We start from the raw sequence: 131449 nt of genomic DNA on the forward strand, positions 1-131449 counted from the left end.
AAAGTAATCCCATCCAGGTGAATCTCTTACACACGTAATGGAAACAAAAAGGCATGGCATGTAAAACACAAAAATGCTCGTGTATAAATATATAAAAAACAAACCTTAAGAACCAAAAACGTATGTACTCAATGCCTTTTCAGAAGACAGAGCAACAAGAGAAACACCCTTAAGGGCCCGACGAAACAGGCCAGCCTAGAGCTTTAACAAAATGTAGAGCTGCATCCACATCTCAACAGGCAGTGAACATTTACTTTACAAACCTAGAAACTGTAATCATGAACAATAACCTTCTCAACAAACCTTAGTGCATATATGATATTGATGAAAAGGGCATACAGAGCACTCACCACCATATATTGTGGGTGGCAAGGCAAGTGTACCTGCAATAACTTCCTCTAGGTCAGCTGTAACCACAATCATTGGTGGAGGAAATGCCATTGGAACCCAAGTGCCTCCATTCTTTGTGTTTAAAGGCAGCGGATGAATGAAGACTTGCTTCAATGTGCAGCTTCTGGTTCAGCTGGAACTATGTCAAAAACTGGCTGGTCTAACTCAGTCATTTTTCATGAATATTTAGAGAGCAACTTTCTCAAATACATACAAAGACCAGACAGTAATCAGCCAGTACTTGTCATATTTGATGGGCACAGATCGCACATCAATGTTCCTGTACTTGAATGGGCTAAAAGGAACAATATAATTCTCTTTGTGCTGCATGCCCACACAAGCCACTGTCTTCAGCCCCTGGATGTAGGGTGCTTTGGGCCCCTACAGAAGATATACAACAACACATGCCATAAGTTTCTGAGGGAACATCCATCATCGAAAATTACCAGGTTTAATGTTGCTGCTCTGGCTTCTAGTTCATATGTAACAGCACTGTCAAATAACAACCTCAAGTCAGCCTTTCGGAAAACGGGCATATTTCCTCTTGACAGAACAGCCATAAGTACTGACAACTTCAAGCCATCAGAGCCTTATGTTGCTCCTGTTCAAGAGCCATCCGAACAGGTTTCTGATGTTCAGTGTGACCAACATGCATACTTCCGGGCAGCAGAGACTGTAATTGAATTAAAGAAGGAGTTCCATCAGGCATCAGCTACGAAAACTTTCAGTAATGTTGTTTCTGGTCAGGAAATCACCAGTTCAGACATATCACAACAAATTATTACTAAACTCAAGCCCATAGTAAAACAACCAACAAAGACATTCAGGAAACCAAAGTCAAACATCCCAAAGAAGGTCTGTAAGAAGTCATCCAGCAAAGAAAAGCCATATGTACAGCCCATTGTTTTCCACCACCCGGAACCTACTCCTGGGCCATCACAAATTAACCTTCTTCCAGATACAGATTCAAACACTGATGACTCTGATGATGATATGCCAGATGAGGACAAATGCTGTGTCTGCAAATTGTTTCAGCCATCTCAACTGAAAAATTGTGTGTCATTGGTGATTACAAAGTGGGCCCAGTGTGATTCTCCAGGTTGTAAACACTGGACACACTTAATCTACTGCTGCAAGCAGAGAGTAATTAGGCGTAATGATACGTTTATCTGCCCTTGCCATGACCAAACAAACACTGAAGAATAGAAAATAAATAGCTGTTATAATTGTTTAAAGTTCAAAGTTAATTACTGTTATAGTGTTGAGACTTTTGGAACATTTTTTTTTTAACTGTGCTGTAATTTAAAAATAGGTTCAAAAGCAGGTGCTCTATTTTTGGCCGCTATTTTGTTTTAGATGTTAGGGTGGTGGGAAACTTTGGACGATTGTTGGATAACTGACGAAGGATGTAGTAACTTAATATTTGCAAGGTATTTATAACTGATTATTTTACATTGCTGATTCGTTATTTTATTTAACATTTACCGCAAATAAGTGTCAGTCCATGTCAACAATTAAGAGGTTCGAAAGACGGTTCGACCACGATGAATTATGTTATTTTTGGTGATAAATAATGTTGTAAGATAATTACTTGTCTGCTATTATTCAACATCTGCTGCTTTCCGGTTTACGGTTTGTTTCGTAAATTTATAATCTACAAGTTTGGCGGCAACAAATACGAGAAGTCCGTTCATGTATTTGCCACGCCCTTGAATCAGTTTGCTAGCTGAAATCGTTCTAACAACATCGATAGAAAATTACTGTATCATAATTACCTCGTAGTATGAATTTAAGCTGTTACGTTGGTCGGATGGTATTCTGGAGAAGGAATGGTTGCTGGGACACGTAAATGAAGATAAGTTTTATACAATTTTGTTCTTGTCATGTATAACGAAGCTTTATTTAGAACATTGTTTAGCTTTGCATAATTATTCATTCAAAATCTCCACCTCTGCGCACATGTATGTTTATTAATAGTTGGACAATTATCATGTAACAAATGCTTAATTTACTGTAGTTGGTGATAATCAAAAGTACTGGCAATGATGATAACGATGATTAAATATCGATATCAAAAGAGGCTACACTCCTTGTTCAGTTTCGTCAGCATGATATAAAACGATGACACGTTTTGTAGATGATAATGACGACATGTATATAGTATGATAATGTTATTATGATGGTGAAAGTGATGATGATGGTGGTGGTGGTATGATGATGATTGTGATATTATAATAGTATGACGGTGATATTGATGATGATGATGATGTTGATGCTATTACGAAAATGTGATGATACGTTGTTTGTGCCTGTACGTTCATAATGATATGATGATGATGGTCTGCTGGTGATTTGATGATAGTATGATTTCACGATACGATCATAAAGATGATAATAATTATAATGATGATGATGATGATAATATAACATGATGATGATGATGATATGATGATATAACAGTACTATGATGATAATGATTACGGTGATGGTACTTTATGAGAATATGATGATATGATGTTACACGATATGATTTTGATTACGATGATGATATGGTAAAATGAATCTGATATGATGATAATGATGACATCATGATAGAAGTGAAAATGATGATTGTGGTATTATGGAATGACAATGATATGACATCATATTGGTACATAATGGTACATTAATGACGATGGTGACGTTGATGATGGTAATGATGACGATGGTGATAATATTCTGATGACGATATGACAACAATGGCGATGATGATGATGATGATGAAGTTGACAATTACTGATCTGATTAATTATGATAATGCTCCATATTATTAATTCTTTTTAATGTATTGTTATCATTAAGTATTTCAGTTTGCTAGCGATAATCCAACATTAGGGGGATATATCAGGTAAAATGAATAAAAGGTAAAAGGTAAACGACAGGTAAAAGGTAAAATTACGTTTGACTTAGTTTTGAAGCTGTTTGAAGCGGTTTTTCATTGTTAAATGTTTCAGAAACTTATTTTTAGAAAAGGAATGATAATAATATATTTATAGAAAAATTTAGAAACAATGCATTTTAAGTAGGCTGTTGCGGTCGACAAATTTATGTCACAAGGTACGGATCACTTGTCTCTCTCTGCTGGGAGTTCGAACCACGTTCAGGGTTAAATGCAGCATGTAAGAAGCAATCCAGCTGGCTTACAAAAAAAGGAGATTCAAATCGATTTTTTCTACTGCAGCACTCGCCCTTGTCTTTATCATAAGTTGTTTCTAACATGGGCAAGGCAGTTCGTTAAACGGTACCGGCTGTGACCAGTGTACAGTTATGAAATTGCAAGCATTCGGATTTGAGCTTGAAGAGACTATGATGTCTAGTTTCATACTATTTCTGTCAGATACAGTAAACCTTAACACATATTAGCAGGCCAGGTATTGTCATATGTTTTGATACATACTAGGTCATATGTATAACCGCTGGCAAACTTTAAAGATTCATATATTATCTGTTACGATTCATCTAGATTGTTCAGATGTAACAATTTATAAATGTTCTTATTTCGTCAAGTCCTTTGTTTTAAATTTTAGTACAAGAAAACATGACATCTAGTTTCAGCTACAAATATAAAGGTGCCCGTTATGGTAAAACAGAATACAGATGGAACTTCATTATAAATGACAAAAATAAAATTTAAAGCGTCTTGTTTAAGTCTTGACCATATGTTCATTTCGGTATGGCATAACACAATTTATAAAATAAAGTAAACAGTGAATAATTCGCCTCATTTTTTCATTAGCTGTGATTGGAGAAATCTCTGCAGTTTGCCAGTTTCTTCATTGTCAGCCTATAACATTGGCTTCTGTCTTTTTGCGTTGCCTGTAAGTTGCTAAGCCATTTAGCTAGTGATTTTTCTTTTGTTCATATTAATTTCTATACACTTACACATGCTATATGCCATAATATCAATGAAATAAAGTCGTGGCCATTTCCGATCTACCTGTGTGCTTGTTGTTTGTGAATGCTAATAAGAATAGTTTAGAATATTTGTACTGACGTAGTGAAACGACATAGATATAGCGAACCCCATAAAATCTGTATGTTCTACCTTGATCGTAATCGATCTTAAGTTGGTCTTTGCATCAAGACTTAGGCAGCCACCTGCCTTTGGCAACTTCATGGGTTCATTCCTTTTAGGTTGCTAACACAGGTCTGGTTGTATATTATGTAATTGAGAGGTTGCGATTTTGTACTTGTGCGGATACGCATACGTGTAGGTTCAAAGAGCATCTCATGCGACATAAGAAAAAGAAAGATTATTCATTAAAAGTCATGTGTAGTGAGTTGGGTTTTACGGCGAATCGACACAAAGTGGTCATATATCGCCGAGGAAAGGTGTACGCGTACAGCTTATGTATCAGGTAAAGATTACTTGAAAGTCTTTGGCAAACGCTGAATATTACGTATACTTATAAAACTTTAATTCACATTTTAAAACTTTAATTCACATTTTAAAACTTTAACTCACATTTTGTATGCGCATGTGTATGATGTCGTTATCTCTCTGGTACCGGGCATACACCCTGCTGTCCATAATAGGTTCTATCATCGCCAATAAAATAAAACTAAGTAATAACATCTGGTGCTAAAACTCTGACATGCTTTTTGCAAGCTTGTTTTGTAAGTTACTGTCTCCAAAACAAATGCAGCTACTGGATTGAAACTCCATATTTTACATTTTATATTCCTGCTTCAGGGATAGTATTGAGCATTGTCTTGCGGACAGCTCTTGTTATATGCAAAACAACAACCATTATTACTACTCATGTTGTTATTACATACATTTCGTACATGCTTAAACCACAATGTTATATTGAATATGTTAATATCTTGCACTATTTAGCCAAACAACTATAACAAGTTTCTGTTCTGTTCTGTTTCTGCTAAATGAAATATGAAGAAATGATTAAATAATTCCTTATGATAACATATGAAAGGCTTTTTCCCAATCTGACTAAAGTACATCTCCTATTACGCTACGCATAGGATCTGAAAACGACCTATTCATTGCCTCGTTCTGACGGCCCTTTCACTAGCCACTCAGAGCCTAGCTTACAATATCTTGCAAATCTACCTCTAGCATTGACTTTTGATATTTACAATTCTTATGTCGTAATGTATCAGATAGCCGATTAGCTCAGTCGGTAGGCCACTTGCTTTGTAAGCGAGGGGTCCCGGGTTCGAGTCCTGGAATAACTGCATATTTTTCTTACTCTTTGACAATCGAACAAGTCGCCTGATTGGATAACATAAAAATAGCAATAATGGAAATCCAAAATATACAGAAGACGAATGTGAATGGGTCGTTCTCAGGTCTTCGTTTAGAAGATCAAGTACTTTAGTCAGATTGGGCTTTTTCCAATCTTATTTGCTTACTGAAATATGAAACAATAAACAATTTCCAATAATAAATATAAAGTAGGGCCTTTCCCTTTCCGACCAGCACGTTATCTTTGAGAGTTACATTAACTGGGACCAGATGATGTTCCTTAGTAAACACTGGATATAGTTTAATATTGTGAAAACATATGGCACGACTAACATAGGCTTGATCGATATTCTAAGTGATTTGCTCTGTTAGAGTAACAAAATAAAAACCATTATATCTTATGAACATAGTGTCTGAAAGGATATCTAACTATCAGCCAATCCAGCACAACTTGTGAACTGTGAAATATGCTTCTGTGGCATCACTTTTGTATGTGCCGATGCTAGTGAAGATGCGGTCAATTGTTGTGTTGTAATCAGTAGCTGGCCCTGTGATTGCCTGGCTGTAGCGCAGTTTGCGGGTCATGAGTTTCTAAAGGGCATGTTTTTTAGAAGATTGACCAGTCAAATCTATGTTAAAGTCTCCAAATAGGACTGCTTTTGACAACTTGACGTATTTGGTATGTATCTGTTTTAGAAGATGTAGTAGTGCTTTAATTTAAACTATCGGAGATTTATATATGAAGGCAATCACAACGTCAGGCCTCTGTTTTTACACTGAGATTTAATTCCCAGACGACCGTTATAACTCTTATAACTTTTATTTTAACTATAAGAAATAACAAAAGAAGCATATCATGCTTTAATCATACCTGTATTAATGTGCAAAAATTCATTGTGGTACGACAATTGGTTTGAAGAAATAAAAAATGATAATACCTAGGGAACGGTAAGCGGTCCACAAAAATCATCAATAATTCAGAAGCCCATTCCCTCTCAAAACAGCGACAAGCGGCCGTCACACACCCCTGATGTTCTGCCTTCGCGAAAGCGTTTATACCAAGTGTACACCGTGGTTCTCTTAACAGATAAGAATGTTCTCCAAATGAATAATCCAAAAGATTCTTTGTCTGAACTACGTTCACACAATTTTATGATGACACGCTGTTCTTCAATAATTTGTGAATCCATTTTATAAAAGTTACAAGTACGCACAATGACAGTAAAACCTACAAGAGGGTCATGATGAACTTGGATCGCTAACCTGAGTTATATGAGCTACATGTTTCAAAACTGATGCTAAAGTATTAAGGAAGCAGGTCATTACGTCATAATTATGGTCGCTGAAAGTCAGTTTTAAGATCACTAATTTTACATGTCATCCAAATTTCAAGGCTGTATCTCAAACGAAAAACAAGAAAGTAGGTCAGTAGGTCACATGCATGGTCACTGAAAGTCAGTTTTAAGAATGGTGTGATAAACTGTACATGTTATCCAAAATTAAAGGCTGTATCTTAAAGGAGAATTGCCGGTAGCTGTTACACACACAATTTGTAAACCACTGTAGCAGACGATAAGATTCCAACAGGTATCTGACAATGTTTGCTTCCAGTAACTAATGGTCACCAGCATAGAGAACACCAAGTACTAGTATTTTATGAATTTCATAAATAATGTGTATTTATATTTTTAGTTAAAATGTAAACTTTATATTTGTCATATTAATCAACAATTATATCAAATGCAAAAAACAATGTTGTTATTCATAAACTTAAATCATAACACATTATTTTAACATTTTTGTATAAAACATTGCAATATTACTTTTTAAATCAGTAAAATCTTGAATAAATTTAGAGGACTTGATTATAATAAATAATAATAAATAATATTTATAAACTGATATGATACCTGTATATTCATCATTTATATATACAATGCTTCTAATCTGTCCGTATTTATGCAAGTCAAATAAAAAATGACCATTTGTATGGTATATGGACATCTGAAGTGCAATGTGTTAATTAGTATCAGTTAATAATTACTTTCTTATATCATCACATAATGTAATCAATGGTGAATATAAATACTTTATTACCATACTGAACATTATATATAGCCTTTTATACTTGTAATAAACAGTGAAAAAATGAGTTTGATGTTGAAATAATATATTATGTACTTTAAATATAAATTTCATGAATGTTATTTCTTAGTTTACCAAGGCCTATAAGCCTTTACCAGCCCTAAAATATTCTGTTTTTATTGTAAATTTTCCAAATTCTTTATTTACCGGTACCTGTCATAATTGGTAGAGGCGTGTTAGAAATTATGATTACAGATTTTAATTGTGTTCTTAATGATTTTTCACGAATGCAAACTACATTTATTAGACTAAATACATGTGCAGTCTTCACAGAATGCATTCTACAAGTAGCCCGCCCGCTTAGCTCAGTAGGTAGAGCGTTGGTCTACGGACCGCGGGGTCGTGAGTTCGATCCTCGGGCGGGCGGGGCGTATGTTCTCCGTGACTATTTGATAAACGACATTGTGTACGAAATCATTAGTCCTCCACCTCTGATTCATGTGGGGAAGTTGGCAGTTACTTGCGGAGAACAGGCTTGTACTGGTACAGAATCCAGGAACACTGGTTAGGTTAACTGCCCGCCGTAACATGACTGAAATACTGTTGAAAACGGCGTTAAACCCAAAACAAACAAACAAACAAAGCATTCTACAAGTGGATACATAGATAATTAATAAAGAATGCTTCATGCTGGGCCATAAAATAAATCCCTGATCTTGATGAAACAGATAACTGTAATGGTCAGTGGATCATAAACTAATTTGCGTCAAGCTCCATAGACACTAGAAACAATTTTTGAGGGGTTGCAGGATTATCTGTTATGTTCACTTTATTATTTCAAAAATTAAATGGTAAATTATTCTGCCCCATTAGAGTACATAGCATTACTATAATTTAATTATACAGTTCTGAACATGTAACATTATTTTAGTACAAAATATATTATATATAAGCAAACAAAAACTGTACACAGAAATAATGGAATCATCCGTTCAAAATATGTTGACATTGTGAAATTTTCCGGAAAAATTTTTGTGTGAGATTTTAGACAAAATGGCTGAAAAACGAGAAATTACTTTGAAAGTTTCAAGGGAACAGTTTGATACATTGGTTCATTGTTTTGAATTTAATGATGGGATTTTGAGAATTCATTAGTCAAATCAGAGTGGGCAGAGGATGATGAGGAAACTAATTTTAATGATTCTGGTAACAGTGAAAACGTGCTTGTTGTTGAAAATGTGGAAATTCCATGTCCAGTAACTGAGGGAGCAACAGGCGGTGGGGACAATGATGATGATGACAGTGATTTTAATATGGATGACAGACAGGCTTACCCTGCTGCTATTGACATTGGACAAGCGTGTCAACATTGTTTCCTGAATCCATGCGTTACACTACAACGAAGTCCTGGCTTGGTAATAGTTCAAATCCACATGAAAGAAATAGTGGGTTACGGAAAAAAGGTAGGAAAAATACTGGAATATGCTATCCAATGCAGGAGCTTGGTACTTCCCTCAGTATATTCAGAAGAAGCAAAGGACGTTAAACAGGACAAGAACAGAGGCTGATGTGTGGACATTAACGGAGATTATGCCATATGTGTTATTAATCAAGTGCGGGGCTTGTATTCAAACCTTCCAGGTCAGCCATACATGGGCCATAAATGGAACTAGATACCCAAAATTCATCTATATTTCAAAAATAAATGACAAAAGAATGTAAAATTCTGTATTATGAATTAATGTATATACTAAAAAGTTACAATCATTTCAAGACAGTGACTTGTATGTATCATAAAAAGAAATATTCACCTAAGAATTATTACAAGTGGATAACATATCATTTGGATCTATAACTCTGATGGACCAAGGACTCAGGTTATTGGAATTATTAACTCAATTATCATAATATCTAAATCAAAGAAGCATAATAAAAAAACATGCAGATGTGCATGCATTCAAAACTAACCATAATCTAAAGTAAACACATTTGTTATAATGTGAACTATATATCTTGTACATGAAACTCTGCTAGGAACAAAATATCCATAAACACAAGTGGGTTATACACATCTTGTGGTTGTTTACATCACATGGTTTGAGTCAAAGGTCGTTTCAGATTCAAATTTTCAATAAATACCTTGATATTTCAATTTTGTAACTGCTGTATCTGATTTATTCAATGGGTTATATGTGAAAGGAATGCATTTTTGTGAACAGAAAGCATGGTAAATTCGTGAAAAATCTCTCTGATGAAAATTGTTGCAAAAAACAGCTACCATTTGAAATTTGGCTCCTCCCACTCATCTTTATAGCAAAGGTTGAGGTTTAAAACCAACGAAAGTAGTGTCAGTAGGTACTGTCAAGTGATCCCTAACCGCTTGGGGTTATCAGCTAATTATAATTAACAGTCTAGGAAATATGATATTATAATTGTTTAAGTTTTTTTTCCTATACACCTCATATGACCCAGAGGGAGAGGCCTCTTTTCACCGAAGGGGCATAATTTGAACAATCTTAGAGATCCACTAGGAAATCCTACATACCAAATATCAAAGGCCTAGGCCTTGACATTTTTTTTCCAATGTAAGTCTACAATAAACTTGAGTCCCAATTGGGCAGGAAGGGGCATAATTTGAACAATTGTGGTAGAGGACCACAAGGCTATGTTACTTACACAATATCATAGACCTAGGTCTTGTGGTTTCTGACAGGAAGATCTTTAAAACTTTTTTCTATATAAGTCTATGTAAAACTTGTGACCTTCATGGCGATGCCTCTCTTCACCCCAGTGGCACAATTTGAACATTCTTGATAATGGAACATGCCAAATATCAAGGCTCTACGTCACGGGATTTTAGAAGAGAAGATTTTTTAAAATTTTCCTTTCTGTTGCCATGGAAACCAGAGTTCTGCATGGAATGAAATTCTTTGGGTAAATTTGAGAGGGTCATTCCTGTGTAATTCTTCAAGGAGAAGATCTTTTTTTTAGAAAATGTTGTGAGCGCTTACAAAAGCTCACCATGAGCCTTTGTTTCAGGTGAGCTGACAAACGTTAAAAAAAAGTGCATGTATGACGTCAGTTTTGTAAAGGATATTACGTCAATGAATTTTTAACGTCGTCTGACGTTTTGCCGCTCAGAAACGTATAAATTTCCGAATTTAAGCGTATGAACTTTAAAGTATATCAACCAAATTACGGCGCTTAGAAACTGTTGCAGATTTGTTTTATATATTTTCTACACATATTCTTAATATAAAAGCCTCGCTTTGTATAAAATTTCTGTACAATCGGACGATATTGTCGAAATTTAGAGCGGTCGTCCGGGAATTAAATGAATAACCCTCGTATTTCACCCAAAAGGGTGACTTGACCTTAAAGCGAGCCATCCGAAACATGCGCATTGCAAGTCCTCTCAATGTGGTGAACATTTGTGCCAAGTTTCTTCGAAATTCTTCAAGCTTATCAAGAGTTACAGAGAGGACACAAAACAAGTCATATGACCTTTGACCCGAATGTGTGACATTGACCGTTATGCGCTCGCTCGGCACATCATCTCGATGTGGTGATTATTTGTGTCAAGTTTTTTCTCGAAATCCTCCAAGCAGATGAAGAGTTACAGAGCGGAGACGAAATAAGTCATTTGACATTTGACCTCTTAGTGTGACCTTGACCTTGAAGCAAGCCATCACAAACATGTAATCTGCGCGTCGTCTCGATGTAGTTAACATTTGTATAAAGTTTGTTTGAAATCCTTCTAGGGGTTCAAGAGTTTCAGAGCGGACACGAAATTGCTAACGGAAGGACGCAAAGACGGACGGCGCCATTAAATAATACGTACCAAATCGATGGGTTAGAACTATAAGTAGACAAGTAAGACATTCTCATTATTTTGAGAAAACAAAAGGTTAAAGTTTAAAAGCAAATAAGCAAAAATATATTTATGCAATGAAATTTTTATGATCAAATAATTTTGAAAGAAATTTCAGACGCTGAATGTTTTGCCAAAAGTATTTGTTATTCTGACTTAAACTAAGAATTCCTAATATATCATTTTTTTCCAGATTAGCTGCAATTTCAATCAGGATACCTAGTTAACGTAAGTGAATATGTAGATGGCAGTAGTTGGCACTAACAGAGATACAAGAAGTGGATATGTGGTTAGCAGAAATATGCCACCATACAAATGAAAGATGAGTCACATTTATTGAGGAACTGACAATAGGTATTAATGGCTAAAATAGTTTCAATTCATTAAAGCTTGTGTGACGTATGAGTAAAGGTTTGTTTGAAGTATGTTCGCCATATATTCTATTGTAGTGCCCCTGCGGTGCTGTACTTTGGGTGGGGGTAAAATTGTAAATGAACAGACCAAGGGCAAAGGGCCTACAGTCAGGGGACAAAGTCCTCCAATTCCTATACTATATGGGTTACTTGTTTTATTTATTTGGGGTAATCAATAAGTTGAATAAACTAGGGTCTGGTCGCGACCCTTTAGGCTGGTAGCGCCTAAGGCAAGGCTGGTAGCGCCCAAATATAAAGGCTTGTAGCGCCCGAGTTCAAAATTATTTCAAAGTTAAATGAACTGTTAAATAAACTACTGACAATGTTCCTTTCGGCTTCAAACAACTTTTTATTTTGAGGAGCCTTAACAATAATTATTAATTAAGACACAAATAAAAAAGTCAGTATGAACTATCGCCAAAAGTCGCGAAGCAGACGGACCGAAACTGAAACTCTAGAATTTACAGAGTTTTTCTAAGAGAAAAACAGCCAAATACAGCTAATAAATATAACTGTATAATTTACTAGTAATAAGTACCTTGATGTTTCAAAGTTAGAACAATTTTGTTAGACGTTTTGAAGTAAAATAATTAAAAGATCTGAGAGAGACCAAAATTACAGCCTGTATGTGCAAGAGACGGAGGCAAAGTGATGATTCTAGCGTTCCAATAATTAACTATTTTGGTATGCATGGTATGCAAATGAGGATGTAGTACCAAATCTAAATAAGGCCAAGGTCGGAAATACCCGGAAAGATCCGTAACCGAGTTGAGGCTACGAACTTACTTCGGCCGACCATGACGTCATTCGGAATACGAACATTTCCATATATGCAAATAGGGCGGAACTTAACCTCTAAATAAAACAAAACAGCTAAAGTCGGACAAATTATAAAAATGAAAACAACATAGAACGCTGCGAATCATCACTACATGCCAAGTATCAAATATCAAATACTTGATAATAAAAAAATAATTATTTCTGCAGAAAATGAAGCGATTTCGGTCCGTCTAAACAGAGATTTAGTTACCCGGTGCATACTTTCAAAAATCCAAGATGGCTGACAACTGTCAAAACTTCAACTGACATAAACTTTTATGAAGCTTTACAAAGTCAACAATGGACATTACATGAAAACATCGATTTAATTTAATACAGCAGGTAATTGTTGATTGAACTGTTGAATAATTCAGGCTGACATTGCGTACTTTTATAAAAAAAAATCCCTGCGAAAGCTACAGTTAAAATGTTTCAGTACTGAAACAAACACGTGACTTAATATTTTGGAATGTAGTTTAGTAAACAACATTTTAATAATGCATCTGGTTATCTGTCAATGCCTAGAAAGGTTACGGAACAATATAAACTGTGATTAAAGTGTAGTTGACAGATAGCCTAACAATTTTGCAATAAAAATGAAAAACTACAGATAGGCCGTAAAAGCAGTGCAAAACCATTGCATGAAACGAGGTCGTGAGGCATCATGCCTCACAATACCCTCCCTACTAACAAAATTTCGTCCTCGAAATTGAAAAAATACAGCCTATGACATGAAGAACAACAATAATAATTACTTGGCGACAATAATGATGAGAATCATACTAATTAACAACATACATTAAATACAATTAACATGTAAGCACCGGTAACCTATAGATACAGCAATATAATCATTTACATTAAACAATGTGGTTCGAAATCTTTGTACTGCCCTTACCAAGTACTGGTTTCAATAACTTTAATACATCTGCACTAGAATTACTTTTAGACAGCAGGTAGAACACACATGTACAGATTGCATTTACATATTTCCAATTAATTAATTCTGAAATATACATAATCAGTTTGATAAAATTTCATAGATGCTACATTTATGCTTTACATTTAAAATTTTTCATATGTACCATTAACAACATTCACCAGTACTGAAATAGATATATAGACACATAAATTGGAACCTATAAGAAACATTGCATCCCATTTTATACATATTATAGGCAGTACTATACTTAGTAATAAACACCATTTCGGACAAGTGCATGGGAGTTTGTCTGAGCAACAATTTAGCAATTTGTCCTTTGAGCAATAAAATGTACAACAATAATAACATTATAACAGCCTTCTTAACAATAAACAACAATTGTAATAGTACATAATTTTATATTCCAGGGCTCCGTGCTACTCAACAGTTGAACTTGAAATGTACTAAATGTTTATTTTTAAATGGAATAAAAAATAAGTTATAAATGATTACTTAATCACTGGCTGACCGTACTAAGTACTAAATGAAGTGACATAGTAAAAAATCTACTTTCAAGTTATAAAAGTTAAAATACCGGAGTTAACCTATTACTTTATTATCTCGAAGGTAACATTTACCAAAAAAAAAAATTCTACCATTAACCAATTGTTACCGCACTGAATACTGATACCAAAAAGGTTTACAAAAATTGTGGTAATAATGGCATTTCTTGAAAACACTAGTATACTATTTAAAGAGTTAAGTCCTACAAAAAATGTCTGAGAAAAATAACAACAACCCGGAGCCACAAATTAAAATACACTTAAAAATTGTCTAACAGACCCTCCAAGTCCTGTAATGTCGGTACAGTACTGTTCAAGTCTATGTCCTCTGTCTGTACTTCAGTCCCAGACTGTTCCGTCGTCTGTGTCTGTGCTGTCCTGCTAACCCGAAGCTAATCTGACAAAGTACATGTCGTACGTAATGTCAGTGTGCGTCCGTCTGGTAGTGTAACCTTTTCCAGTCTGGTGACAGTCAAGTCCTTTGCCTCAAATGACACGTCCACGTCGTCTGGCCCAGCACGTCTAAGTCCGTCAAGTCTGTGCTGTGCCGCAAGTCTGGCCATAGCTCCCGTTAAGAAGTCTGAGGATGTATCCCTAAACAGAAGTCTAGGGTCAAGCGCGGACCTAGCATGCACCCTCACCTTCTTAGGCGGAAACTCTGGTCTCTGTCGTACGTCCATTCCGTCTATGACCGTAGTCTCGTCACCTCTCGGTCTAGGGAACGTATGAAACTCTGACGTCTGTCCGTCATGTCGAGGGTCAAGTGGTATATCTTTTACAATAGAATTACAAGCTAAACTAACACCTGCTGCTGAGGGAACGTCTGGCGTCATCGGCTGGTTCTCCTGGTATTTCTGGTCCGTCGGTGTTGTAGTAACGTCCTCATACCTAACCGGCCTGGACAGTCTTGGGTTAGGAAATGTCCAGTCCAGCTCCAGGTTAGGTAGAGTGTCATGTTGTTCTGTTGGTGTCGTCTTTAGTGGTGCCGGCGTCTCTGGTCGGTCCATCCCGGACAGGAATTCTTCAATGTCCTCTGGTATTGTCGTCTGGTCCTCCAAGGTGTCGAATAGGTCCGTGGGTCTGGTCCGGTCGGTCGTCTGTTCTGGTAAGGAAACTGGCTGGTCCGGGTTGCCAGTAATGCTGTAGCTACCGAATGCTCTGTAGGTGGCACCCTGAAACCTGCCTGCTGTAAGTCTTCCAAGGGTGTTGGCCTGTAAATGGCGGACCTTACAGAGACATTCGGTATAGGCGTCTCGGCCTCCTCGAAGTATGGTTGGAAGACTTACCGTACCACCTCCAAAGGGACTCCCTGTTCATACTGGTGTTTTGTCACGAGGTGCCTCCTCTGGACGTCGGTCCTCTTTTTACGAAGTTACACCCGGTAACCGTGCAAACCACTTGAGGCCCATGTCTGTCGTCCTTATGTCTAACAAGCTGGTCCATGGTGTCATAAGTAATTCGGCACTGTTTACAACGAAGGACCGATCCACATGCTGACCTTTTAGACATTCTGGAAATACAGGGGAAAAAATGGGCAAACCCATTAAGTGCATGCAATTGTAACTAAGCACATAAATTTATTTATCAAAAATCATAAATATTGTATTTACTATATCGATTGGTTCGAGTTTCAGACATAATTATACTCCTCCATTATTTTATTTATAATTTTTTTAGGAATTACTGTTTATTTATACAATTCTGCTGGTTAGTCTGCATTTTACAAAAATTCTACAGCTCAACCATTAATGTATACATCCATACAAAAAATATAAATAAATTTATTTGTATTGTAAACTGCATTTGGCTGTGTAGGTACGACACGGTAAATCGGTATGGTAAAGCACGGTAACTCAACGCGGTATGGTACGGTATATCTGCATAATACATCAGTACGATATGGTTATCCTTTAACTAAGCCGAATAATCAATAATCTTGTGGAAATATTCAGTATATGCGGTAGTTGTGGAATTTCCTTTTTTTCTTTCTTGGAGCCCTGTACAAAAAAAATGGCACTTGTTATGTGTCACCTCAAATGTGGTCAGTTGTATAATGATGCAATTTGGTCTACATCAGCTTGGTTTGTGGTTTATGCCTCTGGTAGCGAGACATTACTATGGTAATACTGGTCTATCTAATACATTGTCTCTGGTAGCGAGACATTATTTTTTTTTCGGCTTCCACGGTTTGTCATACTTGCTATAAAAATAGAATCATTGTAATTTTATACAATGAAATATGATAAAAACTCATAAAAATAATAAGGCTTACAAAAGACCAGTAGGTCTCCAAATTGTATACAACATACAGTAATACAAATTTTAAAGACAACATGCAAAGGTGAAACCACCTAAAAAAAGTAGTCATTTTCTATACTGTTTATTTATTTATTCATTACATCTTACTCATTGTAAGGGTTTAACCGGTTGTGATGAACATTTAATAGTTTGCCAGTCTTTACATTTTTTATTTGTAAAACTAAGGTGGAAATGACTTTCATCACTTTGAAAGGACCTGTCCAACGGAAACTTAGTTTTCGGGAACCGCCTTTGTGTTTTGTAAATACTTTTGCCCAAACAAGGTCATCTTGTTTGTATGGAATCAAATTCAGTCTAGTATCATATGTATTTTTCTGTTGTTTTGCTGCTAAAAGCATGCTATGGCGAGCTTGGTCATGGCATTTTCTTAAGTACTCTTGGAAGTGTCTTACATATTCATCGGAGGAGTACTCATCACTCCCTTTTAAACCATGGCCATATAATATATCCATAGGTTACATCGGATCATCCGAACATCATTTGGTAAGGTGTTCTACCAGTACTGGCATGAACTGATGATCTGTATGCTAAAAGTAATATTGGTATCCATTCATCCCAGTCTTTCTGGTTTATTGATATATATTTACTTAACATGTCTTCAATACTGCGGTTCATTCTCTCTATGAGACCATTGGTCTCTGGGTGAAAAGCTGAAGATCTAAGTTTAACAATATCCAATTGTTTACATAATTCTTGGAATAATTTTGATTCGAACTGGCGGCCTTGGTCAGTCACTATTTCAGTCATTAGACCATATCTTGAAATGAATTCGTTAACAAAAACTGTTGCAATAGTCCCAACAGTCATATCCGGCAATGGGTACATTTCTACCCATTTAGTAAAGTAGCACTGTACAGACAGTATGTATTTATTCCCTTTTCTGGAAATTGGCAAAGGGCCTATAATATCAATCCCGACCTTTTCTAAGGGCACGCCAGTTATTGCTGATTTCAGTGGTGCCTTGGCAGCCCTAGAAGTCATTTTTCTGCATTGGCACTGTACACATGATCTACAGTGATGAACTACATCGTCATCACAGTTTACCCAGTAACAATTACGTTTTAATCTCTGGTAAGATCGTTTTTCGCCCATGTGGCCTGATGTCTTGTGATCATGTATGTATCTCAATACGGTTTCTCTGGCACAATATGGAACTATTATCTGTGCCTGTTCCTCTCCTAATTTATTGGTGTGTAACCTATACACAACATTGTTATGTAACTGTAAACTGGGCCACTGTGAGTAATATGTTTTAAATTCACTACTTAAATGAGAAATGTCTTCACTAGTTGGCCTTTCTTGTTTAGCTAGAAAGGACTTTAAAGGACCTATGTTGGGATCTTCCTGTTGGATTGTCGACCAATCCACCTCTTGTGTATCCTCAAGCGGTCTTACAGTATTCCTCAGGGGGTCAGAATTCTTATTGGAACCTTCAATTTGCATCTCGGTAACATTTATCAACAGATCACCTTCCAGGGCCCTTGGTTGGTCATGTGTAACTTCACTCTGATTCTTTCCTGTTAAACCATTCCGTTCTCTCTCATGCAAACTCTGAATACATTCAAGGTAAGGTTGACTGGCAATCCCAGAAACACGAGATCCGATACATTGATTTGAATCTTGCTCTGTTTCTTTATCCAAGTGTTCCTGTTTTTCGCAGTGTTTGCAAGTACCACATGGTCTCCTGGACAATGCATCTGCATTTCCATGACGAATTCCACTTCTATGTTCCACTTCAAAATCATAAAGACTAAGTGTGTTTATCCACCTACTCATCTGTCCCATAGGTGTTTTGACTTTCAAGGCCCATGACAGAGCCGAATGATCTGTACGTATCAAAAAATGTACACCGTACAAGTAATTCTGGAAATGGTTAAATGAGTCAACAATGGCTAAAAGTTCTCTGCGGGTCACGCAATATTGACGCTCTGCGCGATTTAAGGTACGACTGTAATATGCAATGATGCGAATAGAATCGCCTTGCTTCTGTTGTAGTACACAACCTAAACAATATGAACTACAATCTGTATCTAGTATATATGTGTCATTGGAGTTTGGGTAACCCAGAACCGGTGTCTCTGTCAGTGCTCTCTTCAGTTTGTCAAAAGCCTGCTGACAGTCATCAGTCCAAATGAATTTTCTGTCTTTACCGGTTAACTGGTGTAAAGGCTGGGCAATATTTGCAAAACCCTTTATTAGTCTACGGTAGTAAGAAACAAGCCCTAAAAATGAGGAAACTTGTTTAGCACTCTTTGGTACAGGCCAATCTTGAACGGCCTTGACTTTTTCATCATTAGGAGATATTCCATTTTGATCCACTATACGGCCAAGAAAATGTAATTTTATCTGAAATAGGTGAACCTTCTTAGGCATTATTTTCAACTTGGCATTTTCAAGTCTTCTGAATACTTCCTTTAATTCAGTAATATGTGTCTCAAAGTCAGTTGTGAAAACCAAAATATCGTCAACATATACGAGTACAGTCTGATACTGAAGGCCTGACATTATGCATTCCATTAATCGCTGAAAAGTAGCTACAGCATTGGTAAGGCCGACACTTAAAACTTTGAAACGGTATTGGCCTTTCTGGCACACGAAACTGGTTTTATCCATGTCATCGGGATCCATCTGTACTTGATGGAAACCGGAAGAGCAGTCTAAAGAACTATAATATTTTGCACCTTTAAGGCAGTCTAAACAATCCTGTATTCTTGGCATTGGGTAGCTGTCCTTAAGGGTCACAGTGTTCAACCTTCTATAATCAATAGCCAGGCGAATTGAGTTATATGCCTTGCGAACCGGTACAATGGGTGCTGCCAAAGGGCCATTACGTTCTTCAATTAGCCCGGCTTCGAGTAATCTGTCTACTTCACTATTAACCTCCTGTACCTTTTGTGGTAGTCGTCTTGCCTGCTGCTTTATTGGTGGTACCAGACCCGTATTTATTTTGTGTTTAACTAGGTCTGTATTTCCTAAATCTGATTTAGATTTGCTAAATTTGTGTTGATATTTGACCAATAATTCCTCAACACGCTTTTGTTCCATAGGTTTAAGGTTTGATCTACATTCGTCCATTACAGGTTTTATGTGCTCTGGTAAAATCATGTTCTCTGTGGGACCAACACTGACTCTGTTTATTCTCCCCGTTTCTCCAGGGTGATTTACAGGTAATACAGGTGAACAAGTAGCAATATTCATTGATTTCCATATAGCGACTGGTTTTTCATTTAAATTTATCAGCCGTAGAGGTACATTTCCACTCCCTGTATCTACAAGGGCTTTGGCTACCATAACACCTTCCTGGAGTAGTCTCTCTTCATAATTGTCAGTTAACCCTGTTTGAAAATGTGGCAATTCTTTTCCAGGTACCCTGTATAACGGTTTCACTGTATGGCCTATTATTGAGCCTGGTACAAGTAGTTTCGAGAAGAAGACAACGAAAGGGAGAAGAAAATACACATATATCTATCACTTTCGAATTGGAGAGAGAAAAGTTCGGGTATGCAAAGAATTCTTCTTATCGGCTCTTGGAATCAGTGAACATATGGTTTATGACTGGTCGGATAATAAAACTGATTCTAATGGATTACCTCGACCAAAAGCTGCAAGTAAACGTGCTCCACCTCTTACAAGAGTGAGCACAGAATGGAAGAATGCCGAGCCCGAATGCCGAGGCTTTCTTGGATTCTTTACCAAAAATGCCATCGCATTATTGCAGGGCTACCACCACTAAAATAAATCTTGAACCAGTGTTTTGTCTCATTCGCAGATTTGATGCGTGTTTATGAAAAATATGGTCGCGACAACGGATATAAATCTGTCGGAAGAATGAGTTTAAACAGAATATTTGACCAAAAGAACTTTTCTTTATTCAAACCTAAAAAAGATCATGTGATGTCTCTGTTGGACACAGTCATGGACATATAAGTGATGAAAATTACAATATTCATATAAAACGCAAAAATGATGCCCGGACTCATAAAGAAAATGAAAAACAGAGAGCTTCGGATAAAGTTAAAGTCATTACAATGGATGTTCAAGCTGTTTTACTTTCAACAAGAATCGAAGCGAGTGCAGTTTATTACAAAACGAAATTAGCCTCCCATAATTTTACGTTGTACGATTTAGGGACCAAAGGTGTCAAATGCTATTTCTGGCATGAGGGTGAAGGAGAACCGTAACGCTACTTTAGCAAATACGTTACTTAGACTAGCCGTGCATTATAATATTGTGATATCACAAAACTGTTTGGAGAAAGGGCATACACAAATGGAGGTGGACTCCACTCACAGCACAATAGAACGTCGTCTCAATACAAGACCTATCTATGCTCCTACAAACTATGTTGAAGTCATGAAAAGTGTCCGGAAAGCACACCCTTATGTAGTCGAGTACGTGGACCACACGTTTTTCAAGGACTACACTTGCTTAAAATTCTATGACACCATACGCCCAGGTATAAAGGTTGGTGACCCGGTGGTTACCGACATTCGTAGTCTCAAGTACAAGCCTGACGGGATTATACAGTACAAGGTTTCTTATGCCGACGACTACATAGATCTACCTAAACGTAGAAATGCAACGGTGCCAACTTGGCGCGAAGTGATACCGCCATTGTACACAGGACCGCTACAAATAAAAAAATCTAAATATGAGCACTTACAGCAGTTGAAGGCTGTCATCCCCAAAGACTATCACCCATTCTATGACACACTTGAACATTCATAATGCACCTTGTGCAAGGACGAGAATGATGTGACGAGTTCTAATAAGCGTAACTGACCTTAATGCATCATGTTGATTTTGAAACTAGTTTACCTAGTTAATGCTAACTACTTTTCTAGCTAACGTTAAGCTCATAGACAGTTTATGGATACTCGAACTATTCCATTGATGCTTCTTTCGTAGAGTGTTTAGTTCATTTATGTTAAATGTGATTTGAGTTTTCACATGCATTTTCAGTATCTTATAAGTTACATTGAATTCAAGTTTAAAACATTTCATTTCCAATACTCTGTTTCATTATGTAATAGCGTGACTTGATACGCAACAGATATGTCATGAACCACAGTTGTATAATGTTCCGCATTTTCCAGATCTTATAATTCTAGTTTTAAATTCTTGAAGATGTCAATATTATAATACTAGTATCAGTGGTAAAATTTCTTGCAAAATACATAGGCGGCTTGCATTGAATGTAACTTGAATTGGCGCTAACAATACAAAATTATTGTATAGATATACAACTATAAAACCTAATAGTATAACAATGTAACAACGTAAATATAAATAGCCGCTCTAATTTTGATAAAACAGAGGGTTTGTTACGCCAGTTTGAATAATTTGATGATTTATTTATTTTCTTTTGTTTCATTTACAGAAAAAAGTTCTGTCTTGTACTTTTAAAGGCCCAAAAGTAGTCATTAATGTTAAATCATATCATTAACAGTACCTTTTATAATTATTTTCGTTTCGCTGCAATACAATGGAATGTTATTGTATTCGCGATTCACAGTCAGAATTATAGGTAACATGTTTGCAGTTCGTTTTGATTAAAATTCATTTCAGTCGACAGGTTTTCTAGTTTTCTTTTGTACCTAAATACGTGTTACAATGTCGTACACATTCCTGTCTATTTAGGTTAAATGCGCTGAAATTGATTAGTTTCAAATCAGCCAAACATAGAACAAATTCAATAACATTGTAGCATGTGTTTTCAATATAAAAACAGTCTGAACATTGGACACCTACAGTTTTTGAAAGAGAAACCAGTTAAAACTAATTATAAAATCTAATGAATGCAAAGCGCAAAGTCCAGAAAAGTTTATAGAAACGTAACCGAAAATCTGAAATCTGACTGTGTTTTTCATAGCCGACTTGAGTGAGCCCCTCTAAATCTTTAATATGTTCAAGACAATGATGCTGACTTTAGTTATGCGGAACACACACATTTTAATTGTAAAAGTTCTACACGAATGGCATCTGATTTATTAATTAAACCAACATACATAATAACAATCGTAGAGCACTCATTTCCTAGATATAAGTACTGATATCTGTACAATTAAACAATCATTCAAGATAAATATTTGCCCTTTCTGTGACATTAAATAGACGGATGTTTATCAATATTACAGAATATGAAAAACTCGTAAGTCAAACTTTTGTCAAGATGAATGAGAAAATCGCGCGTGTGTGCTTCCAAAACGGCGTAAGTCAGAATTGATTCAAATTTAATGAGAAAAATCGCGTAAGTGTCCGTTTGGCTTAACTATATGTATATACTAGTATTACACTTTTCGGTAAAAACTATGCTTAAGCCATTTTAAACAGTAGTGTCACAGTGATGTCTCTTGTCTCAAACTAAGTTACATAAGTAACCAATAAAAAAGTCCGTTTGATGGAGTTACTTTTTACTTTTTAACTTACCGGCAATATTAAAAAAGTGTCTTTGACATGCTTGTTTGTCCACAGGAAAAGATACAAATTCTTGCATTCTTCCACATAGATCTAACTGATCTGTAAACTGCAACACTGGATCTAGAAACTCCATGCAAATCTGCTGTCTCTATATGGTGACAGCTGGTGATGAAGCAGTGTAAAGACACCAGAGTAGTTAGGAGTTCTGACAAAGGCTGTGACCTTTGTGCTGGTCTTGCCAGCTCCAACAGTCCGGAGATATACACGATAGCCGGAGATTTACACGCTCTCGAACCCCATCTCTAGTAAAGGCCTCCAACGGATTGCTTCTACCTTTAAATACTCTTCTGTTTACTCTTGAATATCTGTATAAGATTCGGACTCGTTTCATCATTCTTTCAATGTCCGCCATCTTTTTGTATGTTACAGTTGTTGACATGGAAATTGAGAATGATCATTATTTCTGAGATAGCTAATATGATGTCTCGAAAAATGAAACCCATACTCGGATGAAAATCAATTTTTGAGATTGATTTTCTTTCGTAAACACCAACTTGAAATCGGTCTCAAAATTTCATGATCAAGCTCATACTGTCACCTCAGTGAAAAAAGTGGATAACTCCATTAACTTAAAGAAGGATTTTTTCACTTTTTGCGCTAAGGTGACGTTACATCCTAATTACACACCTAGAGCACAAGATTAAAACAGTTTCATGTTTATACAGTTATAATTCAATTGCTTACTTTTGCTACTATCCATTTTATCTTTTAAAACTTCCTAGGATAGAATATTTTAGATGTATCGTTGTTAAAACATTACAATCTGAAAATTCAGTCAAATCGCCCGGTATATTACAGTAAAACGTGTGGAATGTATAAATCCCTTCTTCTTTTCTACCACTCACTATCAATGAATCATTTTCATAACAAAAAGTTAACAATTTGTTTCGAAAGTAATTAAACTTTAATTCCTAGTTTTTCTATTTTGAATGAATTCTGTACTATCCGGCACGATTGCATATCTTTGCAAGTTAACATTTTCAACGCAGTCACAGTCATATACTACCACTATTCTGTAATTCAGTTCTCCTGTTAAGAACACTGCCTAAATCTTTATAAACTAAAATATTATCATTTAGAATATCAAACAGATCTCATTCGAAAAGATGGGAACCAGGATTACTATATATTTTATTTATATATTGACATACATGTATATACATTCATATATATATGTATGTATGTATATGTAGCCAGTCTGTATCCTACTTCTTATATTAAACAACAACATTTTTAGCATTAGGCAAAATTACATTGCTTCTAGCCTAACATATGTTCATATGACAAACATGAAAAAGAAAACAAAAATGAATGCAAAAACGAAAATTTATAAGGTTCTAGAAAATACATAATCATACATTTAATGGTAATTATATTGATGTAAAATGTTATTTGTATGGTAATAAAAAAATTTAAAATTGTCAAAGTTATGCATTTTTAGTCGATTTAAATGATATCTGCTTTATGTTTAACGGAAGTATCAACCAAAAAATAGCCGGAGGTTAATAGATGTATACAAGGCTAATAGTTTTAATTTGTGGTTCTTCGGAGCGACCTCATCAAGAAATTTAGTTTTGACACGAAATTTAGTTTTGACACAAACTATGTAACATTCACCCGCTCGCCTATACAGAGAAGTTTTATTGTGCGGTTGATCAATAATAGCAAGATGAACAGTAAATGGATTTAAAGGATGATTTTTAACTTAAATGCCAAAATCTGTTATGTATATGGCACTCTCATTTGATTTGGGCTATGCTTAGATCTGCTATTTCAAAAGTTGAAAATAACATCACGTTGACTACAAAACTATGATACCCTAATATATACCCTCTTTTCCGCGCACTGTGTTCACTAGATTTATCATAATTTCATTCATACTGATGACTTTGTCAATAGATATAAAACCCTACAGTCTAGATAACTGATAAAATTGTTAGAATTGATTGATTTTGAATGACTTGCCCATCACACGTTTATTCATGAATAAAATGTTTGAATAACTGTAACTCTTTATTTACTTTTTTAAATAGTTTATCCCGAAATATTTAAAATAATCATAACCATCGGCGGCGAATCACGAGCAATATTATTATTTTTGAGGTAAATCTCCAAACATCCGATTACAGAAATAAATCTTTATAAATAGCAGTCATGCAATATCGTCTTTATTCATTGTTAGCAAGTGCTTTGGTTACATGTTGTTCAATTCGGCGTGTCGAACAATGACGAACATTGATTGGCTGAAACCACTTTCGGTAGTAGTTACGAGTGCGCATGCTCACCAAATAAATGAGAGAAATAAGTCAGAGGTTTATCTTAGAATTTTGACGAACGTCTGATTGATGAGAATGCATGTTACTTATTATAATGATAAAGATATTCGTTGGGAAAGAATAAGTGCCCCTGCATATTCAACCTAAGATTCTATCAATATACTCTGCATGGTGAAATGGTTTGTTGTAAGTGGATCTCTGGGTTGTATGTATCCCAGTAAGTATATAATATAAAGTCCGGAAGCTTTACAGGCTTAAAGTTGTCCACCTGCATATTTGACATTGTACTCAACCTATAAGAACAAACTCAGTACAAAGTGAAAATAGTTTTTTTTTCCCGTAAATATCATAGTTGTCATATTTTAACGGTAAAAAGGTACTCCATGGAGTTTGTAAGTAAGTACCTTCAGAGTTTTGTTACTCTTGTTTACGTTGATAAAACTTGTACATCTTTTAAATGCAATAGATCAAAGTAAACGAAAATGGCTGAAACTCACAAAATTAATGATCAATATATACCCCCTCCCCCTGCCCCCCTCCCCCCCCCCGCCCCCCGCAACTCAAATTAATAATCAATATTAAGCTCACTACATTTTTTTCTAATTTTCCGTAACACTACAAAACAGTTTGGAGTGGCCTTAGATATAATTCATTTTACCATTTTAACTGTAAAAACTGAAATAACTGTAATCAATATTTTAGAAGTTGATTAGTTTCTGAGAGAAATTTGAGCAGGTAAGTAAAGTATTTCATTTACAGATAAAGTTGCCGACGGGAGTAGTTTTCATATTCTTTTATTGGATTAAAACTTAATTTACTCACATAGTATCATATTATTTCCTACGTTTTACTAACATTATAAGACATTTTGCAATGCTAAGTCAATGTTTATTAACGACGCGTTTCTTTCAACATATAACGTTAACATGCCAATAAGTTAATACTTGATACATTGTAGCCTAAATAAATGGATCAAAGATAATAAAAGCAACAAAAACATATTATGTTTTATTTAACTGCAACATGGCGCTAATTTAATCGTGTTTAGGTTTTTTTTACTTTCATATCCTCTTCTGGTGGACAAGTGGCGTCAGGCCAACCTTGCATATCGAATGAAGAAATTTTAATATAAGAAAAGCAAACAATTATTGAGTTGAGAAAGGTCTCAGTATTTTGGTTGTTCCCCTGTCCCTTCAATAACTCTCTAATTTGGTAAATCATAGACCCCTGGTTAAAAGTCGGTGACAGATGGTCTATCTTGCCCTAAAACGGACATATTTTTTTATAAATATAGATAAAGAAAAGACACTTGCTTTGAAGAAGTTTATTGCTTTCAGGAAACATGTTATTAAATGTTCGTCATTTTGCATCGAAAAAAAACACCAGCACTTTTTCTCGTTTAAACCACCGATGGATATTTTATATGTCCAACCCCCTATTGATATTTAGTACATTTAAACCTGTCGAAATCACCGCCACTTTGATGACGTACTGATACCGACCGGTCGCGGACCTGCAGAGATATACATACGTACATTATATAATTTGGTATAGGTATAATTGTCGCAACTTGACCGCGATGGTTGACCTTAGCTGATTATTTATATCGATTATTTCATTATAGAAATCAAGGGTGATTAGGGTAGCCGTGTAAATTTATATGGAATTAGTTTGTAAACAGTGCAGTATCAAAGTATATATACTTATATTTTGTTTGTTTGTCTGGGTTTAACGCCGTTTTTCAACAGTATTTCAGTCATGTAACGGCGGGCAGTTAACCTAACCAGTGTTCCTGGATTCTGTACCAGTGCAAACCTGTTCTCCGCAAGTAACTGCCAACTTTCCCACATGAATCAGAGGTGGAGGACTAATGATTTCAGACACAATGTCGTTTATCAAATAGTCACGGAGAACAAACGCCCCGCCCGAAGATCGAACTCACGACCCCGCGATCCGTAGACCAACGCTCTTACCTACTGAGCTAAGCGGGCGGGTATTATACTTATACTTATATTTGATCAGTTAAAACTTTCCAATACACTAATTTATATTTCCACACATTTATATTTCCTTTTTCTCGTGCAGCTTGTGTTTTACGTACATTCCTTTTCAATAATAGATTGTGCCTCATGTATTATAATGCAAAGGTCAACCATCGGGGTCAAGTTGCGTCCACTATAGCTTTGTAAAACTTTAATTTTCGCGCTGCGACATAAATATGCCAACGTTTTTTGGATGATTCTGTATTAGGATTGTCATCTTAAAAACAAATCTATTTGTAATCATAGATGACATTTATCGTCACCATCCAATTTTAACAAAGTCTAATAGCAATAAGCATTTGCAATTTCGGTATGAAAAATTTGATCGCAGGAAATGTAAATCTGCTTAGGTCTCACCAGAAAAATAGCATATTGGATTCTTGATATTTTGCTTTATCTCATTTGGTATTTGGTAGCATTCCGGATTCCTAAACATTGGTCCGAATAGCTGAATATAGAATAATGCCTTATCATACAAAAATATTCAAGTGAACTGGAACGGTACTGTGACACTGGCGCTGGAACTTAGCTATGCTAACGAATAAAACTATTATTTTGTTCTTTGCAGCATTATTTATCGGTTAATTTTGCAACAATATCTATGGCGCGTTCAGAGAATGTACTATCAGGCACTGCCATTGATATATAATTGCCAAATCTACATATGGCTGACAAGTATTTTACAAACAGGTCTTATTTAGATTTTGTATTTTGTGTCAGTTGTCAGATGCGTTGATGATGGGATACAGTTATCAGTAACTGATGGTCTTGTAAGTCGTCTAACTTGAGAAAAATGAATTGTGAACAGATCACTCTGAATAATCATTTTTCTGATACATGCATAGACTACAAAATGTTTGATGACGTAATCCTAATTAGTCTTTTTAACTAACAGCAAAATATATCATTTCCTTAATATTGTGCAGCTAAATTATACAAGTACTCAATAAATTGCATCTTACATTGTTTACGTTTCAGTAAATTGACATGTCATGCATTCAGCAATAGGAAAGCGTCAGACGAACGACAGTTTACAGTTACAGTTTTTTTTTTTTTTTTTTTTTTCTTTGACAGAACTGGAAATGAAATAAAACGTCATTTAAAAACAAGAATTAATAGAATTAAAGCAACGGACGACAATGTATGTGTTTAAGCAGACAGTGATGTTAAGGAAGCCCGCATTCGTAATTGTGGTGTTGTGTGTCTTATTTGCTTGCCTTAAAGTTACTATTTGGAATAATACTCATATGTCTCACAGAAATTATGGAAGTAAGCAAACCAAAATAGGAATTTTGATTCCGTTTGATAGCATAGAATTTTCAGTTGACCATTTATTTAAGTTAAACTCTGCTAACATGGAGTTTGTTTATAAAGTATACGCGAAAAAAAATCACATAATGAAACATCTACTGAATAAAATATCTACTGAAACATTCGCCAACACTGTAAATCATTTAGCAAAAACATCTGTTAAAGACGGCGTGGAATACCTAATTTTGATATGTAATGGCAAGTTATCTAATAACCTTAAGAGAACCTGGATAAACTATTCAATAACGAAACTTCAAGAACACATCGTTTCAGACCTTGGCATAGTTCTCGCTTCCGAAAAGAGTGAAATACATTTGACGCCACCATATTTTATTGTTATACATAAGTCTCATTTGGAAGTATTTCAACATTTCTTCCCTACTGATCTTGATTTTGAAAAACTTGAAGCAATACAATGGATTACGGATATTTATAAACCATATCATATTACAGAATTGAAAGTTCACAAATCTACGAAACAATTGCAGTTGAGCGTTCAGTATAAATTTGGAAACAGCTTGGAAGATAAGCGTTTGGAAAAATACCGAAATAAAATCACTAACAATATCATTTCAAAGCAGTCTGTCTTACTTGTTTCTTACTCATTGTATGGTTCAAACAACCGTTACACAGACGGGGCACTGGCAAATACAGAATTAATCAAAACCATATATCCGAGATGGACTGTGTGGTTATATCACGACAACACCGTCCCCTTAAATATAATATCTACTGTTTGTGAGAAAACCATCGTAAAATGCATAAATATGACAGGATCTATGTTGAAAAACAAAATGTCTTGGCGTTTTCTGGTCGCTTCTGTGCCTTTTGTGTCAAGATATATAATAAGGGATATAGATTCAAGGTTATCTGCACGTGAGAAAGCGGCCGTAGATGAATGGATTGCGTCTGGAAAAAGATTTCACCTGATGCGTGATCACCCAGCACACTCTCCCTACGCTATGAGTGGGGGAATGTGGGGTGGCACGAGGGAAGCCATTCCTAACATGGAACTTTTGTTACAACAACAAGTTATGAACGACAATTACCTTCAAGACATGAACTTTCTTAATAGCGTTGTATGGCCGATTGCGCAACCATCCGTGTACCAGCATGACTCTTTCTCATGTGACCGATTCGGAGGAGGTCATCCGTTTCCTTCGAAACGTGTTGGACTGGAGCATGTCGGAAGCGTTTATATAAATGGGAAGATGAGAAAAATAGATATGGATATTTTAAATAATACCAAACCACCAGCACAGTGTGTTCCTTAAGATTTAGTGCACATGTAGAGAACTGATTGTAAATATATTTACTCCCATTATTTGGCTTATCTTCTGTAGTCACAATAGCGGACATTTAGTGCCCTGTGGTAGCTGTAAAAGGTTGCCCCGTACTATGTCTCAGTGTTGTTATAGATTTACTGATTCCTTGGAATCATTGAGAATTTATTTTCACGGCTGGTGACTTATGGTTTAACGCCTTTTCAACATTTTGATCCTGTTTTTTTTACTTTCTACGCTTACTAGAAATCGAAGGTAGTTATATTTGGGCGCTTTGCTTCTCCTATCTACCAATTTTATCGTAGCCATGTTGAAAATCATGCATTGACCGGATATTGGATTTCTTTATTCAGAAAGTCCTGCCTCATATTTCTTCTTGTATTTGTAGGGGTTGAGATTTAGGCTGTACTTTTCTGAACCGTCTGCGGGTTTATCGTGTTTCCTGTTGGATCAATTTCACAATTGTTCTAGTTGAAATAGATTCTATTAATAAAATTGGATATAAGGACTATTACTACTAAGTAATATTTAAATTACTAAGTGATTGTATACATTTTTCATATGACTTAATTTTCATTAACCTTACAAGGCGGTGCCCTAGAGTATATATGCATACTTTAATTTCTGTATCGAACTTGATAGACTATAACGTCATATACGAGTCTATTTAGTAACGTCATCAAGTTATGAATTTGTTCCGGTTTAAAAAATGGGAGACACAATGAAATTAACAATGTTCTAGTAAATAAATTCTCTTTTTGGCTCCTTTTAAGCATTAGTTTTGTATTATTCTGGCTTTTTCTACACCTTATAATTATTTCTACTCTATTACTCGACTCTGGTATTTTGTTTTCATGTTATCGTCAAGAAAACGTAGTTCAACCAGAATTATGTCTCCTACCACACAGTGGTGTGGGAAACCTACTGATTTACTCCAGTCTGTGTGTCAGTGTGTCTGTCACAAATCTTGTTCACACTATAAGTCAAACATTTCTCAACAGGTCTTCACCAAACTTGAACAAAATGTGTTTGACAATAGGACCTCGGCCAAGTTCGATAACTAGCAAAATCGATCCAGGCATTTTGGAGTTTTGGCCCTTGGATTACCGAAAATCAGTTTTTTTACTCTTGTCCGCTCTCTAAGTTGTACATTTCTCATCCGATCTTCACCAAACATGAGCAAAATGTGTTTGACCATAAGACCTCGGCTAAGTTAGGCACTTATTACCTCATAAACCAAAGTTTTCACTTCGAAGTTTCAAGAAAGCTTTATCCAAGGTACACATAATTTTGTTTTTACTCCTGCAGACAAAGCTTCTAATATTATTAATATTATATGACGTATTTACTAGACAGAAATATTACAAAACGAACTGAAACATATAAAAACTTGCCAGTTATCACAACAAGATGAGAAAACTATTTCAAAAAGCCATGTAAATCAGTGTATGAATTTTAATGTCGCACTTAACAACAGTCAGATGAAGCTCCTTACTCTTTATTGGATCCCTAAACTTCTTCACAAAACTCCATATAAAGCTCGATTCGTCGCAAATTCAACCTTATGCACTACAAAAAAACACAACATTTCTCTACTTTGGACTTGTCTTACTGCAATAAAAGACCACGTACAGAAGTATTGCTCCAAGGTATATGAGAACTCGTGTGTTTATCTGTTTTGGTTCATCAAGACCTCTGGAAATGTTATCAATAAGCTAAAAAAACAAACACTTCAAATATTTGAATATAAGTACTTATGACTTTTCTACTCTTTATACTAATTTACCACATAATCTTATTAAAGACAAACTAGAAGCTTTAATTGAGAGAACATTTGCAAATGAAAACGTTAATTAACTTGCTTGCAATAAAACTAGAGCATTATTTTCTAACAGTTCATTTAAGAGATATAACCTGAAGTTGTGATCAGGTTTGTGAAGCTCTAAGGTTTCTACTAGATAACATATTTATCAAATTTGGCAATAAAACTTACAGACAAGTAATTGGTGTCCCGATGGGAACCAACTGCGCCCCACTCATTGCTTATTTATTTTTATACTGTTATGAACGAGATTTTATGCTTAGCTTATCCACTGAGACACAATTTGAAATTATTGAAGCTTTTGTGTTTAAACATATTTTATTGCAAACGATATATGTTTATAAGTTTATAATACAAATAAACACATGCGTTATTTTAACATAGATTAATGAGAATTAGAAAATTATGTTACGTAATGTATACATTGAAATCAAAAGCAAAAGGGTTGGGACGCAAGTTTTCCCAACATTAGCGACGGCCCTTCCCCATGAGTAGATTAAGGTAACAGATGGATCTAGAATTTAGTATAAACATATATTGTTATACAGAGAACGATGTCTAGTTCAATAACGAATGACAAATAGCTGAAGAAAATAAAAAAAATAATGAAGATTTTGAAACCTGATCACCTCCATTCTTGTGTCTCGTGTGCCCCCGTAATTTACTGTTTTGACTGTTTGTTTGCTTGTTTGTTTGTTTGTTTTGGGTTTAACGCCGTTTTTTCAACAGAATTTCAGTCATGTTACGGCGGGCAGTTAACCTAACCAGTGTTCCTGAATTCTGTACCAGTACAAACCTGTTCTCCGCAAGTAACTGCCAACTTCCCCACATGAATCAGAGGTGGAGGACTAATGATTTCAGACACAATGTCTTTTATCAAATAGTCACGGATCAGCAACTATGTACTTACAATTATGGTAAGGTACATAAACAACATTTAGTTATTGAACGTTTCAAAGCGTCTAGTTAATTTAATAAATCGCTTCTTTGAAAAGAGTAGAACTTTCTTCATCGGTTAAATAATCAATATCAAAAGCAATTTTTTACTGTTAAGAGGATGATATTGTCTAGTGTTGGAGTCTTTGGTATAACGGACAGCGAAAGAAGAAATGTCCAGCATCTTCACACAAACTGCCACACGTAGATTGTGGATTATCGCGTAGATGATTGTTGAATAAGTCATTATTTAAGCTACTGCATTTGTTTCGTATTCGGTCATGATGCACTTAAAGGAAGCGGTCACCTACAAGAAAATATGTATGGTAACGGGTGGGTTAGATAGTTGTAACAGCTTTCTTTTATTTTAGTTTCTGAATTTCGAGTTTTATATCTAAATCATTCCAAAGCTTAATAGATGATGGTAGTACTGATCTGGAATAAATTTCAAGACAACGGGCAACAGTTGCGTAAACGAGATGATTTCTCAAGTTGTACGAATTTGTGTCATTTTTATAACCGTATCAGGTAAAAGTTCATTTAAATAGCTCGGTAAATCGCCATTTCTGTATTTGAAAATAAGAACTAGCTTTTGTAATTTACGTCTTTCGGATAATGAAACCCAGCCAATTTCATTCATCAGGATTTTTATGGAAACAGATCTTGTTAAACCGGTTACTGTTCTAGCGACATCATATTCTTTTTCATATGCTGTACAATTATCCCAAATAATAGAATCATACTCTAGAATTGGCCTTACGTAGGAGATGTAGATTTGATTGAGAGTTGCTCTTTTAAGTTTAAATTTTAAACATATCATTGTCCCTAATACTTTAGCTGCTGAAGAAGCTATATTTGAAATATGTGTGTGTCAAGTGCCATCATCACGGAACGTAACTCAAGATGCTTGTGTGTTTGAACATTGCTGAGCTGATCATTGTCAAAAAGTAAGGAGAGTTTAGCAGTATCTTTTTTTGCAAGAGTAAAAGACATTACTTCTGTTTCAGAGAGATTAAAATTTACTAGCCATTTTTTGAGCCCAATTTGATATCATATGTAAATCATGGTTTAGTATTGTTTCGATATATTCAACATTGTCAGAACTAACGGCGAGTGAACTGTCGTCAGCATACAGCCGAGATATACTTAAAAGAGACTCGGTAATGTTGTTTACGTAAATACAAAACAAAGGCCCTAAGACTGATTTCTGAGGAGGCACTCCTGCATTTACTTGTGTTTCTCAAGAATATTAAGATCCAATAAAGACGTTTTGGCTCCGATTGTTCAGATAACTGGTGATCCATTTTATCATGTTTTCGTTTATACCACATTGTCTAAGTTTGAAAGTGAGCCCTGAATGCCATACGCTATCAAAAGCTTTATTTATGTCGCAGAATATATTACAAGTAGATATTCGTCCATCAAAAGCCGAACAAATTTGATTATATATATCAATTAACTGATAGACCGTCGAATGCCCCTGGAAGAAAACCTGTCTGTTAATCATATATAAGAACATTTGCATGTAAATAGTTGTATATATATTTGAACACTACTCGTTCCATGACTTTTCTCACGCAACTTATAAAAGATATAATAGAGATATGATGCAATATTTTTATCACCCTTTTCAAAAAGAGGCATTACATTGCACCTTTCCACAAATCCGGACATATGTTTTCTTGAATTGACCTATTGAAAATAATAGTTAATGGTACACACACTGTTTCGCGTGTTTCTTTAACATGCGATGACTTATTTCATCCGGCCCGTTTGCTTTATTTATGTTAAGGTTAGATAGGACATCAATAGTATCTTGTTCAGTTTTTGTGATATTTTGTAGTTGTTTGTCACTCTTTCTAGAAAAATGTTGGTAAACTTGTTTGCGAGTCATCAACATTTGAAACTGACGAAAAGTAATCGTTTAAAGTATTAGCTTTGTCAATATCAGTAAAAGAATACGTGCCATTTTCATTTAATAAAGGAGGGATAAAATCGCATTTTGATGAATTTTCTTTGACGAGCATTTTATCGATTTTCCAATATTGGCGACGATCATAAGAATTAATGTCATTTAGCGTAAATTCAATGTTGTTAAAGAACATTTCTTTTGCATGTTTTTTATTGTTAACTTTGTTACGTATTTGTTTGAAATGTATCCAATCAGATGATTTACCAGAGTTTGCCGCTATTTGCTTTTAACGGTCACGTTTTCTAGATGTTTTACGTATTTCAGAATTATACCAGGGTCGGTCTTGTGGGCGAACGGTTACATATTTATAAGGGACGTTCGATTTAACTAAGTCTAGAAACGTTTGGGTAAATTTCAAAGTAGCCGAATTTATATCTTCACTGCGTGGGAAAGACCAGTCAATGTTACGTATGGATTCGTTTAACGACTCGTAATTAGCATTATTATAATTCCAGACACGTCTTTTGTAAGATGCGTTGGTATCGCCACTCGCTTTAAGATATACGTAGGTGCCATAATGATCACTAATATGGTTGTCGGTTTTGATAGTACCGGAGTGAAGATATGATATGTTTCTTGTAAGTCCAGTCGGGTCCAGTAACGTTCTTGAGTATGTACTAATTCTGGTAGGCTCAGTAATGATATTTTCCATATTATTTAAAGTTAAAACATCTATATATTTGTTATTATTCATGTTTGACTGGTCTTCATTAATGTCACCTACTGTTATTATTTTATGGCATAATGCTGTCGCTTGTTCAATGCAAATGTTAAATCTATTCAAAAATTCTTCAGGGGTATTAGGTGGGCGATAAATATTAAATAATAGATATGTTTCGTTTTTATTTCTGAATTCAACCCACAAAGACTCCGGAAGTAAATATTCTAGTTCTTTGACACGTCTGAATATTAAATGCGGCGAGACATATGTAAGTAGACCACCTGAATGGGCAGAATTGTCTTTCTGTAAAATTTGTCAAATCCATCGAGCATAACTGTATTATCTTGTATATCGATTGATAGTTTGCTTTCTGTAAAACATAAGATGTCATAATCAGAAAAATGTGTTTTTATGTAATCCAGTTTATTTCGTATGCTTCTAGTATTTTGATGAAAAATAGAGATTGTCGAATTTATTTACTCCAGAAATTACAAGCAAAAACTGAAATATAAATGTGTTATAGGCCAAAACCGATATAATTTCGCTAGGAGGATCGCTTGAATGGTATATCTAATTTTCTGGAAAGGCTGGCGAATGGTAAAACCAGAGATGGCGACTATGACAGGTAAGTAGTTCAATTATAAACGAAAAGTAATAGTTGTATATAAAGATATTCGATTTTGGTACAACTTTCTTTATGTACGATTGTGTACGCAGTAAGAAACCTAAAATTGTGTAAATGAAAAAGTGAATTGGCCGCATAATAAAGACATACGATTTTAATCTCATATGAAATAGCCCTTTAGCCGATCTGTACGAAGCTAGGTCATTCACCTATTAGGTAATAGATAGATGTTTATAACGAAACAGAGTACGGCTTAAGGGCAATGCATGTAACGGTAATAACTAACAACGGGCGACACACAAGGCAGAGGAGACTTGAGAGGCTTAGGACCTGAAAAAAACGTTAACGAAAACAAAAATAAAATGTACAGCGTTGACATTATGTGGAGAGAAAACAAAATGAGAACAATTAGAATTATTACCGAAGAACGCTAATTCCTGAATACATTCGATTGTAATGGCTTACGTGACTGTTTAATTACTAAGCGTGTTTAACTGGGCAAGTGATAAACGAAACAAAGAAGCAAAAAAGAAGAGGTGAAGTACATATGATTACTGTAGTAAGTGTTAACGTGCTGAAAATTCATGACAAAAAAGAAACAGCCATAATACTTGAGATACCAACGTATGTACTACTTGTTTGTTTTAATTTACTTATTAAAACAAAAATTTGGAACTATCAGAAAGCGTACTATTTAGAATAATAAGTTTAATTTGTGTGTTTTGATTGCTGAAAGATGGAGACTGATGTTACAAAAATAACAACAACAGCTAAAAAGAGTATAGAGTACTGGTTAATTGATCTGACAGTTCCTTTATCAATTTTATTATTATTGTTATTCGTTTTAACATTGTGAAGAAAAGAAAAGAAACTTGTCAACGACCAGTATTACGAACGCATTTAAAGTGAAAGACATTAGCGCATTGGAGTAATACCATTTACAATGTCTGTATAGCAGTAGAAACGTTGACAATTTTAATGCAAAGTTATTACAATATTATTCAATAACATGCAAGTTACATCATACTTTACAGGAGAGGTCTTAGAATAGACCCTTGTTACTAAACTTTGCGATGTAAAACTGAGAAACATCAACATCCTATTGTGTATATAACAGACCTTACCTCGGATTCCCTGACATCTTATGATTTATTTATGGAACGTTTCCTGTAAACTTTCATGGAGTATATATAAGACATGTGTCATGTGTCAGGTAAAATCTGATCGTAACATGTATATGGGCTTCCGCTGAGAATTTTTTCTACAACTAAAATTACACGTTTTTATATATCCCTAATTATGACAAACGATCACTGACAGCAAGCTTTTTCTGGTTGTTTGGCAGAATGAGTCCATTCTGCGTTCTCAGGACAGGTTTACGCGTATTATCGCTTGTAAGGGTCATAGCATTTAATCTAAAAAAGATAAGACGCAACCCATGAACAAACGCCGTCTTCTGAAGCCATAGCTGTATCATACTTAAGGAAAACTAATCCTAGATGAACAGTTTCGTATTGCAAACATGAGTTCTTTTCATGGTATGTTGCGAAACCATTCATAACTTATCTTTTTAATAGCATCTACTGTCTGGTGACAAAAAAAAACTGAGAAAAACGTTATATGTTACTTAGAATAAACTAACTACACTACATTTGTTTTGATTCACTCTAATGCACATCATCTTCTCTTTGCGTGTAATTTTAAAGTAACGCCAAGAATAAAATGTATTAGCAACGCTGAGTAAATTGTTTCATGGCAGATGGAAGTATTTTCTTTTCATAATTCTATATGATTATGTAACTTAATGTAAATAGAAGATATGATTTTTCAGTATCTTTGTACGACAGAACGCTGCTCTGTTACTGAGACATTTCAAACAAACTTTGAACGTAAATGTACTTCGCCCTAAACTGATACCCCAAAACACACACAAGCGACAAAATAAAGTTAATGTTCATCTGGATTTATTTGTTGAAATAAAAAATATCACATTTTCCATAAAATACATATAATACTTAAAGTAGTTCTGCTCGTTCGGGTAAATATCCTTCTACAGTGTAATATGTGATTAAACCCCGAGTAATCAAAACCAGGATATACCAGAAAATTAATCAAATAAAAAAGGAAGGATCTTGTGCTTGATATTTTCAAAATTTTGCGAATAGAATTGTTTCTACAATGTACATTTTAATGATGTTTTGGCAGTCGTAAATGCACATATGAGCTTTAATACAGATAAATAAAATGTATGGGTCCATGTATTTGTTTTAAAGATATTTGCCCATGATCACTGGTATACGTATATTTTGAGCAGATTGTAAGACACGGTTTGAAAATTCTAACATCAAATCATTTGATTTCATATTTCGTCGGTAGAAAATAAGTAACGTTGTCATTTTAATAATGTTACTCACGGGTTGCCACTTATTCATAAAATGATTTTCATTTCGGAATACTGTGTTAGGCCTTTGTTCTACGTTAGCCATATAAAAGATTACCTCCGGGTTATCAAACGTGCAGAACTACTTTAACTGAATTAGTTTTAATATGAAATTGGATCTGGAAGATAAACTGGATTTTTGCAGACTTTTCCACAGCCTTCTCGACAACAGATTTGACCTCCACTACAGTCACGGTTAGACAAGCAGTTCACACTTGGGTCAAAAATACAAATACCCGCTCTACCAGATGAAGGGGGACATGTGCCTGCAAAAAGTAAGTAATTAGATTCATTAAATAGATTAATTAAGCCATACAATGAATATTAGTTTATAAAATATGTCAAAAAATTAGTAATTAAATAACATGTGACAATATTAAAGATATACGGTAGAGATTAAGTAAACATAAATGACATGGCAGAAAACTAAGAAAATATGAATGAATATAAAACTATTAAAATGTGAATGCAGTGGTATCAAATGGAGAGAGATATAAAAAATCATAGACATTACACGGCAATAGAGATAAAACGTCATCAAATTACTTTCATTGAAGCTGTTTGTATTAATTCAAGTATCTTTTACCAACCTTTGGATATTTTGGTGTTGATTAGGGGCATAAAACTACGTTATCAACATGATTTTGGACATATTAAAGAAACATTCATCTGATAGTTACTTAATTATCTCCGTGTTAAAAGTAAGTGACATTATATTCAGCTTCATCAAACTATAAAAAAAATATGTTTCCACATTCTGTGAATGGCTCCGTATCTATATGGTTAAGGTCTCTGACTTAGAATCACTTGCTCCCCATCACTGTGGGTTCAACATCTCGTACAGAGTATAGAAATCTGACATGTGAGGAAACATTAAAACTGACTAACGGAAAATCTGTGGTTCTTTCCAGGTGCCCGCGTGTGCCTAAGATAATTCTCGGAATGGCACCTAGGGTCTTCCTCCACCATGAAAAGATGGAGAGTCGTCATATGAACAATGATTGATTAAAAATAAATTGAAATCCCAGTAAAATGTCAAAATATTTTATCGTATAAGATCATATGCAAATATTGGGGGGACATTTGTATGAAGACGTAAAATTTCACTCAAGCTGTTTTTGACATACACGATCCAAAGAGAATGTATACATTGATTCATTTACAAAGTAAATTAATTTTCTCCCTTGAAAACTCTTGTATAGCATTCGGTTCCGGCGTTGTGTCAGATGAAATATATGTCCTTGAACAGATAATAATTAAAATTTTCTTACCTTTATTTGACACTGGTCTGTTCCAACAACATTTTCCCGCAGCATCGGGAAAATTTCCCATAAATCTGCAAGTGGTTCCCGGTCCACACATTCGCCCTGCTATTGTTCCACACACGCCATTCTGACCATACGGACAACTTTCTAAAATTTAATCACAATATCATTTAACAGAAAATAAATCTAATGATTACAAGTAATTTATGTAATCTCACAAGAAACCATTTTATTAAGACTTCTGCAAGGGTTTGTTGTCATTCTTTAGTTACCAGCGGCGCAATATTTTGGTAAAACACGATGTACCATGTAAAATAAATTTGATTGCAGCAAATTTATCAAAGTTGCGAAGTGGTTTGAACAAACGTATATTTGAATTAGAAATATGTTTAATGCTATTTAAATTCATTTTTGGTGCTTTAGCTGTACAGTATAATAGTTCAGGATATATACAATTTACACTTTGTTAATCTCCAAGTTTGTTAAGTTATACACTAGCAAAAGGAAGATTCTCATTTATATCAATCATTCTACAGCTTTAAGTCAAACGTTTTGAGCAATGTTTTTGTATTTCGAATAGATAATTTAAAGTAACAACCATACGTCAATATTTTATACCAAAGGTCACTTCTAAAATGAATGTAAAGTCTCTTTTATACAAATATTCATATTTTACCTGGTCTATCTCTACAGCATGGCCCGGCGGTTTGTGTCTGCCAATTAAGTTGACAAGTGCTGCCATGAGGGCAACGAGCGTTAGCAAATCCTCCACATACGCCAACAGATCCCCATCTACATTGCCGTGAACCAGGTCCCGGTGCCGGTCGACGTTGCCGGCCGTAACCTTCCCCTTGTCCTAATACTAGAATGCAGAAATTGTAAATATACGACTGAAGGTTAAAATGTAAACGATGTAAATATGAATTGTACTAAAAGGTTATACGAGATAAATGAGCCGAGCCATGAGAAAACCAACGTAGTAGGTTTGCGACCAGCATGGATCCAGACCAGCCTGCGCATCCGCGCAGTCTGGTCAGGATCCATGCTGTTCGCTAAAGGTTTCTCCAATTCCAATAGGCTTTAAAAGCGAACAGCATGGATCCTGACCAGACTGCGCGGATGCGCAGGCTGGTCTGGATCCATGCTGGTCGCAAACCCACTATGTTGGTTTTCTCATGGCTCGGCTCAAATATGTAAACTTTATTGCTCTAAGCAACTAATATTTTATAAAATGTGTTATACCGTCACAATTACTGGATATATTATGCATATTATGGAAGTCAATTAACATCTAAAAGACGTTAGAACTTTTGTTATCAGTTATTGTTTTCTTTTTTTTATTTTTAAGCATTAATTTATAGACTAAATTATTTTAAATTTCAAAACAAAGAAACTCACTCGGAGCTATAAGGACGGCGAGCAAAGTTGTTATGAAAAGATTTACGCTTAATTCCATTTTTGCAAAGTTAAAAAGTTATAAACAATATCTAGCGACAAATAAAGGTAAATAACAAACACAAGATCAGACCTTATATACCATTTTATCAAACAGGATGTTCATGTCATTGACGTTAGTTCACGTAAAGAATTGGTTAACCTCTTGATATACGCACGACTGCAGAAAAACAAGTATATTAGGAGTAATATCACAAAGTTTACATCCAATTAATCTGATCTACGTTGTAATATTCGTTTTATTTCCTTGTTCAAGAAGAAGAAAATGTTATTATTTCGTAAACGATTGACGTCTGTCGAGAGTTTGAAAAAAACAATGAAGAAATAGATAAAAATTGATGATCATGTATTTCAATAAATTATTCAAACCAGTGTTGTATCATATGTACGTTTTCATTATTGGGATGAACATTTGATAAAGACCACACAAAGACAGAGACCATTAACCTCTAAAATCATAGGTTTCATTTCCGAATTTAAAGTCACTAGCCTCCAGATCGTTCGACAACAAAACAAAAAGAGAATATGTTTAGGTATCAGGAAATTTTACCAAATTTCATAAGAAACCTTTGCAGTTTAGTTACTGACAGAATATATGTTATGGAAACATATGAGAATTAGTTGCTTTCCCTAATTTTTTACAATGTAAATTGAAAAGCGTTTGTAACGCTTTACTGAGGGTAAACTTCTTAATTATAGATATCTTTATTTAATTGTCGTTACATACACATGTCTCTGCGACCGCGGGAAAGTTTTTTATTGCCACGTCGGTCCGGGTCCTATTCCTGACTCGGGAATCTTGGCATTTTTAAGACATTTAAGAAGCAACAACTCATATTCTTATGTTCATAATATTGCCAAACTTAAATTTTAAAGAAAGATCATTTTTAGCCAAAATCTGGAAGTCAGTGCCTTTAAACTCATGTAGTGTATTTAAAGGGAATTCCGATAGTTTTTTATGCGCATATTTCTGCGCAGCCGACACATTCTATGGAAAACTGAACTGAAGTCAAAATTTGTTGAAACATGTTACAGACAGTCTTAAATATGACGAATCTTGAATGAAATAACATTTTTGATAAGTTTTATCAGTTATCAAATATTGATACTGGTTTATGTTGTATTGACAAGTATCATGCCTGACAGGTATCTTGCTATTTTTGTGGTTGTGTTTTCACATCGCATTTTAGTACAAAGACAGTGTTGTTCATATAATGTAAGATAATTGACTTAGTACTGATAAGACATTATCACCTTTCAGATTATTTAGTATTCAATTATGGAAAGAATTAACAATTTTTTAACTTTTTTTAACTTCTAGCAGACATAAATGTAATCAGTTTGGCCGGTTTCGCGCCATTTTCCGTCCGAACAGGTGTTTATGCTAGCGGTCTTAACATAAAAATAAGCCTGGTGACCCATACATTTTTAGCCATTTTTATGCTCAAAATACAATTATCTATACATAAGAAAAACAAGAAAAAATTCTATGAAAGAGTTTTTTCAAAATTTAAAATTATATTCTTCACTATGGGCATTTTTCACTGAAAAAAGTTCACAAAAGTAAATATGAAACAATATTTTTTTTTTCCTTTGTACCCATTATTGTAAGGATAGAGTATTACAAATATGACTATGAAATCAAATAAGTAAATAATAAAATCTGTAAAAAGAAAAAAACTTATTGTGCTGTCTTGATGTATATTTTGGTTGGTATTTACAAAAAAACCAGAAAATTATGAAAATGTTGAGAAATCGCTAGCAGTTTCAGCAACAGTGGGTGTGTTCAAAACAATTTTTCACAAAAACAAGCCTGGTGACCTATTTTTTTTATTTGTTCATTGTTTTCAGCACAAATTTTCCTATCATATATGTGAATTTAAAAATTTTCTATGAAAGGAAAAAAAAACTATAGGAATTCTCTTGAACCTGTTGATAAAGACCACGTGCAAATACGGACATCTTTTTATCTCCTTTAAGGTAGTTTTCATACGCAGATTTGACTGCACATGTATATATGGAATCTAGTCCGTCTGTATTGTTTTAACAGAGAAACTAAAAAATAGAATATCCTGATAAAATATTTTCTGTACCATGCAGAGTTAGACAAAGATACAATTTTTTTTTCATTTTTAAAATTGTGAATGTGGCCAGATTATATCCTGTCCAATATCATGATAATAATACAACCAGTTTTCTGTGAAAATCTCTAAAATAGACTTGCATTTTTCACTATCACATGAAATTAGAGAAAAATTAAAAAGTTGAAATGTTGTGACAAATACTGTATTATCAGTCTAGTGGCTAGTCAAATACAGGGTATAAACAATGCAGTCAAAGTATTAAAAGTTAATAAAAAAACGATGTCTGTCTTGGGCCAGTTTAAGAAAAATGATGTGAGATTAGATATTGTACAGACATTTTATTCGGAAGTTATCTGCCTTTGTTTCTTACATACAGTGATATTTAAACGGTCCGTATATTTTTAAAAGGCAAATATACATGTTTTAGTACTGTTAAATCGCAGTTCTTTTCAATTTTTATTTCTGAAAAAGTGTTAAGTTCTTTAATTATTATATTTCATTTCTTACTCACTTTATCTTTTTTATCTCCATGAGTATCATTTCACTATATATGGCATATGGCATATGTTTGTAACGTAGTGGCCTGGTCGGTGTACCTGAAACTTTCTTTAAAACACAACACCATTATGACAGTTCTAACATTTTTTATTTTCCACGAAGAGCAATGCACAGTTATAAATGTTCAGTCGAATTTCAAGAAATACTCGAAATAAAATACAAAACCTAGCCTTTACATTACAAATCATTTATATATGGCATATGTTATATTATATGAATGCCAAATCACTCATACCTTTTCTATGTAATGCAAGTGCTGTTAATTGATAATAGAGCGTAAAATAGTTACCGCGTGATGATTGATACCGTCTCCTCAATGCATAAGGTTGATAATTATGTCAATGCAGTTATCCAGTGTTTGTTCGTATTTAAAGGAACAATAGTACAAAATAGCTAATCAAGCACGACTTCCGGGCTAGTAAGATACTGGTGGAAAGAATGGAATCTCCCTTTTTTACCGGTAAAGATGTCATTTTCTGTTTTAATTTCATTGCGGATCGATGTCTGACAATTTGGTAGCACTTTCAAGTTTTTTGGAATATATAAAAAATGTAAACAACCCAAATTACACAATCGTCATGTATTCCACCCCATATTTCAGCTGTCATTTCCAGACGTTCCAGAGTGGTAACATGTTAGACCAAATAATCTCTGTTAGGAGATATATGACACTTAGTTTTCTTGGTATTTTTTGTAGTTTAAAGGTCATTTATGAACATAAGGTGAGTAATTCTTATTCAGAATGGGCCTGGCTATGTACTACAGTTCTCAGAAGTTTGTTTATTCTGTATAGGTTATATAGTATTATTTTTACTACTGTACAACCCATAGCCGACGAGGTCACACTATAGTAAATATTATTCCCTATATATTCTATATAAAACTGACATTTTTTAAAGAGCCACCAAACTTAGCTGGGCCCATTTCAGAGAACAAATTCCTACCTCATTTTAAAGAGGTATAATAAAACTGACATAAAATGAAGAGATAAGTAGGGGCCATGTATTTGCTTACTGTAAAATCACATCAAATTCACACGACTGTGACCTGGAAGTACTACTCATACCAAAATTTAGTTTTACTTCACCAAATACAACGTCCTCTCCTACTTTTTTCTACCGAAATGTCAAAAATACATCCAGAATGGAATTTAAACAGAAAACAACTTTAATTTAGACCTCTGTGGCCATGCCAAGTGAAAAAGTAGTGTTCAGGAACCTGTCCGCCATTACGTGACTAGACCAGATGGCTCCCACGCTTGTTTCTTTCCTATAGTTAGGCCACGATATGTTACGATGTGTTTTTATTATATAAATCAAAGCACTGAGAGTACTGATGGGTCGGGGCAATTCAGCTGTGTTTATAACATGGCAGATTAGATTTACTCCGGAAATCGGTTTACGTCTAGTATTTCCAAGATTCATGCACGCGCTGTTGGTACAAACAAACCAGTCTATAAATAGATTGTACTATGTAGCTTTGAAATATGTCAAAATATTTAACTCACACACGAACACAAATTCAACCTTATTGTATGAATCCTATACATAATGACTTTAACATATCTGTCTTTAGTAAACAGTATCAGTTTGGCTTGTCAATTCAAAGAAATATTTGTGTATTAAAGGTTAAACTCTAATATTTTACATAACTAATCCGCGATATGTGTACCTACACTGATTTGGGAAAACCCAGTTCCTGATTAAGACTATTCACTTGCAGTGACCGTTACGACAGCTAACAAGAGCTGTCACAGGAGACAGCGCGCTCGACTATTTCGGTGCTGGATAGGGAAACTGGACACATCTGAGGAAACTGGAGCTGTCCCTTGATTGTTTAATGACTCCAATGGTGAATGAAGATATTGCACAATAGTTCGAGTCTGTGTCAAAAATATTGAGTAATAAGAGGGGTAAAGATAAAGTGTATCAAAACACTATATAAGTATAATTCTAAGCATAAAGAGGACATAATTCATAAAATATTGGTGCAAGAGTTATGCATCTTGTGTCCTATAATGTGGGTGATGATGTGGAACAACTACTTCAAGTTTGAATAAAATGCATTTCGTAATAACTGAGAATTAGTGAAAATGCATCAGAATTAACCTTAAATTCTAAGTAAAAGGAAAAACTCTTTTAAGTTTGAATCAAATCTATATGGTAACTAGAAAAGTAGAAAAGCACATGTCTCCCCCAATGCATAGTCTATAAGCAAGAAGTCAACAGAGGACAGGAGCGGAAATCAAAGAGACATGATGGTTGGATACAATAGGGATCATCTTCTTGGCATGTCCAATCATCCCCACTAAGTTTCAACATTCTGGGCCTAATTGTTCTCAAGTTATGAATTGGAAACCGTTTTCTATGTTCAGCCCGTGTGGCTTTAACCTTCGGTTCAGCCTCCTGTGACCTTGACCTTTCATAGAGTGACCCAAAAAATAATAGGGATCACCTACTCTGTAAATCCTATCACCCTATGAAGGGGTCATCTACTCTGCATGTCCAATCATCCTATTAAGTTTCAACATTCTGGGTCAAGTGATTCTCCAGTTATTGAATGGAAAGCGTTTTCGATGTTCAGCCCCCTGTGACCTTGACCTTTCATAGAGTCCTTTACAATATACTTTGTATAATCGAGCTAAAACAGAGCCATATGATGTGGGTGATGATGAGGAGTAACTATTTTAAGTTTGAAACAAATCCATCAAGGAATTACAGAGATAGGGAAAGTGCATTTAAAGGTCCATTACTAAGGGAAAGTGAGTTGGCAATTTTTTTCATAGCCAGTGCATAGACTTCTGCAAGACACTAAATAATGAAGACTGGCAGGTCAAAATTTACAGAAGGTCTATGGAACTCAAAGAAATGTATGTGTATTATGTTGAAATTTCAATGAATCGACAGAATGACCCCCCAGGTCGTTTTAACTTTCTTCATACTTCATAGAAAAATAATTGTACATATACTGCGATTTATTTCGAATTTCTACATACCAACTTTCATTTTCCAATAAAATGAAATAGTTTCTGTGCTTTTTAAAAGAAATTAAAATGTTCACTTTCCTTAGTATTGGACCTTTAAACTTTAACCAAGGTGCCGACGTGGAAGGACGTGCCTAATAAACACTCTTGTATCTTTATGTGAAATACGAGCTCGTATGTTCTGACACACTAACTGGATCAATTCCAATGATGGATTTATTGAGGACATTGCACAATAAAGGTGGCTGCTAGCAAACAGATTGTCATTTAGATCTTCAGTTTGAGCATCAGAACAGGTTATTCACAGTATTTATTTATTTGGGTTTTATGGCGCACCAACACAGTATAGGTTATATGGAGCCAAACAGGACTACACATTTTGGTTTTACATCTCATTTACATCGAAATAAAAACATGAGATATGGAATCAAAATTTGCATACCTGCTGGCATCACAGAGTTACAGCAAAACCAAGTGTTAAGACCCTATTAGTCGCTTCTTACGACCATGCAAGGATAAGGCAGTGGTTCCAATGCTTTTCATACATAGATCGTCCCAGAACCACATGGGGCTATTCACAGTAATCAGAAGTAATCAGAAGTACATGTATAAGGCAACTTGGAACACATTGTCCACCCATTGCCGCTGTTGGAAGACATTCAGCAGCTTCGTTAAAGTCGGCTGTATTAAATAATGAAAACACCATTGCAACAGTTTATATGTATTTTAAATATAAAGTAGGTCTAGACCCTAATGTTATACATGCACTTGAATTCAAGTCCCAGATGTTTAAGCAGAACAATATGCAAGTATAACACAACTGAAAGTCAACTCCAAAATGTGACAGTAACCACCTCAACTTCGAAAATGAATATTTTATCAATGTCTTTCCTTTATTGCTTCAAAAACCAGATCCAATACATCAGGTTTGAGTTAGGTTTGTAATATTTTCCATACAGTTTTCTTCCAAAAGATGTCAACACAACTTAAAACTTAGTACTATATTTATGTTTAAAATAAAAATAATTTTTGCAATCCAAGTCCCAGGTATGTCAGCGTAACTCAACTGCTAGCCACTAGAGTGATAATAAAGACTTTGTCACAAAATTTCAACTTTTGCAATTTTTCTCTATGTTGTACAAATACAAATTGTTTATTGAAACTAAACTCATACATCGAACAGTATTTTCCACGGCATATAGTGAGCAAACAGCATTAGCATAACATAATCAAAGAGCACATACAAAACATGAACATTTTTTGTCAATACTAGTAATGATATTCTACATCACATAAATACTCAAGCATCTTAATCATTATGGATATAAAGGAACATATTTTTTCTACCCTTGCTTTAAATTCTCACTATGTGATAGTGACAAATGCAAGTGTATTTTAGAGATTTTCTCTGAGAACTGATGGACATAGGATATAGACTGGCTGCATTCACATTTCTTAAAAATTAGAAAAATATATATCATAATCTACTTCGCTGTAAGCTTTCTGTGAAAATTCAACTCTTGGATGTGACAATAACACTTTACTCTAAAATTATGTTTGTGAAAAAGAATATTAACAATTTTTAAGTACCGTTTTAACTCCAAACTATTTCAGTACAAGTCTGAGCTAAATATCTGTAAAAAAAGATAAGTCTCAACTAAATATAATTTGTAAACAAGAGCACCGCCTTGCGGATTAAGACGCTCATCTGAATTTTTTCAGGCTTGTGATTCTGTCAAGAAGCAAAAGTCTAAAAAATCTACATTCTAAAGCCTGAAAAGTGTTTTTTTTTTCCATAGAGTTATATAGGGAAATTCTGGCAGCCAAAAGCCTGAAATCAGGACCAGTCCTGAAAAATCCCAGGCCTATTTTTTGTCTTTGTATAATAGAAATATTGTCCTACCCATGATTTTCTAAGTCGAACGGGGCAATAATTCTTGCAAAAAGCCATGTAGAGGTACGGTTCTTCCGGTGCAGAGTCAGCTTTTAATGGCGAATACTGCTCAAAGTTTTAAAGCAATAGCAATCCATTTTTACAGTTAATGGTTGTCTTTCTAGATTCAAAGATAGAAATATTCATTATTGAAATTTAGCAGGGTAAGGGTAAACAGGACAGCAATGTGGAATATGACCCGAGTGACAGTGTACCTAACTCCCCTAACATGTTACAGCAGCATAAATATCGTCAAATGGTTCATACAAATATTTCCCACAATCTACAACTTCACGAACTTCCCCAAAAAATTTCAGGGTTCAAAACTTGAATTCAATCACTCTTCCTGCAATGCCAGTATTATATTTCATGCAACAGTCATATAAGTCATCAGAGTACATGCTTTTGAATACTCTTCCTTGGCACCCAAAGAGATTCGTTCTCAGGCTAAAAATGTGATAATTTAACTAGTAATGATTTTGTTTCCTTTTTTTTATTTATCTTTTTAAATTTTTTTTTCGGATTCCTTTGATAACAGCTAAAACATTTCAGCTTCAGAGATGTTAATAGATCACATGTTTGACTTCGCGGGAGTGTATAAAAGCCAGTGAATAAAAATGATAATACACTAGTATAATAAAGCTTTGACGTCGACATTGTTTAAAATATATATGAGACGTTGGTCAAATTGACTTTTTTATATAGTGAAAGAACGTAGATTTTTTGGTATTTCGATAGGAACCGCTAACCACTGGCACCAGATCAGAAAGAAAATGCCTCCGTACGTGTTATACCCTACCCCTAGGTATTCTATAAGAACCATTGTCATGAACGGGAAAGTGCACTAATCCGTTTCAATCGTACATTTCTCAACTTAAACGCGCAGTTCGGTGAATGGGTACCTAGTATATTGAACAAGCGATAATTTATCTTCCATCGTGCACCAGTCACATTGTCTCAATATTCCATATTGCTGAGATTATAAACATATTTTATGCTTTTGTCAACGTTACAGAAAAAACTTGCTTGAACTTCCCTAATGAACATCCGGTCTAGAGGTCACGGCAGTGCGCACATGTTTGGCGAAACGTAAACAAACACAAACAGATTTTTCAAAAATCACAATTTTACACTAAAACTCGAAATGATGAATGAAATTCATCTTGTATATGATCTTTAATTTGAAATCGTACATTGGTCTGCATCTGTTCAGTATATTTTATTCATTTTGCACATTTTGCTGCATTTTCACATTTTAGCGAACACGTGTAGTAAAATGACGATTGACATACATTTTTACAACAGCCAATCAGAATCGTTTTATAATCTAGAACGGAACTTCACCAGGGAAGTTCAAGCAGGTTTTTTGTGTAATGTTGAAATTACTATAAACTACGCGTTGTTTTTCTAAGATAAAATGTATTGAAAAAATGTGACCGGTACACAATGGAAGATAAATTACCACTTGTTTGATATCCATAGTACATATTTACCCCACTGCGTGTTTAAGGTATGAAATGCGCGATTGAAACGGGTTAGTATATTTTTCCGTTCACGACCATGGTTCTTATAGAATACCTAGGGGTAGGGTATAACACGTACGGAGGCATTTTCTTTCTGATCTGGTGCCAGTGCCGCTAACATGTACCGTAATAAATGCTTGACAGAGCCTCACATTTTATCATATTATTCAACTCGTTTAATAAAATCAATATGAAAGACACTCATGTTATATCCTTTATCAAAGTGCTGTTACGGATCTCTCTAAAGTAAATGGATGCGATCATCAGAAAATAGAAATAGGGTTAGACCAACTTTGCTAAATAAATAAGCACTTCTTTGAAGAAAACTAAGAATCTGTAAATGAAATTCATCTTTTAAAAGATTTTTGCCAAACTTTCGACAGCGTCGCACTGCAAATTATGCCCGGTAGTATGACAATACAACACTTAGTTAAAGCTTCATTCCAATATGGCGGCTTCCAGCAAATTAATCACATCTTTTTGACCTTAAAGTCTTAACATCTGTATTATTTTTTCAAAATAATTAACTTTTTATCTTGGCCTATAAAAACAAGTAAAATGCTGTTAAATGTAGTTATTTTACACAGTACATTAAATTTATACATGTAGAACTTTTTTTTTCATATCTAAAAAAGCGTTTATGGAACTACTTGTTTAAGTTCTCATCATTTTCACTGAGTCTGTCAGATTTGCGGATTCAATAATAATTTCGTATATCAATCAATAACAAAAGCGCTTGTGAGTATCATCCAGGCTGTTATTAGAAGAACTGGAATGGACGTTGGACTCCTTTCTCACAGTCTGTTAAATGTCTCGTACTTTCTGCTCGTACCCACTTCCCTTGTCAACAGAAATAACAATGTCTGTCTTAAAACACTTCCAACATTATTACTGGTATACACTCCAAACACCTGAAATTTACACTTTTCATAGGAAATAAGTAACATTATTTGAAACTTATTATCATGGAATTCTGTATAAGTATGTACATTTTAACTGAGGTACTGAGCTCCTTTTTTCATCAATAACATGTTCGGTCAAATGGTTCAATTTTGTTTGACATCACATAAAAATATATGTAAAGGTAACAACAGCGGTAACAACATTCATTTCGCATTTGTTACTGCCAACGGGAACGAAGGATAAGAATAATAATTTAAAAAGTTCAACTTAAACTTTTAGTATTTTAGACTTGCAATTGTTGGAATGCTGAATTCATTCTACTGACAGAGTAGATTATAACAGTGCCTAATGTCTCCAACTTAAGTGAGAGCTGTTTACCTAAAATATTTAACAAAAACTACGTTTATGACAATATATTATAGCTTTTCCTCAGCATTTTTAAGTATTATCATATACATTGTTAACATGGTACATAGCAGTACAACTACAAGTATATAATTTGATTACCGCACCGCCAAGGGTCCGGTTAGTCATTACCAGACCCCTAGCCTGCATGTAATGAAACTAATTCACAAGTACGTTCACATGCTGGCTACATATAAATTCTAAGCACGTGGTAGATGAAAACATATTTTGCAAACTAAGTACGTAACGTTGTTTGCAGTATAAAAACAAATTATAGATGATGTATGGACACATACAACCACCACTTTTTAGTCAGTTTTGATAACAAGATGAAAATGATGTTTATGGACTCTTGTATGTGTAACAGTCTCCGGCAAAATTTGCAGCCTAGACCGGGAATCGAACACTTGTGTCGATTTTGACACAAAACACATGTGCAAAACTTTTATATTTGATTAATTTTAAATTTAATATGACTTGTTTATCTACAATAAAAAGGGAGACTTCATCCGTAGCTACTTTAAAGAGATTACGCAGCCATTCAATAAAAAGATGAAAATGATATTTTAGTCCCATTCAAATACAGTAGTCTGGTACTTTCACGTTGAAAAACAGTGTATAATTTCCAGTCTGCACACTTTCCTGTCTTAAAAATAGAAAGTATTCAAGATATAAATGCAACAAAATAAGCTAGGTTTAAAAAGTGAAAGCGAGCATTCAATGCTGCAATTATAAATGAATCAAGTCACGACAAGCGATTGCAGAGCGACGTTATACTTTACGAACCTTTTCTACTATAATTTCCGGTTTATTTCCACTGGTAGATAATCCACGACATTCAAGCCAACGTTTCAGCTCATATACTGAATGCTCATTTATATCATTTGAGCGAAACACAGTTTCCGTCAATTTTTATTAACAGTTTCTCAGAAGCCATCGTGTTTGTTGTGTATATCTCGCGGTACACATAATATATATTGATGACGTCACTGGCGATTGCATTCTGCACACTGGCAAAGCCCCGACCCAAAAATGAAAGTTATCCCCGCAAGGTGAATCACTTACACTTGCAATGGTAACAAAAAGCACGGTATGTTAAACAAAAAACTGCTCGTGTAAATATATAAATAAAGACAATACCTTAACGAGCCATACAATAGGGTTATTGTATTAGTAGCTTGATCAGGGATGCTATATTTGGCTCGAGTGAATATTACACGGGGCGCGAATGGGCCGAATGTGATCCGACCGGGCAGAATCCACGAGAAGCAGGTCTAGCTCCTGTTTTGTTTTTTGTTTTGTTTTATTCTTTCTTATTTGATTACACTGCGCTGCGTATTTATGGCCGTTTCCGGCCAAAGTAATCAATCTAGGTACTGTTATAATGTCCCTTTTATTATATACCTTCACTTTTAGTTTCGAACGAAATCTTCAAATTTTTTCGTGTGCGCTACTTATAGAACTTTGTCAGATCATGCATATTAAATGAAAGTTGTCCGGAAACATGCACTACAAATGGTAAATACGGGGTTTCTGCCTGTTCGTTTTTACTTGTTGAAGTAAAATACAAACCTATTTTGGCAGAATTTATATAGGTATATAATAAACGTTTTTATTTCACACCTATATATTTTAACCATTTGAAAGCATTTCTTTCTATCACGTGACGATAGCATAGAAACAAGTATTGTACTGTGTAATTTAAAATTCATCCACAATTTCTTAAGTATATGTAGAGCAACATCCGAAAAGCCCAGAAACCCATATGTTTTCATATTGGATAGGACAACCTTTCCAATTACTTAAAAGTAACTTATTTGGATTTACTTCTGTTTTATATAACCTTCCGCCTGCAGACAACATTAAAATTCGGAACAAAATGAGATAGCTTTCCTTTCTTTTTAACGAAACATGTAAGTGTGCGCACTCAGTTGTTTAGTTAGAACATTTTTTATGAAATTGATGGTTTCGGTTCAAAATTTGTTGAAAAGTTGTTTTCGATTTGTTTGACACTGGTAGATCGATCAAGTATAACTCAAGAGTTATGTGTGATATTTTTTCGTCATTATGACAGGAAGCAAAGAGGTGATTTAACAGTATGATTACAAAACCGCCTCAATAGGCTTGTGGTAGATCGTCCCCTTTGAGTGCGGGAGGTGGTGGTTTCGATCTTCGGCCGCGTCATACTAAAGACGCGAAAATTGGTACCAGTAGCTCCCTTGCTAGGCTCTCAGCATTAAAAAGGAAACTGGCCTCTTCTCTCATTACCTCGTGGCAATGGATTCCATAAGGAATGAGGTGTCAAGAGTGATTAATGTAAGTTGTAGAACTTCCTTCACAAGTTTCATAGTTTTTCACGCATGAGATCGTTGTAGGTGTATAGCCCTTCTGTTTGTAATTAGTTGATGTTATGGCATTTTTCCGTAACAATAGAAGGCTTAGGAGAAATTTGAGACGTTTGCAGTAGTCATACATGTGTAATTATCAATCATTATGTATACTGAAATGTTGACCTACTTGTGGTTGTTTATTTTATGTACCACGTGATATGTATCAGCCAATGAGAAACGATGAGTTCTATGGCGAAACGAGTTCATTTGTCATTGTAGAAAGAGAATTGTTTGACAATCAGGAGAATTCCATCAATGTAAGTGCGTTTACATATGTCTGTTTGTGTTTCTGTATCGTTATGGTTATGAATATCAACCAGAAGAAACTATTTTTTACTTTCATAATTGATTTTATGATGAAGTTGGAGAAATGGCCTACATTGCCGGTTTTGACGCGTTAGTACCAGTTGTGGTAAATATTTTACTCTTGTGTGGTCATCAATGTAATGGTTTATGGTCATTGGCTTATGGCTTTATATACCATTTAGTTAATATGATACTAAGCATCTGTAAGGTTCTTTTAGTTGTTGTGTAAAATTGCACAGAAATTACGCGGGTTCGAACTCACGACCCCGGGATCCGTAGACCATCGCTCTTACCTACTGACCTAAGCGAGCGGGCTGTCTTTAAACAGAGATATTGTAGTGCATTGCAAATTTATTGTTTAATTTCTAGAAAAAAAATAGTAAATTTTCAAACACATGACTGTTTTTGTTTCACTATCTCTATATACTGCCAACCCCCTCCCCCACCCCTCGCTCGTGTTACAGGTAGGACTTATTGCACGTTAGAAACGTTTGTATAAAGAATGAGAATAATAAAAGTGCGAAATGAAAGTTAGGTAATAACTGAGAACAGATCAAAAAGAATCTGATAAAACATTGAACACCGGACCTATACTGACTGATCCACAACTTGCCTGAACTAGTCAAGGTCAGGTAGGGTTGCTGTGTTACTTGGAAGTTGGTTCCAAAGGGTGATACTATGTGGGAAAAAACAAGTACTTGTGATAATCGCTGTAATTTGTAGCTGTCTAGATGGTAATGGGTGCATGTTAATGGCTAGTCTGATAGGTTTTTGTATGTTACATGGAAGGAGGGCTTATAGCTTCAGTTATGTGGCTGATGTTTTAAAACATATTGATTCTGAAGTCCAGTCTCCAACACACATTACACTACTTCAATAATGTATTTCGCCTAGCACAGAGCTTATGTTCCCTATAAACAAAGATAAAACCAATGTATATTTTTTTAATTTATTTGTTTACATATAAAAATCATATACACTGTGATGATGAATTAAATTTAATATGGATTTGGAAAATAATCGAGATTTTTGCAGACTCTTCCACAGCCTTCAGGACAACAGATCTGACCTCTTCTACACTCACTGTTAGATGAACAGTTCACCCTGGGATCAAATACACAAATACCGGGTCTACCAGAAGATGGGGGGCATGTACCTGCGATAAAAAATAAATATAAAAATAAATATTTTGAAAAGAATAAAGTCAGCAAAGATATTAGATTTATGTAAATGTAATGCCATTAAATTTGTATAATGAACTGATACTAATCAAATGGCTTACACACGCACGCACCCACGCACACACTTTCTGACTACATTTTTTTTTTAAAAATGTAATACTCATTGGACAAAACGTGGCATTTTGGACGAATTTATATACAAATTTATATATAAACTCATCCAAATGACTATGTTTACTCCAATGTATGCGTGGCATTTTAGTCAGATCATTCTAACAACCGTTACATCAGGATTTCCCCATGAGAATTTTTCAATGGACTTGAAATAATAAACATATTTTAAAAACATTTTTTCCATGTTTAGAGAATTTTAGAGATGCACATACATGCATTACATTATCTAATTGATAATAAACGCGGAAATTTATGTTTCTCAAACTGAGCAATTATGTGTATTTAGTTACTTTTAGATCCTTATTGAATATACATGTACTCACCTCCTTGACTCTGTCTCCTACAGCATGTACCACTCCTCCTTCCTGGTTCTGTTTGGCAAGTGTACCCGGGTCTACATTGTCTGCTTCCTATACAAGAACCACCGGGTTGTCCATATAAGCATGTGTTATTGGGTGGATCTGAAAAAAGAAAATTTTTGTAATTGATGTATTACATTTTCAAATTAATAATAAACGCGGAAGTTTCTACAAACAGAGCAATTATGTATATTTAGTTACTTTTAGAACCTTATTGAATATACATGTATATATTTTGACAAACGATTTCACATAAAGACATTTATGTTTACACATTTTTATACTATTATTACAGTGAACATAATCAGTGGGGAATAATGCCAATAGCTACATGTCCAGCTGCATTCACCTTGACTCCTACAGCATGTACCACGCCTCCTTCCGGGCTCTATTTGGCACGTGTACCCGGGTCTACACTGTCTACTTTGTCTACAAGAACGACCGGGAGGTCCGTATAAGCATGTGTTATGGGGTGGATCTGCAAAAAAGAAACATTTTATAATAATTTTTGTTCGTAAAACGTTTAATTACAACAAACATGTCGCCATAGAAAATCATTTCGTTGATTTATAGGAAAACGTTGGAATGAAGAATGATTCTTTTGTAATTTTTAAAGACGTGTTAGATGTGCAGTAGAATCTATAATAGTAGAGAATATATACAATGGACATGTTGATAAATTTCCAAACTTGTTTTATTTTGGGAAAAAAAAAATTAGTAATACATTAGTAATATGTTATTTTTCTACTTATACAACAAGAATTATTTCGAAAATGTAAATGTCACGATGTCCAAAAACCACTGAATGTCAATATTTTAATGTGTTATATTGTCATCGTATGTTGTAATGTCCTCGTTCCGTGTATATATTGTATGAAATGTCTTTATGTGTTATTATTTTGTATTATTTCCATACAGCCCGATCCTATATGAATTCCTATATCATTTTTCATTTCATTCATCAATCTAACATTTTCTAACTCTTACCAGTTTATTAAAGGCCTAAACAAGATTTGCATGCAGGGGCTCGATTTTTTTAATCTTTCCCGAATGTAACTACACGCATGCGCACTTTGAAAGTATATTCTTGATGGCTAGCGCCTGAAGTTTTACTCTGCGTTATTTCCATATAAATTATCAAGGTTTTGTATTGAAACCTTTACAGGTAAATTGTTATTGCATTCATTTTGTCATGTATTCATGTATCTTTTCATATCATATTTATATATTTCGACGCTGTATTTATTGAATTGCGCTTGTTGATGGCTTGCGGCTGAAGTTTTGCTCTTCGAATTTATGATATACCTATGTAAATTCTGTAAATAATCGGATTGTATTCCACAAGTAAATATGAATAGGCAGAAAAAAAACGTATTGTACCTTTTGTATTGTATGTTGCCGGACTACTTTCATTAATATGCATGACCTGACACAGTTCTATAAATAGCGCACATAAAAACTGCACTAAGTTACATTTTAACATCGATAAACATATACAGTTTCATTCAATAACAAAACAACAAAGAAAAAGATGGAGGTATATAACAAAAGGGTCATTATAACAGTAGCTAAATCTGGGATTTCGTATTCGGCTCTCGTGGATTTTGCAAGGTCTAACCACATTCGGCGTTTGCGCGCCTCGTGAAATCCGATCTGGCAAAAATCCAGCCGAGCCGAATACAGCATTCAGATCGAGCTACTGTTGTTACAACCCTATCTAATCAAGGTTTTGTTTTTGAGCCTTTACAGGCCAAAACGCCCCATCTGACAGAGAAAAAGAACACACGACATAAATCTACCGAAACGTTATGCCGTAGGGGAAAATGTGTCAAAACTTCAATTAAGCAAAACCTAAATATGTATGTGTTATGATAAACACAAATATTTTTTAGCTTGCTAAATCTTTTCAAAGCATTTTATACGATTCACTCCTTTCGAAACGTTTTGTACTGTGTTTTTGTAATATAAAGAAACTTTTAAATTTCTAACGATAAATGGGTCATTAATGCAGCAATATAATCTCACCTGGTCTATCTAGACAACACGGTCCTGCGGTTTGTGTCGGCCATATACGTCGGCAAGTGCTGCCCCGTGGGCAACTAGCTCCAACAAATCCTCCACATACGCCAACTTGTATACATCCCTGTGAATCTGGCCTGGGTCTTGGACGACGCCGCCGGTTAACGTAACCATCTTCTTCTTGTCCAAACACTAGAATACGGATAAGGCGCGATGTATAAATAAATATATGCTTGTCTATTGTAAATACTGAACACACTTAAAAAGTAAATAAGTACCAGACAAATCTGTAAGCGTACTGGTTCCACGTTATGGTTCTGGCAAATCACCAATAATAATGTAAACGCATGTTTTATTATTTGAAGTACAGAACCTCCGTATTCAATGAGTGTTCAGAAGCACTAATTTAGAGATAGACCTATTATGGAGAAAAATTTTATATTGTTTTAGCAAAAATAAAAAAAAATAATAATAAAATATTCATGGCATTTCGTAGACAAATCTTTGTGATAAGTTAAACAAAAACAAACTCACCTGACACTAAAACAGTTGCGAGTAAGGTTGTAATGATGAAAATATTAACACTTAAGTCCATTGTTAAACGTTTAATCTTTGCAAATCAAATTATTTTCCAATGAACTATAAACACATGAACATACTTTATAATGCTTTACACAACGTGGACGTAAACACACGTAACGCATTGGTTTATCAATATACGCACGACTTGTTAAAAACAACGTGATTAATGACTACAGTAACGAAAAACTACATCAACTTAGTAGCAGTCAATTAAGTTGAAATAGGTGATTTATTTCATTGTGATGAGTTTATTATTCAGTGGGTGAAGACAAAGGATCAATTACGCGTGCGTGAACTCAGTTGACGATAATTGTTGAAAATGCGCACGTAAGTCTTTTTTTATGATGTTTCTCACCTTGTATGGTTCAAACTATTTACCATTGATTTTGTTTAAAGTTCATGGAACATGTTTATCAGGTAAGAAAACACACGTTTAGCTTTTACAACGGGAGAATGCGGCTCGCTAAGTTCTTGGTGGAGATGAAAGACAGAAATGGATGCTTCTTTAATCGTTTTCTCTTCATTTAACACAATTTCTTCCTTAAATACTGATGACTGGGATTATGGGGGGAAAATCATAATGCAAATCGTAATTATGATTTGTCGCCCGCTTCATATTGCAATAAAAGGTGAAGCTGTAATACAGGCACTTCCTTTTTAGGAAAAGTTACATATTAAGGTAGTTCTGCATGCTTTGGTATATTTTTCTACAATTTAGAACTTTATTTAAACCATGACTTTTCAAAACTTCAAAATGTACTTAAAGAATTAGGCAAATGATAAAGATACGGTCGTGTGCTTGATTTTCTGCTAGATTGATTTGAAAAGATTTGGACCCCACACACGTTTTCATAATGGGAGAGTCCGTAGGAAAATAACAACTTTGATGACATTTTAGCAAATAGAATTTTTTCTACAATGTTGTGTTTAATGGAACTTCGCATGTTTTTAGTTAGCATATGGATAATAATATGGTGAACTACAATGTATAGATCCGTGTGCTTGTTTTTTACATATTTAACCACGATAAAAGACATCATTTGGAATTATCTAACGTATCAAACATTTTAATTTCATACTTTATCTCTAAAAAGGTAGTAACGTTGCCGTTTTTATAATTTTTCTCAAAGATTGCCACTTATTCTTAAAATGATCTTTGTTTGCTTATGTCTAGTCCAGGTTTTGTTCCGTGTTATCCGGATAAATGACGCTACGCCATTACTTTCGGTTAATTAAACGCGCGGTACTACCTTAAGGTAATTATTACAGTAAAATCCTATCGTTTAACCGTCTCAGCGAGGCAAGTTGGCAAAGTTAGGCTCAAAAGAATGAAGCGACGACGATGATGACTTTTCAAACATTGACTAAAACGATTATACGCTACCACCAGGCATTCATCGAATCTCTTTAAACAGACTGCATCTTTTATCATCGGACTTTAGCTATGATGTGCCACAGGCGCTGCACATCAGTCCGAAAACGAATGAACCAACTATTGTTTTAGGTATTTCCCGGACAAAGAACATAGTACAAATGAGAAGGAAACCTTGAGAATTATTGAAGATATAGTTATGGCTCTTGTGCAGTGCACCTTTCCTAGTGATATCTATCGATACCTATCTGTGTATGATATCTAAGCTTTATATATATTTCTTCAATATATTTTGTAGACTGCTCCTCACAAGGAACTGATAGACGTGATGGGCGGACAAACCAGTAATTATATGTTTATCACTTTGAGTAACATAGACATTTCAATCATATTATAAGGTGTACCTAAAGAACTGCTTCGTTTCGGTATTTCTGGTCCAAGTTTGGCAAAATGTATTTCCTGCTAACAAATACCGGGAGTTTAATTATGTTTCTTCTTATGCTTTATTACCCTACCATTAATAAATAATTTAATTTGATATTGCATTTGCAAACTGTAAAATTAACATACGCCCATTCACTACAAATAAATCTAACTCCCTTTAAGTATGCATTTCGAAATTAACGAGAACGGTGTAAAACTTGTTAATTTTGTTAACGTATACTAATGTTTATCTCAACAGGTTATTAACATATTTCTGTTGGTTTTTTATTTTTTCGATGCGTTAGTTTTTTTTGCGGTTCTTTTGACGTCAGTCTTGTTATTGTGTTTCAAGGGTCTTTAAAGTACAAATAAGTAACCGACTTTCAAGTATGGAATCTTAGCAATGATACGTTAACAATAACTCATAGTTAATACACTTTTAAACATTCGACTTTAAGCCTTTTGCATGTAAAACAAAATATTTTATTCTTGAAGCGTGGACTTTTACGAAGCAAACAGAAGAAGACTAAGTTGAACTAGTCTGTTAATGAGAGGCATTGATTGTTATACTACAGTCACACATACGGCGCGGATAGCCACGTCAAGCCACGGATAGAAACGTAGTAATCCGTATCGATCCGTATCTGAGCCGTACCTTAAAGTAGTAATCCGTATCGATCCGTATCTGAGCCGTACCTTAAAGTAGTAATCCGTACCTATCCGTACCAATCCTGTCATGAACAAACGTAGTAATCCGTTTTGATCCGTACCTGAGCCGTACCTCAAAGTAATGATCCGTATCAATCCGTACCAACACTTGGTCAAAACGTATTCAAGACTTATCCCAAACATGCAAGTTTCTCTAACTTTTGAGCATGCACAAAAGTTTGAGCGATCCTTAGCCATTTGAGCGTGACTTAGGTCAAACTTATTCATCCGTAGTTAAACGTTCTAAAACGTAGTTATCCGTACTGAAACTTATCCTTTCGTATTGATCCGTAGCTGAACGTAGTTATCCGAGTCTGCTCGTACTTATACCCCAGTCACAGATACGGCGCGGAAAGCTACGTCTAGCCACGGATAAAAACGTAGTAATCCGTATCTATCCGTATTGAAACGTACCTGAGACGTACCTCAAAGTAGTAATCCGTATCAGTTCGTACCAATCCGTACGGCTCAGGTACGGATCGATACGGGTTACTACGTTTCTATCCGTAGCTAGACGTAGCTATTTGCGCCGTATGTGTGACTGTGGTATTAAGCTTAAATCAACGTATTTCACCGCAGACCAGTCCATATGCCGGGCAAGATGCCAGGAGCAGTAAAACGTAGTTCAACGTAGTACTTATCCACGTTTTTTTTGTTCCCCGTTTCTCACCCATTTCCCGTATTAGACGTGCAGCTCATTAACGCTCCGGCTCCACAGACCAATCCAATCCGTGACCAATATTATCCGCATCGTACCTCAACCCACGGACATATCCGTATGTGTGACTGTAGCTTAATGTACATCGCACTTCGCGCCCCATAACTGGAACCTGTTCAAGCGAAACTCAACCAAAATGTTACTTTGAACGAAATAACTTGAATTATATTACAACAAAGAGCTCAGCTAAAGGAGTAATATATCTACAAACATCACGTGACACCTTCAGACCAGTGTTAGAAAGGTTGACCTAAGATCTTTTTCAGAAAATATTTGAAAACAAGCAAAACAATGACCTACTTAATTAGATTACTTATATATGAATAGTTAACGAGGTTGGCAACACCATTAATCTCCCTAGTACCAGCTTTAGTGGACTTCTCATGATTAGAATAGTATCAATGTTTCCATTTTGAGAAAGGAGATGTAATTTTTATGTTCTTAATTTTTTACGGTATACATAGCCGGCGAACCCCCATTTCATTCCCCAGCATCGGATAAATTGAAACACTATCACACGAATATGAATCCACAGGATTGAAATAATCACACCGCTGTATAATACTACGGAGCTCCTTTACAGTCGCCTGATGCAATTATAATTCTTTTGTTGTGAAGGAAAATAAACTTCTATTTAAAGATATTCAATAAATTATAAAAAGATTTCGAGGTAACATGGTGCTTATGTCAAAACTCGGGTGTGTACCACTAACTGTATTTTTCAGTAGTTAACCGTTCTCATTTAATTAAAATAATTTGTTCAAAATAAACTACATTATACAACCTGAAACTATAAACCTACATTTATGCATGATTAAAATTTATGCGTTGAATAATAATTTTGCTTTTAATATCTTATCCAAATAAAAATCATGGTCTTATGAATTTAAATTGGAAAGAACAACATTGAATGTTTGACAAATGATACAATACATTTTTGTACCAGAAAGTATTATTTTAATCCTTTGTTTATCGCATAAACTTTGTGGTTTTTCCTACTCTTATCATTTGATAATACCTGCAATTAATATTTTCTGAACATGTCTCCATATAATGACAGTGTATATCTTCACCGATACGCCGAATGGCAGCAATACAACGTGGCCGAATCTATCATGCTTACGACAATGACATAAAGTGTTACAGTTTGTGCATGTGCGTTGCATGACAGTCATATTACAGCCGCAAAAGTTTACGTACTTGCAGGAATTTCAACATAACTTGGAACAAATGACCCCAGTATTTCGTGTTCAAGAATCATATTGCTACCAGTGTCAAGATTTGCTATATATTTATATTTTTTATACATTCTTAAGTTCACGCCGCTGGAGACCGGGTCCGGCGATCGCACTTACTAAGGTAAGAAAATACCTTTAAACTGGCCTGTAAAGTTACGTTTTCATTTGTGCACGTGTACACCTACTTGAAATATTTTCCTCTGTATTTGAGTAACCACCTGTTCAGTGAAGAGTCAGAAAAAAAGTATAGTTATAAACAGGTACAGTTACAAGGTTGTCAACGTATACATTTACCTTAATTAATAACCGGACAAATGAAGCAGGCGTTTATTGTTATATGTAAGCTTTGACGCTACACGCTCTCTTACACATGCACGTATGACTTTGCAACCCATCATTTATCAAGAGTAAAAGCAAAGTTTTGTGCAAAATAACTTATGTAATCTATTTATAAGTGTTTGCCACTAACAGTTTATATGTCCCGCTATATGTCTCTTCTTATTTATCATTGTTGACACTTTTTATTTTCCATTTGTATTCTTATGTAAATTTATTTCATTTTAAATTCATACATCAACAACATTACAATTTTTTATTAAAATATTGACTTTGTGCTGCCTTTTCACTTGTTCCCTGTTCCTATGTAACATACATTGGTGATAGTCTCGTGTCCAGTGCGCAAGAGCCATGTCGTAACCCCAACATTTAAGTTCACCGGTGTATCTGCATGACACAGTCATGATTTTTTTCGTTGCGGCCTTCGTGACTTGCAGTGCACTGTACAACGTCATGATGTTATCAAACTAAATTGCTTTGCTTGATAACTTTTAATCGATATCTATAGATATACAAAAGATTTATGTAACAGTCTTGCTACTAAGATGAAAAATTTCATTTTTTTTCACTCTGTGCAACGCTAAGTGAAATGATGACGCGTTCATCCTGAATAACACGGTTTCAATTTTAGGTGTCGGTCAGTATAATTATCTAGAAAGTACAGTCAAACTGCGCTCGAACTCGAAAGGCCGGTCAAGATTTGTTCGAGCCATCGGAAGTTCCAGAGAGCTAGCTGAGCTTCAAGAGTCATATTATATATAAGGTCGTACTTAACGGAGTGATATAGCTCAGTAGGCAGAGCGTCGGTCTACGGATCGCGGGGTCGTGAGTTCGATCCTCGGGCGGGGCGTATGTTCTCTGTGACTATTTGATAAACAACATTGTGTCTGAAATCATTAGTCCTCCACCTCTGATTCATGTGGGGAAGTTGGCAGTTACTTGCGGAGAACAGGTTTGTACTGGTACAGAATCCAGGAACACTGGTTAGGTTAACTGCCCGCCGTTACATGACTGAAATACTGTTGAAAAACGGCGTTAAACCCAAAACAAACAAACAAACAAACAAATAACGGAGTGATACCCTATACCGTTCAGATATCCTGCATATCGTAATATGTATGTTAATAAAGTAAAAAGTACACAAAACGCTGTATCAGTTTTTGTTGTTTTTTATACATTTTTATTCTAATCCATACATTTATAAACACAAAATATTTTATGAATTTGCTTAACATGTGTAACAGTCATACTCTTTAAATACATGTATAAATGTATCATGCAAGACAATCAGTTCGAGCGAAAAGAGGTATTTGAGCAATTGGAGTTCGATGGAATAAAGCTAGACTGTACTTGGGTATGTCTAAATAAATAGAATTAGTTTGTCTATCAGTAATATATAAGTAAATAAATAAAATAAAACATTCCGATAATATTTTAATTTTTAAAAAGTTACAGAAAGAGTTTCGTCTGACTTATACAGCTGTATGTTTCTGCATGTTACATTAACAAATGTGGTTTTAGGGCGTAATTGATTTAAGTCTACAAGCCAAAGAAAGATTTCTGGTTACAAGCTTTTTCTCTTGCATGTAATATACAACTGCCGAATTCATGCAAGTTTGTTCTCTTGTTTGATGTTCAACGCTTCAGATGATTTTCATCCTAAATGCAGCATTCTCGGAGTAGATAAGAAAGTTATGGCCGAAACGAAAATAGGTTTCCTGTTCGTGTTTGGTTGATTCACAGAAAATAATTTTGTTTCCATCAGCTGTTTCAGTCACTTGGTCATGGTTTTCTTTTGTTTCGAATTACATCCCGTTTATACCACTTTTTTTCATTGTTTTCAAATCATATTGCGCCGACCATCTCTTTTCAAAGATATTTCTTGTTGTTCGTTATGTGGTTATAGAAACATAAAAAGTGACGCCATTTCTTCCTCAACACTTGTGCACCAGTTTGCAGCAATTTGACAGAACAAACGGTCATGCTGTAATAGATATGAACAATTAAGAAATATTAGGGAACCACTACCTGGCCTAGTATACAGAAATTAAATAATTTAATGTCAACGAAAAGTAAAAGGAAAATACTGAATATAGCAAAATTTGTCAAAGAGTATATTTCTTTCAGGAAAAACTACATTGACATTTTAATTATTTCTTAATATCATGCACTTGTGTTATTTGTGTTCTATAATCTTGTAATTGTATTTTATTCTGTGTCTGTTTTATAGCCTATTTTATTGTCGCGTCCCCTAATGTACAGCCCCCAAAGCCAGGGCAAAGGGATCGTAAGTTCTCGTCTGGGATGGGCTGCAATGCACAAAAAAAGGCACAGACCTTATAGAATTGTGCAAAAAGTTGCACAAAAACCACAACACGAGACTTGCTTCTTTCACTGTTGTTATACTGTCTGAAGTGCGCATTCAGTTCCATATTTCAATACACGTACACAATACAAAGAATGATACATTAAACAATATTATACATTCATTACCTGCATTGCACAAAAAAGGCAAAGAACTTTAAGAATTGTGCAAAAAGTTGCACAAAAACCACAACACGAGACTTGCGTCTTTCACTTATGTTATTTTGTCTGAAGTACGCATGCGCTGGTGAAGCATGGCGGGAATAAAACCCAAGAGGCCCGTCACCAAAATATAAGCAGGTAAATGAATGTATTGATGTTGCGTGAAATGAATCAACAGTTAGAATGACTGATTAAATGAATGGATGATAGATGAATGAATAACTGACTGTATTTATGTTATGACTTACAAAGTGGGACTTCTAAATATATGAATATTGGAATAGGAATTTCTACAGGATGTCTATTATATATGAAGCCATAAACAACATAGTACAGAAATACAATTACAAGTATAAGGACATTACAAAACATGTACACAATTATTAGACATAATTACATGAATCAGACATAAGGACCATAAAACATATTGACTATAAGACATAAATAGACATAATGACTATAAGACATAAATAGACATAATGACATGAATCAGACATAATGACCCGTAGACATAAAATAAACATAATTCAGACACATTCACCTTGTGACATTATTACTATATTACAGTGTGTCTTTGCCATAGTTTATTATGAATGTAAATGGCCAAAGGCAATTTTATTGTCGATATGCCAATAAATTTGAAACCTTGAATTCATACAACTTAATTAAACTACCATTTAGAAACAAAAACATACATATACCTATATAATGTTAATATTGAAACCAAGATCAGTCATCTACTTTTCCATCAGATCGAAATTAAGCATTAAATTTTAACTTGTCATGTTGTAAATCTGCTGAGAAAAGTTGAAATCTTAAAGTTTCTGATACGACAATTTCCGAACAAAGTTAAGCGTGTCAACCCAATATTTATCACAAAAAAGTAGAAATTTAAAAGTGCTAATTTCATCTTATCGCAAAATGGTCGCGTCATGAACTTCAACCTTCCATGTTTTCGACTTTTCACGGTACATTTACAGAACGACAAGTTGATTTAATATTTAATTTCAAGTTTTTGCGTGTCTACATCTATCCGGTTGAGAAGTCGACGTTGGAAACAGGATTCCATATTTTGAAGTGCAAAAAATTAACAAAAACTATACGCGGGAACGAATATATATCTTCTAAGAGAGCTTTTAAATGTAATGCGTTTTACTATATCACGAAATCCAAATTACACTGCTGCGATCTGGCATTACTACTAAACTGGCTTTGAGGTTTACTTCGCCAAAATATAACCAACCGATTATCTCATTATATTTTTTCTACCATAATGCTAAACATCCATCCAAATCGACTTTTAGAGTTTCGTCTGTGGCACTCTCAAGTAAAACACTTCTCATATACATTTACATCATAAATATGGTCACGCCTAATACAATGTTATGCTAGACGATCATTGCATTCAATAAAGGTTTTTCTCATATGTACATTCAGCAATACTGAGGCGAAGTTACATAACACTTAATGCTGTGGGTGGCCCGGTGGTCTAGTGGTAATATACTTTACTATCAATAAAGTCCGGGATTCGAATCCCAATCCGGGCAATAGAAATCTCTGAGACGGTCTAGAGTGTCTTTCACCCAACTTAAATGTCAGGTAGGAGGACCATGAAAGAACCAGGTCGTTCATGCAAAAAGAGCTAGGCTAAATTAGTCTGACTGGCATGTTTGTAAAAAAAATTATTTCTCTGTTCTGGGAGCTTGTCTCGCTTTAAATCCCAAATGTGGACTCTCTGTGTTTGTACCGGTAGAACCCTGAGTGGCAGCCTTTGTATGTAAAGTACTCTTGAATGTGTTGGTCAGGAAAAAGGTGCTATAATAATCTGGACTAATATGATATTATATAATATTACATAATAAAATATAATGTGTGTTGATGTAATTTGATTTAATGTGATGTGAGGTGACGTGATGGGACGTAATGTAATGTTATGTAATGTCCATTTGCTTGAAAGAAGAACTTCATTTTAACATGAAGAGCCAATAGTTTTCATCGAAAGTATTACAAATAAAGTGACACAAGACACATGTATATCGTTTTTATTTATAAATTCTTTAAGACAATATTTTAGAAGCATAGAACACAACCTAGCAAAACAAAACCGGACTCGGTTTGACTGAGTCTGTTCACTAGAGGTAAAGATACAATGTAGACTCTAGTCAACATGCATATAATGTTATATTAAAAATGAATTTCCTTGAAAAACAATTCCTTACCGCATATATCTAGGTCTCGTTTCCAAGTACGTTCGTTTTAAATTACGGTATTAACAAATCATATTTTGGTAGATATTTTAAACACTGAGCAACGACAGTTTCATTCGTTTTCCAAAGGCCACAATTAGATGTATCTAAAACTTCAAAAACATCAACAACAGTAAAAAAGTCAGCAACAACAACAAAAACAATACATTGGCAGAGATGCCAAATCATAAGTCGTTTTCACCTAAAACTTTCAATAAAGTGTTTTTTATTAAAGGCAATGGTTGTTTTATCTTTGCTAACTGATACTCCAAAAATAATTACTGTCTGCAAAATGCATTTTCCCTTGTGACCTTAGTAATAAAATGGATGTAATTAGTTTTTATGTTTTCCCGGTGATCCGGTTTCTCTATATTCTCTCGTCTGTTTTCAAGGTACGAATTTGCATGATGATCCCACTTGTCAGGAAGGTCACTGATATGGATTTTTACAGCAGTAATCGTTGCTGCACTCGAACCCAGGTTTACAGAAAGGCTCCCCAGGGTTAAGGTTACATACCCCACCCCTTATCCAACCGGCGGGACACAACGGAAGACGGCAGCAGTTACCACCAATGCATTCGTAGCCATCTTTGCAACCTTTTTTACTGCTACATACGGGTCCAATAGAACCCCCTGGACAGAAAGTTGACCGACAGCAGAAACTGTTATTTATACATTCATAGCCCTCTGGGCATATTTCCTGACCCGGTAGCAAATTACATGAATCGCCTTCTATCCATCCTGACGGGCAGACTGGATCCCGGCAGCATCTTTTAGTGTTCTTTACCTTTACACATGTGTAACCCGGCTTGCATATGTTGTTCGGACAGTCTGGTCCCCAAACTTTCGAGATGCACTCTAAAGATCATCAAGAAAATAAATAAAGAGTTCATTGCAACTAAGTATTATGTATATAAATATTTTGAGCACCAAAAACAAAGGCATGATCAAGTAGCGGAAAAATCAACATTCACTAACACAGATCTGGTCGCTTTGCTAAACATTGAAATCGTAAAAATCGTTCATCGATTCATCCTGCTTAACTTATTTTTTATTTTTCTATTTTCTTTCATATTTTGTTAGATGTCATTGTGGTGTAGTTTAGTTTCTTTCGAAGTTCACCTTCAGTTTCACAAAATGTTTGATCAGTCACCTTTCAGCATAGAGCCAATGGTAGAAGTAAGATGGTCTCAAAATAAGGCAATACTAACCATAAAGAGAAACTTATTTTGTCGTTAGATTTCTCGTAATATGATTAATATTTTCTAGCAGAGAGCGTTTCAAAATTTAAGTTGTAATTTAAGTTTGTACGGACAATTATTGTCTTAGCCTCAAAAGGGTTTACCCTCAATACCTTAACAACAAATATAATTAGTAGTGACACTTTGAGTAACAGATGAGAACAGAACAGAAATATTTATATTTCATTTTCATAACAGAAACTGAAGAAGTAATCCCAAGGTAACAACAGTTTTGGGATGTTATGTTGCAAAAAGTTCAAAATTACAAGACATTTATGAATTCTTGTTCCTTCCAAATTTCCATGTGACATAAAAGTAGGTTGTTTTGTGTTCGTTTTACCAAAGTTCCTGTTTTTGTTAATTTATGACATACTTACTTTTTCCACATTTAGGTTTTTTCCTCCGACCTTGAGAATCTGCAAAAGATAAATACGATTTCATTAATATAACCTGATATTGCCAACTAAGTAACTTAGTTTTTTCTAATGCTTATATTTCAGTTTGATTGTCATATCTTTATTGTAAATGGTATAGAGTTATCTTAAGATCAGTTCCCCTTTAATACCGCCTCGGTAGCATAATGGTAGAGCGTCCGCTTCGAGTGCGGGAGGTCGTGGGTTCGATCCCCGGCCGCGTCATACCAAAGACGTAAAAAACGGTACTACCAGCTTCCTCGCTTGGCGCTCAGCATTGAGAGGGTAGTGCTAGGACTGGTCAGCCCGGTGTCAGTAAAATGTGACTGGGTGGGGTATCATGTCACGTGTCTATGGCGTGATATTCCAGTGAGGCAACACTATAAAGTTGGGCATTGTACTCACTGCTACAAGTAGACACCGTCGTTTATATGACTGAAAAATTGTTAAAAAAGACGTTAAACCTTAACACACACGCACGCACGCACGCACGCACACACAGTTCCCCTTTATATTAAAAAAATAACAACATGGTAACTCCAAATATATTCCCATGGGGGCCGACTTCAGTAAAAATCCAAATAATGTAGTTATTAATGAACATTTTATTTCTTGCAATTAAAGCCATTTTACAATATAAACAGCGAAACAACTGGATGCTTGACCTGGGGATGCAAGAAAGAAATCTAAATAGCGAGCGAGGTTTCAAACCCGACGTTATGAGGGGTAAGTGATAAGTCAGAGACATTAACCACTCGGCCACGGCGCCGGCGCTTCCCCAACTCCTCATGCTAGGTTAATCATCAGTGACCTTTAATATGTTGTTGTTGTAAGCAAGAAGAAGGTTTACGATATTTGCCACAGACTTGATTAATCTATCTCAATCTGTCACAGAAATTGCCATTCGAGTAAATTGCGAAAACGATTTACATCAGAAAGTTTTGACAATACAACTGCGAAGATTATTATTTATCTTTTGTTTAGTTTAAGATGGATAAAAAAAGGTCATTTTTGTTGATCAATGTTGTTAAAATAATAAAGTAGAAACCACGGGTCGCCTAACACGACATAAACGAAAATATTTTAGACTTGGCGTGATTGAGCCTGTTCATGAACGGTTGTGGAAATGCAAGCTAACCATTATTATGCTGGACACGACTGATTCGGCTGTGCGACCAGTGTAGATCATGATCCGCCTGCACATCCGTGCAGTCTGATCATGATTGGCACTCTTCGCCATTCAGTCAGTATCTTTTTGGTAAGCACCCCTTTTAACAGTCAATGGTATAATCCAAATTGAAAGATGGACAAGTTCATTATAGAAATTTAGCAGGGTAAGCGTTAAATGAACAAAGTCATTTCAGAAATCACAACAGTGAATCTTTTAGGCTGGAAAAAAAGAACTGATATATATCAGCTAGTTATAAATGTTAAAATATTAACGTGTCTGAAGTTTATATGTGCTCTTGTCTTTTTTATGATCTTGATAATTACGTTGTTTGTTTTTAAAGTTATCAAATATCCTTTTCATATAACCGAATGTGTTGAGTTGCATATTTGTGTTTATTTTATTCTTACGATTATTTATATTTATCAATAAATCTACGAAAAACATGAAGAATCGTAATACAAATGTATGTACATACCTTGAGTAAGAAATATAGCAATAATGACAACAATTGTTAGTTTAAACATGGCTGACATCCTGCAAATGTAGCTAAGAAAAGTGATATAGAAAGGTTATTATGTATGTATTTATATTCAAATGGTTCGGTTGTTTTGTGTTTAACTTAGATATATACTCAACGTTAAAAGTTTGGTAAAACAGAAGCTCTTTTGTATTTTTTTCGGAACTGGAATGGCCCCTAAATCTAATTAAAACATATCTATTATACAACCCTTGCATAAAAACGATTGTGGCGCCTCTTACAGCCTAAACAGTAACCTTGGAGCAAGAACTACACCTACAACTAGTGAAAGATTCTTACACTTATCTATAAAATCGTCACGGAGATCATACGGACATCGAACTCTCGATATCTCGATTTGTAGTCTTGTGTTTGAGCTACTGAGCTTTCCCGGTAGACACAAATTGTTAATAACCATCTTTGAAGTTAAACAGATTTCCATAAAAAATATTAGACGTAAAAGTAGTGTTCGAAACACATGTATTTTGTTTTACTGGACATCTTGCTATATAGAAATTGTAGATATGTAAACACTTGGGTAAATGCACAAATGTTTTTGTGTACAAAATTCTATTGACCTACAAGTTCCTACTGAATCAGTCTCATGCAATTTGTACAAGGAAAAAAGAAACAAGTTCCCCATATTAAAGGCATTAAGTGTACATATATACTATGCATGTATAAATATCAGTTTATTTACGTACTTTCACATTTTTATCATAAACACTAAACCGGATGCATTTGAACGTAAACTTAAATGACGTAGATGTAATAAATTTAATTCATTTCTCATGTTTCAGCCGCTTTGCATAGGTATTTAATTTTATTTCCGTGTTAAGTAGGGACTTTACATGGAAATATTTTGTTTTTCTTAAGTAAGACAAGTTATCTCGCATCAGTCTAAATGGTATGTAAATTACATTATGTAAATTAGACGTGCGAGGAGACGCATAAACGACATCGATTGAATGTGAAAATTTGATTTTTTCAAATATCTATTCATAGTATCGTTAGAATGCAAGTCATTTAAAAGCAACAGCCATTCTGCAGTCCATTTCATAATCAGACAAGTCTATTAATATAATATCATTGCCAAGAATTAAATTTTATAAAATTACCTATTTCCTAGTGAAACGTCCGTGCGTATGTTGAAACTCGCCAAATATCATTTGGATTCTTCACATTGTTGCTTATTTCAATATCATTTTTTCGATTTTTTGCATCAAACCTATCTATTGCCAAAATTCAACTTAAAAGGACAGGAACGTTGATTGTTTAACACTTAATACACAAAATTTCTACCACGTATAACAAATTTCCGGCATTACTGTATGTTTTCCGGATAAATGATGTTACGCCGCCACTTCCAGTTAATCAAGCGTACAGAATTACCTTAAGTATCACATGCATTCCAATTGCTTTTGTTATCTTACACTGACAGAGGTGTTAATAATTTCTTTAAGGAAATACTTTGATCGTGTGATTTACGCAATGTACATATAATTGGAACTAAAGTAACAAAAAGTCGTACCTGTACGCAAAGAAGGAACGAACAAACAAAGGGATACAGCTATAACTTGTGCAACTGGTACTTAACTTATATTTGAACAAAATGCAAACATACACATGTTACTTCAACACCACCCTTCGTTCGGACTCATCGCCAGGTCCTGTCAAAATCCCGATATAATGTATATTGCTCACTGGCTCAAACTACCGATAACTCATACAAGATTTTCCGTTCCCGTCGAGTTCAAGCAAACGAAGTTCGACTGTAAATTATTCATCTACACTTTAAACCAAGACAGCAAAATTTTCATAAATAGCTTATTGGTCCTGTTTTCTTCCATTTGACCTTAAGATCAATTTAATGCCATTTAGCATCTTTATTATGCGTTTTTGTTACCGTCTCTTAACAACTAGGGCTACATTGTGAACAATTTAGAATCCACTCTGTGGGTGTTATGAAAATGACTTTCCAAATTTTAAGATAGTATAATGTTTAAAACAAAACCGATTAAAAGTTCCGAGAGAAACTCTCAATTTGGCTGACTTATTTTGTTTTGAAGTCGGGAGATTGACTTTTTTGATCATAATACCAATGTAGTAATTGTTGTCTGAGCAGATCACTTTGGGAACGTTTCCTAAATTCCTACAGCACTATTTTCATCACACTGTAACCGAATTATCATACGAATCTTTAGAGACTGGCGTAAAGGAACTTATTAACCATTTTGTTCAAAACCCCTTATTAATGGTTTAATGGTCAAAACCTCATGCACTGTGCTCTTATTTGTCACCTATTACATCTTTAATTTTTAAAATCAAAGTTAATACAGAATATACATATATATAAGAAATCGACAAGAAGCAAATAGTACAGTGCACAAAGTTCAAAATTCTTTTACATGAGGAGATAAAGTTCTAGCTGAATAGTTCTCGTATATTGTCACGTTTCTAATTACATGAATGATCTAGCGCTTCATTGCTAAATCAAGTCTACAAGATGCATGCAGCTACAAGAAAATATCTCAGTAGTGTCTAAATCTATTGAAAGATATACAGTAACGTTAAAATTACATACATACTATTTTACTTACAGGTGATACTGGCTCATGTGGCAGTACATGTAACATGTTAATGGAATACATTTGTTTGTACTTCTGGTCCCTGGCAGAATGTCAGCGCTTTCTGGCGTTGATATCATACAACAGTTTATATAATGCACTGAAAATACTATTTTGGTTAAATCATTAACATCTAACTATATCAGTCAACTGAGTTATAATGACACAATAATCAGTGACAACACGTGGATACTTCTCTATGTTAACCATTACCTTGTACAACAGTTCTATCAGCTGAATGCGGAATTTGAGTATATGTACTCTGCTATTGTTTTATTGCGCTTGAAAGGCAAGACAGACTGTTGGACAGTTATTACCTGTATATGTAAAAGAAATGTGCATAGATCTCACTATTTGATATGTTTATTATCTGTACTTCTTTCATTCGCAATTACATTCCGCTTGAAAAGTTTAATGGAAAAATTAAGGACAATCGGTAATTTGCAATTCAAAAGAATAGAGTTTCATGTTATATACTACTGATACAGATTTTTGAAACACTAGTGTCAACTAGTGAGTGTAAGTAAGAATATGGACCATTAAAAAAGAAGGCGATTGATAAACATGAATAAAAAATCAGATAATATAATTATTACAATGTATTTAGAAATGTCTTACAGCTGGAGTTTTTCTTCAATACAAACATAGTGAAGCCATGAAAATGTATGTGACCATTGTACATGACGTCGAACAGATAAAATGGAGAAAAGATGGAATAAAGATTTGGCAGGAAATTCACAGCATTAAACGTTCATTCGGTGGCAGATATTTCAATTATATAAAATTACAAATTATCTATGATTAAGTGTTCTTTTTGGTAGTTATATACATCCGAAGTTTGTTTTTATTAAGTACTTGACAACAAACTGTAACCCATGTCTAGTGCAATATTTTTGCACTTAAAAGTGTGTCATGTGATGTCATGTGAGGGTTTTTCTTGTTTCATTTGTACGGTTATTTCATTTTCATTTATTATATATAAACGTTTGAACACAAGATACATTCTTTAAGAAGTTTTCAGAATCTAAAAAAAACACTTTAACACAGCCGTTTTTGGAAGACATTACATACATATATTAACAATTGTCCGGTGTGTGAAATAAGAACATCTTGATTGTGTTTTAAATCATTACGCGTCATTTCAGGTATCCAAAATCTATTTTACTATTTATGTTGATATTTTCTTTGATGTTGTACCTGCGTCATTTTTGCAGAAATATTAAATAATAGAGAGTTTCTAGCTCAAATAAATATGAGAATCATTCCATCGAGAAGAACAAATATTTTTCACAAATCTTTCTATACATTCTTGACTATATTTCAGATGATTTGGCACCATAGCACAGAAACTCGTTAGACGGGATGTCCTTAATTCCGGCAACAATTACCAAATCGGCACATATATCCGGGTTTGCAAGGCTTTTTCAAGGAGCATGTTGAATCCAAAATGCCTGAAGGGCATAGTACTTCCGGAATACGACAACAAAAGCCATTTATGCATTTGTATCCGTTCGGACATTTCGGTGCTCCTAAAATCATCTTACAGTTGCCTCCATTAATCCAGTTTTCCGGACATGTGTCTTCCCGACAACAAAAGCCGTATCTGCAAGTATACCCTCTTTCACATGGTTCATATGATGAGCATGCCCTCTGAACATCTCCAGACGGACAAAACGCTGAAAGAAAATTTTGTAACATACAGCGCCAGATCATTTTAGAACATATGCGAGAGTAAAATATGCATCATATTTGTATGCTTTATACTTCCATGATACAAAACAATTATCTAACAGAAATATTCAAGTTTCCGCACAAAAGCGTACTGAAAGTAAATCTTTACTGGTTTATGACATAATCCAGTGCTGAGATGCCCGAATTTTTAGAACATATGCGATGAGTAGAAATATGCATCATATTTTGTATGTCTTTACTACTTCCATGATACAAAAACAATTATCTAACAGAAAAATTAAGTTCCAAGTTTTTTTTCTCGCTCCTAATAGAAAATGAAGTAAAGGTAAAGTCTCTTGTTTAATGTGGGTAGTCGACGAAAGTCCCCACCTGGAATGGATGGAACAACTTATTTCCAGCCGAGCCCACTGCAGACGTCATATTTACCTCCCCAGCATCCAGTCTAGGCCGATACTGCTGGAAACAGTACCAATTTAAGTTTATCACACAGCACTGAACACTAGTCGGGATATCAGCTGCGATCGGGAATCGAACCCGGGCCGCTGGCATTGTAGTCCAACCTGCTAACCACTGCGCCACTGACTATATGGCACATGCATTATATTAATTATCTATCTTACATAAAATATAATATGTTTACTTCATATTTGTAAAAGACATATTTAATAACAATCTGCAAGTTTTTTATTATTCGTTTTCTAAACGGTTCGTGCTCTGGATTTTTTTTATTCTACTGATATCGACCCCTTATGCTAATTTATTTTAACAATTCTTTACCATGGCTCAGACTTAAAATAAATCGTGTACTTTTTCCTGTCATGATTGGATTTCCAGTCTACAATAATTACCGAACGACATATTAAAATACCTTTAAGCCAAAACGACAAGTAAAAATTGACAGTTAAGGCCGAAAATGTACGGATTGCATACCTTCTCTAGGGTCGTCGATACAACATTTACCACTGGACTCTGTATTTTCTTTTTGCATGAAGCCACAGGTTGTCCCACTTCTACATTTAAACCGGAAACGTGTCCCACATACACCATCCTGACCGTTAGGGCATCTTCCTGATACTAGTATATAAAATATTAACATAGGAAAAATAAAGGAAAATTTTATTTTAAAGTTTTAAAGGGGCATAACTTCACATTTTATGGTGATAAAATATACAGTAAATAAGATAGAATATTGAACTTAGTCTATCGATTTTTGATAACATTCTGGTGGAATATGTAAAATAAATGTAAAAATCGAAGTAAAAACGTCCAAGAATACATTTTACTGCACTTGTTACAAATCTTAATAAATAAAGCCATATCATGAGATTCGATTCAAATCCGAACTGATCATAAAGAAATATGGGACTGCATTTTGTAAAAGAAACAACGTAATGTAGTATTATTGCGGTATTGTAAAAAGGATCGTTTTTATATTCATTTTCATCAAATATCACTGTATACAAGATAATATGTAGCTACCCTTTACAAAAATGAATGCAAGTTGCTTTACGCCCAATTGTTACCACGTAGGCGTTTCAATTCTAATGTTAATTAGTTTATTTTCTTTGTAACGGGGGCTATAACTTCGTTTGTAAAGAGAACTTTTTGAAAGAGAAATACGCACATATCTTACCGCCTTCATGTTTCAATTTCAAACTCAACACTTCTCTTTGTAAAATAGAATACAGCCAGATGTTACCTCCTACCTGTTTTAAGTCTTAAATCTACATCTATACCTTTTAAAAGAGGAATACACACACGTTACCGCTTATAACGTGTTTCATTTCTTATATCAACCGTTCTTCCTTTGTAAAAGGCCCAAAATGTTATATGGTAGGAGTTTAGGTTCTTTTATCAATCAATCTTTTATTTATAAAGTGAAATTCACTCGAATGTTATTGCCTTCTCAAAGACTGTTCATTGGCAGTTTTTCTCAGCCGATAATAAAGTTTAAATTTGATTAGCAATTGAAATAATCCTAAATACCTTTAAAAGGAACTGAACCTGAATTTTCTCGTGGTTTTGTCCTGCAACAGATTCCAGCACCGGTCTTGGGATTGACAAAGGAACATTTACTGTTGGCAGGACAAGTTCGGTTTGTCGGTGTACCGCATTTCCCAACTGGTGTCCCATTACATTTGATTCGTAGATTTTTTGCATCTGTCTGTTTGCTTGATTTTACGTCCTTTGTCCTTTTTGGTGTAGTTCCTGGTGTCGGATTTGTTCTTGGCTGCACATTTGTTTTTCTACCAGGTTTGCCTCTTTGCTTACTTTGTGTTTCCGGAGTTATCCCTTTCTGTTTGTTTAATTTTGTGCTTTTTGACTTTTGCTGACTTGGGTTTGGCTGACTTGATTCCGTACCTCATGTAATAGGTTAAATAAAATTATATGTATTCCTTAACGATTAATTGTGACTAGGACAAATGTTCAACATGGAAAGCTACGTTCCAAAACCGCAGCCTGCCAAAACTGCAACTCACAGCAGTGTAGGAAAAGTAGTGTGCACGATATGCACATGCAAGCGCACACACACACTTAAATTAGCATACAGACAAAATAAAACCGTCATTGGCAAAAATACCACTGGTGTAGTGGGGGATAACTACTGATACGATGTACCTTGGCGGCTTTGGAACAAGTACTTTAGAATACATAGTGTTAGGGTATTCGGTCCACAAATAAGCAAATTCTATATAACAGTACTATTGAAATATATCAAATTTTGTGTCCCAGTAAGCTCATATAAAGCTGGTATCATTTGAAAGTGTATTGTCTACGGAAAAGGAAAATACAAATTACATGACCAAAATATGCTATCGAATTTTTATTTTTTACAGTGTAAGATTTATCCTTTCGCTGTCAAAAATCATGACTGTAGTGCTTTGGTCATCTTATTTACTAATTTATGATCAACAGACGCAACTCTTTCAAATGACACCAAAAATACGGGTTAACCAGGCATCGACATGTTATCTATTTGTGGATCGGATATATCAAATGTCGTCTCCACTATACTCGTCGTTGCAGACCATAGTTATTATTAACTCGAGACAGTTTTGTCTTTTGAGATCATTGCGTTCATTCAAATAATCAAACTATCCGTGGTTATACATGATATGAAGGTATTTCTGACATTCGCTTGTTACATGACATTTTATAAGTATTTTTGTGACCGGGCGAGGTGGTTATAATCGTTACTAGACCCAAATTTCATATTTGAAAATGTGATAATTAAACTAACAAGTTAGTTGTATTAACATTACTGCGTGTGACGTTTAATATAGTAACTGTATAATTGTGTACTCAAAACGGAACGACTATCGCTGCATGCTATTTATTTATGAATGTAGCTCTATTATAAACAATAGAGCTATAATTTTTATAAAGTTAAATACATTTGAGAAGGATTTTCTACATTTGAATTAAACATCTTAAACTGATAAATTTGGTGAAAGTTGGACATTGAATACCTATAAAGATATTCGCAAAATATAAAATTTTGTGAGGTGTATTCACAACGGGCATAACACGATCATAGATTAAATAAATGAGAGAAAATACTCATAACTAACGACGAATTCGGAAAACAATACTCTGTAATATCAACGTGTTTCTTTGCTCTCAAATATGTTCATTTAGACAAAGAAACTGCGAGAATTTTAAAATAATGTATGTACTTGTAGTAAATGGAAGATTTAAAATATAATGAAACAACAAAGCTATGTAGAAAAAAATATACATTAAATATACGTTATCAAGTAATTCGTATTGGTTATTACTAGCAATTTATGTTTGAAAAAGAATAATTATAATTCACATTACTAGCGTATGTTCCAAAATCAAAACAAAGTTCTCTTGTTTATGAACCTTCGGGAAAGGGGAAAAGTTAAGTTAAGTAATAGGAAACAGCTGTCAGTAAATTAAGGAAACCAATTAATGCAGAATTATGTATGACAGTATGTTAATTCTATAACCTACATACAAGTTGTCATTCAAATGAGACACATGATTTAAGTGATTGTATATTTATTGACTAGCCGATTAGGTATTAAAATGATACCAAAATTTATTCGCCTCATAATACTGGTATGTTTAAAAAGCCGAATATGTATAGTTATTAACATTCGTACGGTTTGTTTTGATATTCCCTAACATATTTGCTCAATAAGGATAAGATTTATGGTCATGTATGGTGACACCAGACATATTATTAAGATTCGCGAAGCATAGTAGTAGTATCAAAGAAAAGAAAAGTCGAAAAGATATTTGCGTTTGTTCTGATGTTGTCAATTACCCTTTAAAACGATTATGATTAATTTTAAGAACTTTACATTTGTTTTCAAATAAATTTCAAAAGAAATTATTTGTAAAACAAGTATTTTTAAACAGAAGATATCACCACCGAAGCTGAAGGGCTTGTAAGAAATTTTATTCAGTATATAGTTCGGACAATTCGGGTGATTTTATATAATTACCTGCCGAAGAGTTTGTTTTACAACACCAACCGACCTTGATCCTACATGCCGAACCTGAGGGACAGGGCTCACTTGCTGGACCACCACAGTCTCCCATGTATTTACACACTGAAAATATGAAAATTCCATGTGATCCTTCATTTACATTATTTGTTTCTTTGACCTTCCGTACTTCTACAATAGCTATAAAACCTAGCATATAAAAGCAGAGGTGTCATTTGAAAACTATTGCTTTCTTGGTAAAGTTTTTCATATACTGAAAACAATAGATTTGGAACTGTTCTGCGTTCAAGGTAATCAAGCAAAACAATTTTCAGGTCCACACATTCATGTTAAACGTTTAGATCAAAACACATTCAATATTCGTGTGGAAGAAGAGCAAACAGTCAATGTAGGCAGAAACAAATGGTATTCCCAGAATAAAATATCATTCATTCAGGCGTTATACTCAGGCCTGCTCAACACAAAACCCAGAATAGACATACATTGGAGCCATAAATCATTAGTTGACACCAGCAGTCGCTAGGATAGCTTTTCAGCGTTCAGTTTAAACAAAAGAGTATCAGGTCGTAGTTACTTGTACATCGGAGTCGTTTAGTGCACTAAGATGCCAATCTGGCGCTTTCATCCAGTTGACGAATTCATTTTCTTCAAAGACAGGTGCAAAACCTTAACTTAACTATGTGATTGACTGTAGAACGTCAAATGTAGTCAATCACATCTCCTGTCTGGTATAAAAAAAAAACAATCACAACGCTTACGTGAAATGAAACAGGCCCTAAACAAACTGAAGAAAACAAAAATTCAATATATTATTACTTGAAGAATATTTCATTTTAAACGTTTAACGCCATAGTTGCAATGTTGTGTTCTCAAAGAACATGACCACAGTGAACAGGTGTGGCTATGGAAGCACTAGAAGGAGAACCAGCAAAGAAAATCACGAAATACTTTTATTGCGTTTTTTAAATTTTGACATTTTTTATCAAGAAACAATTGTATTGTAAAAACTGAAATCGAACCCTAGGTCATACACTACCACTATAACTTGGCGAATACATGTAGTTGTTTATGCAAGCGTGTCATTCTTGTCATAGATCTCTGATAAAACAATTATTAAATGTAGGATATATTATAAAACAAATACCAAAGTTTACACATTGTATTTTGGTCAAAAGTAAGATAAGCCGATCCAGTACAGAGTACCTATGAATCAGATTTGTGCGTTTTATGCTCTATCAAATCATGCCTATGTTATTGTTTTGCTTGTTCTAAATGATATTGTAAAGATTTAGCATTTATATTGTATTTATACACAAAGTACTAAAAAAGTACATGAAAGTATATTTGGTCATGCTATCTATACTTTAACATGTAAAATCACACATACCACTTCCGGTCGGGGAATCAGATCTCCCGGACTGGCCTCCTGGCTGAAATGTCTCTGTCCCGTACAGTAAGGGATCGGTTGTTGTGCCATAAATCTGTTGTTGAAGTTTGTTATATTCTATCAGTTCTTCTATTTCTGAATGTATAGCTTCTGTTGCATCTGTTATTATATTAGATCATTATTTAAGAAATGTGAAACTGATTTTGCTTTGATGCTCTTACATATACATTTGTTTAAGTATTATATCAGTGCACAGGGGTAGGATTTTTTATAATCTTTAGCCTGCTGATGACAAGTACTTCTGCATTTGCAACCAGTGCAGACCACGATCAGCCTGCAAGCCAGTGCAGGCTGGTCATGGTCTATACTGTTGACTTTCCAGTCAGTAGATTTTCAGTGAACACCCATTCGAATAATAAATGTTTCTGTCCATACTGAATGATGGATCAGTCCATTAAAGAAAATAGCAGGTTAAAGGTTAAGTAAAATGATTTTTGGTAAAAATTAGTTTATTATCAAATATTACCATACGGCATTATAAAAATATTTGAAATAAACAAATAAAAAAGACGAATTTCCCATCTGAAAAGTCAATCAACTTGGAATATAAGTCATGCATAGCTTTTCCGCCTTGAAGAGTGCTGATATCTTGACATATTACTGAAATGGAAATTGCAAAATTTTCCTACTGGAGAAAAAAACGTTTTATTATTATATACTTAATTCAGAACATATCACCTTCTGAAAACAAATAACCTCTTAAATTGATTATAAAACTGACAAATCTTTAGTAAATGTGTGTGCAGTAACAAATAAACACTCTTTAATTGGATTAACTCTCCAACACATTCCTGTAGTTAACCATTATCCAGCTATATTTCTAAAATGTACTTTTATATAATTAAAATTGGGTAGTACAATTTATTATCAAAAAGGGTGTTCACTGAAAATCTACTGACTGAATAGCGAACAGGGCTGTCAGTACAGGCTGATCTTGGTCTGCACTGGTCACAAAGGCAAAAGCCACTTGTGGCCAGCAGGCTGAAGGTGTAATAAGATCACAAGTGGCCTAACATCATGCTACTTCGGAAATTGATCATACAAGGTATGGTCATGAATTTTTTGTATTGTCATTTACGTCTCAGTAAAATGCTATAACTGCTTATTCAACCTGAAAGAGTTTCTTTCAAACCCTTTACAAACTATGATATCGACATTGTTTATATATTAAGAAAAATGAATCGTACTTACGCAAAACCATAGATATGGCAATTATTAAATCCAACATATTTCTTTTTAAATCCATTTGTTTTCGCAATTCTTTTTATTCTTAAACATCCGTTAATTCAGAGAGATGTTTTTATATTTCCTTATATGACGGCATCGAAGAGGATATTCAAATGTTGATAAGTAACTAGTTTAAATGTAAACTATAAGGCCATATATAAATACTTTAAGTTTTTTTCCCTCTTATTTAGGACTAAGAATAAAACACTAATCTGTACTTGTATTTGGCACATTGTATAAGATTTTGGCTATCATTGCTCTTTTACGAGTTGGATGGCTCCGTGGCCGAGTGGTTAAGGTCGCTGACTTCAAATCACTTGCCCCTAATCGATGTGGGTTCGAGCCTCACTCGGGGCGTTGAATTCATCAGGTGAGGAAGCTATCCAGCTGGCTTACGGAAGGTCGGTGGTTCTACCCAGGTGCCCGCTCGTGATGAAATAATGCACAAAGGGGCACCTGGGGTCTTACTCCACCACCAAAGCTAGAAAGTCGCCATATGACCTAAAATGGAGTCGGTGCGACGTTAAACCCAACAAAATAAATAAATATTTTATCAGTTGTTTTTATCTAATATTAAATTTTCGAGTGAAAGTCTCGTGTTGAACCTGAAATCGAACGTAAACTTCTCAAGGAAGGCCTTTCAAGAATTTTAATTTGACTACTGTTCTAAGAAAATGTCCACAATACATGTATCATTAAAGGTTTGTGAACGATCTGGCTATACTCTTTCATTGCACTAATTGTTCTCTATATGCACTATTATATTTCAAGACATTTAAGATAGTTTTTCAAGTCGAACATCACATGATCAGTTAACGCATGCCTGATTTGAACATGGCTGAGTACCTAAAAAGAAATTATAATACGCGGCGTATAACTGAGTATTAGATATGGTTCTGCAGTACTTCAAATCAATTTGATTTTAATATTTCTTTTATGTAAACATCTGAATACAATAAATACATTATTTCATGGCGCATCTATGGCGTAGAATACAGTTAATTGACATGAGGCTAACATAACCCTTTTTTGATAATATTCAAATGTAGGGGGTAACACGCACCGCAAAATTATTAAGAACTGCGTTGGCATCTAGTGATTTAGTCTGAAATGTGTCAAAGCTATAGTAAGAAAATGAGAACATTCAAAGTGAATACTTCTCTAATTCTCTTTCCATTATGTTTGTTTTATATCGGTGATTTTAATCTTATCAGTAACGTTTTGTCTACACAATCAGAGACTCACAAGTGTACCCAAAGACAATGTTTCAAATTGAAGAAAAAGGTCCAGTTGTATTTTTTTTTTAAAGATGTTTCTTGTTTTGTGGATGGTAGCTCTTTTTTCCACTTGTTGGATATTTAACCAATTTTTCAAATTTTGTAAGCTGACACAGCTTTCTATCTTCATCATTCCTACCATAATAAACTTAATATCTCTTCGATCTGCAAATCATTTGGTATTGTTATGGGAAAACATACAATTAAAACAAAATCCGACGTTAATTTGGTCTGGCCTAATATCAGTAGTACCGATGTATTGGACTGCGTTTAATTAACATAACTTACATTGTTTTTATAGTTTGTTTCATCACAATGGGGATACTAAAAGTCAAAAAGTGACAAGTGATGGCAAAGATGGTGGTACAGTATGATCAATATTAAAATTCAATTGTTGTATTGTTTAGTTCTTATTCATTCACATCAGTATTAAGTTATATATTTTATTTGAAGTCAGCAGAAAGTGTGTTATATGCTAACTAGTGCTAAAGTAAGGCTCTAAAGTAAGGTTCTTTAAGTACCTATTTTATTATTATTTGTGTTATTACAAAAATAAGATCGAAACATTAAACACGATTATTCACTCTTTATGTTGTTTTGGGTATTGGTGGTTTAATGTCCTTGTCTTTTATAGTCTCTTCGTTATGATAAAAATGTATCGAGGTGTTGGGTTTTTGAAGCATTATTTCTCATTTTTTATTATTCCTTTACTATCTTTACATTTTGGTCTTACTTCCTTTCGAGCTACATATACTTTGTGGCATTCAAAATACTGAAACATTATTCAAAAGTTTTCAGTTCATAATATGTTGTATAACAGATAAATGTACGGTGGTTTCTTTTGGATCATCGCATTTTATATTTTTCCCCCAAAACTACGATGCTGAAAACCATGACGGTGAATGTCGAAATTACCATAAGGAATTTGCGAAACTACGATGATGAAGGTCAAAACTCGAAACAGGATCGCACAATTCACGTTGGTTACAGTACGAAACTATGATGATGAAAACTTTCACGCTTTTATCATCCATTATGGTTTCGGTGTTCACCGTCATGGTTTCGACTTTCGACATTCATTATCGTGGATTCAATTTTTGTTATCGTGGTTTCGACTTTTACAATCATGTTTTCATTTTCGACATCCGTCATTTCATCATGATAGTATTTCCCATTTTTGTGTTTTCACCATCCATCACTGTTCATTCGACTGTGATCATTGTAGTTTCACCTTTTGCCAAGTGATTTCTTCTTTTATTATGATCGTTGTTTAGACTTTCTTCATATACGATTGCAAAATACAATGCATATGATTAGCTGGTTACCAGATAAATTTACTCACTCTGTTTCAGACAGCGTGTAATTTTTGTCTATTTACATCCTCTGTTATTGCCCGTATCTCGATAAAAACTAAAAAAAAATAAAACTAAACATCACAATGAAGTCAATAAATTCCATAGAACTGTTTTTTTTTTTTCAAAATAAGAATTTTCGCCTCATGTCGTTGTGGATGTCGTTTTGCGAGATAAATGGATATATTTTGATTAAACTATTAAAAAGACAAGACGTCTAAGGATAATATATGATACTACAAATGGGGTTAATATGGCACAATTGTTAGCTTGTGAAAAGTATCAGTCTTTGATGTTATCATTTTGCGAAGGCTGACAACACCCAATAGCTCCCCATCTGGTCTGTGATATTTGTTTTATTATGATACCAAAGTCTAACTCATTGGAACGTTTGTCCTGTTCTCTGTACGGGATTGGAAATGATATATATCCGAATGATATTCAAAAACAATATCACAATACGACACCGCCTTCCATTATTATTGTTTACGGTCGCTTCGTCAGTGGTAATGTAATCGATCCGGCCACTACTACCGTTTGAGAACTACCCCTAGCCAGACGCTTCTACTGTGAAACCACCCAGGATTCCACTACTACTGTTTTGAGAACTACCCACTGCCTGGCTGTGAAAAAAACAGGATTCCACTGCTATTGTTTTGAGAACTACCCCTTGCCAGACGCTTTTACTATGAAACCACCCAGGCTTCCACTACTATTGTTTTGAGAACTACCCCTTGCCAGACGCTTCTACTGTTAAACCATCCAGGATTCCACTACTACTGTTTTGAGAACTACCCATTGCCAGACGCTTCTACTGTGAAACCACCCAGGATTCCACTACTATTGTTTTGAGAACTACCCATTGCCTGACTGTGAAACCACCCAGGCTTCCACTACTATTGTTTTGAGAACTACCCCTTGCCAAACGCTTCTACTGTGAAACCGTCCAGGATTCCACTACTATTGTTTTGAGACCTACCCCTTGCCAGACGCTTCTTCAGAGAAAGTCGACCCGGCCACACATCTATTTTGACGAATAGAAGTAGCGGAGGCTGGCATTATTTCCAACACCGAATCATTGGGAATTGTTAAGATGGAAGTAGAGAAATCGTGGTGATTTCTACTGATAAAGGTTCACTCTAGGGGTAATTTGCAAAGAGGTATAACTGGAAGCCGGTTGATTTACTGGGATATTTCTCCATTATTTATAATGCAGGGGACTTTTAGTTGCTATCTTTCCGTCATGAAAGAACAGTTGATCTTTTCTACTGCTCAAATACTAGCAACAGACTTTTTCATATCTGTATCCCATTTTTTTATAACTGTAATTGTTTATTGTAATAATGCTGTATCTATTTATTTTTTTCTACAAATAACGCCTCTAAAATTTCGTTTGCCTAATCAAACAGGACGAAGATTAAATAAAACGTTCTTCGTCGATAGAACTTTTTTTTTTTTTTTTTTTTTTTTTTTTTTGTAAATTTTTGTTTTCATTTACATGATACAGAATGATCGTATCATAGATTGAAAAACAATCGGTAAATTAATTTCTCTAAAAGGCAAAAGGCACTTCCCATTTGAATATATTTCGCGGAACTTTATATGATACGCAGCCATCATACCAGACTGTACATCTCGTTGGAATTACATTATTAGAACTTTAGCAAGTGATAAAATAATAGTTAATATTTATTCAAATTAGTCAATATTTTGTAGTGAGTTATAAATTTCAAATTTTGTCCGGTAAATTTTCTTTTCAACATCCTGGATGACAATGCAGGTATTATCTGGCCAAACGAAAATACATCTGTAAGAAAACAAAATGAGTTTACATTAAGAAGTTCGTATTTCGTCAATGTCAGTATTACCTGATAAGTGTATGTTATGTAAGGTGCATCTAGATATAAACCGATGAAATGTTTCTGAATTGTCTGATGCCGCATTTATGCAGTTTAATTACTACTATCTGTGCTAGATAAGCAATGACAGCAAAAAGAAACATTTTACAGGCTATGTTTTTCCCCAGTTTCTAAAGTTCTACGATATCAATTTTTACATGTTTAAGTATAGATCACAATTTCATAATTCAAAACAAGCCTTTTTAAATGGTCGTACCATTAGTCGCTTTGATTAATACAGCATTTTCCAATGGCGTCTGGCGTGTCTCCAAATATACATGTTGATCCGTCTCCACATTCAGGTCCTTTCATCTTATTGCAGGTTCCGTTCTGGCCATTCGGACACGTCTCTTCAAAGTACATACTGTATTTATACATTTGTTGGAACTTTAATTGGACTCAATAAGGGATAGCAACTTTGAATTGAATATTTAATGTGTTATTTCATGTTTTCATTGAAATTCTGCAATGCATTTCAAACTGCACATCAAAAATTTTAGTTATCTTTTTCAATGCTACAGAATAACAGAATGAGTAACATTTGGTTAACATAATATATAAAAGGAATGAGATTGTTTTGCATTTAAGTTCTACATAATTATCATTCGTGAATACCAGGAATTGCATTTTTATACTTTATCTGGTGTTCACCCAGGGAAAGATATTTTGATCATAAATACTGCTGTCTGTCTACATTTGCATACAACAAACTCTGGTAAAGAACTAAATCAAGGTGTAGTAATCTGTAAGATTTTATTATGTCTACGTTCTTGAACCAAAATAGCATTTTTAAGTATAATTTCCCACATGGCAGAACACTATTATAAAACAGCTTTTGAAGGAACGGTAAATCAACCCAAGCAAAGATTAAACACTTGCTCTGTCCAACAGACTTCAAGGTTTGTATACAGTCTGGTGGAATTGCATTATTGCATTATGCCTCCTCCGATAGTTGCATTATTTGATTTACGTGTTTTATATCTATTGAAAATAAATGTGTGTGTTACTTTTATAACTTTCCTAATATTTTTTTTTCTTTTTTCTAAATATAAGTGGTTACCTTAATCTGCGTGTAAATCAAAATCAATTTGAATGTTACCTATACAGCATTTTGATTTAATGCAAATTGTTCCAGGTTTACAGGAAACTCCCACATCACCGACAATTCCGCAGACACCATCCTGACCAATTGGGCACTCATCTACAAAAACAGATTCTAGCATAAAACTGCTGTTATTGTCACTTTTCGTGGGGTGTTTTAACAGGAGAGAAAACGTGTGTTAACAAGGAGATTATCGCGCTCGCGTGCTGTTATAACACCTTTTTATATATGCGCGTTCCGTGGCAAAGCGTAAACGCCATTCGGCCCCAAAACGGATAATTCAAAACGAAATAACGTCAACGTAAAAAACAACTCAGACATTCCCGCGCATTTCGTGGAAATTTATAGTAGTGCAAATGGTAGGCAATATAATGCCTCCTTAAGGCGGTAACCGGTCTACATCTGTAAACAATGTTTTTTATATATCAAAATGTTCGTAAGGAACTGTAGATTATAGAACTGCTTGATGCAGTTGCAATTCAAGATGGCGTCCAAGATGGCCGCCAAAATAGATAGGTTTACATTTATTTACTTTTCCGTGTAAAATAATAGCATATATTGTGTTATTAAGCTGATACTGACTGGATAGTAAGATATAAATAAGAAAAATGCAGTAATATAGAGAAAAGAAATAAATAATACTATAGTTAAGGAAGTTCAGGCCAAAAACAAACAGAAATAGTACATTTCATAAGGGTTTCCAAACGGTTTTGCTCTGTATGTATTCAATATTGCATAAATAGATTAACTATAGGTGATCCCTTTTAATACTTCTTAAACATTTTCGATTTATTGTATACAACATACATTTACTTTCCCAGCTGGTTATTTATACTTGTATTTGACATAGTTATTTCCCTTGTTACCATTTATGCCATGAAAAATCCTGAGAAAGAAAACAACTATTAAGTATAAGGTGCATAAATAATTTCTTGTAAGGACAATCCTTTTTTAAGATGTACAGTCCATAGGTAGATTTTGAATTGAATTTAAGAGTCATAACTTTTTCATACAAAAGTGGTGGTATATATGAACAAAAACAAGAACACCTCCATTTTCAGACAATTAATGGTATGGCATCCTTCGTACGAAGTACAAATGCAAGTCATATGCAACTCATATAACTCTAGAAACTAGTACATTTATACAGAAACATTGTATAAAAATCCAAACGGTCTAGGAGGGCTTGATTCCATTTTTATGTACTTGTCAATGAGTAGTTCAATAGTAGCTTTTGACCCAAATTGCCTAAAATGTCTAGAGGTGCGTCCAAGGATAATTTGTAAAATCTAAGAATCACTCGGGTAATTTGCTCAAGATGTGAGTCTCACAGCTTCACATGTATCGCTCAATTATCAGGACAAACTTGTTGAGGACATCAACTATGGGGTGGGAGAGGTAACTGATTTGAAGTTAGCAACATTAACCAATCGACTAAGGAAGTTCTTATTCCAAATTAAATTGTCTTTCTCATTATAATGTCTGACAGATCTTAATTTGTTTTGACAAGCTGAATTCTTTCTGCAGTTGTTTAAAATCATATCAGGCCAGGGCCCAGCAGTTCATATGTTTTTACGTTCAACAGGGTATGTTTCAAGACAGAAATTAAACATAACTTTTATATTGTCTTGATTGTTTCTTGGTGTTATTAATATCTACAATGTCTAATCATGTGACCCTGAAGTACAAAACAGACTTGACCAAACCAAGTATGCAACGAAGAGAATATTTTCAAAGGTGCTTAATGGCAGCTGTAAAAAGTTTCCCCAGACTGTTCAAGCAGGCAGTGACCCTGTTCCAGTATTAAATATAGCAGTTGTTTTTAACCTTCTTTTACTCTAGATCTATTATTGTTTTAATATTTTAACAATCATGCTATGTCTCATAGTTTCACTATTTCTGTAAGACGTCTTCCAGTTTAACTTTTTTTCTTCAATAATACCCGGCGTGCACCCTGCCCATAATACTCACTAGAGGCGTGAGGCAGTAACCATAGATAGATAGATAGATTTGGCAGCTATCATGAACCCCATTTTGGATACTAGTAATGTTCCATACAAATAACCTTTTATAATCGTGTTGACAACATAATTACATACATTTTAGTGCATTTAAAAAAGATATATACAATTGAGCTCTCCTGTATATACATATGTCTCCATATACAGAAATTTAACAATTTTTGGCGGCCATTTTGGATGCCATTTTTAATATTAGTTATCTACCGCATATAATGCAACTGCATCAAGCAATTCTGTAATCTAGAGAGTGGAATGTGTAAATGCATTTCCAAAAGACAGTACTGATTATTTGTTAAAGGAATTATAACATTGCCAGTTTGTCCACGAAGTCTTGAAACAAACATCTTACTCAATTTGGCAGCCATCTTGAACGCCATTTTGGATAATATTAGTAATGTTTCATAAAAATAACCCTTTTATTATCCCCTTGACAACATAATATATATTTTAGTGTATTTCAAAAAGATGTATACAATTTAGCACTCCTGTATATCTATCTATAAGGCTCCATATACAGAAATTTAACAATTTTCGGCTGCCATTTTGGACGCCATCTTAAATATCAGTTATCTACCACATATGATGCAACTGCATCATGCAGTTCTGTAATCTAACAAACATTTTGGTATATAGAAACCTTTGTTTACTGAGATAGACCGGTACCTTGTCAGATATGCTTAGGTATTTGCAGTAGTATTAATGACGTTGAGTGACAATGTATTCATTTATCAGTTTTTTACGCGTTTTATGCTAGAATAGCGTTAGCGCATGTTGATTTCGTGTTATAACATCTGCAGAATCTCGAGGGATTGTGCAGATGTTATAACACGAAAAAACATGCGTTATCCCTACAATAATATCCAAGGACACTACCAAAAAAAAAGAGTCTTATCCTGTAGTACACTGACCAATACATGTTCTAGAAAATTAACAATTACCTATTTGACATACCGAATTGGCATTTTTTTTATTTAATAAATTCAAAAGACATTAGACCCCTAAAAGTAAATTTAAAACGACTAATAAATCATAAATCCATAATGTAACTATCTGACTGCGAAACAATGTTCTGTAAAACAAATGGATATGTCTAGCATTCTAGTACTGACCTTGAAAAGTTTGCTAAAACAGATATAAACATTAACTCAAAGTTCTTTTATTAAATATGAAAAAAGTTATAAATAAAAAAGTTGTAAGATTTCAAAATAAATTTTAATTTCTCAGTAAACTCATAACAACATGGGATAAATTCATATTGACGTTTTCTCGGTGTATCTCCGATTTCAGGGTAATGTTGAGTTGTTTTTGTTTTGTTACGACTCAAAATAGTAGCGACGCAATTTTGCAGTAGCTACTACCACAACTTGGTCGAATGTTTTGAAGTTATTTCTAGAAGTCTTTCGATTTGACATTCCATTTCAAGGCATTCTAACGAACAGCATGTAGGACTAAACTGAGATTATTATTTCTAGTGAAAATTTTATATCTAATGTACATACGTGCATCTCTTTTGCAGCACTTGCCAACTGTTTTACCAGGTAGAAGCTTGCAGCTGTATCCAGGGAAACAAGGAACACCAAGCATAGGAAACCGAAGAATACAAGGCCCATAGGAACCGAATTCACATTCTACAACTCCTGGAAAAGATTATCATTATTGTAAAAATCAAACGCCTGTCTAAGTTAGTTTATATCATAGGTTTGGTGAATTGAAATATTTCAGGCATTGCAGACAGCTTGGCTGAATTACGACCTTTCCACAAGGTAAACAAATTTGACAAGCTACACAAAGTAGAAATATTATTACATCCAATGAGGGGCTTTGAACACACAGTGCGTAAGGTCAAGTTATCGACGGTCAATGACCTAAACTTTTCGGCAACATAGGTCATCTTAGACTGTGTTAAAACGGAGTATATGTTTGAGAAGACGTCGCATTTGCAAATGTATATTCAAGAACAAACTGTGTTCATCTGCATATACAGTGCAATCATTTTAATTTAATTGCAATAATTTTTATTTAATAACAAATGTATGTACAAATAAAATTAATATCTAGTGTTTAACATGAACGATGGAGTAGATGTCATAGCATACAATTCCATTTTCATAAATGGCTATGGACATGCAATGCTTTTTCGAAGTGTATTACATTACAAGACGTTGGTATGTATTTTCTTGCATACCAGACGGGGATTTCTGGCGATTTCAACGGTGCTGGAAAAATCCACCTTACACCCCCGGGGTGTAAGATGACTCTCGTGCTGTAAATGACGTATAACGAACTACATATATACAGAAGATGTGTGTAGTAATAATAATGTTTTTCGTAAAACGGGATAAAAATTAAATACCTTGATAGTTCCTCTTTGTTCATTATAACATATTTCTCGATTCAAAAAACGTTATTTTAAGGAAATAACATAACGTTTCATTGCAGATGATAAAACAAAACCGGAACTTTTACGTTGTTTTCGTCTCTGTAACGTCATGACGTACTTCCTGTTTACGGACGTAAAGTTCCCGCGCTTTGTTAATACGCTACTACAAGAAAAAAGTGCTATAAGAAAATCGTTTGTTTGAATTTATTTTTTACTCTTCTTTGTTTAATATGGTATGCAAGAAAAAGATTCTGTCACTTGCTGTAGGTGCAGGTGGGAATATCCGGCTCTCGGGTAACTGTTTACGCGGTTACTCGGCTGGAGCCTCGTAACCGCCTAAACAGTTACTCTCGAGACCGGAAATTCCCATCTGCACCTACAACCAGTGAAAGAATCTTATATGTTATTACAGTGTTCTTTCTGTTTTTATTGTTATTGTTGTTTTTTGTTGTTGTTTATTCATTTATTCAATCGGCTCTCTTGGCGTTATGGTGACAAACACATTTTATGGTCAAAACATAGTGTCAAATATTTAGTTTACAATTCTAAAGAAAGTGCTGACGTCTAGGTTTTTATTTTTATCATTATGACCAACAATGTTTCTATGAGATATACATGATATGGATTCGATCAAGAAGATGGACAGAAAAAAATGGAACATGATTCCCAACCGGAGTGGTGCATAAAAATGTGAACCGACGCTAAAATGAAACTATTCTTCATAAAACCTTTTCTTGCTCTTGCATAGCTTACCATCATCAATCTCGTGGATAGGTCCTTTCCATTGACCATTTGTATCTGTTGATATATACAAGGGTACATGTTTTAATGAAATAAATCATCCCAGCTAATTTGATATAATTGAAAGGAAACTATTCGCAGGATACCGCTGTTTTACTTATAAGAACTTTTATTACGGCGTTAAGAAATTACCGGCATGCAAACTTTCATTCTAAAATTTGTAAAAATATGGGACTATGGCAAAGCCAAATCTTAAACTACATACGATTTTACATTACGTGATAAAGGCGTCGGAGATATTTTAAATTGGAGATTAATAACTATACATATATGGTAAACGGTTGTAAATCAGCAGTGTTAAGCTTACTGAGTACGACTGGTCCATCATTTAATTAGTTTGAGTTCTTTATTTGTTTTGTCTTTAAAAATCATTTTTTTGTGTATTTCTTTTTATCAAAGAATGATAAAATTTCTTTTCCGAGAACTTCACTTTGTGACAAAAGGCTGCTCAAAAAGGTACTTTACTAATAAATAAAAAAAAGATAAGAATAAACATGAAACATCCTGAAATAAGATACATAAATACCTGGAATATTGAATAAAACAATGAACACGACTGCACACTTTAACATTGTTAAAATCCTGCAATAATGTAACTGCGCAAGTTGATAGAACGAGGCTGTCAAATATTCATAAATATGCAAGTGCTGTATAAATTATATACTCAACGTAAAAAGTTTGTTAATAAATATGCAGCCACTCTCTCAGAAATCATAAATAGTGCATTTTTTATTAAATGTCAAAATCTTTACACCACTTGAGGAAGAAGACCCTGTTTCGTATCCGATTTCGGCATTCTCTGTTTCATGTACTCGTTGAACTTTATTCATATCCGAAGAATGCTGAACTGTATAACGAGATTACGTAATCCACTCTCTTTACCTCAGTCAGGACCCGTTTCATCAACGTTCAACTTCAATCGTAGGAACGAAATTTACCAGAAAGCATTACATGATTCTAATTATAAATTTTTAGTTAAAACAAATTGGCAATTAGAATAATTCGGGTTCTTACGTCTGAATTTCAGACTAAAAAATGTTCATAAATACGGACTTTATTATTCAGTGTCTATCAATGTAGTCGTACAATGTTACTATTTGAAAAACCAAATATTCTGTTTAAAAAGCGCTAACCAACTTCAAAAGATTGTAGACCAGAAATGCATAGCGTAAAAGTAAAGGTATGAAGTTTGTTTAGTTATGTTTACTATACCTATTCATCTTTAATACAAAAAAAATAAACAACGACAACAAAGATGAAGTATACTTTTATTTAATTTTGATAAATTATTTTGGTAAATTTTATATTTTGCAAAAGTATAAATATCGTTATTTTGTACGAGAAACATAATAAATTACCTCTAATCAATCTTAATTTCATACACGCCTTAATTATTTCATGTAATATAGAGGTTTAGTTAAATGTGTGAAGTCAATTTAATAATAGAATCAATTAACCAAATGAATTAGTTAATGTCTTTATAATCACGTCTAGATATGCAGTTACATAAAAGGATGATTTCTACCGAACGTTGGTGGTAACGGATTTTTGAGGAAAGCGATTCAGATATTTTTTAAGGAATTTTTAAAATCTAAGTTGTGATTTTCTATAAAATTGCATTTTATGGTTAAAGCTACTGATTGTATTTGGTTTGGAATGACTTGTTTTACACTGGTGTGGACGTAATTTCCCATAGACACCGTTATGTATCTTCATGTGTCAGCATTATTCTCCAGAGTGTCAAATGTTTTTAAAAATATGAACAATAAGATAAAACTGGAAAATTGTTATATGTTTCTGACTTTGCATTACATAATAATTTATATTTTATACCAAAAGTAAACATTCAATGTGAAAATGTTCTATAGACCGAACATGGAATAATACCCTGTGTTGGTGTTTCATAAATGAGGTTCTGTATGCTCGCAACAGATCTTCACTTACATATCGGAGAAGAACATAATATGAGCCGCTCCATGAGAAAACCAACATAGTGCATATACGACCAGCATGGATCCAGACCAGCCTGCGCATCCGCGCAGTCTGTTCAGGATCCATGTTGTTCGCTAACAGTTTCTCTAACTGCAATAGGGGTTGAAAGCGAACAGTATTGATTCTGACCAGACTGCACGGGTGCGCAGGCTGGTCTGTATCCATGCTGGTCGCAAATGCACTACGTTAGTTTTCTCATGGTGCGGTTCAATTATATTAATCTAAAAGCTGAAGATATCAATGGTGATTCGATAGCAGTTTATTTATTAAAGGAACTGAAAAGCTCCAAGCTCACTAAATGAAAATGGACAACAAAAGATTTTTAAGCAGCATTTGTCTGCATCCATGCCACATGTAGAATTAAACCCTGAAACAGCTGTTGGTTTCCAAGCTCAAGAAGTAAACATATCCAAAAAATAAAGAAGACATCATTCCCATACCCTCGTTAGTTGGTATATGAATGTGGATTTTGACGATTAACCACATTGAAGTACAAAATTACGGTATATTTCTAATAATATAACAAACACAAGACTAGACTGCATATTTCTTTAACTTGTTTAGAGGATTATTTTGAAGTAGATCAAATACATGTAGCAAGTCAATCGTTTTGCGACGTTGTAAAACATATAAATAGGTAAAGTTTACGGCCATGTATTTTATACCAGAAGATGTTTATTTTGGGCTTTCCATTTTTTTGTATAAAATCCTTTTGATTCAAGCTATTGGTATGATTACAGAAAATGTACCTACGGATTTAAAGCCTGAAAGAGAATCTATCACTGCTGGCTGCCCATTAGCCAGAGAATCCAGTCTGACAATTTCTTTTTTCTATCTTCAATACAATATCAGAAACTCTGTTAATGCCAGTTTACACTAATTTAATGTGAGTAGGCATCTACAAACCGAAAATTTAAGTAGCTGGTTATTGGCAAAATTTAACTTTATAAAGTCCGCCGAGAGGGCGGACTAAGAGTTGAAGAAGAAATATGATTCCTATCATGTCAAACGCTATTTAGCTTCGGGTTTTTATTATTTTTAAAAAATGCAGTTCTTTCTCTTCTCTGAAACTGTCACTATTGGTCATGTACTTATATATAGGGAATATATTATACTTCCCACCAGATCATTGATGGATGCATTTATTCACTTTCAGCATACGTAATTCTTTCTTCGGTGTTAGTTTGTTGTCCGTGTAGTGTTATTTGCCTCACGCAGATAATAGAATAAAAAAACAACATTTTTTGAAATACAATTTATATTCTGTTTTACAGTAAACGTTTTTCAATTTGAAAACTGTATTGAGTTTCCATCTAACAGGTTTGGACACGTCTTACATCTGCTTCTGTTACACTCGCTTACTCTTGCGATATGTTCCACCGTATCAAATTTCGGATTTGATAAGATGCGTTTCAAGTGTTTAAGTTACTTTTGAGTATTTCATATTCTTTTCTTTTTTAAAACACTTTTCATTCTGTCGCTGCTCTGTAGCATTGCCTTGCATGCGTGTTTTGCTGGCGAAATATTCTTATTACGTGGATTAAAAGTTGTAACAAGAGGAATGACTAATAATATCTGTCATGTGTTTACGTATTTTACAAATAATAGAATAAATAAAGCAAATAGAAGTACTTTCTTTGAAGCCCCTTAACTCAAAGCGCGAGAAATTAACGTAAGATTTCACCATTGACATACTGTGCTTTATAATTTCTTCAGAGTAGTTTTCTTTCGATAATAATATATTATTGTAACTTAAATTCTGAAAGTCGTCTTTCTAGTAAATTTCTATCTTTCACTAAAGTAACTATTCTTACAGCTAAGTTAAACGGTACATTAACCTTAGAGTGTTTTTTTGGGACAAGTAGCTATGCTTGTCAATAGATTTACAGTACAAGTTCGTCGTCATATTACTTCCAAACTTATCAATAAGGATAATTTAAAGCGACATAATAGGCTCATCTTCACTGCATGTGAACTGTATACATGTATGATACTTACGAGGAATGTTCGAAAAGTATTAAACAGCTGATTACCCCTATTCAGTAGATCTACAGAATGGTAGATACATGTATGCATTCAATAACCGTTTTACCGAGTTGTCGCTATTTCAATTTCAGTAAAAAACACAGCAGAAATATATATCATAATAATTGAAAAATACGTTAAGAATTGTATTTTTTTTTTTTACGTTCGACAGCTGAAAATAAGTCGTGCCAGATTGATTATATTTTGATGGTTGACTACATCTATGGCACGGAACTACTTATCGCACTATTTTGTTCGGTTTGCAGTAAGGAAATTCCTGCATTGTTAACTTTGGATCGATTGTGAGACAATCGAAAAAGAAAAAAATGGTTGGAAAACGAATAACAACAAATGAAGAAATTGGGCCATTTATATAAGTTCGCAGTAAACTCGGTTGTTCTTTGAAAGAGCTTTTTACCAAAATAAACCGTGTCTATGGGTCTAGTAAGGTGTCTTTTGAGATGGTTCGCAGGTGGAAAAAGAAATTTTATTGTGGTGTAGAGTCTGTCGAAAATGTTCAAAGAAAAGGTCGGCCAAAAACAGCATCATGTGACCAAAATGTTTTGAAAATCACAGAAATTCTTCAAAAAGATGTTCGATATACTATACGTGATATTGCACGCACTGCTGGTATTTCACCTTCAACAGTTCGTTTTATTTTAAAGAAAATTTTGAAAGTTAGCAGCGTTTCTGCTAGGTGGGTACCCCATATTTTGACTGACAACCAAAAACGGCTAAAAGATTGATAAAAATGTTCCCAAAATACAAAACCAAAAGGGTTTTGAAATTTTGTTATTGGTGATGAGACCTGGGTGCATTAATTTGAACCTGTAAAAAAGGTTGGGAACAAGATATGGTATAAAGTAATAGTATAACATATTTTCTTAGTTTTTAAATTCTGATTACAATAACATACATATTTGAATGTATAACGTCGCCATATTCGTGCAATGAAATAAAAACACAAAGCATGTAAACAAAAATAAGTGGATATAACCGAAAAGTATTATAAATGACGCACAAATTTATACCGACATGTTACAATCAAGGGATCAATACAACATACTGTAAGTGATAATATAATCATAAATAACGTCTATGCTATATATTATACAACGTCATAACAACATATATGGCGACAAGTCGTGAAAAATAAACTTCAATAAACATATATGTGGTGCCCAATAGAAGCTTCCATATGAATAACATAAGAGTTAGGTCACACATTCTGACTACATTAAAACATTAAACACACATTCTAACTACATTAAAACGACCTTTTAACAAATTTCCATAAAACAACATAAAGTCAAAATTGCCATTGATTAAATCGAAGAATATTGATAAAATATATATATTTGAGTGTGCCAACTGCATCAAATAAAATGATTCCATTATTTTGCCGTCTTTATAAAACCACAGAGATGTGTCTGAATCAAGCTTAATTAAATATCAAAGTATTATTGAAGTAAACATCTCCAAATAGGAAAGGAAAATAGTCAGTATCTTTTATAAAAATAGCATTTCAAAATCTTAATGTATACGACTTTAAACGTTTCTAAATACAGGACCTTTTCGTTGGAAGATAAAAAATAAAACGGATAACATGAAAATTGACAAAATAATTCTCAATGACATTTTTGCACAATTTTCCCAGGCCAGTTGTCCAGACCAGATGGAGACTGCCTTTGATACAGTTTGTTCATAACAGGTAATACAATACGCAGTACAAAAAAAGATACAAAAAACTAATGATAATGTAACTGTATACGTTAAAATTCCTTCTAAAGGTATTCATGTGTGGTAGTAGGAACTTTCTGAATTTGAAAAATATCTGTAGTAATATCATTTTTTATTGTCAACTATGACTTTTATAAATATGAACGTAATCTAGGTTAGGGGACCATATTGACAATCGGCAATTTCCGACTGACTACGTACTCTCTATATTCGATGTCGGCATTTTTCGGCTGACTACGTACTCTCTATATTCGATGTCGGCATTTTCCGACTGACTACGTACTCTCTATATTCGATGTCGGCATTTTCCGACTGACTACGTACTCTCTTTATTCGATGTCGGCATTTTCCGACTGACTACGTACTCTCTATATTCGATGTCGGCATTTTCCGACTGACTACGTACTCTCTATATTCGATGTCGTCATTTCCCGACTGACTACGTACTCTCTATATTCGATGTCGTCATTTCCCGACTGACTACATACTCTCTATATTCGATGTCGGCATTTTCCGGCTGATATAGAAATTCATCATTTGCTTGTACTGCATTGACGGCCGAAGAAAACCGAAGTAGGATAAGGAGAGTACGTGATCACACAGACATTGCCGAAAGTCATTTTGAATCCACAACCTTAAACACGTAATCCTGTAACTAAAAATATAAGCTCTATAATTCAACGCTTTTTGAATTTAACTTGGCATGAGGTTAATATATATATAAATATAGCAGATTATAATAGTAAAAGGATTGGACAAGTTATACCAACATTCACGGAAGGCCCTTCCATACAATCACACATAAAGAAACAAGACTTCTGCATATTCGTCAGGCTATTAACCGTCATAAGATTAATATATGTATTAAAAGTAAAAGAATTAGGCCACAAATTATACAAACATTAACAGAAGGCCCTTCCCTAGCGTCACACATAAAGAAAAGACTTAGCGGATAGTTTGCACTGTCGTCAGGCTATTAACTGCCATGATTAAAGGAAATGTAAAAAGGAAATTCCAAAAAATAAAAAGACAAATATTGAAATGAATAAAAAAAATGATATCGGGTACATAAATATAAATAAAACAATAACGTAGTAAAGCAACAAACAGAGGCGTGTTCCATTTTACGTTTCCTACATATGTCTTTTCACATCCGAGCCCGCGCGCGTCCAATAAAATCCCCATTCTAAGAAGGTGAAGACAGATAAAATAATAAATTATTATCACATTTCTGAAAATATCTTGTTAGTTTTGTTTTGCATTTTGTATCGCCTTAATAATTTGAATATTAATTTCAAAACCATTAGCTGTCTGTTTCAAAAGTAAACAAGTGAATGAAGTATTGCATTGCAATACAAAGTCCCCTACTTGAAGGCACTTAGTTTTCTCTACTGCAGTACAACATAAAGAACTGATATCGGTCAACGAGGATATTATACAATATGTTATAACAAAACACCTGGAATTAAATTTGTATATACAAAACCCTACAGTTGTTTCCATACGGAATTTTTTGGCCGATTATAAAAAATATTACATAAGTTATTTATAGTAATAACAATAAGAGAAACTAATCCTTAAAACTCTATTTAATATATGTCCATACGAAACTTCTAATCAGTTAGAGATAGGACAAAATACACTCAAAACTGAATGGATCAGGCATGTTGTACCATAGAAAAGTGGTCTCGATTGTTTTCTATGGCCAGTTATAAAAAAGTTACAATATCATCTATTTATAGATGTTGAAACATAGAGACGTAATTCTAAATATAAGGGTGCTTGTATGAACAATTGTGTTAAGCTACATCAAAATCCCTCCATGTATGAAGAAGAAAGTCTCCTCACAAAGCCATTCTTAAATTTGACTTTTAACCTCTAAGTGTGGCCTTGATCTTAGACCTAGGAACCTGGTTCATGCAAATGATGATTTGTCTTATGGTGGTAAATGTTTGTGCCAAGATACATCAAAATCCCTTCATAAAGAAGAAACGTTCCGGGTCACTTTTGTATATGACCTTTGACCTCTATGTGTGACCTTGACCTTAGACCTAGGGATCTGGTCTTTCAAACGACAATTTGTTTTATAGTGGTGAACAAATATACCAAGTTACATCAAAATCCCTCCATACATTTAGAAGAAATATACCGGACCATGCCATTTTTGTATCTGACCTTTGGCCTCTAAGTGTGACTTTGACCTTAGACCTAGGGACTTTGTTTTGCGCATGTTACTCCCACTTATGGTGTTGAACATTTGCGCAAAGTAATATTAAATTCCCTTTAAGCATTGTTGAGTTACAGACAGGACAGGAAAAAAGCCCTTTTGGCCTTTGACTTTCAAACATGACCTTGACCTAGCAGCTAAGGGTCCGGGCTTTTGCACATGATATGTTGTCTCATCCAAGGAAATATTTGTTCAAACTGATAATTAAATCCACTTTTGCATGTTTGCATGACAAAGTTATAGACCAGATAGGAAAAAAAAAGATCTTTGATCTCCAACTTCTAAAACGTAACATACAAATATATAGCGGTAGAGGTCACGCGCATAAGAGCGCCAACATATGTGCTTGAAAAAGTGCAGCCAACGTACGCATTTTGGCGCCTATTTTACAGAAAATTAGAAATCCTGTTTGATATTTTATTTCCGTTAAACCCATCCTGTTGTAATGTAAAAATAAGACCCCTGGCGCTCAGTATTAAGAATAAAGTTCTTGGACTGGTCAGGCCGGTGTCGGTATATTGTCTGGTCAGCGGTGTGATATTCTAGTGAGTTGGGCATTGTGCTCACTGCTACAAGTAGACTCGACTGTAAAATGGTTGAAAAAGACGCTAAATACTAGCACACACCTCATTATTTGCACATAGCAAAAGGTGAAACTGTACAATAAGAGAGTAGTAGAGATTCATAACTAAAGCAATAACACGAGATACATGTAGGATCTCCATGCTTAGAATAGGTGGCAATACATACAATTAAAATTGTATACACGCTAACATGTAGGTAAAGATACGGTGATAGATTTCAAAAATACATTTACAACAAATGCTCAGTAACAAACAAATCATTTTTAGATGGCGTTAATTAGATCCGATCTGAATAAATACGTTTTATATAGTCTCTGTCGTTTAATATGAAACAGACTAAAGGTCTATTAGTAGGAATGATAAAATAATATTAATATGTACGCAGTATACAGCAATACTTAGATCTTGTAATCGTATAGTTAAGCTCAACTATAGTAACAACATAACGTTATTATTTATAATACTTTTGTACAGTAAACATATTTCTATACTAATATATAATAATCATATAACCATGTGCCACATTTATTACTTTTAGAGCTTTAACAGCAAAATGGTTGGCAATTAAGCACGACGACGGACAAAAGGCAAATTCAAGATCCCACCTTGTTCCCATGTGCAATCACCTCAGAAATAATACCACTTTCTCTGTTAAAGATTTAAAGGCACGGGCATATTCCTTGTTAAATTCCTGTCTTGGCTGTCGAGGCGTAGCATACAAGACAAGAACTAGTATATCATTCGAAATAAAATTATATGTAGGGAAAGTAATACATTACGATGATAGCTAACACATGAAAGTTAAAACATAAAAATAGATTTGAGCCGTGCCATGGGAAAACCAACATAGTGGGTTTGCGACCAGCATGGATCCAGACCAGCCTGCGCATCCGCGCAGTCTGGTCAGGATCCATGCTGTTCGCTTTTAAAGCCTACTGCAATTAGAGAAACCGTTAGCGAACAGCATGGATCTTGACCAGACTGCGCGGATGGGCAGGCTGGTCTGCATCCATGCTGGTCGCAAAGCCACTATGTTGGTTTTCTCATGGCACGGCTCATTTATGTTATGGTCCGTCATCCATTAAATTACAAAAAGTGGACTCACGCTTTCATATTCTCAGTAACTGAACGCTACTTCTCTGGATTTTAATGCAATTCCCTTGTAGACAAATCTGCATTATATTTCAAATTTTCCAGAATTAACGTTAGTTGTATATTTTAATTCTTTCAAAAGGTAAAATATTTAAAAGTATTCTGTTAATTTTAGTGTTTGCATTAAGAAGCACTTAGTCTAGTTTTTTAAGAATGCTTTCAATTAGTACACAGTTTGTGTCTCTGTTGACTGAGAGTGATTTTGATTATTCAACAAAACCGAGGACCATTTTATGCAAACTAATTTTGTTCCGCAATACTTTGAAAGTACAATGTTATACTACATTTATACTTAGGTACTCATTATTCTTCAAAGCTATAACATCTTTTACATATGTTGGCTTTAGTGGAATAATTACACATGTTTTTTAGATGAAATGGTTTGAAATTTTGTTATTATACATGTATTATCACTTATCATGCAACACTCGGAAAAAAAGTAAATGGATAGAAATAAATAAAACTTCAGAAACTAAATGACACAATTTATGACATCAGACAAAAATGAAAACAAAGAACTATGGAATCATTTCAAACGCTTTTAAAATTCTAATCTTAGGTGATCACGATGTGTTACGCTCCCATGTCATAAGTAACTAGGTATGTAATTTTCAGTCTCCATTACGCTACATGCATTACTTTCACCCAAATGAGTCCAAAATAATAGGGGTCATCTTCTAACACTGGATATCATTCAATGACGTTTGACTGCTGTATCTCCAAGCAATCTAAAATTACTTACAGAAGCGTAAATTTGTTTTCAGCTTAAAGGCCGCTGTGACCTTTATTTCCGTCATACAAACATTGAATATATTATATAACTGTTACAGAAATCAGAGCTCGAAGGCAATATACCTAAATCATCAGCACTTACTGATCGAAAACCGTTTCTTGTCACGGTGACCTTCACTGTTACAAACTGACATTTTTGTCGAGCCCGCTTGCGGAAGCGAAGACATAGTTGTCCAATTGGCTGTTCGGCTTATGTGCGTGCGTGCGTCCGGATTTGATTGTCCGGACAATAACTTTGACGTGCATGGAGCAATCTTGTTTATATTTGGCATGAATGTAAACCTCAGTGAGACGGAGTGTCATGTGCAAACCCCAGGTTCCTATCTCAAAGGTCAAGGTCACATTTAGAGGTCAAAAGTCAAATTCAATAATGCCTTTGTCCAGAGCATTTCTTCTTCATGCATGGATGGATTTTGATGTAACTTGGCACAATTGTTCACCATCATGAGACGGAGTGTCATGCGCAAGAATCAGGTCCCTAGGTCTAAGTTCAAGGTCGCACTTAAAGGTCAAAGGATACAAGAATGACAACATTTTCCAGAGCATTTCTTCTTCATGCAAGGAGGGATTTTAATGTAACTTGGCACAAATATTCACCACCATGAGACAGAGTGTCTTGCGCAAGAACCAGGTCCTTAGGCCTAAGGTCAAGGTCACACTTAGAGGTCAAAGGTCAGATACAAGAATGACCTGTCCGGAGCATTTCTTTTTCATGCATAGAGAGATTTTGATGTAACTTGGCAAAATTGTTCACCATCATGAGACTGAATGTCATGCGCAAGAACCTAGAATTACTTCCCTTTGTTGTTTTTATAAATAGCTTATATTGTAACTTTTCTTTTATTATTGGTCGTAGGGAAAAATCAAGACCACTTTTCTGTAGTACAACATGCATGTTACATCCAATTTTGAGGTGTATTTTGACCTGACTCTACTGGTAAGGATTTTTGTGTGGATTTCTTTTTTTAAGATTTATTTACCTTTGTTGTTACTACAAATAACTTATATTGTAAATTTTTGCAATCTTTTTTTATTTGGCATAAATGTTTGCCTCAATGAGACAGAGTGTCGTGTGCAACTCCCAGTCCTTTTGACAGCTGACGGGCTCGACATGTTGCCCATGGGCATCTAGTTACAATAGGGGATATCTGTTTACTCAACGAAGTTTTAGGCAATTGGCCTAAGCTTTTTCTACCTCATTGATCGAAAACCGTTTTCTCTATTACTGTGATATTACCGTTCTGTACTGACTCGTAAATAAAACTGCTTATCTATTGTTTTTTATCCAATAATATTTTATGCCGTAAGTCAATCTCTATCAAAGCGTTCTCTGAAACAGTTTTCAGCTTCAGGTCACATTGACCTTGAATTTTAATGAACTGACCTCAAAGCAACAGGGGTCATCTATCGACTACAAGCAATCGTCCTTAGCGTTCATTAGACATTGATTAAAATACGTTAGTTTTATACTGACCTTGACCTAAATACCCTTAAAGTAAAAACGGCCAACGTTTCTAAAGCTTTTTAGTCCTCCCTTAAATGTAACGGCATTATATATGCATAAATTATCCATTTTTCCTATTCTGCACAATTTCCCTACAACAAGCTTAGAATTTTACTTCGATGTTGATTGATACCAGAAAGGTTAAAAGTTTACGAATAGCAACAAAAGCTACTACATAGTTTAACAGATACTTCTTTCTTGAAGCAATGAAGCGGTCAAGTTTTATTGGAAGAAGACCTTTCCTCGTAACTTCAACACCGGAGCAGGCATTTGTTTCTTGTTTTCGTTAAGGTTCCTCTTTGCGACCTCATTATTCACCATTGTCAATATTGATACAAGATCTTCTCTGAAAAGATCATAAGTTAGATAAATATAGATGCACTCAAAAAAGTAAAAACGCTTCATCTATTTATTATGGTGGCATATTTTTGCATACGATAACCAGATAAGTTTCGCGAAAATGTATCGAGCTTTCACGAAAAGCAGAAAACTTTTTACGAAAACATTAAAACTTTTCACGAAAAGAATTGCAAATATTAAGTGGAAAAATTTGTTAGTGCCCACTTCTGCATAAGAAAACCAGATAAGTTTCGCGAAAATTGACAAAACTTTCGTGAAACACGGTAAAGTTTTCGTGCAAATAAAATGTTATTTTGGCGAAAACTTTTTATTTTTCCTTCTTGACTTCTTACTTCCCTCTTCTAATTTTCGCACTTTTGACTTCCAAAGAGGGAAGTCAGAAGTATTGAAGTCAGAAGTGTGGAAGTTAGAAGAAGGAAGTAAGAAGTCAATAGGTCGGAAGTAAGAAGTCAAGAAGTTGGAAGAAAGAACTGTGGAAGTTGGAAATCAGAAGTCGAAAGTCAGATTTTTAAGTTGGAAGTCGGAAGTCAGGAAGTTGGATGTCAGAAGAGTGGAAGCTAGAAGTCAGAACTTCGGAAGTTAGAAAAGAGAAGTAAGAAATCAAGAAGTCGAAAGTAAGAAGTGTGGAAGTTTGAAATCAGAAGTCGAAAGTCAGAGGAAGATGGAAGTCAGAAGTGCGGAAGTTAGAAGTCAGAAGTGCAGAAGTTAGAAGATAGAAGTAAGAAGTCAAGAAGTCGGAAGAAAGAACTGTGGAAGTTGGAAATCAGAAGTCGAAAGTCAGATGTTTTAAGTTGGAAGTCGGAAGTCAGGAAGTTAGAAGTCAGAAGTGCGGAAGTTAGAAGTCAGAAGTGTTGCAGTTAGAAGAGTGAAGTAAGAAGTCAAAATGTCGGAAGTAAGAAGTGTGGAAATTGGAAATCAGAAGTCGAAAGTCAGAAAGTTGGAAGTCAGAAGTGTGGAAGGTAGAAGACAGAAGTGCGAAAGTTAGAAGTAGGAAGTCAAGAAGTTGGAAGTGAGAAGTGCAAAAGTTTGAAGTTAAAAGTGAGAAGTACTGAAGTACTGAAGTCAATTGTCCCTCCAGAGCTACCATACATGTACGAAGTTTCATTAAATTGTGTGCAAGAGTTCATGAGATTAGGCGCGCCCAAGATTGTATATGCAGACTCTATATATATAGTATAGTAACAAAAAACAAAGTCCCATAACTCTGCAGATAATTATCTAAAAGAACGTTACATTAGTACTGATCGCTTGTGTGAAGTTTCATTAGATTGTGTGTAAGGGCTCGGGAGATTAGGCGCACACAAGCTAGCATATTATGCAGACTGTATGTATATAAAATGCAAATGTATTAAAAAAAAACCATAACTGTGCAGATTCTTTTCATGTACCATGCAAAATAACAAAAAAGAAAGTCAATAACGCTAAAGATATTTTGTTCTGAAAGAACGTAACACGCACCATGCACAACTAGAGTTGTTACTGATCACTTGTGTAAAGTTTCATTAAATTATGTGCAAGGCTCAGGAGATTAGGTGCGTACGAGATTGTACATATATGCAGACATTGTGTATGCAGTATAGTAACAAAAAAACAGTATATAGTATAGTAACAAAAAGCAAAGTCCCGTAACTCTGCAAATCATTTTTCTGAAAGAAGGTAACATGCACCATGCACAATTGATAATCCAGACAAGAACTGCGGGAGATGGACACACAGACGAACGGACGGACAAACGAAGTGGTGACTATATGCTTCCCCTCTTCGGGGAGCATAAAAACATCCAAAAACTATTTAAGAAAAACCTCATAAATAGTAAAACGAGCTTAATTGTCTTTTTCCAATCCAAAGAAGCAAATGCACAGAAATGATCTCCTTCGAAGAATAAAACATTCATAAATTATGCAAATTCATTCTTAAAACTTTAGTGTTGCTGAGTATAAAACACAATAACAGAACAATCACTTGAATAAAGAAGATTCAAAGGAAATTGTAAAAGCAATACATACTTGCCCTTTAAGGCATATTTTTAAAGAAGGTTGCAAAGTGTTTGGATATAATATGACCCCTAGACTAGCTCCTAGACTATGATATATCTTTTTACAATTTTATGATTGAATGTAGTGAACTGAGCCAGTCTATATCCTATGTCCAATATCATAGTCTAGTACAATCCGAAAATTCACAAACCTCTTTTTAGGTTTGTTATCAATCAATGTCAAGAACTGACCACAGCCTAACTGATAGAGATCAGTGGCTTACTGCCACATGTTTATGCAATTTATTGAGACCATCTGGTAGCTAGGATTTACAACTGCAGGGGTTAGCTGAGTTGAAATTTTATCAGAAATGAATTTCATTTCTCTGTAGATTGGAAAATTTGAAAGATACACATTCCTTTGGCTTGTCATAAAATGGACATAATTTATAATGAATTAAACTGTAATTGTACAATAAAGGAATAGAACAGATGTGCTCTTTTCCCTGAACTGGTAGCAGAAAAAGTTAGCTTTTGCGATATTTGTGTTAAATCTTGAACATTAATAGATGGAATGCATATATAATATAGTGGTATCACCTCTTGGTGCATTAATGAATATGCAGGTTCAGGGGCAGAATAATGCATATTGAAGTGTCGTATCTGAAGGACAGTGGATACAAGTACAGGCGCGAAATCTTCAGTCTTGCTCTGGGAATATTTGAACAGAATGCTTTCATTTCTTGTTATCCTGTATTCTGTTAGTTAGAAGGTCTATGACTTTTCTGAGGAATTTTTAGCTTTAAAAAAAATACATGAAAGCACATTTTTTACATCAAAATTGGTATTTCTGCAGAAGATAGAAACGTCTCAAAGTTAGATATACATTTAAGCTTATAATTCTTGTGTTTCTTATTTGTGCAAATTTCGCATGTTGCATACTTAATATAATATTCTTAAGTTAACTCCAGTTAATTAACTACTACTATACAAATCAAGAAAAAAAACATACTTGTATAATCTCTAGTAAAGATTAGCAGAGCCAAATGTTTTAAAATAAAAATTAATTGATTTGTGAAAAATATAATGTTAAATAGTTTCAAAGTGTTTTGGTGTTGAAAATGTAACTCAACATATTAACATTTAGTTACATATCTCTTATAAGGTACATGCATTTGTCCAATTAATCGCCAGTGTAGAGAGGACATCTTATGTGTACTATAAAGTAACATTATTTGAAATTTTAAGCGCTGGTTATCACATCTTATTAGACCACTTTATTTGCTACTTGGTTTATAATAGTATAGTTTTATTCATGGAAGGCTTGTTCAATTTACCAAATACTTCATTTTAACGTTAAAAATGATTAATACTCTAAATACAAGTAAGCATCTGGTATTTCGCATAAAATATATAGCATTAGGAGTTAACATTATAACTCTGCCCTTTCATTTGAAAAATGCCGCGTGCCAAATGCAAAATATTTAGTGCCAAATGCAAAATCTTAAACATTGAGTAATAATTGTCAAATGCGATGGCAAAACAATACTGTGGAAGGACGGTGCGCCATGCTAAATGACAAATAATTTAATAAAAATGGCATTTAGCATTAAATAATATGTATTTAGCATAAAGTCATGCATTTAGCATTAAAACTGACATTCGACAATTAGCATGACGAACCGGCCCTCCATACAAAGCTGAATGCTAACATGCATTGTCCGATGCTGGCATGACATGGTAGAAGATGCTCCAAATCAGACTCATAAAACATGATGCAGATCTTTATTTCATAAAATCAAAGGACAGTTAGAATTATCTTTCAGGATTATAGACATTAGATATTTGAAATTTTCGCATTTATTATGAGAGTAAGAATATTGTATTTAGCGATTAGCATTAGATATCTGGCATTAAGAATGGTGCACCAGCCCTCCATATATGCTTCGACCTTCAATAGTTTTGTTATTTATCAATCTTTGTTAAGAAAATAAAACGTCTTTTTTGTTTGGTGCTGCAGTGACTGCAGTACGGTGCTTGGTCACTGAATAGAAATTTTATGCTGACACTTGTATTTCTTTAAATTTTAGTACAGCTTTCTCATAATTTTGTCTATATCTACTGGCTTTCCATTGGGACAACAAGTCTCAGTTTTATTATTAACACCTTTGAAAAGTTTTATAAGGTAGCAATCATAATTCTTTTTCTTGCCACATATTATACAAAGCAGTTTCTTTTATCGTTTGAATAAACTTGAGCTCGACATATTTTTTAAAATGTGCCTTTGACAAAGACATGCTGTAATAAAATTTTAAAATCCATTTTTCATTTTCAGAATCTTAATGATTAGAATAATCCTTTAAATAAGAAAAACATATTATTGTTAATAAATATATTTGCAAGATTTCGAAAGTAGTAAAATGGTTTATTCTAGATGAGAATGGTTCTTCAGTTATCACCATTAAAAATCAGTTAGGTAAACAGATTTATGATCAGCAGTGTAACACTTGACCACTAGCATGATGTACCAAATTATCCATGGGTAATCTAATAGCCATATGTGCCAATCATCTCTCTGAGAGCATTTCGGATTGTACTTGACTGATAATTTCAACATCAGTCCTGTATACAAATCTCTAAAATAGACTGGCTTTTGTCTCTATGAAATTGAATTTGTTAAAAAAGGGAAAAATATAGAAATATAGTTATTATCAGTCTAGTGGCTAGTCTATATGACCCCCTGTCTTTATTTCTGAAACACACATATCCAGGAGATGTGGCATAACCAAGGAGAAAATCGGCCTCATCTGGAATCGTCTCGTTTGCTTCTGTGTCGGTCTGGTCTGCATTAGAAATACTACTTTTCACTTTATTGCCTGAACCTAAAACGTAACAGATTTATTTCTAAAACATTACAATCACATGCCAATTAATGGAAACATCATTACTAATCAATTAAGAAAATTTATTATGACAAAATCGTGTTTTAATAGTATTTATACAGGATGTAAACGTCAGGCGTAATAATTTTATACATGCAAGGACCGGAAATGGTAATATGTCTTGCAGAGGAGTTTAGTTTGGCGAAAATGATGGCGAATTATTATGCAAAGCATATATTCCACTCAGTATGTGTTTTAATCAAGACAGTTTTGCAATGTCAAATATGCTATTAAGCTGAATTTTAAAGCGTTATTTCTAGATGATTACTCGAGCTAAATGTCACGTCGATGTAGAGTCAACATAGTATCATTGTGATGATTTAAGCATTGCTTTTCAAATTGAATTTATGATAAACCGTCCAAAGTTGCAGCTTCAGGTACCACGCATTTAAAAGAAAAGTAGGGAAAGTGAGCAATTTGTTTCTTAAACGGGGAAGGCTTTTCGAAAATAACAGAGTAGCAGTGAGGATTCTGTCCTTAAATGTGTGTTCAAACAATGGAAACTTTCATTTTGCTGCTTTTCTCATTCGATTTAAGACAAATGTCTCGGCCAGGAGGAAGAAACCTGAATTGTTTTGAAAAAGAACTTCCATGAAGTAAAAACAAAACAGCAAAAGTATCTAAAATTGAAATAACGCTCTGAATAATGATTCAATCACAAAGCTATATAATATGGGTGAAATGTTAACCTGTAAATCTCAAACCAGAGTGTAATAAATAAGGGACATTTGAACATCTGGCCTAGTCATAATGCACCATTCTCTTCAGCTTTACTGAAATATGCTTTTTTATTCTATTGAATTTCACCCTAGCTAGCTCCCCCGAATAAAAGAAAACAAATTGCTCTCATGACAGTCAGCCATTTGAAGGAGTTTCTGTTTGTACTGCCACAAAAGGAAGTCCACGCATGAGGTTCATGAGAAGTCATTTAATTAAATATCATGCATAAGTGTTTCTATTTATAGTTATGGTGGCTCCGGGATGAAGCCAATCAGAACAATTTAAATAAATTAAAAAGTCTTTACAAGAATACTTAGGAGAAAGTTAAATGAAGCAGTTTAAGAGATGATGTATACCCGGTATATCTTTAGCTCTAAAGGCCCCTGATGGCAGTAAAGCAGAATATGTGAACACACTTATGAGAAGTCCACACAAGATTGCTACAGACACAAGTGGTAAAGATAAATCAATCAGTTTAAGATAAGAAGTTGTTCAAAGTTTGTTTTCTATTTTTAACCCTTGCGGTCCCCCATTTTAAAGTTAAATTATATTTTATTGTATAAATATACATATTTTTTACATACATACAACAAGCATATACAAATACATTTATGTACTTATACGCTACGCTCTGTTTCGGCAAAGGTAATTGCATTAGAACTTCAATTGCTATGTAACATCAGTATTTACAGTTTAAATAAAACAATCACTGTGGAAACACATAGCATATATTTGTACACAATTAATGTCTTTTATAAGAATTCATTCAAAATTAAATATATAGCATAATGACTAAAAACTAAATTCTAGATCAACACTTAACCACATTTTATTTCGCCAATTTTGTTTCTGTCAAACCAACACTAACATTTAAGTTTTGAGATCACCTGAGCACGACGTGCACAAGGTGAGCTTTGTGACCTGTCATTGTCGGGCGTCCGTCGTCGTCCGTCGTGCGTCGTCCTTCGTGCGCCATCCGACAACTTTTGCCTTGTTAACACTTTAGAGGCCACAGTTCTAACCCAATTTTATGAAAAGTGGTCAGAATATTTGTCTTGATAATTTCTAGGTCAATTTGAAACTGGGTTATGTTGGGTCAAAAACATCAAAAGAAATCATTTAAAGGTATTTCTATTTCAAATCTAGTGGCCCCTTAAAGAGGCAAAGTGCCCCAATTTGAACAAATTTGGGAGAAGACCTTATATATAATGTTTGACGAAGATCCATCAAGCGGTTCATAAAAAGAAGAATTTTTAAAAGGTATTTCTATTTTAAGCTTTAGTGGCAGCTTAAAAGAGCCAAGTGACCCAAACTGAATAAGCATGGTAAAGAATCTTATAATGATGTTCCAGACAATGTTTGATGAAGACCCATCCAGGTCTTAATGAGAAGAAGCTTGTAAAAGGTATTTCTATTTTTTAACTCTGACAGCCTCTGAAAAGGGCTAAGCGTCTCCAGTTGCAGTTGAACAAATGTTAAAGGTCCTTATAATGATGCTACATAGCAAGTTTGATGAAGATCCATAAAGCGGTTCATGAGAAGAAGTCAGAAGACAGGCATTTCTAGTTTTAACTCTAGAGTAGCCCCTTAAAGGAAGTAGTCGGTAAATGGTATTTTTATGTATACTCCAACCGGTTTCTTAAAGGGAGCAACTGCCCGCATATTAATAAAATTGGGAGAGGACCGTATAACAAAGCTTCAGGTCAAGTTTGATGAAAATCCATCAACCGGTTTTGAGGAAAGTCTTTAAAAGGCATTTTTTGTTTTAACTCTTGGGGCGCCTAAAAGGGACCAAGCGCCCTCAAATCAAGCAAATTTTGGATATGACTTTATAATGATACTACGGACCAAGTTTGATGAAAATCCATTGAGTGGTTTATGAGAAGTAGTCATTTAAAGGTTTTTCTCATTTCAGCTCTTCAAGGGGCCAAGTGCCCCCAAATGAAAAAAAAGAGAAAGACCTAATTATAATCCTCAAGACCAGGTTTGATGAAGATCCGTCAGGCGGCTCACGAGAAGAAGTCATTTAAAGGCATTTCTAATCTTAACTCTGGTAGCCCCTAAAACAGGTTAATCGTCCACATTTGAAACATGAGGGCCATAAAGGCCCTGTATCGCTCACCTGACCTATTGACCTTAAGATCATCAAGATTAACATTCTGACCAAGTTTCATTAAGATATGGTCATAAATGTGGTCTCTAAAGTGTTAACTAGCTTTTCCTTTGATTTCACCCGGTGACCTAGTTTTTGACCCCACATGACCCAGTTTCAAACTTGACCTAAAGATCATCCAGATTAACATTCTGACTAAGTTCCTTGAATATACAGTCATAAATGTGGCGTCTAGAGTGTTAACAAGCTTTTCCTTTTATCTGACCTAGTGACCTAGTTCTTGACCCCACCTGACCCAGATTTTAACACCAAGATCAACATTCTGACCAAGTTTCATTAAGATATGGTCATAAATGTGGCCTCTACAGTGTTAACTAGCTTTTCCTTTGATTTGACCTGGCGACCTATTTTTTTATCCTACATGACCCAGATTCAAACTGAACCTTGAGACCATCAAGATTAACATTCTGACCAAGATTTATGAAGATATAGTCATAAATGTAGCCTCTACAGTGTTAACAAGCTTTTCCTTTGTTATGACCTGGTGACCTAGGTTTTGACCCCAGATGACCCAATATCAAATTCCTTCAACATTTATTGAGGGTAACATTCTGACCAAGTTTCATTAAAATTGGGCCAAAATTGGGACCTCTAGAGTGTTATTTTTGGCATTGCACACTACAAGAGAGTGTTCGGTGCCTTCAATCGAAGCGCCTCACTCAAATACAGGGTTTTGAATAAGGTGATTGTTATACAAATTTGAATTCAGGTTGCTGCATTTAGTTCTATTTATTTTTTGATGAACCGCAGTAAAATATGAAGGGAGAAAAGGTGATTTGTATATATAGTTCTATTTCCTTTTAAAACTCGCTAATGAGTCTGATTCTCTAGCATTTGAAAGCAATTCATTCCAAAGTTGTATTACAGAAGGGATATCTGATTTAGAATATATTTCGGTTCTAATTGCCATTGATATACAGTTGACACTATTTTTCAACCAGAGGTGGTCCATAAACCAATCAATTTTAATTTGACAGACATCTATCATATGTTCCTACAGATCAAATCACATACAAATAATAATGTGGTTCATCAGAAGATTTGTACTTGTTAGGTTTAACCTCACAACCCATAAATAATTGGTCAAATGGCAACATGATTTTGGTGGTGGAGGAAAACCCCACGCTCCCTCTGGACATTATGTCAGTCTCGAGTTGTCATCTGGATAGTACAACCGACTTTTCGTAAACCAACTGGATTACTACTTGATATATAAGAATTCTACTTCCCCATCAAAGTTTCATCGAAAAAATGATAGGAAAGTACTTTGAAGTAAGCGGTTTAAACCACTTGGCCACGGCTGCCTCCTCGTCCATCAGTGAAGTCGTTTAAAGGTTTTCTATTTTCAATCCTAGCAACCCTTGAAATGGCCCACCAAAGTTATTCAGAGAGGACCTGTCAAGGAATGGAAGCGTCGATAAAGATCAATCACGCAGGTCAAGTATGATGAAAATACATCGAGTGGTTCATCCGAGTGATATTTGAAATCGTTTCTTTTTCAGCCTATTCCGAGAAGATTTAGGGGTTTAGTATAACCATTTTAATAAACACGAGAGAAGAACATACAAGGATGCTAAGTACCTAGCCTGGAATAAATTAGAAAGTCGTTTCTATTTATAGCTCTTACGAACCCCTAAAAGTGACCAAGCGAAATGAAAGTGGTAACTGATATGTAGTATTTGAGTAAAGGTTTCGTCAAATCCATCTTTAAACGACAATGTTACAGACCGGACATAAGATTAGAATGGACACTCAGTAAAGGGAGATAATTCAAAACGTAAGACTAGTATATTATGGTCAATGTGCTCTTCCTGTAAATATTCTCTGTTATTATGTGCAATTTACATACACTCAGTAGTTATGCCTCAATAGGGAAGGATAGAGTATTAATTCTAATACATGACACATCATAATAATACCATTTCTTTTGTTTGAGCGGACGAATTAGAAAGAAATCATTTTCCCTTAAGCGATTAAAATCTCCGCTAAGGGTCGCTACATGTTGCGCAAGAAGTTATTGTGCGTATCACGAACTGATAGTTTGTTAGTTCAGCTTTTGGGTTCTGGCAAAACACTACATGAAAAAAATATATAAAAAATATCAAGAAGGTCATGATGACCCTTGATCGTTCACCTGAGTAATTTGGCCTACAACCTCTAGAGTGTTACCAGGATTTTCCTTTTATCTGACCGGGTGACCTAGATTTTGACCCACATGACCCAGATTCAAGCATGACGTAGAGATCATCCAGATAAACATTCTGACCAAGATTCATAAAGATAGGCTCATAAATGTGCCCTTTACAATGATAACAAGCGTTAATTTAACTGGGTGACCTAGTTACTCAGTATCAAACTTGGCCTATGGATCATCAAAACAAGCATTCTGGTTGACTTTTATGAAGGGTCACACATGTGGCCTCTAGAGTGTTAAAAAGCTTTCCTTTTGATTTTAGTGAGGATCTAGTTTTTAAATCCAAATTAATCAGATTCAAACTTTGCCTTGGAATCATTAAGATAAACATTCTGACCAAATTTCATGAAGATAGGGTCAGACATGTGGCCTCTTCATTGTTAACTACCTTTTCCTTTCATTTGAGTAGGTGTCCTAGTTTCGGACCCCACATGATAGTTTCAAACTTGGCCTAGAAATCATCAAAATAAACATTTTGACCAAGTTTCATATAGATAAGTCATAAATGTGGCATCTAGAGTGTTAACAAGCTTTCCCTTTGACTTGAGAAAGTGACCTAGTTTTTTACCCCACATGACCTAGTTTTGAACTTGGCTTAGATATTGTCAAGACCAGCATTCTGATTAAGTTTCGTGAAGATAGGGTCATAAATGTGGCCTCTAGAGTGTTGAAAATACATTCCATTGATTTGACCTACTGACCTACTTTTTGACCCAACATAACCCAGTTTCAAATTGACCTAGAAATTATCAAGACAAATATTCTGACCAAGTTTCATAAAATTTGGTTAGAGCTATGGCCTTTAGAGTGTTAACAAGGCAAAAGTTGCTGGATTCCGCACGACGGACGACGACGGACGCCCGACAATGACCGGTCACAAAGCTCACCTTGTGCACGTCGTGCTCAGGTAATCTAAAAACTTAAATGTTAGTATTTGTTAGACAGAAACAAAATTGGTGAAACAAACTCTGGTTAAGTGTTGATCTAGAATTTAGTTTTTAGTCATTATGCTATATATATAATTTGAATGTAATCTTATAAAATACATTAATTGTGTACAAATATATGCTTTGTGTTTTCACATGATTGTTTTATTTAAACTGTAAATACTGATGTTACATAGCAATTGAAGTTCATACTTTTTGCATGTGTTTGTCAGCGGAGCTGCCCAAGTGCTTACCGCAATTTACATATCTGAAATATGAATTTCTGAAATACATATTTTGTTAAGTCTCTAAGGAGACGTTTAAAAGGTTTAAGGGAATAATTCATTCTGATCATGGGTGCAAATATTTTTTGAAATCCGTCCACGAATAACGATTTACCAGAGCAGAGCGGAAATCCGGATGGATATTAAATAAAGCATGTTATTAAAAAAAAAAGAAAAAGGGTTCTTATACGCGTGTGTGTGTGAAGGGTAAAGTTACAGACAGAACACGAATTCTGTTTGAAGTCTGGAAATCTACAGTATCTTTTAATAGCAATAAATGTTGTATATCTACAAAACCAATCATCTTACTTGAAATACAATTTCATTTTTTTTAAATTAGTCGGAAAACTGATGAAAAACACATGCATTGTACTTTTTCATGTAAAGGCTTAGTTATTTGATGTACCAACTAAAAAAAAGTTCAAACTCGGGTGCCTGTGCTCTTGACCTTTGCTTATGTCACATTGTGATGTAATGGTGGAGATTTATGCCAAGCTATTGAAATATAGATTCGTGCACAAAAAGCTACGAACCAAAACAAATACCTAAAGTGGTTTATCTCCAAGTCAGCCAGAGGTCTGGGTCCTACATGTGACAAGCCACTTTATGATTATTTGTGCCAAGTTACTTTGATATCCATTAATGCAAAGTAAAGTTATAAACCAGAGAGAAACAAATGGACTATTGCACACGACATGTCGTCTCATGCCTCACGCGTGGTATCAAACTAATGCTCTAAACCAATGACCTCCATGAGTGACCTCGACTTCTAAGCAAACGATCTCTGATTGCGCACAACACGGCACGATGTCTCGTCATTGGAAATATTTATACAAAGTAATATTATGTTCCCTTGATAAAATGCACAGTTATGGACCGTACATCAAATGGACCCTGTTAACATTTGACCTCTAAATATGATCTTGAACTTGAAGCTAGTGTCTTGGTCTTGCGCATGACATGTTGTTGAGTTATGGACAATACGCGAAGTGTGACGGTCGGCCGGACGTTCCTACATAATTAATGGTATTTATGTGGCTACTCTATTGTTCTCTCTATTGTTCTGTTAGCCACGTAAAAGAAAAATAGCCACATAAAAGCTTACAGAATGAATGGCATCAAAGAAAATGTACAGTAACCTTTTGTTCCTATGGACATAAAAGTATGCAAATGTAAGCTCGGATATACGGAAACACGGACGGACGGAGTGACGAATGAAGACATCCTATTTCTATGTTCCCGTTTTTTCTTCACAAAACGCGCGTGAAAAAAAAACCTTTCAAGCGATTCTGGCGATACGGAGTTGACGGAAATTTAAGCTTTTTGACCTCTGCTCCTCAATTGTGACAACGATCTTGGATGTAGTGACATAGGGTGCGAGCTCTGTTTGGGAAAACTTCCCTAGGGTGACGATGATATGACGCAGATACAAGATTTAAGCTACTTGCTCTTTGACCTCCAAGTGTGACATTGACCTTGGATTTATCGACCCTGGATGTCTGCTCTGCACATTGTTTTGATAAGGTTAATATTTGATGCTAGTTTCATGGTTCATATTTGATGCTAGTTTTATAAAAATCGGCCCAGAAGGTTCAGAAGACATGAAGCGTACACTGAGTTAGCTAATGATATTTTGCCTCCAAGTGTGACCTTGAACTTGGACCTAGCGACTTTGGTTACGTTCCTCTATGTTGTCGGTGAGATTAATAACTGGTGATAGTTTAATGAAAATCTACTAAACAGTTTATACAATACGGAGCGGACACGAAGTTCAGCTATGCACTTCGTCGACAAGGTTAACATCGTATGCTAGTTTTGTGAATATTTGCTTAGCGGTTGGGATATATAGAGCAAACATAAATTTAAGCTCTTTGGTTAGTTCAAAGGTATTCATTTCTTATTATATATAATACAGATTTGTACAATTAAAACATGAAGTTAACATGATACTCAGGAAAGGATAAGAATGCAAGGAATGACTTATAGAATTATTCTCCTTTAACGGACAATACGAATGAAATTACACCGGTGAGCGACTGCGCCGGTTATGCGTAGCTATGGTAATAAAAACGTTTGACGCGCTTCGCCAATAAGCAAACATGTTACAAAAAATATATGACCAAATTACAGAGAGATTCCAATTACAACGATATATTTCACATTATTATTAACACAATAAGCAACATTTGACAGCAAAAGTCTACGTTATTTTTGAACAGCCCTCGTACTACCAGGACTGACCGAAATTCAGTGTTATGATACATTTTCCTTTGAAATGTTGTGCAGGGCTGAGCAGCCGAGTAAATGCAACAGCCATCAATACAGCTGGCAAGCAATTGTTTTGAAAGCCCAACCATTGTTACAAACTATCAGAAGGGAGTTAAATCAAACAAGTAATTGTAAGACGATGTAACTTGAAAATCAAAAGTAGTGTTGATCTTTATTTTTATGCTTTCAACTAAGTTTTGTAAACTTATATGCCTTAAGAACAAATAGACCTTTGATCAATTATTCCCGACAGTACGTGAATGTCAGCCGCTACATACATATGCATATTAAGGACGTTCGAACCAGAATTGGATAAACCTAACCAGTCTGACTACGGAATTGCAACGTCATCATGTAAAAGTATTAATTTATAATTTGGTAACTAGAAGTCAATATCATACGGCTAAAATAACTGATCTGATCTGTTGAAAAAAGGAAATACGTGGTTCGGTATTGTTTTTTCGCTGAAACGTAAATAAACTGTCTGATTTCAAGACAACGCACTCAAATATGAGAATCAGTACGCTATAATTTAAACTTCTATAACCTTTTTCGTAATAAAAAAGAATGCTTTTTTAAGGACCAATATTTATAGGAATAGTTTTACAATGCAGTGTAAAAGGACTAAAACACGTCAATTTATAAGCAGGCTGTGAATGTTGTGCTGTCGTTTGTCAGTCTTTGGAGTTATTCAGATATCTTGAAAAGTAATTGACCTAAAGTAACAATTGTATGCAAATGGATTTCATCAGTAAGGACACATTTATGTTTCCTAAATGAATACGCTCTTAGACGTGACACTTTTCGTGACTCTTTTCAGTGTTTATCTCAGCATATGAGGTTTTGCACCTGGATTTCGAACTTAGATTCAAACCATTCTCTCTTTGTCAAAACCCCTTCTTCAATTACAGTTTCACATTGTCATGTGTAGCGGTTAATGAGATGTACTGCTGGGAAAACAACATAAAGTATTGTCCTTTAAAAGCTAATGTATGGTGGCTGTTACATATATAGGAGTAGCATTTGCATGGGAAAGATCGAACTGAGATACTTAATCTTCTTCGTGCAAAACAGAAATTAAATGTTTAAAAACAATCCGTTTTCTTTCTTCGTGACATGTAAAGAAAAAAATAACACTTAATTCATTATAATTTAATTGTATTTGTAATAATGAACAAGAAGTCGGCTTTATGAAACACTTGTATTTGACCAGAAATTTCAAATCCAAAACACTTTTCTAATAGCTGCTTCTTTCAGAATGCGCAGTAAGGTCGTGTAGAGTATCGGTAAATTAAAAAAGAATTGTTGAAAAAAGATCGATCTGTCACCTATTTTTACTGGAAAATGTCAACAAATTTAAAACTTGCTCGTCCGGAACGATAAGTAAAAACCAGATTTCTGTTTTTTTTTTTAATACTTTGGTTGTTTCAATGATGGCAGGTTAATCAACAAGAATTGAACAGTAATTAATAGTGATCAACAGAAAGATTTCTGCTTTACTCAGATTAGAAGGTGAGCCTTTTTCTACAATAATGATGTGTGAAATTAATTTATATGTCTATATGTTTGGCTAAGCATTGTTAACATAGCGGACAATTTTCTTTTTAACAAGAGTACCGTTGTGTGGAGCAAAATATGCCTGAAACCATGTGTCTACCAAGTCTGAGAATCATACGTCAAAGCAGTTCTTCAGACGTTCTTGAGCAGAAACTAAATTGCAAACAGAAAGATCGTTGACCACCACAATCACATGATACGTCCATCCTATAACTTTGCAGTGACTATATCATAAACTGTGATTAGGAAACCTCAAGATCAATCGGTGTCCATCGAAACGGTTTTTATATTAACAGTTACTGTGACCTTGACCTTTAATCTGTCCTCAGGTTGATCATCAACTGATATTGTGCAATGTGCTTGCAAGTTCGAGGATAAAAGGCAAGACATTGAGCAGATATTGTTTTGTACCTATAATCTCTGTGACCTTGCCCTTTGACCAACTGTTTTGTATTTACAGTCATCTACTACAAAATCCAACCACGTTCGAGTATCGCATGTCAATGGTCTCAAAATATTGAGCAGAAACGTTTTTTATACTAGTAGACACTGCGTCCTTGATCTTTGTCCCACTGACCTGAAATTAAATTTGGGTCATTCGCAGACTAATAGAACACGTACCAAAGAAATATGGGGAAACATTTTTTTTTTCATTTCATTGTCAGAACCCCTAGATATTTATTCATAATTTACTGTAACTTTCATCTATTGACTTTTTTGTCTCCACATAGTTAATACTGCTTCGTTCTCTTTATAGCTCACCTGAGCCGAAGGATTGATGAATGTCCGTCGTTCGTCCGTCCGGACGTAAGTCCGTCGTCCGTCCGTTCACATTTAGTTTGTTTACAATGTAGCATCCACAATTTTGAATCAAAATTAATAAAACAAGACCTTGGTTGAATTTGATTAAGGGCTAGATCGGATTGGTATGTCCAGAGTTATGTGCCCCTGATTGACAAAATGTGCTATATTTCACTTTGTTTACACTCTAGCATCTTCATGTCTTCACCAATCCTAATCATATTTGCACAGAATGTGTATGACCCCAATATCTTGGATGAGTTTGAATATGAGCAAAATCGAGCTAGTAGGGCCAGAGTTATGTGCCCTTGATGGATGAGTTCAATTTTGAACAAAATCAGACATGCAGAATCAGAGGTATGGGCACTTGATTTTGCAAACATCCATATATTTTACCTTGTTTACACTATAACACCTTCATTTCTTCAGCAATCCAAATTATATTTATATAGAATGCATATAAGCATAAGATCTCAGATGAGTTTGATTATGAGTGAAATCTGACCGTAAGGACTAGAGTTACTCGCCCTTGGTTTTACAGAAATTGCTATATTTCAAAGGAAATTCTTGTTACCACTCTAGACTCCACAGTTTAAGTTTGAAACTCATGACATTTGGTTAGAATGTTTGTCTTGATGACCTCTAGGTCAGATCGAATCTGGGTCATGTGGGGTCAAAAACTAGTTCATCCGGTCAAATCAAAGGAAAAGCTTGTTAACGCTCTAAATGTCACATTTATGATCCTATCTTTTTGAAACTTGGTCAGAATGTTTATGTTGATTATCTTGAGGCCAAGTTTGAAACTGAATTATGTGAAGTCAAAAACTAGGTCACTAGGCAAGATCAAATGAAAATCCTTGTGTATGCAATAGGGGCTGCATTTTTCACCGTACCTTCATGACCATTGATCAGAATGCTTGTCTTGATAAAATCTAGTTTGGTTTCGAATATGGGTTATCTGGAATCAAAAACTAGGTCACCTGGTCGAATCAAAGGAAAACTGTATGTATGCAATAGGGGCTGCATTTTTCACTGAATATTCGTGAAATTTAATCAAAATATTTGTCTTGGTAAACTCTACGTCAAGCTTGAATATGGGTCATGTGGTGACAAAAACTAGGTCACCCGGTCAAAGCAAAGAAAATCTGTATGTGTGCAATAGGGGCTGCATTTTCATTAGATATCTGTGAAATTCAATCAGAATGATCTCCTTGATGAGATCTAGGTCAAATTTGAATATTGGTCATTTGAGATCAAAAACTAGGTCACCTGGTCAAATCTAACAAAAACCTTGTGTATACAAAAGGGACTGCATTTTTATTGGATATTCGTGGAATTGGAAAGATTGTTTATATTGATAAAATCTATGTCAAGTTTGAATATAGGTCATCTGGGGTCAAAAAGTAGATCACTCTGTCAATTCAAAGAAAACCTTTGTGTGTGCAATAGGGGCTGCATTTTCATCTGATATGCATTAAACTTGTTCAGAATGTTTGTATCTATGAAATTTCGGATGTGTTTTTATCTTGCTCACATGGTTTCAAAGACTAGGTCACCAGGTCAAATCAAAGAAAAAGCTTGTTTACACATCTGCAGCCACATTTTTATTTCAATCTTCATTAAACTTGGTCAGAATATTTGTTATCACAAAGTCTTGGAGGATTTTGAATCTGGGTTACATGGGGACAAACACTATGTAACTAGGTGAAATCAAAGGAATATCTTGTTTACACTGTTGTCCACCTTTCTGCTCCAATCTTCACGAATCTTTATAAGATTAATTTTCTCTATGTAATCTTGGATGAGTTGTAATTTGGGTCAAAATCAGTTCAAATCAAAGAAAATGTTTATTTATAATCAAAAGTCCACACTTTTGGTCCAATATTAATGAAAATTGGTCAGAATATTTGTCTCCAAAAAATCTCAGACGGGTAAAAAATTGGGTCTGTTTAGTTCAAATACTACGTCACTAGGCCAAATCGAAGAAAAATATTTTTTACATTCTTAAGGCCACATTTTTGCTCCAGTCTTCATGAAACTTGATCAAAATGTTTATCTTATGGAAAACTCGATTAAATTTGAAAACTGGGTCATGTGGATTCAAAAACTGAGTCACTAGGTCAAACATGTTTACACTGTTATGGTGTGTTACTCAGGTGAGTGACCTCAGACCATCTTGAATCTCTTGTTTTCTATTCTTACAGAAAGTTCACATTTTGAATCAAGATCTTAATAATCGTCTAATTTTCGCAGGTCACAGCTTTGTTTGCTAAATAACCTTAAACGAATTCCATAATGTGTTTTTTTTTCTATTATTATTGTCTGTTCGTTTTACCTTGTCGGAGTATAAATGCTCCATCAATACATATTTGTAGGTTTTTCGTTTCAGGGGAGATTCGGTTCTTTAAACGTGACTGTGCCTTTTTGGATCTTTGTGCGTGCAGTTTATGAACTCGTTCAATTTGACATTACCCTAATAGTTTCATAGTTTTTTTTTTCTTAAATGATATTTGCATAAAATACTTAAGATATATTCATATCTAAAGACATACCTTTATTCTTGGAAGGTCCTATCAAAATCTGAATATCTATATTTCGTGCCAGGTTACTAGTATTTTAACCAACAGAGTCTGACAACGTGACCTTCCCCGATATACACAGTTTATTGTTTGTTTTTGGCCGTATTTCAGTTATGTAACATCAAGCAGATAACCTAACCAGTGTTTATGGATTCTGTACCGGTGCAAACCTGTTCTCCACAAGTAACTGCCAACTTCCCCACATTAATCAAAGGTGGAGATATGCACAGCATATGTTAATATAAAGGTAGTATATACATTGCAGTCTATCAGGTCGAATTCTTCCAAATAACATGAGAATTTGTTATGTCTAAGTAAATTGCTGCTTATACAGATGAAATAAAATTGTTCTCAAGATAATACAAAACATGTTTTTGTTTGTTTTCTTTCAATTCTTGTCAATCACTTGCAAGTCCAAGAATACAGTCAAACCTTTTTTAGTTTGTGTAGAATAAACTGTACTTGCGATATTATCCTGAGACTTTTTGATAAAGGGGACACACGGACACACTTCTTTTATGGGTAGACATTTATATAACTACCAAAATTTAATTTTCATAAGGTTTTGATTTTCTCTGGATAGGCGTATATACCAGAAGCAATTGTATCCCCTTAAAGCGACTAACCCACACATCGTGATTTCAGATTAAAAAAAAAAACTTTTGCTTTATTCACCTATATGCTGCATATTCGATGTTCTTAAAATGTATTTGTCATCAAATTCTGTTGAAAATCGTTGTTTTCCTAATACATTTAAAATGAAACATTCGTCTACAATTTCTGATAAGGGTTTCCCGGTTTATAAAAAACGGAATTTCCCGTCAGCAAACATCACGTGATTTTCAAAAGAGCGCACACGTATAGGTACCGCACACTATTTCGACATTTTGAAATAAAAACAAACAATATTAAACAATAACATAAAATGAAGTCAGTACACTTATAGTATGTTAACGATGCCGTCAGTGATTTCTCGTTAGCCTAGTACGGTTACGGTATTCGTATTATACTTTTTTATTGTGAATTCGATTCCCAGACCCGTTAAATTTTGTCTTGAATTTTTTTCTTCACTACAATACAATGAAGACAAAACGAGTTAGTAAATCTATTTCTAACATGTTCACTAAATTTATATGACACAACTGACAAGTAATCGTGTCTAAATTCACTCCACCGTTAATATGATCTAATGTTTTTAAGCTTTCCTGTGATATTTTTTAAACCTGTACGGGTTAGTTTTATAACAGTCTTACAATGCACTTTAATACAAGCATTGCCCGGATATAATTTTAGGATTGATTGATTTATAGATACATCCAATTTTATACGAAAATAAGAAGGAAAAAAATAGAAACTAGAGGAAAACAAACTTACACAAAGTATGTAATGCAAACTGAAAAAAATGGGGATCGAACTCCCGACGAAAAGTATATTAGAAATACAATAGATGAACCGTAACCGCTCGGCCAACGAGTAATCACTGACTAAATCGTAATTTTAGTGTTTTGACTTAATTTTATCTTATTGTTTTGTTTTCATTTCTAAACGCCATAATACTGTGGGCTACTTTTAGTTCGGTGTTGTGGCGAGCGATGTTTGTGTTCTTTTAATAATGAAACGGTCCGTTATTTAGGTAGTGTTATTTGGTACGATTTAAAGTGGTTCTTACACTGGCACCAGACCAGAAAGAAAATGCCCCTGTTCATGTTATACCCTACCACTAGGTATGCTATAAGAACCATGGTTATGAACGGGAAAATATAGTAACCTATTTCAATCGCGCATTTCATACCTAAAACACGCAGTTCGGTAAATGTGTACTATAGATATTAAACAAGCGGTAATTTACCTACCATTGAGTACCGGTCACATTTCTTCAACGTTAACACTTCTTATCTTTGAAAAACAACGCGTAAGTTAAAGTTTTCACAACGTTACACTAAAAACTTGGTTGAACTTCCCTGGTGAAGTTCCGGTCTATATTACAAAACCGTTCTGATTGGCTGATGTGAAAATGTATGTCAGTCGTCATTTTACTACACGTGTACGATAAAATGTGTATATGCAGCATAAATGTGCAAAATGAATTACATAAACAGAGCAGATGTATACCAATGTATGATTTCAAATTCAAAATCATATCCAAGACGAATTTCATTCATCATTTTGAGTTTTATTGTAAAACTGTTAATATTTTGCATTCTGTTTTTGTTTGTTTACATTTTGCCTAACATGTGCACACTGCCGTGACCTCTAGACCGAATGTTCATTAGGAAAGTTCACGCAAGTTTTTTTCTGTAACGTTGACGAAAGCATAAATATGTGGAGCATCTGCAAAAAGGAATATTGAGACAATGTGACTGGTGCACGATGGAAGATAAATTATCGCTTGTTCAAAATACTAGGTACCCATTCAACGAACTGCGCATTTTAGGTGAGAGATGTACGACTGAATTGGGTTAGTGCACTTTCCCGTTCATGATCATGGTTCTTATAGAATACCTAGGGGTAGGGTATAACATGTGCAGAGGCATTTTCTTTCTAGTCTAGTGCCAGTGGGTTCTTACCTAAATAAGGCAAAGTAAATCATGCTGACTTCCCTAATCGGTAGACCAGTATATAAATTGACCCACCAAACTACATGCGCACTTATAAAAGTACATGAAGAAAACTACAAAAGAAACGAATGTTCTCGTAATTCTGCTAACTATAAACTGGTCAACCATTATATTTCATGTAAATATCTGAAACAGTGGAAGTATTTTGACTTTGGTGATAAATTATTCTAAAAATTACAACTCACAATGTGTCGGTAAGTCGCTTTAAGTCCAGAAAATTATGTCGTTTATGTTAATATGTTTATTTTTACCTTGCATCTCCTCGTTGCCTTGGCACGCCTGAAAAAAAATAGCTTTGGTTTTCCTTCAAGACTTTTGCACTTGGTTGTATGGAAATTTGCTGTTAGTTCTTTTATTGTCACGCTTTTACCATTTATACCACTGAGCCGATCCAATCCACCATGTGTTAAAACGCAACAGACAAAACAGTCAAATTCTGAGTGATCCTCGTCAGCACTTGTTTTTAGAATAGTTTTCATCTCTTTCGTCAGTCAGATCTTCTTTCAAATCAATTTTGAACTCGAGTTTTTGAAAGACATTTGATAGCCTTTATGAAATTTTAAACGTTCAAATGAATTGTTTATTTCAACAATATATAAAACTTATTAACACACTGTCGTTGCTAAAATGTTAATTGGTTTATTCAAAACTTACGTATTCATACTTTTGTAATGTTAATTGGCTTGTTCAAAACTTACGTATTCATACTTTTGTTATGTTAATTGGTTTGTTCAAAACTTACGTATTCATACTTTTGTTAATGTTAATTGGTTTGTTCAAAACTTACGTATTCATACTTTTGTTATGTTAATTGGTTTGTTCAAAACTTACGTATTCATACTTTTGTTAATGTTAATTGGTTTGTTCAAAACTTACGTATTCATACTTTTGTTATGTTAATTGGTTTGTTCAAAACTTACGTATTCATATATTGATTTCAAAGTTTATATATTACAATCAACAAAACTTATAAATACATTTACAGTACACAGTTACTGGTAACAATGTTTTGATCAATTTCAAAAAGTACGTATTATTTATGTTAAGTTGGGCTTAAAGCAGAATATACAAGTTTAATATACGGTTGTTGAGAGACTTCTAGCCGAAATGGCAATATCTAGTACAATAATGATATTGACCCCCTTTCACATTGTGATTGTGCATTCTGAAATACCGTAAGCCTGCTGGATAATTTACCTGTATGAAAGAATTTTCACCCTAAGAGAGTTCTCACGCCAAAAGTTTCGAACTTTGACCACTTGGCTACGGATGCCTCTTTTCCGTGAGAAAAAAAGACAATAACCAACCATCGACTGATTAACCGTTATTAAATTTTTTCTAATACAAATTTTAATTAAATTGTCCGTAAGTATTGACCTGACACTCATTAATCTTCGCCAATATTTTCGGGCGTTTTCGTTAATTTACACAATACTAGTATCCCGAAAGTATCTACATTACTTAAGTAACATATAAAGTTAAACGATGTCACGATGGCGTAGAGGTAAGGTGTCTGACTTCCATGCACGTTTACACGTGTTCGAAATCACTTACTGAATAGATCTTCTTTTTTTTTTTCAATTTAATGTAGCTCTATTGTAATATTATCTTTTAAATTATTATATTTATCATTTTTTTATGAATTCTAATTGTTTTCTCTTGTAGAATCTATTTTCTGGAACGCTGGTGACAGGTAATTTGTCTTTTTATCTAAGATACATTTAAAACAATTTTATTCCACTTTTTTACAACGGGTAAATATGATTACTCTAAAAAAAATATATCAAGATACGATTGATCAAATGAGTAGTAAGTCTGCATATAAAATTCTGGGGGAAAAAAGATATGGTCAGACGTAGGACTCGAACCCACAATCCTGATATTGGCAGGTAAACATTTTGTCCGTACTGCTGCCTGCACATGTGATATTAAGAATAATATATGAAATATTTATTTATATCGCTATTTATGTTCGGACACCGAAAATTAATTTACGGAAATATACGGAATATTCATGAGTGCCAGGTCAATACTTACGGACAATACCCATAGTATTGCATTTATCAATACACTAATTGTATGTACAATAGCCACGTACAATATATTTCTTGTTTGACTAGTTGATTTATAAGCTTGTTGGCCTAGGCACTTGGTCACATATCTTTGAAGATTTATGTTTATAAATATTTAATGTACATACGACTTTAATGAAATATTTACTTACTTACCTCCTTACATACTTTCTTACTTATGTACTTAAAAACTTAAGGCGCGGCTTTTATCTTATTCAGCATTTTTTGTCTGTGTTTAACAAAACGTAATGTAATTATTAACATTAAAATTGGCTTTCAAAAGATCAGCCACTAGGGTAATGTAGGGCCTGTGTTTTGAATAACACTAGCCGTATCATCGAGGACGTAAAAACAGATTTTTCTACGAGTGTTAACGTTACTGCTTGGATAATATCTGCCATGATTGTTGCCCAATCCGCTCACCCAAGTGTGGCATTGAACTTTCAGATAAGGATCTAGTGTTTGCTCTCACGACTGTCCATCTCACTGAGGCAAGCATAAGGTGATTTTCCATTTTTTCACAAATTTATAATCTAGATTAAGATTAGACGGGCGGATGGACGGACGCGCGCGTACTGCCCTCTTTCTACAGTCCAAGAAAAAAAATCGTGTAATTTAAGGCCATGGGGAAATGCAGGAAGGGATAAGAAAGAGCAATATTCTCTGGTAACACTTCACAAGGGACTTGCAAATATTTCATCAATATCAAAATCTAACAACTTTTATCTCGAATTTAATTGATACTGTCATGGCAGTCCAGAGGGCGGAAAGACAACGTTTTGAGTGACGACGTTTGACGGGGTGATGTTCAACGGGGCACTATACCGACGTTTGTCGGGGCAACATCCGGCGGGGCGAAGTATGGCTGGGCGCTATAACGACGTTCGTCGGGCCGCCGTTTTGCAGGGCGACGTTCGGTAGGGCGCCATAACGATGTTTGTCGTTGTGTCACTGCGACAGGACGAAATAACGAAATGGCACAAATCAGCCACCATATTTCTGTCTGTTTGTATTTTTTAGCTCGACTATTCATAGAATAGTAGAGCTATTGAACTCACCCGTGCGTCGTCGTCGGCTTCGGCGTCCGCATCCCGATTTGGTATGTTTTTGTATGTAAGTTGGTATCTCAGTAACCTCTTGCGGGAATGGATTGAAACTTCACACACTTATTCACTGTGATAAACTGACTTACACTACATAGGTTTCATAACTCTATTTTGCTTTTTTTTACAAAATTATGGCCCTTTTTCGACTTAGAATTTTTTAGTTAAGGTTTTGTATGTAAGCTGGTATCTCAGTACTTACTAATGGCAATGGATTGAAACTTCACACACTTGTTCACTGTCATCATCTGACATGCACTAAGCAAGTCCCATAACTGTATTTAGCATTTTATCAAAATAATGCCCCTTTTTCGACTTAGCAGTTTTTGGTTAATTTTTGTATGTAAGTTGGTATCTCAGTATCCACTAATTGGAAAGGATTGAAACTTCACACACATGTTCACTGTCATGATATGACATGCAGTTCAAAGGTTCAATAACTCTACATTTTTCTTACATTGCTAACAAAATTATGCCCCCTTTTCAACTTTTTTCAACAGTTTCTGGTTAAATTCTTATATGTAAGCTGGTATCTCAGTACCCACTAATTGGAATGGATTAAAACTTCACAAACTTGTCCACTATCTTGAGCTGATAAGCACTATGCATGTCCCATAACCCTGTTTTGCATTTTTACAAAATTATGCCCCTTTTTCGACTGTTGTTTTTATTCAACTGACAAGGCTGTTGAATAGTCGAGCGTTGCTGTCGTCTGACAGCTCTTGTTTTTATTTGGGTTTTACGGCGCACCAACACAGTATAGGTCTGTTTTTATATCTTGAAAGTGCTTTGTAACTAAGTCAGAACTTAAGTCAACATTTCTAGTTAGTGAGGCATATTTCGAATTCCCGAAGTGGAAATTTCAAACAGTTAGTTGAAATGTTTGTTAACAAAGAAATTTTGAGAAAGTTAGTCAAAATTTCAATACAATAAGTTGTCGTAAACCCAGTCCCGGGGTTAAATTGTTCAACGAGGTCCTACATAGCTCGGGAACTGGGGTAAAAATGTTCAACGAGAACCTAAAATGTGGTTGTTGGCAATGTTCTAATTGCTCGG

General features: G+C 34.6%; 4 protein-coding genes across 4 annotated transcripts; all 4 read right to left on the reverse strand.

Moving 5' to 3' along the window:
- Positions 1-37982: 37982 nt before the first annotated feature.
- Positions 37983-58706, reverse strand: LOC123557596 (uncharacterized protein K04H4.2-like). Its single transcript, XM_053524231.1, has 8 exons — positions 58548-58706; positions 58020-58205; positions 56344-56472; positions 55959-56096; positions 55281-55436; positions 40417-40602; positions 39747-39887; positions 37983-38741 (listed from the first exon to the last, which is right to left on the reverse strand). Exons 1-8 carry the CDS (start codon positions 58606-58608, stop codon positions 38578-38580), a joined length of 1161 nt encoding a protein of 386 aa, XP_053380206.1. The 5' UTR covers positions 58609-58706; the 3' UTR covers positions 37983-38577.
- A 9236-nt stretch (positions 58707-67942) lies between these two features.
- On the reverse strand, positions 67943-71594 carry LOC123552216 (uncharacterized protein C35A5.10-like). Its single transcript, XM_045341700.2, has 3 exons — positions 71462-71594; positions 69780-69818; positions 67943-69019 (listed from the first exon to the last, which is right to left on the reverse strand). The coding sequence occupies exons 1-3, from the start codon at positions 71517-71519 to the stop codon at positions 68592-68594; spliced, it is 525 nt and encodes a 174-aa protein (XP_045197635.2). The 5' UTR covers positions 71520-71594; the 3' UTR covers positions 67943-68591.
- A 2998-nt stretch (positions 71595-74592) lies between these two features.
- On the reverse strand, positions 74593-83242 carry LOC123552207 (uncharacterized protein K04H4.2-like). The gene is made up of 6 exons (XM_045341689.2): positions 82939-83242; positions 81688-81846; positions 80298-80405; positions 77809-78183; positions 76753-76896; positions 74593-75806 (listed from the first exon to the last, which is right to left on the reverse strand). Exons 1-6 carry the CDS (start codon positions 82991-82993, stop codon positions 75499-75501), a joined length of 1149 nt encoding a protein of 382 aa, XP_045197624.2. The 5' UTR covers positions 82994-83242; the 3' UTR covers positions 74593-75498.
- A 4032-nt stretch (positions 83243-87274) lies between these two features.
- LOC123561354 (uncharacterized) lies at positions 87275-94446 on the reverse strand. Its single transcript, XM_045353660.2, has 6 exons — positions 94332-94446; positions 93758-93802; positions 92124-92261; positions 88601-88702; positions 87719-87851; positions 87275-87410 (listed from the first exon to the last, which is right to left on the reverse strand). The coding sequence occupies exons 1-5, from the start codon at positions 94375-94377 to the stop codon at positions 87721-87723; spliced, it is 462 nt and encodes a 153-aa protein (XP_045209595.2). The 5' UTR covers positions 94378-94446; the 3' UTR covers positions 87275-87410; positions 87719-87720.
- Positions 94447-131449: the final 37003 nt, after the last annotated feature.

Source organism: Mercenaria mercenaria, chromosome 15 (genome assembly GCF_021730395.1).
Source record: "Mercenaria mercenaria strain notata chromosome 15, MADL_Memer_1, whole genome shotgun sequence".
NCBI lineage: Eukaryota > Metazoa > Mollusca > Bivalvia > Venerida > Veneridae > Mercenaria > Mercenaria mercenaria.

What these genes read in the sequence shown, in the direction of transcription:
- LOC123552207 (XM_045341689.2), bottom strand. Translation starts at nt 82,993, where the DNA reads ATGGATTTAAAAAGAAATATGTTGGATTTAATAATTGCCATATCTATG. An exon ending in AGGTTCAGTTCCTTTTAAAG is followed by an intron (nt 76,897 to 77,808) that starts GTATTTAGGATT and finishes TTTATATACTAG; the next exon opens with TATCAGGAAGATGCCCTAAC. An exon ending in TATCGACGACCCTAGAGAAG is followed by an intron (nt 75,807 to 76,752) that starts GTATGCAATCCG and finishes ATTTTCTTTCAG; the next exon opens with CGTTTTGTCCGTCTGGAGAT.
- LOC123561354 (XM_045353660.2), bottom strand. Translation starts at nt 94,377, where the DNA reads ATGTTAAAGTGTGCAGTCGTGTTCATTGTTTTATTCAATATTCCAG. An exon ending in GTGCTGCAAAAGAGATGCAC is followed by an intron (nt 88,703 to 92,123) that starts GTATGTACATTA and finishes CTGTTTTTGTAG; the next exon opens with ATGAGTGCCCAATTGGTCAG. An exon ending in TAAATCAAAATGCTGTATAG is followed by an intron (nt 87,852 to 88,600) that starts GTAACATTCAAA and finishes TGTACTTTGAAG; the next exon opens with AGACGTGTCCGAATGGCCAG.
- LOC123552216 (XM_045341700.2), bottom strand. Translation starts at nt 71,519, where the DNA reads ATGTCAGCCATGTTTAAACTAACAATTGTTGTCATTATTGCTATATTT. An exon ending in TGCTATATTTCTTACTCAAG is followed by an intron (nt 69,819 to 71,461) that starts GTATGTACATAC and finishes TATCTTTTGCAG; the next exon opens with ATTCTCAAGGTCGGAGGAAA. An exon ending in AAAACCTAAATGTGGAAAAA is followed by an intron (nt 69,020 to 69,779) that starts GTAAGTATGTCA and finishes GATGATCTTTAG; the next exon opens with AGTGCATCTCGAAAGTTTGG.
- LOC123557596 (XM_053524231.1), bottom strand. Translation starts at nt 58,608, where the DNA reads ATGGACTTAAGTGTTAATATTTTCATCATTACAACCTTACTCGCAACT. An exon ending in CGCAACTGTTTTAGTGTCAG is followed by an intron (nt 58,206 to 58,547) that starts GTGAGTTTGTTT and finishes TCCGTATTCTAG; the next exon opens with TGTTTGGACAAGAAGAAGAT. An exon ending in TAGGAGACAGAGTCAAGGAG is followed by an intron (nt 55,437 to 55,958) that starts GTGAGTACATGT and finishes TTTTTATCGCAG; the next exon opens with GTACATGCCCCCCATCTTCT.